This window comes from Psammomys obesus, unplaced genomic scaffold (assembly GCF_907164565.1).
Source record: "Psammomys obesus unplaced genomic scaffold, mPsaObe1.curated_primary_1811, whole genome shotgun sequence".
NCBI classification, from domain to species: domain Eukaryota; kingdom Metazoa; phylum Chordata; class Mammalia; order Rodentia; family Muridae; genus Psammomys; species Psammomys obesus.
Genome location: NW_026591711.1, coordinates 7,766,946 through 7,878,442, shown reverse-complemented (window position 1 = coordinate 7,878,442; position 111,497 = coordinate 7,766,946). Strand labels below are relative to the sequence as shown.

Here is a 111,497-nt window from a genome sequence, read left to right as displayed (position 1 = left end):
CAGGAGACAACTTCCTGAACAGAACACCAACAGCACAGGCTCTAAGATCAACAATAAATAAATAGGATTTCATGAAACTGAAAAGCTTCTGTAAAGCAAAAGATACTGTCATTAAAACAAAACAACAGCCTACAGACTGGGAAAGGATTTTCACCAACCCTACATCTGACAGAGGGCTAATATCCAGTATATATAAAGAACTAAAGAAGTTAAAAAGCAACAAACCAAATAATCCAATTTAAAAATGGGGTATGGAGCTAAACAGAGAACTCTCTGTAAAGGATTGTAGAATGGCAGAGAAACACTTAAAAAATGCTCAACATCCTTAGCCTTCTGGGTGATGTAAATCAAAACAACCCTGAGATTTCACCTTACACCCATCAAAATGTCTATGATCAAAAACTCAAGTGGCAACACATGCTGGAGAGATTGTGGAGAAAGGGGAACCCTCCTCCACTGCTGGTGGGAATGCAAACTTATACAACCACTTTGGAAACCAATCTGGCACTTTCTCAGACAATTAGGAATAGCGCTTCCTCAAGATCCAGCTATACCACTCCTAGGTATATATCCAAAAAATGCTCAAGTACACAACAAGGACATCTGCTCAACCATGTTTGTAACAACTTTATTTGTAATAGCCAGAACCTGGAAATGACCCACATGTCCCTCAGTTGAGGAATGGATACAGAAATTGTGCAATTTTTACACAATGGAATACTACTCAGCAATTAAAAACAAGGAAGCCATGAAATTTGCAAGCAAATGGTGGGACCTAGAAACAATCATCCTGAGTGAGGTATCCCAAAAGCAGAAAGGCACACATATACTCACTTATATAGACCTATAAGATACGATAAACATACTGAAATCTATACACCTAAAGAAGATAAACAAGAAAAAGGACCAGGGTAAAATGATCAATCCTCACTTAGAAAGACAAATGGAATGGACATTGGATGTAGGAAAAACAAGTAACAGGACAGGAGCCTACCACAGAGGGCCTCTGAAAGACTTTACCTAGCAGTGTATCAAAGCAGATATTAAGACTCATAACCAAACCTTTGGCAGAGTGCAGAGAATCATATGAAAGAAGGGGGAGTTAGTATGACCTGGAGAGAACAGGAGCTCCACAAGGACTAAATATATCAGGGCACAGGGGTCTTTTATGAGCCTGTTTCTCCAACCAAGGACCATGTATGGATATAACCTAGAACCCTGCTCCGATATAGCCCATGGTAGCTCAGTATCCAAGTGTGTACCCTAGTAAGGGGAACAGGAACTATTTCTGATATGAACTCAATGGCTGGCTCTTCGACACACACACACACACACACACACACACACACACACACACACACACCCGAGGGAGGAGCAGCATTACCAGTCCACAGAAGAGGTCATTGCAGCCAGTCCTGAAGAGACCTGATAAGCTAGGGTCAGATGGACGGGGAGGAGGTTTTCCCCTATCAGTGGACTTGGAAAGAGGCAGGGAGGAGATGAGGGAGGGATGGTGGGATTTCGAGAGAATGAGGGAGGGGTCTACGGCTGGGATACAAAGTAAATAACCTGTGATTAATATAAAAAAATAAAAATTATTATAAAAAAAGTTGTTTATAAAGGTAAAACAGCTAAGAGAACTGATGCTCGTTCTATTTTAAATGTAGTTTTACATGTTACTTTCAGAATGTTGTTATATTCGATTTGCTGATTTGTTACTTTTCTGAATTTTTTACATATTTCCTTAAGTAAACTAAAAATTTATATGAGTTTCAGGAAATCAAAAAGTCATGAGACCTGAATGTGACATAATTCAAATGGACCCCAGATGAGTTATATCCTTGGTTTGGGGAGTTCTAATTTTTCCCATTTACTATACAAATTTTAACTTCTATTTCTAGTTTGAATTTGTCTCAGCAGATTTTCACCTGGTTGAGACTGCAAGCTGAGATCTGAACTTGCTGGAAGCCGACATGATTGCTCCCTGCCTCTTCATGTGGATCAACTAACCAGATGCTTCTTAGGACTGCCCCATTACCCAGCCTTTGAGGCATTTCAGCCTTCCTAGCCCCTGATGCCCTCAGGTCCTATTATTAGCTATGAAGCAGTTTCAGAAGACGAGACCCTAGGCCCTAAATCCCACCTAACAGGCTGAAATGCTAGGTCAAAAGGGAGCTCCCTGACATTACCTATTATTTTAGGGAGCTGCTTAGCTGGAGCAGAAATTAGTATTGCAATACTGGATGTACAAAGCCAGAATTATAACAGCTCAAAGGCAGAATCTTTTGCTTTTGGTCATTTTTGGATGATGCTTACTTAATAAGCTGTTAGGATATATTAGGCAAATACTAGGGACTATACAGTTGATGATAATGAGAACCCAGTACCGCCAGTTTGAGGCTGACCATGGACTGTAAGAGCCCAAGATTGGCCTCTTTATGAACAAAAAGGGGGGGGGATGAAGAGTTTAAGTTAGCCTGAGTATAACTCCATTTTGAAATAAAGAGCCATCTTGACTGGGAGCTGAATTCAGGTACCAGGAAATATCACAGAATGTACACTTGGCAGAAAACAAAGTTAACTCTCCTAGCAACAGCCTGCAGGAAATAATATAGAATAAATGCTTCAAAAAAATAGAGATAATCTCCCTGGCAATAATCAATGAGAATCAATTGGGAATTGGGTGGGAAAATTCTCCCCAATGTTTCAGATATACTTTAGAAGAATAGCCATTGTGAGTATATGTCTTAGCAATTGTGATTATGTGCCTCAGAGAAGGTCACCTCACCCCTCTAATTTTTACCCAATCCTGTAACAATAAGGTTTGTGCCCCCCCCCACTTGCTGCCATGGAAATCCCCTGCTCACAGACTTTCCCTTTAAAAATTCTGTTCACTCAGAGCTCGAGGTCCCACTTCTCTACTGCTGTGTCAGTGAGACTTGGGTCCTGAGTTCGATCGCACGCTCTCTCTCTCTCTCTCTCTCATAATAAAGCTTTCTTGCTTTTGCATCAAGTCATCTCCTGGTGGTCTTTGAGGGTCCTGTGAACCTGCATTACAATATGAACATAATCGAGCAAGTATCCTTGTTGTATGGCAGAGCATCTTTTGGGTACATGCCCAGAAGTGCTGTAGCTGGGTCTTGAGGCAGCATTATTCTCAATCTTCTAGGGAGAGCAGGGGAGAGAGGACAGAGGGATTGAGAAAGAAAAACCATGGGTGCCAGGGCCCTCCCCCCAGAGTGGAACAGTACCTGAGTGGGGAGTGAGGATTTAAAATAATTAAAACAAATCACACTACACACGGGATGGCTTGAGAAGGTTGTCAGTAATGACTGAAGCAGTTTGGGTTTATTCCAGGGTTCATTTTTTATAGGCAAAGCAAAAAAAAAAAAATCACATCAGTACAAAAGGAAAAGGTTCGTGGAAACGCCTAACTTATTTTCAAAAACTACTTCCCTACAGCGGATATAGTCCTTTTATAAACTAATTCCCTAAAGCGTTTATGGCCCAAGGTCACACATACAAGCTTTTAAGGAATTTGGCGACACTTCCTCTTTTCTCTGTCAAGGTAAAGTCCAATGTGAAAGCATAGCAATGCAGCTTAATGAGCAGCTCTCCAAGGTGAGCAAAGGTATCTCTGTGACAAGTTGAAGACCTAAGACAGGGTAGGCTTCTGGGAGGATACGATGGTGACTTTAGCTGAGAATCCTAGTAATGGGGTCTTGGATATTGAAGACACCTTCTAACTAGACAAGACTCCTAGTGGAGGGAAGGAAACACCAACCTACCCACAAAAACTTTGACTCAAAAATTACTCTGCCTACAAGATGTGCAGGGGAAAAGATAAGAGAAGAAACTGAGGGAATAGGCAACCAATGCCTGGCCCAGCCTGAGTCCCACCCCACGGGAGAAAGCTAACCCCTGACACTATTAACAAAACTCTGCTATGCTTGCACACAGGTGCCGAGCATAGCTGTCCTCTGAGATTCTCCACACAGCAGCATACCCAAACATATGCTAAGACTTACAGCCAAACATTGGACAAAGCATAGGGAGTCTTGTGGAAAGGTGGGGGAAGGATAGAAGGACCTGGAGGTGACAGGAGCTCCACAAGAAGACCAACAGAGCCAACTAACCAGGGCCGAGAGGGGCTTTTGGAGACTGAAACGCCAACCAAGGATCATGCATGGACTGGACCTAGGCTCCCTACACAGATGTAGCCAATGGGCAGCCTGGCCATCATGTGGGTGTCCTAGTAAAGGGAGCAGGGGCTGTCTCGACATGGATTCTATTGCCTGCTCTTTTATCAGTTCCCCATGGCGGGGTTACCTCACCAGGCCACAGGAAGTGGACATACTCAGTCCTGGTGCGACTTGATGAGCTGGGGTGGGTTGGTGGAGGGGGCCTAATCTTTTCTGAGGAATAGGGGAGGGAGAGGAAGAAAAAGGGAGTATGACACCAGGAGAAATGGAGGGGGGGGCTATGATTGGGATGTAAAGTGAATTAATTAATTAATTTAAAATTCTTTTAAAATAAAGAACAAAACCAGAACAACTATTGCAAAGTTGCAATGATTGGTTTGAGGCCTCTCTCATTACTTTAGACAAATGGATGGCCATCTGGAAAAATGGCAATTTCAACACATTCTAAGTCCAGCAGAAACTGATATTGTTACATCGTGTCCCTATGTGTCACAAGGAAAGGGAGAGAATACACCAGTGGGCTTGTGAAACAGCAAAATCTTTTATTATCCACACCACATAAGTGGAGTCACTGATCAGAGGGCCACCAGACAAGGACTTGGAGCCTTGTTTCTTCTGTCATCCCCAATTTGGGGTTGAAGCAGGGTTTATAAGCATAAAAACAGCAAACACATGGACTAACTTACAGTTATATTTTTTAATTAATTTATTTTTATAACAATTTTTTCACTTTGTTTCCCTCTCTCTCATCCTCCCCCAGCCCCACCTTCCTTCCCTCTTCTCCCAGACCCCTCTTCCAGTCCACTGATAGAGGAGATCCTATCTGACTCTAGCCTATCAGGTCTCATCAGGAGTGGCTGCGTTACCTTCCTCTGTGGCCTGGTAAGGATGCTCCACCTCAGGGGAGGTGATCAAAGAGTCATAAACTCAGTGACAGTTATAATTTTTTACCAATCAGAACTCAGGGATTAGTGACTTTCTAAAGTGTTCCATCACTGTCAACAAACATTGGATGTGGTTTTGCCCAACTAATTAAATTCATTTGTTCTATTATTAGGAACAGGTATTGTGTTTTGGGGAACTATTGTTGCTTAGAGAGGGAGTTGGTCAGCTTTGGTAAAATAAAGTCTGAAGTCAAAATGTCAGCACTTAAGATAAGTTCTTTAGCCTGTTTCCAACAATACCCAGTGTGGGGGACATTGCTATGACAGATCTGATCATGTTGTTTTGGGGACGATTGTGGAAGGACTTTGGAACTTGGGGATAAGGAAGCCATGGCATGTTCATAGAGCAATGCAGATATTTGGAGGTCTGGCTTGTGAAGTTTCAAGTGGAATTTTGAGAGTCCCTCAAAGACTTTATCAGGGCTGTTTGTGTGGTGCTTTGAACCAAGAACTACTAACAGGAAACATTTGCTTTGCTGGGACAATTGATACTAGTCAGCTGGGGTTGAAGAATCAGCTATGATTAAGAAGAGGTGAAATCTGGGAGTATTTCTTCAGGGTTAGCATCCAGAAGCTGTTGTCCAGAGGGAACTGAGGCTGTATCTTTTACTACCAGCCAAATTTGGTGATGTGTAAGAGATGGTGCTAGATTTGTAGGTCAGAGCAGGTCATGGAGAGCACTGAGGCTTGGTTCTGTGTGGCAGGGATGAAGTCCCTGAAGAAAAGCCAGGAAGATCTCCAGTGAAAACACAGCCTCAGTTGCAGTAGAAGACTCAGGATTGAAGGGGTTATTAAGAGAAGCCAAGGCTTGGCACCAGGAGACATGCTTAGAGCCCCTGAAGAGAGCCAAGGAGAGAATATAGAGGAATGTGTGACCGTGTTGCTGTGTAGGCCCAATCATTTTGGAGATGTTAGTACCATGAGATGGCCACCAAAGATATCAGCAGCCATGGAGGGGAGCTGGCCTGAGCCTAGATGTACTGGGCGTGCCATGGCGAGTTCTTTGTAGCCTAACAAATCATGACTAAATCCAGATTGTCTGGCACTGAGAATTTTAAACTGTTGGACTTTGGGGTTGCTTTGATTTGATGAATTTGGAATTTTAGATAATTTAACATAAATTATACTTGTATTTCCTTAAAAGCATTATATGACATCAGAGTAGTATGCTCACAGAACAAAAGTAGAAAGAGCATAGTGGTGATTTGAAAGAGATTGTCCTCAAAAGTGCATATATTTGAATACCAGGTGTCCAGTGAGTGCAACTGTTTGGGAGGGATTAGGACACGTGACCTTGTTGGAAGATGTGTGTCAGAAGGAGTGGGTTTTGAGGTGTCAAAAGACTCTTTGATACCCAATGCTCTCTCTGCCTCTGGTTGTGACCTTTTAGTTGTTCCTTCCCTCTGCCATCATGAACACTAACACTCTGAAAACACAAGCCAGATTAAATGCTTTCTCATATAGGTTGCCTTGGTCTTGGTATTTTATCATAGCAACAGAAAAGTAAATAATACAGGCATGCACGCAGTCAGCGTTGAATTACAGATGTAAGTTTTCATTAGATGCCAGGTTCTGAACCACCTTCTGGAAATTCTCTTTCTATATACTGCCCTTTAAGAATGCTTTGCAAGCGTCCCAGGAATGGGGCAGAGAAAACCCTATAACACAGAAAAGCAATCCTAGCTCTAATTATGTTGAAATTCAAGCCACATCACTACAAAATATGATTAAAGGGAGTCAGACTATGCCTTAAGAAAAATGTGTTACTTTACTACAGTAATTATTTTTTGATCTGAAAGATACTGAAAACTGGGAAAAGCTCTTTAATGTCTTTTAAATTCTGTAGTTGTTTGAATGAGGATGTTTCCCCCTCAGGCTCAGATGTTTGAATGTGTGATCCCCAGCTGGTGGTGCTGTTTGGGGAGGTTTAGAGGTGCATCTTTGTAGGAGAAACCATGTCTCTGGAGGCTTGCTTTGAGAGTTTAAAGACTGCACCATTCCAGCTCGCCCCTTTTGCTTTGTGCTTGAAGTTGAAAGGTGAGATATGCGCACTCAGCGTTCTCCCATGCTGCCATGCCAGCATCCTGCTGCCACCTGCTACCACGCTGTCCCCACTATTACAGTTTCCAGTCCTCTGGAACCATTCGACAAAGTAAACTCTTCTATAAGTTGCTTTGGTCATGGTGTTTTATCACAGCAACAGAAAAGTAATTAACACACATTCCTTAAAAATTTTAAACATTCTCTGTGTAGAAGAAATTAACAACAGGAGATAGATAGATAGATAGATAGATAGATAGATAGATAGATAGATAGATAGACAGACAATTTGTCAGGACAAGAGCCTCCTCAACCAGAACTTTTGAACTCAGGGCTTGATATACACCCTATAATTGAGCTCACACCTGCAGCGCCTAGAAAGATTTTCATCTGCACAAGTCAACTTCTAGTCACCACACGTTTCCTCTCCTATTGATTTCACCTCACCCTAGAACTGTCAAATATAATACATTTTTCTTTCAGTAACCCAAGATGATATAAGTCAGCCTCAATCTCTTGGCCACTTCTTCGACGTTGTTTGTGAGGCAGGGTCTTGGTCCATGGTCCTGGTTTTATCGGCCTTTGTACTCACAGCAGTCCTCCTGCCTTAGATCCTACGTGCAGGTACTACAAGCATGCTGCACCATGACCAGCTTATATCTCATATTTTTGTGGGATTTATATTTGCAGAACTCAAACTGTTTTACTCTGGATTATGTGTCTTATATCAATATGCTTTCAGACCAGTTAATGAAACCTAAAAAGAAATTCTCCTCCTCCACAGCTACTCATTCTTTACTTCCTTCAGTTGCACACATCAAGCAGAGTGGGTCTCGTCAAGCAGCAAAATTGGAGCCACTACCCTAAGAATCTATTTTGCACCCCATCACGCCCCACCTACTCCGAGAGCAGGGGAAATGGTATCGATCCTTTGAAAGAAACTGGGCAAATGAGAACAACTGCTCACAATGCTGAGAAAAGTATTCTAAGCTGGTGAGTAGGGGGACTGAGAAGAGAAGATCTAAAGCACACAGAAGTCCCCAAGGAGCCTAAATCCAGTCCTTCCAAACCAGGAATGCTACTGCGCAAGTCAGACGCGGAGCCACTAAGGCTGCTGGGCGTCGTAGTCCATGGTGGCTGAGGAGGGGGAGTTTCTGAGAGGGCTGTGGTTGAATCCTCTTTCACTGGGGCAGAGCTTTGGTTGTTGTCCCGTGTGTTCCTGGGACGGCCTTATAGTGTACTACAGGCAAGCCTAACGTCTGGAATGCTAGGATTCAGGGTTACAGATGCTCTACCGTGGTTTTCTTCCGGGTCCTTGTGGTGTTTCCTGGAGTCAAGGTTAGAGAAAGTCCCGCCCCCGGAACAGGGGCGGGGCTCCGGACCCGGTTGACCCTGCCCCGTTGTTCCGCCCCTCCCTCTTCTGGGCGGGGCCTCCTTGCTTTTCCCCCGAGGGGGGCGGAGCTGCAGGCTGGTGTGCGGCGTGCGGCGTGCGGCCGCGCCCCGGGGCTCGTACCCGCGGTTTTTGGGCTTTGGCGCCGGGAGCTCGCGGACCTGTCGATGGACCGTGCGGCCGTGGCGCGGGTGGGCGCGGTGGCGAGCGCCAGTGTGTGCGCGGTGGTGGCGGGCGTGGTGCTGGCCCAGTACATATTCACCTTGAAGAGAAAGACGGGCCGCAAGACCAAGATCATCGAGATGGTGAGTGCAGGCGCAGCCTCTCGCGCGCGGGCTGCCGAGGCGGCGTGGGCCGGCCGCACGCGTGCTGATGCTTGACAGTGTCAGCTTGAAAGAGTAGGGTGAATAGATGCTCGGACATAACTACCCTTTTGCTGCAAAACCCGTTTCTCCAGAGCTAATCTCAGGCTGGCAACCGCCTCGAAGAGGTACAGCTAATCCGATTCAGTCTCCTGTCCTGGAGTCGTTTTTGCGATATCGGGGCTGCCTTGAGTTACGTTATTTTAGTGATTTTAGAAATGCCAACCCACCAGTCGGATATTGGAATGCTCTTCCTCGTCTCGCGCTCCAAGAAGTGTTCTGGTGTCCGTCCTCCAAAACTGCTGCGTGAATCCTCGAAATGGTCTTTTAAGAGTTATTTAAAATCGTTTGTCTCAGGAATTACACCTGAGGTGTATTTTAAAGTGATTTGTTGTTCCCAGGTTGGATGTGTTTTGCTGAGGGTTTTTGTTTTCATGGTTTCTGTTGTTAGATCTGACTTGAGTATGATTTATTTACTAGAGTATAAGTGAACATCCGTAACTAAAATATAAAATTGAGCATCCATTACTATTCCGAATAATATTTTTAGGTTAATTCATTTGTTCCTGAGTATTAGAGCTTATTTTCTTTGTATGCCTCTGGTTGCAAACATTTTGTGTCAGAAGTTTTGCCGCCCTGTTTAGTGGTTGTATTTTGTTCCATACTCAAAATTTACAAACCATCAGTGGGGGGAAAAAAGCTGATTTTCCTATCTTTATGTCTGTACTTAAACTGTGGACTGATTTTTTTCACAAAATCTTAAGGAAAAGTTTGCTTTCATTGTAAAAAAGTAATGTAGGCCCATCAGGAATGGCCAGCCTTGTTTGTTTGTACTGTGCAAATCAGTCCACCTTTGCGTGTGCGTATAGTGCATTGTTTTAAATTAGCTGTAACATGTGTCAGGCCTGCCAGTAGCTTTTCAATAGAAAACATTAAAAGAATTAGATTTTTTTACTTTTGTAATTTTAGTTGATTGATCTTTTATATGGGAGAAGTATATGGATGACCAGAAATAATGTATTCCGGCCCTGGTTCTTTCTCTTTATAATAGTCATATTTTAGGGGTCTGCTCTGCCTACCTCCTCCTTTCATAGAATTTGTACCAACCCAAGGATGTCCACTGAACATCGCTGTTTTGGTCACAGATAATCCATAACTACCTAATCAAGGTAGGCTAGGGGGGAAAAAAATGATCGGGTTGTGGTCTGCTGAACCCGGGGTGATCCTCTTGCCTCCGTCACCTGAGTGCATGATTACATTCATGCCCTGCCTGCCAGGGCATTTTTAATTGAAAGACATCAAGGAGTTGCTGGTGAGCTATGCATGCCTTAGTGGAAATGTCCAGTAACATAGCAACCTAGATATCCAGAGGAAACTAGTCAGAAGCCATGCTAGAAGTATTCAGAGAGACAGGGCAAGCCATTTAGCAAAGTTGACTGTTGCTTTCCAATTTAATTATCCTTGTGTGTGCTCCCTGAGTCTATAGTAACATCTCCCCCTATTTAATGTGGGAGATTTCGGTATACACACACCCTCTGTGCTGTGTATAGTCCCAGGGCCTTACACCTGCTAGACAAGCATACCCACTTCATTAGTGCCCTCCTCTCCACACCCCCCTTTCCAGACAGGGTCTTTCTAAATTGTTTATCCATGCCTTGGATTTGCAGTTCTGCCTCCTTCTGGCATGCACCAGACCAGCTCCGTATTTCTCCTCATCACACCTGCAATCTTTTAAGGTTACTGATTAATTTGCCATAATCAAACGCTTTCTCGAGACATTTTATTTTAGAACAATACAGATTTACAGTAGTGTGAACAAGTGTTTCCATATATCACATACCAGTTTCCCTTGTTATTAACGTCTTGTATGACTCATTTAATACAGTTAATAAGCAAATATTGACACATTACTAAATGCCCATCCCTCTTCAGATTTCCTTCACTTTTACTAATGTCCTCCCAGGAGTCACCCTTGAGTACCACATCACACCTACTCATCATGACCCCTTATCTTTCACCACTCTGCTCCTGAAATTAAACCCAGGGCCTCTTGCACACATGTTCTACCCCTGACCTACACCCGCAACCTCCTTATCTCTTCTTCACTGGGCACTTTCTCAGACTTCAATTGTTACATCCCATACAGTTTTAAGTTGTGGTTAGATATTTTGTAGAATGGCCTTGGCCGGATTTCATCGGGAGTTTTTCTCATGATTTACCAGGGTTGTGAGTTTCTCAGAGGGTGTCTAGTAAAGTGTTACTTTTGTCACATAGCAGGGTGCATGCTGACATCCTAACTTCTAACTTGACCTGTCTTTGAGGTAACACTTGTCAGCATTCTCCACGCTCAGTTATTTTTCATCTCCTCTGTGCTGTGCCCTTTGGAAGGAAAAGTTAGTACATTAAGTTTGCCTTTACAGAACAGAGTTACAATTCACATCCTTGCTAGTAAAGTACATTAACTACTTGGGATTATTCTGTACTGGAAACATGTCTGTGTACCAATACAGGTTCATAGATATTTACCTTATATTGGAGTTGTAGTTCAGTACTACTTTATTTGTTGCTAATATTGTTCCCGTTTGACCACCAAGAGCTCTATTAGTTGAGTCTTATTTCTTTGTCACATTCCCATTAAGTCAATAAATGTTTTCCTGCTGAAAATTAAATACTCACTGCCCAGTAAACGATATGGCAAGAGTGAGAAAGGTGTTTGGGTTGTTTTGTTTTGAAACAGAGTCTTGCTATATTGCCTATACCATTCTCAGGCCCCTGGACTGAACTGGTCCTCCAACCCTATCTTCTTATTTATCTAGGGAGTGTGTGATGTCACCTGGCCTTTAGGGTGGAGGCTTTACAGCCCATGTGCCACACCCCACCAGAAGTCACCTTTAGCATTGTACATCTAGTGATCTAAAACGGTTTGAGGTTTTTGTGGGTTTTTTTTGGGAGGGGGCTCCTGAGTTGAGGGGTTACTTTGTTAGGGTCTGGAATACGTTGAAAGAATGATTTGAGTGGCATGCAAGCAACAAAGGGCGTTTATTCTGCCGAAGTCCAGCATGCTGGGATCATCACCTTTACAACAGGGCAGCAACCTTCAGGGGAGCTCAAAGGCCCCTTTTAAAGCCAGAAAGGGGAATTCCTATTTTGGCTTTGTAACCTCAGTTGGCTGGTGCCCATGGAGGCTCCCGACTTAGGTCAGGTCTTAGGTGCTTTTCAAACCTGTAGTTAAGCAACCTTGTCTTCCCCAGGCCAGATGTCTTGGCTGTTTCTGATTGATTGCCCTTTTTCTGTGTTTTTTTTTTTTCCTGTAACTCTTAGGCCTGTTTTGCCTACCAAGAAAATGCCTATCATGGAGTTGGTCAGGCTCTCTCTCTCAACTTGATTTTAAAAGATTAAACAAAGCGAATAAACTGTAATTAATAAAAAAAGATAAATTAGTAAAAAAGTACAAGCTGATAAAAAAAAAAAAAGATTAAACAAAAAGTCAACAAGATATCTCAGTGAGAAGAGGTACTTGGTGCCAGGCCTGACAACATGATTTGATACCCAGAACACATGAGATGATGGAAAGAACACCAAGTTACAGATTACCCTGTGATCTCCACCTGGTTAGCCCTGGTTAACCCCCCCCCCAAAAAAAAAATAGGTGTAATTAAAATGTTTTTCCTCTTTTTTATTTTTATTATTAGTTACATTTTATTAACTCTGTATCCCAGCTAATTAAAAATTTTAATGATACAATTTTGAGGCAATTGAAAATTATATCCATTTCAGTGGTGCTTAGATTTGTTGACTTATTGAAGTAGGGTCTTTCTGGTTGTGTCTCAGGTTAGACAGGAACTTGATAATCCTCCAGCCTCAGCCTCCAAAATGTTGGAGTAAAAAATTGCTCTGTCGAGGCCAGATTTCCGTGTTCGTTAATTTCTACACTGTCAGCTTGTTTCCTACAGCAGCATTGAGTTATTTCCTGTTGCTTGTCACACAATTTGACAGCAGTTCGGGTGCCACCACATCGAATCTCTGTGAAAAAAAAACATTTTCAAAGAAGTGTGTAAAAATAGTAATATATGTTAACATGACAAATGAACATTTACAATAGATTTTTTTAATTTTTTCTATGCTAGAGGTTGAACTGTTGCATGCTAGGGAACCCTTTACAAGACCATTTCCATTTGTGTTTGGAAACAGAGTCTCAGTAAATTGTCCTGGCTGCCTTTTGCCTCCTCCCTGGATTAGAGGGGATCAGAGGGTAGAACCGCTAAGCCTGCGACGGTAGATTTTGGTGATAAATGGTGAGATGGCTCAGTGGACAACAGCAGTTGTTGCTCTTACAGAGGACCCAGGTTTGGCTCCCAGCAGCCACAAGGTGGCTCACACCATCTGTAACTTGGGTTCCAGAGTATTCAGTGTCCTCTGCTGACCTCTCCAGGCAACAGACACACACATGGTGGACAGACATATGTGCAAGCAAAACACCGTATGCATACAACAAATAAACCCAAAGTATTTTTAAAGTAATATGCTGATTTGAATCACAACTAAGTGAAATGTTAGCCAAAAGAGAAAAAAAATGCCAAAACAAAAACAAACCAAACAACAGCAACAAAAATCTCCAAAACAAGGTTTGTTGGTGCCTCTCATCAGTAGAAGCTGTATCTAAAAACTCCTCCTTAGGATGTTTGGATTTCAACAAGGTCAAAGACATTGGGGTCTTGCTTTTTAATTTTTAAAATTATTATTGTATGTGTGTGCGTGATATGCAAAGGGACACACACATGCTTCTGGAAATCAGAGAACAACTTGAGGTTCTGTTATGTCCCTCACCTTTACACGGCCTCTGGAGACCAGGCTCAGCTCACCAAGTCTGTGCTGTGTGAGTACTTTTACTCCCTGAGCCATCTTGTCAGCCCTTGTGTTGCTTTTTAAGATAGGGTCTTGCTGTGTGGCCAAGACTGGAATACAAGCATGGATTACAGAATTGTCCTGCCTCCGCCTCCCAAGCATGGGGCAGAATGCCATATTTTAAATTGATAATGCTCATACTTGTTGTGTCTTGTCCCAAACACTCTTTACCAGGATCCAGGAACTTGGCAGTCTCAAAACAAAAAGATTGCTGCTGATAGAGTCACATTGGCACAGGGCCATGGACTGCAGAACTTCTGTAAGGACAATATGACTTTAGAGTCAACATCTTTCTGGTAGAGATGTTGGTTAAATATTATCTAACAGATTCTGCTTAATAAGAGTAAATCTTTTTTTTAATAGTATGTGCATGTGTGTTCATACACATACGCCATAACCCATGTGTTGAGGTAAGAGGATAACTTTGTGGAAAGCCATTCTCTCCTACCTTTACAAGTGACCTGGAGATGGAACTCAGGCAGCCAGGCTTCATGATGACCACTTTGAAAACACTGAGAGATCTTGTCAGTCCTCCAGAACTGGGTCCTGTGTCTCTGGTTCTAGGTGGCCATCCTTGGACTAGAGCTGCTCAGAATCAGCTGATCCAGAGACTCTGCTCCAGTGGCAGAGAAGACTGAATATGGTTGGCCAAAAGCATCCTGTTACCACATACATATTTTCTTGGTCTCCTGCTTTAGCTTTAATATTTGTTCAGTTATTAAACTATATATGTCTTTATAGTTTTTAAGACTTAAGAAAAAGGTAGGGGGGAGAGGTAAGTTGAGAAACACATATATATTACTGTGTATGTATATATTTGTGTATGCACATGTAAATGTATATGCACATGTGTTTTTAAAATGTTACTATGCATCTAAAAACTGACAGCGTAATAGTATAGCCAAGACTCATCTCAACTTTGAAATAGTGTTTTTTCTAGTTTGGAAGAGAAGAAAGAAAGGAGGGGAAAGTGATCCAGTGGGTTTCAAAGATGGATGCATTTCAGCAGCATGGATTCTTAGTTGCTTTATAGAATATCAAATAAAAATTCAGTAGAATTAAAAAAAAAAAGAAAAAGGTAGGTAGATAGATAGTTTGTTAGTAGATTAGGCATTACTATTGGATTCCCTTGTGGGGCCCAGAAAGAATGGGAACACTGGGTGAAGCAGGTCAGAGCCAAACTCCTCACTTTTCAACTCATAAGTGGTGTGGCCTGGTACAGGTTACCTGTCTTCACTACATCTGAGAAAACCATAACTTGTAAAATCTGTCTCTTCTCTAATCTGGGGATTGTTGTCCAAATCATTAAAAGAAGGGTACTGTTACAGGCTGAGTAAGTCCTTTGTGGTGTTAGAATAGAAATCCAATGCAGCCTAAATGAAGTTCTGTGTCTGAAGCAAAAGCTACATGACCATCTAGAGAAAGAGGTACAGAGAGGCTGTACTAGAGGCAGAGTAGCCCCAAATGTAGGTATATCTAACCGTCCTCCGCTCGCCTTTTCCAGACCTTCAAAGTTCACCTGCACCACTTTACACTTGGCTCAGGATGTGCCTGTAGTGTGTCCCTGCCTCCCCTGCAGCTCCCCATAGGCACTTCCCTGTGGTAATCATTGTAGCAAGGATGTAATGAGGCTCTGGACCAGTGGGTCAGACTTGTCATTTTCGTGATCCTTGGATTGAACCTATCAGCCAGTGCCTCCTGTTTTATCTGTTGGGAAAGGCAACCAACTGAAATGCAGGAAAAACAAAAGATTGAAATGCTCTTGCAGAGAGCCAAACAAAAAAGCTTTATGAGGCAGGCTACAGCTCCCTTCAGGCTGGGAGTTTCCTGGCGGTGAGGTGGAGAGGCCTGAGTCCTCCCATTTTCTTATCTTTGTGCCCAAATGTTTGTCCTTGAGCAGCCTTCTCTAACAGTTTTTCCCAAGAGAAAGGAAGTGACCTCTAAGGAAGCCCCTCCTACTGTCTCTACACCCTTGTAACCTTCTGTCCTTTATCTTTTTTTTTTTTAATTAAATGAAAAGACTTATAGATTAGGGTTTTTTTATGCTTTTTTTACATTGTGTGTATGTCGTGTTTGCAGATGCCATACAGGCCAGGCACTGACACTGGGAGTTTTCCTCTGTTGCTGTCCACTCCATTATTTTTTTGAGACAGGCTCTCTCACTGAACTTAGAGCTGTGGTCTTAACTAGACTGACTGAACATTAAGTTCCCCCAAAACCTCCTCCCCTCCTCATCAATCTCCCTATATCCACCCTCCCCCCCATTAACCTTTTTCCTATGTCATCTAACTGGGAGCTTTACTGGCGGTTACCTACTTGTTTGTTTATTCATATTTGAGACAGTGTCTCACTGTATAACTCAGGCTGCCTTTGAACTTAAGGTACTCCTACCTCAGCCTCCACAGTGGTGGAAATGAGGTTGTGTGCTAATCACTCAGCTCTGGAAAATCCTTTATCAGCAAATCTCAAAACAAGTGTGAAATCATTTTAGAAGCTTGTTTTAAAATATTCCTGCCAAGTTCTCTTACAGCACAGTGCAACACCTGCTAGATTATATAGTATATTGAGTGGCTTATAAGAAGTTGACTCTATGAGTCTCCGCATCTGCTTCGATACCCTGCTGGGTGAAATGTTTCAGAGGTCCCTGTGGAAGGCTCCTGTACTGTTCCCTTTCTTCTACTTCTGATGTCTATCCTGTTTGCCGTTCTGAATGAGGATTAAGCCTATTCCCTAGGATCCTCCTTATTTAGCTTCTTTAGGAGTATAGATTTTAGAATATTTATTCTATATTATGTGGCTAATATCCGCTTATAAGTGAGTATATCCCATGTATGTCTTTCTGCTTCTGGGTTACCTCACTCCTAGTCCCTTCCATTTGCCTAGAAATTTCATGGTTTACTTGTTTTTAATTGTTGAGTAGTATTCCGTTATGTAATGTACCACAATTTCTGTATCCGTTCTTCAGTTGAGGACATCTAGGTTGTTTCCAGATCATCTCCAAACTTTGGGCAGAGTACAGGGAATCTTATGGAAAAGGAGGGAGACAGAAAGACCTGGAGGGGACAGGAGCTCCACAAGGAGACCAAGAGAGTCAAAATATCTGGGCTCAGGGGTTCCTGCAAAGATCGATGAATCAACCAAGGTCCGTGCGTGGAAAGGACCCACACCCCCTGCACAGATGTAGTCCATGGGCAGCTCGGTCTCCATGTGGGTTCCCTAGTAAGTGGAACAAATGCAGTCTCTGTCATGGACTCAGTGGCGGGCTCTGAGATCACCTCCCCCTGGCAAGGTAGCCTAACTAGGCCACAGAGAAAGAGCACCCAGACAATCTTGATGAGACCTGATAGGCTAGGGTCAGACAGTAGGGAAGGAGGACTAGGGGAGGAATCTAGTGGAGAAAGAAGGAGGGAGGGTGGAACAGGGAGTTGATGAGGAATGGAGCTACATCTGGGATACAAAGTGAATGATACATTGTAGTAAATAATACTAATAAAGAAAAAAAAAATTTAAGTTGACTTCTTGTCATGCCATATGAAATGTGAAGAATAATAAGCCCAGTCTAACCATTACAGTAATTCAGAAGAAAAGAACACGGGGTATAGTTTGGTAAGCATGCATGAAGCTGAGTTCAATCCCTGGCATTACAATTTAAAACAGTTTTAAGGGGAGTGGAGAGATGGCTTAGTAGTTAAGAGCACTGGACCTGTATTCTATTCCCAGCTCCCACATGGCAGCTCAGTACTGCCTGTAACTCCAATTCCTACAGGCTCCAGGCATTCATATGGGGTACATACATAAAAGCAGGAGATAATGGAGAACAATGAATGTATACATACATGCTTTCTGTGTCTGATCCAACTGGTTAAAGGGTTACAGTCCCATTCTGTGTACACAAGCCTCATTTTTTTTTTGTTTGCTTTATCCCACGATTGGTTATTTCATATCTCACTTGGGTTTTGTTTTGTTTTTTTGTTTTTGTTTTTGTTTTTTTATTTTTTGCCTGCCTTGACACATATGAACTCTGTAAAAACTCTTCTCTGTATAGGAATTAGTGTGAAATTTATTGCTGTAGTCTATAAATTTAATAGGCATGTGTTTTACAAATAACTGCAGAGTAAAAATTTATGATTTACAGAAACATGCTTCACTTCTAGTTCCTTGTGCTATGATTTGGTTTTACTCTGGAAAATGAACTGTGATCTGATAGTTTAGCATAAGCAGGGATGGTGAGAAGGACCAGGTAGTGTCCTAGAAACTGAGGTTTAGAGATAAGCATTTTTAAATAGACCCTGTCTTCTGTCTGGGTAACTTGACACCTGATAAAGGTGTAGGAAGTTCAGTCATAAGGATACACCAAAAGCTGTCACCATGATCTCTCCTGCTTTCAAGTCTTTAATTCTTCTAGCTGCTTATGATGCAAGGTCCCAGGAAGAAAGGGCAAGGACTGAAGTACTAAGACAAGAGTCCAGATGGGCTCTGGCAGTAAAACAAAAACCATAAGGGACTACCAGGATCCTGGGAAAGCCTGAGGAACCACCAGGACCCCCAACTGTAGGGTAAACGCCTAGTCAGGAATAGAGACACTGAGTGATACAAGGGTACCTCACAAAGAAATCCATGTCAACCTATGTGGTGGTTTGAATGAGCATGGCACCCATAGGCTCATATGTTTGAATATTTGGTCCCCAGTTGGTGGAACTATTTAGGAAGGATTAGGAGGTATAGCCTTGTTGGAGCAAGTGTTTCACTAGGGATGGGCTTTGATGTTTCAAAGACCCACACCATTTCTGTTAGCTCTTTCTTGCACATGTCCATCGGATGTAAGCTCTCAGCTACTGCTCCAGCAAGTCTTGCCAGCCAGCCAGCCTGCCTCTCTTCTGCTGTATTCTTCCACACGATGGTCATGGGCTCTGACCCTCTGGACCCATGAGCCCTAAATTAAGTTCTTTCTGTTTCTAAATTGTCTTGGTTATGTTGTTTTGTCACACCAGCAGAAAAGTAATTAAGATGGTTGACTTCTCAAGAACCAGGATTTTACACTGTGTGTGTGTTTACTATGGTTCACTTCAGATTGGATAGAGGAACTCACTGAGATTCGTGTGAAGAAGCCAGGATCTTACATCAAGGAAAATAGCTTTAGGGTGAGTCAGCAGGAACTAAGTGTTGGATTTATTAAGAAAAAGATAGAACATGCTTTAGACTTAAGTAGGAGTGGAAAGAGGAGAGGAGAGAAATTGAGAGAGGTTTAAGTGTTTTAACAATAGCTGTGTGTGTGTGTGTGTGATTTTGTAATGATGTTTTTTCAGAGACTACAGCTTAGAACTGAGTTCAAAGGTGAAACAAAGTTTAAAAATTAAGAACTATGTTTCCTTTTTCCTCTTATCATAAAGAGTTTTCTTTTGAAATTGAAATGTGGTTTATAGGGTACATTTTTCAAGTTTGAGGAAGAGGGAAGTACTGATAAAAGTAAACCCAAAGGTCACGGACATTAAAAAGAGCAAACAAATACAATTTGTGAGAAACCTGTCTTAAGGAAGTAGGACATGGCTCTGGTGGCAGAATAAATGAGGGGTAACAACCATAACTAGTCAAGTTTGAAGAAAATGTAAAATTTAAGAAAGGTAAGAGATGTAAGCATGTTAAACTCTTGACATTGACCCTGTCTTTGTATCCACTCTCTTATTGTAGCAAGTACTCTACCACTGAGCCACATACATCCCCAGCCTCTAAGATGATCTTGAACCCCCAAATTAGCAAATTTTTCAGAAGTCACATTTGTCATGCTTCCTTTGCATTATCTTCATGGCCCAGCTAACCACATTTCCAGCACTAACGCTGAGTTTCATCTCTTATCTAGTGAGTTTAGAATTACTTCCTGAAACAATTGTTTTTTTTCTTGTGTATTCATCTGTGTGAATACCAGTTTCAAGCTAATTCTTAATATTTTTAATTCGTTCAAACACTCTTTACATCCTTCCCCTTTTCATATTTGTATTAACAGCATAACCATTGATTGGGGGTTGAAAGGTAGACATGTCTTTCCTTAGCAGAGCAGTGTTTACCACCTGGCTAAGGCTCACACAAGCTGCTTACACAACTCATGGCAACCAGAGATCAGGTAGCATTATTTTTAAATGCACTTCTCCCATTTGCTGGTGACTTAAGGAATGTAAATTATGTAGCCCTGTCTCATTTATAAAATCTGAAGCAGAAAACCAGCAGTCTGAAGTTTTTGTTTCTTGGGTTTTATTTATTTTTTGAAGAGTCTTATGACTGTAGTCTGAGCTGGGCTCACTTGATCTGCCTGTCCTAGTCTCTTTACAGTACATACAGATAAGCATGCTCAGCCAACCCTCTGCTTAAAGAATTGCTTGGGTTTTAAAGGTGTCAGAACTTTTACTTTATTCTTTAGATTTATTACAAGATATTTACTTTAAAAATATTTCATTTTTAAGTGTGTGTGTGTGTGTGTGTGTGTGTGTGTGTGCGCGCGCGCGCGTGGCTGGTGGCTGGTGGCTGCGTGGCTGCGTGGCTGCATGTGCAGGATGCTTTCAGAGGCCAGAAGAAGGCATCAGATCCTCTGGAGATGGAGTTACAGGCTTTGTGAGCTGCCTGGGTATGGGTTCTGGGAACTGAACTCAGGTCCTCTGGAAGAGCAGCACAGTGCTCTTAAACTGCTGAACCATCTCTTCAGCGACAAGTGTCTCAGTATTTTACCTTTTGATACAACAGTGAATGGGATTGTTTCTCTGATTTCTTTATTAGCCTGTTTGTTATTGGTATATAGATGAGCTACTGATTTTGTGTGTTAATCTTGTATACCCATATTTTACTGAAAGTGCTTATTAATGCTAAGAGTTTTCTGATGGGGCCTTTGTAATCTTTATACATAGAATCATATTCCCTGAAAATAAGGATACTTTGGCTTCTTCCTTTCCTATTTATGTCTCTTTTATTTCCTTCTTTTGTCTAAGCTAAGACTTAAAGTGCTGTATATATTAAGTGTAGAGAAAGTACAAACTTTTGTCTTAGTTCTAATTTTAGTGGAAATGCATTGTTTTTCCTCCCTTTGGTATAAGGTTGGTCCTAAATGTGTTGTATTTAGCCTTTATTATGCTGAGAAATATTTGTTCTGTTCTTAGTCTCTGCCTCAGGATAGGATGATAATCATCCTTTTGAATTCCTTCTTTAAGATTATACCTAATTTATACCTGTTGGAGGATGTTAATTTGTGGTTAGTAACTTTTAAAGAGTTATGCTACCTTGTTTTCATTTTTCTTAGGTTTTGTATTGGAACTTGTACACCTGGGGTTCAGGCATTAGTCGGATTTCCTTCTTCTCCCTTCCTTCCTTCCTTCCTTCCTTCCTTCCTTCCTTCCTTCCTTCTTTCCTTCCTTTCCTCCCTCCCTCCCTCCCTCCCTCCCTTCTTTCTTTCCTTCCTTCCTTCTTTCTTCCTTTCTTTCTTCCTTCCTTCCTTTCTTTCTTCCTTTCTTTTCTTTCCTTTCCTGTATTGCTGCATTCTTCATTGGAAATAATTTGCACTGTTCAAAAGGGACTAGGTTGTAATTGGGTTGTAGTTTTTTGGGCTGTTGGGTTTTTTTTGTTTTTTGGGTTTTTTTTTTTTTTTTTTAACTCTTCAAACTAATTTTCTTAGTGCTGGGCTAGGTTACATTTCCAGCAGAATGGACAACAGTTCTTTGTCCACAGCAGCGTTTGTTGCTATTTTTGTTAATGACTGCCATTCTGACTGGGGTAAGATGGAATCTCAATATAGTTTTATTTTGCATTCTCTGATGGTAAGTGTGGTAGTAAACTTGCTGAAGGGTGTGTGTGTGTTTTAAAATAACATAAATAATAAAGATCTAGGATGGATTTTAGTATGATTAAACATGTTTTTCTCTGAGTATATACTAAAATCTAGAGGTGGGGAGCAGAAATTAAAATAATCCTGGAGTCTGGGACTGTAGCTCTGTTGCAGAGCATTACCTGGAATACAGGAAGCCCTGGTTTCGATCCGCATCACCATATAAACCAGGTGTTATGCCACATACTCGTATTGCCATCACCATTACAGGTTCAAGACCATCACCAACTATATGAAACTCTATCTCAGAAAACGGGAGGGAAAGAGGGAGAGAGAAAGAACAGAGTTTCAACTTGTAGAACTGTAAAAAGTCTTCACAAAGGTTTTTTACTTAGCCTTAATTTTATAGTAGCTGAAATGTTCCCTGTATGATTTAACGAAAAATCCTTTTCTTATTTGCCTTTTCTTGCTTTAAAAGTGCTGTAAGCATTGAAATCATTTAGAGATAATTAATATACATAAGAGAACATTTATTTTAAAATTTGGCTGTGCTTGGAATGGAACTCAGGGACTGGTGTGTGCTAAGCAAGTACTTTCTGCTATTGAGTACTAGTGCCCATAATTATCTGATCTTAATTTTTATTTAGTTATTTAGTCATTATTTTAGTTTGAGAGAAGGTCTATACAGCCATATATGCTCTCAAATTTGTAGTCATCCGGCCTAAGCCTGCTGAGGACTGGTTTTGTTGCCCACTGTGCAACTTAGAAGGGATTCCCTTCAGAGCCCAAAGGCCTCTGCTGGTGCCGAACGTGCCCCAGCAATAACTGTACATTGTGATTTCGTGGTTTTGGGGGGTTTTTTTTGTTTTGTTTTTTGTTTTTGTTTTTGTTTTTCTTGACAGGTTCTTGCTATGTAGTCCAGACTATTTTTAAACTCACTGTATAGTCAGGGCTGACCTCAAACTTGCAATCCTGTTAAGACTCCCAAGAACTGGGATTGATTTAGGTTCTCTAAAGCTAGTTAACCTTCAACTAAGTTTAAATTGGACAGGGTGAGGGAGAGACAGGGGGGACATGCTTTTATAGTTATGTTTCTCATCTAAAGAATTCTGTTCTTGAAAAGGAGACTTACTGGGTACATTGCGCAAGCTTGTGGTTCAACAAGAAACATTTATCAAGGCTAGGTTGCTGTCTCATGACTATAATCCTAGTACTTAGGCTGAAGCAGGATGATTTCTACAAATTCTAGGCTACTCTAGACTACATATGACTTCCAGGCTAACATCAGCTCCTGCATGAGATACTGTCTCAGCATAACAAAGAGAAAGAAGAGGAAGAAGAACAAGAGCCAAAACAGTAAAACCAAAGCATCAGGAAAAGTCATTGATGAAAGGAACCCTACCTATGCATAGGTGAGAGGGAGCTGGACTGTGGTTCATTAGCCATTTAACAGTTTGTGATGCTTCTCAAAAAGATGATTACTGTCCTTTCCCAGGTGGCCTAGTCTATTATGTTGAAGTTCATGGGCGTCAGCCAGCAAAATATTTAAACCAGAACCCAAGAGAGTGAGGTGGCCCTTTCTTTTCTCGTTTCGTTTCTTTTTTCTTTTCTTTCCCTGTAGCTCCAAACTATATATCATGCCTCAGGCTAACACTGGCATTTTCACCAGTTCTGTAAATGTAGTATGAGAATCTTACCTGAGGCATTGTTTTGCTCCCATTAAAGCATCAGCCATGCTCTGGCAGGTGACATTTGGGAGGCTGAGGCAAATGGAGCTCTGTGAGTTCCAGGCCAGCCAGGATTACATAGTGAGATTCTGTCTCTAAAACAAATAAGTTAACAATTTAATTAAACAAACAAAAGATGCTCAAATACACAACAAGGACATTTGCTCAACCATGTTTGTAGCAGCTTTATTCCTAATAGCCAGAACCTGAAAACAACCCAAATGTCTCTCAATGGAGGAATGGATACAGAAATTGTGGTACTTTTACACAATGGAATACTAGTCGGCCATTAAAAACAAGGAAATCATGAAATTTGCAGGCAAATGGTGGGGTCTAGAAAAGATCATCCTGAGTGAGGTATCCCAAGAGCAGAAAGACACACATGGTATATACTCACTTATATAATTCTTATAAGATAGGATAAATATACTAAAATATGTACACCTAAAGAAGATAAACAAGAAAGTGGCCCCTGGGTAAGATGATCAAACCTCACTTAGAAAGACAAATGGGATGGACATGGGAAGTAGGAGAAAACAAGAAACAGGACAGGAGCCTACCACAGAGGGCCTCTGAAAGACTCTATGTAGCAGCTTATCAAAGCAGATGCTGGGACTCATAACCAAACCTTAGGCAGAATGCAGAGAATCATATGATAAAAGGGGGAGTTAGTATGACCTGGAGAGGACAGGAGCTCCACAAGGACCAAATATATCCGGGCATGGGGGGCCTCTATGAGACTGTTTCTCCAACCAAGGACCATGTATGGATATAACCTAGAACTCCTGCTTGGATGTAGCCCATGGTAACTCAGTATCCAAGTGGGTTTTCCTAGTAAGGGGAACAGGAACTATTTCTGACATGAACTCAATGACTGGCTCCTTTACCTTCTCCTCCCATGCCCCCCAAGGGAGGAACAGCCTTGCTAGGCCACAGAGGAGGACATTGCAGTCAGTCCTGAAGATACCTGATAAGCTAGGGTCAGGTGGAAGGGGAGGAGGACCTCCCCTAGCAGTGGACTTGGAAAGGGACAGGGAAGAGATGAGGGAGGGAGGGTGGGATTAGGAGGGAATGAGGGATCGGGCTACAGCTAGGATACAAAGTAAATAACCTGTGATTAGTATTAAAAATATATAAATTAAAAAATAAATAAAATAAAAAAACAAATAAGTTAGCAATTTAATTAAATAAACAAAGTCATTAAATACAAGTAAGCAAACAAAACCCCCAGCCATCAGGAACAGCTACATAGTGCAGTGTTCTGTCAGCAGGTGGCGGGCTTCTCCCACAGTGGATGCTGCTTTTCAGTGTTTCTGCGCTGTTTCTGTGTTGCTGGAGAAGGAACTCAGAAGCTGAGGCATGCATCAAGGCAAGAGCTGTACACTGAGCTAGCTACCTCTGACCCTAGTGATAAGTATTTTAATTTTTTTTTTCTTTGTGTTCATTCATTGTCTGAGGGTTATGTATTTCTTTCATTCACTATCTCTTTTCACTATGTATGTAGCCGTGGCCTTATACTTACAAAGACCTGCCTGCTTGAGCCTCCTGAGTGTTGGGGCTGAAGGTATGAGCCGCCATGCCTGGAAGGTTGTGTGTACTCTTATGTAAACCCTCAGAGTTACTTTAACCATTAAGATATAAATTTTAAACAAGTATGACAACACCCAATTATGACAGACTTAGTTGCCTTTTTGTCATTTTGTTTTATATATCCTGTTTGCCTTCTCTACCTTTCGTTTTTAAAAATCTACTAAAATACTAAAGATACAAAATTTTCTTGCAGTTGATGAGGGGTTGCTTAATTTGTTTGGCAAGTTCCTTGTAAGTAAGTGGAAATAGATAGCGAGGCCTGAAAGGACCTCTGTGCTCCTAGTTGTCTCTGCCTTGCACATCACACCATCTCATTTATATTGCTCCATATGCCCTTCTATTTGAGAATTTATGTTGGAGACACCATTAAGAATATCATAATCTGGGCTGGAGGGATGGCTCAGAGGTTAAGAGCACTGGCTGCTCTTCCAAAGGTCCTGAGTTCAATTCCCAGCAACCACATAATGACTCACAGCCATCTATAATGGGATCTAGTGCCTTCTTCTGGCATGCAGGCAGAATACTGTATACATAATAAATAAATAAATTAATTAGTTAATTAAAAAAAGAATATCAAAATCTAAGCAATTGTGGCATGTTACTTGGAGCTTAAGATACAGAATTACTTGAGCCTGTTGAGAAAACAATAAATGTCATAGTTTTTTTAAATACATTTTAAAAGGTTTATTTATATATATGAGTATTATTTATACATATGAGTGTTTTGCCTGCATGTGTGTACATAAGACCAAAACCAGAGTAACAGATTGTTGTGGGTACTGGGAACAGAACCCAGTCCTCTGCTACAGCAGCAGTGTTCTTTCCCACTGAGCCATTGCCCCAGCCCTCAAGCCACCATATTCTTATATTCAGCTTTCTGGAAAACAATGATTAGTTAGTATATCTGTCAAGGTCTGTCTTGTCAAACTGTTAGAATTCTAAAAGAACAAATGAGTTACTAAATGGGTTCTTATAGAAACAGATAGGAACTACTTGAGAACTCCTAAGCCTTGTAGCATGCTGAAATGTAAAACTGAAACTCCCTGACAGTAGTTAGTGTAAAAAAGAAAGAAAAAAATAAAAAGACTAGAATTAGGTATGGTATAGGGTGCACCATAATCTCAGCTCTTGGAAAGCTAAGGAAGGAAGGTAGTAAATTCAAGGCTGCCCTGGGCTACATAGTGAAATCCTGTCTTTAAAAAAAAGAGACCTGTCAATCTTTTGGGGCTGGAGAGATGGCTCAGAGGTTAAGAGCACTGGCTGTTCTTCCAGAGGTCCTGAGTTCAATTCCCAGCAACCACATGGTGGCTCACAACCATCTATAATGAGTTCTGGTGTGCAGGTGTACATGCAGTACAGAACACTGTATACATGGTAAATAAATAAATCTTTTAAAAAAGGGGGGGGAGGAAGAAGAAAGATAAAAAGCAAGGGAAAGAAAAGAAAGACAGCAGTGGAACTGAAACTGGAAAGCCCTAGATGTGGAAACTAAATCTCTTTGGGTGGAGGGCATGGACTTAGGACCAAGTACATTAGGCATTATTTACCTAACTTGTAAAACTGTCTCTAATTATTAGCACAACTGTCTGTTAACTTCAGCTGATTCTAGCTGTCTGAAACGTAGGTCGTTTCTGCTTCCAGGTAATGCTAGTGACAGTCACTACAGAAAACAATGGGAGAAAGTCACCTGAGAGCCTGTCCTTCATCTCTAATCTCTTATTGATTCTGACTTGCTTGTATTGGCTATTGGCTATTACAGCACTCATTCTAGTTTGTCACTCTTGTGTTTAAGACTCTAGAATCTATAAATGGAATTAGTCCTGTTCTGTCTTCTTGTCCGTTTTCTGTTTTTATGTTGTTATAGTCTCACTATGTAGCCCAAGCTAGCCTGTAAAATCAGTGATCTCTGTCTCGGCCTGCCACTATAGGTGTGAATTGTCTTAGTGCTAGCAAAGAATGTTTGGCTTGTACGATGGCTCAGCAGATAAAAAGCCTGACAACTTAAGTTCATCCCGAGACCCACAGTAGAAGGGAAAAACAAACAAATAACAAACAACCCTCCCCAACTAACTCAACAGAGATACTCACACATACACGCATACACATACATACACACACACACACACACAAACACTAATTATAAATTAAAAACTGTATGTCTTAGTGCTAGCAGTCTTCCCAGGGCTTCCTGCATACTAAAACACATGTTTTTACACTAAGCCATGCTTGCTCTCTGTTGTTGCTGCTGGGAGCCATGAAAATCTTGCTGTGTGTGAGTGTCTCTTGTGTTCTCCTTTTAGGTGTATCAGGTAGGATGCACAAATAGGAAAACCTTAGCATTTTTATTTAATATGCCCTATACAAAATATCAATTTGTAGCTGTAGTGTTTCTTTTGAGCAGAGTACGAACTGTGTGTTGTGGAAAGTCCAAGTTGTTCTGTTTTACGCACAGAGATTCAACTACAATTAGATGAAAAAAAAAAAAACAATTGGAGTGATATAAATCTAGATATACCAGGGCATGGTGCATTTAGCATGAAGCATGCAAAGGATTTTAACTAAAAGAAAAGAAAGACTGTTAAAGAATGTGTTTGACTTTCTCAAAGGAAATTAAATCTCAAGTCACTTAGTTGAGGTTTTGGGAAAAGTTTTAATACCTGTTGAGATGAATTCATAGGCTCCTTATAACCCACCAGCCAGTTTACCAAGTAGGCTCAGCTGGCTGGCCACTGAGCTACGAGGATTACAAGAATGTGTACCACCAGCTTTTAAAATGGGAGTTCTAGGAACTGAACTCTGGTCCTCCTTGTATTTTCAGGGCTGACCAGCAGTAAGAAACTTTTTAGTGGCAAACCATAAAAAGTTCTGAGTAGTTACTCAAATACGCAAGTGGATATCACTTTCTTTATTGATAAAGATAACCAGACTTACTAGTAAAATAAACAAATGCCTAGTTACAGTGTCAGAGTGGGAGAAAATAACGCAGCAGATATTTTAGTCCTGTCCTTTGGCATGGGAATTCCTCATCTAGTGCTTGCTATGAGGAGGGAAGTGGGTGGTTTCAGCCAGGCCAGTCACAGGGCAGAGATGAAAGTTCACTCCACTGCTCAAGAACCACATTTGTGACTTCCAGCTTCTTTCTAGCTCTTCTCAGAAAACAGTGGAGAAGCTATTTAAAACAAAACTGAACTTGTGTTGCTTGTTTTGTGGTTCTGGAGTTTAAATTTAGGGCTTCATGAATGCTAGCCACTCAGTTACATCCCCAGCCCCTAAAATTGTTTATTTGTTTTTAAATAATTTTTACATACAATAGCTTTTGATCACTTCTCTCCTCCAGATCCTGTACTTCCCTACCCTCTCTACTTTGTTCTTGTCCATTCTCATTCATATTCTCTCTCCCTTTTCCTTTCTATCTCTAAACAAAACACACACACAAATCAAAGTAAAAAAACAAAAGACCAGTAAGACAAAATTAAATGAAACAAAAGGTCCACAAAAATACCACTGAGTTTGTTTTGTATTGGCCAGCTACTCCTGAGCTCGAACCCTTCTCTGAAGTGTCATGATATACCCAGTGGCACATCACTGGAGAAAATTGCTTTTTCCTTTGCCAAAGGGAGTCGGTTTCAAATAGCTTTTTGATTAGGGGTAAGACCCTTCTGGCTGAAACCTGGGCAGGTCTTGTGTGTGCTACTAGTCTCTGTATGGTCCTGTGAGCATCAGTCCTGTTGGAAGTGTCTAGAAGTTGGAGTCATTAAATCACTACTTTGTGTGGCATACAGTTTTTAATTTATAATTAGTGTTTGTGTGTGTGTGTGTGTGTGTGTGTGTGTGTGTGTGTGTGTGTGTATGTATGTGTATGCGTGTATGTGTGAGTATCTCTGTTGAGTTGGTTGGGGAGGGTTGTTTGTTATTTGTTTGTTTTTCCCTTCTACTGTGGGTCTCGGGATGAACTTAAGTTGTCAGGCTTTTTATCTGCTGAGCCATCGTACAAGCCAAACATTCTTAGGAGTGTATTTCTCAAGCACTTTCATGTAAGCGTGTGTACATAATTGCCCACACTGGCACAAAATGACTAAAAACAAAAACCTTGGAGCTTCTGTACATAAGTCTTATTACACATAAAGGCTGTAAGTGGCTTCGTTTCCCCAGATTCCATACTGCTCTACTGTAAAGAAGGGGAGGTGTATCAACTTCTCTCAATCTAACTTCCTTGGATTAGACCTCCTGTCAAGGGCATTTGATGTTTCAGGACTGACAATACAGAAACCTTTGTGGTCTGGACCTTGTGGTTCTTCTGCCTCTACTTTGAAGATCGGGTGTGCTGTGAAGTATCTGGCTCCCGATACAGGTCTTGATGCATTATTGGCCAGGATACTCTTCAGTTTTTCTGATTATGGACAAGATTAATGCTACTTGCTGCTGACTCTCACATTTAAACATACCATTTATTTCTCAAGGAAATCAGTTATTTTCTAAAACTCTGTATAAAAGCGGGCTGTTAGTGCTGACATGGATCCAATCGCATGTCCTATTTTAGATTTCCTGTGCTTCCTATCCTGGATCTATTGCTGCTCCTTGGCAGCTGTACACCTTAACTCACTTAGGAAATACAAGAATAGTGACATGTGATATGCAGGGTGACAGGGATATAAGGTGAGGAATGTCCACATACTTAGAATTCAGTAACGTTTACTAATTTACTCATGTTCTTTAGTTACTTATTTTTTCACTGCTTGGACTCAAACCAAGGCCTCATATATTCTGTGCAGTCACCCTGTGTACTGAGCCACACCCACAGCAGAAGCTAGTAAATTTTAGCCACTTACAATCTTTTGTTTTCTTGTTTCTAAGACAGGGCTTTACTGTAGCATCTCCTGGCCTGGGACAGTAACCCACCTGCTCCTTCCTCCCAAGTACTGGGACTGCCAGCTTGAACCATCACATCCAGCAATGATCATTTCTAAAAGCTTCATACTTCTGTATTTCATGTGTGTGCCACAGTGTGTTCAGTTTTGTTGTGTTCGTAGTTTTGGGGCTAGGTCCAGGGCTCTGTTCATGCTAAACAGACTCTGCCTCTCAGCTTCAGCCCCACCTCATACCTATCCTCTGTTTTACATTTTTTTTTTTTTACTGTTCCTTGTTTTGTTTTTGAGACTATCTCCTGTAGCCTAGGCTGGCCTCCAACTCTTCAGAGGAAAATGACCTCGAATTCCTCATCTCCCTGCCTCTACCTCCCAAGTGCTGGATTACATACATTTATCACTACACCCACCTCTCTTCTATGTTAAGAATGAACTAGGTTTTGCTGTTATGAATGCTTGAAGTTTCTTAAATACTACAAGCAAATCTACAACCTATATCTTGGTGTACAACTGTATTTCCTTAGGAAAAGTTATTAGACACTAAATGGTATGTCAAAGGAATGTTTATATCTACAGATTTTAGTAATACTTCTAAATATTTCTCTAAGAAGGTGTGGAAGTATAACTCCAAAACTTCTTTGTTAAAGAAGGTAATTTAGGGCAGATTAGTTAGCATTTTTTGTTTGCTGTCTTTAAACTCCCATCAGTAATTACATATAATAGGTCTTCCTCATGGAGAAATGTTTTGTTAATGAGCCTTATTAAATCTTATTATAATAAGATAGTAGTACCTTGGGCTGGAGAGATGGCTCAGTGGGTAAAGCATTTGCCACACAAGACTGGAATTAGGAATCCCAGCACCCACATAAACGCCAAGTAGGTGTGGTAGCACACCTGTAATCCCAGTACCAAGGAGGCCGATGGCAGGGATGCCAAGTCAAGCTGGCTGGCGAGCCTGTCTGAATAAGCAAACTCTGGGTTCAAGTGACAGTCTCTGTTTAAGGAGGAGAGAAATTGAGGAAGACACCGGAAGATGACCTCTGGCCTACACAAGCCACCACCCAGACAACTCAATGTACAGATTTGCACACCCAGCCAGCACAGGGTGGTGGTGGGATGTCACTGAATCTGAGGACAAACGTAGAACATTTCAGGACAGACAGTGCTATGTAGTGAGACCTTGTATTCCCCATCTGCCACCCTCACACACACACACACACACACACACACACACACACACACACACCAAAAAAAAAAAAAGGCAGCCCAAAAGCTCTTATGGCAATGTGGCCTTGTAGTTGACAATTCTTGCTCCTGGAGAGGCTGAGGAGACATGGAGATCACCTGGGCCTAGCTTGAGCAATATATTGAGATCCTTTCTCTGGAAAAATGAAAAAAAAAAAAAGAAAAAAGCTTGCTACTTCAGAAAGTTTAATTGCTAAAATATAGCATGGCATTAGATTTCTCTGAACACAGTAGAGAGACAAAAGAAAAATGTATTTACGTGTGTACAGCTTAACTGTGTTCCTGGTGATAAAGCTGCCCAGAGGCCGTGTTCTACCTTATCTAGCAGGTCCTGGTGCAGTACTAGCATTTTGCCATCCAGCTGCTCAGACTGTTTCTGTTTTCAAAGAAAAACATTTTATCTCATTCTCTTCTTTTTTTTAATAACATCAATAAAACCTTCATTTGGTGTTACCCAGGCTGGCCCGCATAGATCCAGTGATTTTCCTGTCTCACTTCCTGAATAGCTGAGACTACAAGTGGACACCGTTATACCTGCATTTTCCAGTTTTAGAATAGTCTTCCCTTTTTTTTTTTGGCATAGTTTTATTAAAATTTAAGAAAAGCTGCTGAAAATACGAAGAAAATGTGAAAGCCACTTTAAGTCGCACTGGAATAATATATGCATAATACAAGAGGTACCATTTTAGTCATGTTTAAGCATACAATTTGGTGACGCTGGATACAGATACACTGTTGCACACCCACACTACCACACACCACTCTTAGAACTGTTTTCATTTAAAAACAGCTGCAAACAAAATGAATAAAGTGTAATAAATGAAAAAGAAAAAAAAACTAGAACTCTGTGTCAAATTGAACAACAGCCCCCTATCTGCCTTCCGGATCCAGCAACCAAACTTCATTTGTCTTGAAATATAGCACCTACCAGAAGTCTGCACACTTCACAGTGCAGTGCAGTAGGAAACAGGAAAGGAGTAGTTTAAGAGTTAGGCCTAACAGTTCCTTCTTAGGTTGCAGAGCAGTTGCTCGTAGCGTGAGCTGCTTGCTCTTAGCCATCATGTTTCCCCAGCTGGTTAAGTTCTGTAAACTAAATGGTATCGAGCTGAGAGCCAGCAAGGCTGTCACCCATAGCATAATACAGCAGCACTGTTCCGTGTGCGTCACAGGACTGTTTGCGTAAGGCTTAGTCAAGGCTTTGGGAGCCGCCCTCCTTGCACCTTGTGCTATATTAGGGCTTCTCAGACAGGAAGAATTTTCTTTTGCTGGTGCTTCCGTAGCTGGTCCAGTTACCTTCAGAGTAAGTACTCACTGTTCTGGAAGACATGAGTTTCTTGTATTTAACTTGCTGTGGTTCTTGTTTGGTTCTTTTATCTTACTGAAACTTTGGCCATTTAAAAATACAGAGTAGAAAATAAAAGTAGATTAGTCTAATGTAGTAGAGTGTAAAATTCTTTGTAGTTTGCAAAGGTATAAATATGTAAAACTTTGAGATATCTTAGACCCACCATCTACATTTTATATAGTCAGATTTTAAAGATTTCTTATTTTAGACATGCAGATGTTAGGCAAAAACGAAGTACTCTCAGAAGGGGGTAGCAACTACCAGTTGCTATGTGACTTAATTTTGCAGAAAGCCACATGAGTCTATTATTGCTGGTAATAAAGATTAATTTTCATGCCTTTGAGTCATACAGGATCTTCTAGACTGAGGTTATACCGATATATTTTATGAATTGATGAAAACTAGGTCTCTAATGTAACAATTAGCACACTAAAAATTAACATTCAGACATGTAAGGACTGAGATGTAGTTCAGTGGTAGACCATTTGCCTGCCATATATAGATACTAGGTTGGATACCCAGAACCTCCAAAAACACATTCTTAAAACACAGAACATATATATTGTAGTAAAATCTAGAATACTGTGGCTATGTCAGATTTCTTTTTGAGACAGGGTCTTATAATTTAGTCTGTGCTGGCCTCTAACCTCCTGATTGCTTCGTACATTGTGCCTGGCTCAGCATCAGATTTAAATAATTGCATTTTTCAAGTTTAATATAGGTTATTTTTAAAATTCGACCATGCAACAGACTGTTGTATAAGCAGCTTACTTAGGTTTAGTGGATACTGTTGTTACCTGTGCTGTTGTTCTAAGGAAGGAATAGGACAGGAAGAACTGAAGAGTATGTTCAGGGCCAGCAACATAATTTCCATGTGCCTTAGCTTATTGGTCTTGAAAGTGCTTTTGGTTCGAACCGATATAGGTGGAATGCTGTAGGACTACATTCTAAGCTTACTAACTATTTGTTTTTACAATTATTCATAAAATCCTACTTTTGTTTTCCCACTTTAGAAAATTAGCATAAAGTGCCCATTCTGAAGTAGACAGCCTTTGAGTTTCTGTAGTTTCTGCCTGTTTCCTCCTACACCTTCAGCTGTTCAGTTTCAGTTTTGTTTATTGTCTGTCCCGAGAATGTTTCACTTTGCACCTTGTGTATATTTATTTCTGTCTGGGGAGAATTATTTACGTGCAATAAGGAAATTATTACAATCCTGTATTGAAAGTGAATTTATAGTTTTATTTCCATTTGATAATCACCCTAAGAAATTTAACATTTTAATACACCAAACTTAAGACAAATAGTATTGGTTAGTTGAGAAAGGTCCAATAAATAACAATGAATTTAACGGGGACAGTTAATACTGTTGCCAGAGCCCTTTCCATATTATAGTGAGTGTGAGATGTAGCTTTCCTCATGTGAAATACACAGTTCACTACATACAATTTTATTACCTTATCAGTGTAATTTTCATGTTTCTGCAAGCATCAAAATTAAAGCACAGTCATAACTTAAATGCTATGTTAATTAATTTATATTGTCTACTTTCCTATAAAGCAGAGTGAAACAGCCTTTACAAGTATTCAGTTTATACTCAGATGCTTTAAGCTTTGTTTTAAAGAGAGTAAATTGCTTATGTAGACATACCCATTTTGTTGATAAAACTACAGCCTCAGAATGACATACAGTAACTAAAATCCTTATGGAACAAATTTAACTGAAGTTCTTACCTCTTGCTTCATTCTTTATCTTTGTTCTACACATTCTTGTGTTAACACCATTAGAAACCTTAAGCTCATACTGAAAGTACACGAAGTAATTGTTCTCTAGTTTTCATAATTTTCTAGTTCATGTTTCAAGCTTACAGATTTAAAGGCCTTAAAACTTCCATCGAAGATAGTTCAAGGGTAGAGCTTTCTATTTTTGAATGTGTCTTCTGTACTTGATTTGTTTTTTCCAACAGCTCTCATCTTGAAGCCACATCTGCCACAGATGACATTGGCAGAACGAGCTAGAACTTTGTATGCACCGGGTATAGGTTTACAGATCGTTGGTTAAAAATACTCTGCTCTGATGTTCAGTATCTTCTTTCAGATAGTCCCAGAATGCTGGCATCTATGCCTGTGTGTGTCCACACTTTGTAAGCATACAGGTCTGAAAGTGAGGTTTGGGACTGCAGTTTCATGTTCACATAGGTTCACTTTGATGAGTGGAAGTTAGATTCGGACAGATTAGTGAGCACTGGGAAGAAGGAAAGCTCTCGGGTTGACATTAGCAGAGCGCACGTGACTTACTGAAAGCCAGCAGCTGCAGGGCGTGATTGTTGTTTGCCTAGAATCCCAGTAATTACAACGATAAGGTGGAAGGATTGCCATTAATTTGGAGACACCAGCACTATATATCAAAACCCTGTCAGAGGAGGGGGGTGGAGGAAGAAAGCAGACCGTTGTCAAATCTTTTATTGATCCTTGTTTTGTTTGTGAGAGTTCAAGAAGCATCAGTTTTTGAAGAGCCATAGGACCATCTTATGACATTTTTCTTTAAAAATAATACATATTTTTATTATTTTTAAGTGTGTGTAGGTGCCCTAGAAGGGCATATAGGATCCCCTGGAACTAAATTTATAGTCAGTTGTGGGTGCTGGAAAGAAACCTGGGTCCTCTGCCAAGAGCAGTGCACATGCTTAGTGGCCGAGGTATCTCTTCAGCCCCCACTGACTTTTTTCTTACTATGTATTTGTTTATGAGTTTGTTGAGCTGAAGATCAAGTCCATGACTGCACTCTAGGCAAGTTTCTACTACTGAGCTCTACCACCAGCCCTAAGTGGCTCTTCTAAAACAGAGTTTTTGATCCTTAAATGTTTATTTACCTGGAGTAAAGTAAAAGCAGAGTCATTTTGGGGAAAAAAAAAATTAGTCATTTTTTTATACGATCTATACTACAAGACAAAACCAGAATAATGATAGAGATATTTTCTTTGTTTTAATGAATATAAGCTTCACCCAGCAGCCTCCTAAAAATGCTCATTTCATTTGACAAACACATAACATATACTGGCATTGTCCCAAATCGTTTGCTAAGTGCAAACACAACACAGATTTACCCAAGAAGGAAGAGTTTAACATAAGAAAATTTAGTACAGAGGTGGAAGGGCTCCCTCAGCCTCACCTCTAGCTGAGGAGCTATTGACAGTGGAAGAAGGCTGTTGGAGGAGATCCCTTTTCTTTATGCACTTAATCACAGGTAGATTCCCACACTCCAGTTGACAACCCCGTGCGTATACATGTATGGGCGACACTGATGAGACACAGTGGGTGAACAAGTATGTTTGAAAAATTTTTAAAGGAAAATACCTTTGTATATTATGTTTCTTTTATTTTAATTCCTATATGAATTTGGCACAGTCAACACACTTTTCTCACAGGCTTCACCCTTTGTGTAGAGGAAGTATTGATAAAATATCTTTGCAAAGTCAAGCATAGTGGCTCACACCTGCAGTTCCAGAGCAGAAGAAGGCTGAGGCCAGAGGATCCCCAGGAGTTTAAAGCAAGCTTGGACAAGTGAGACCCTGTCTTTTTTTGTGTTTTTTTGTTTTTGTTTTTGTTTTAACAAATCTTCCAGTAGAGTATGCTATTGCAAATGTGTTGTCCATTTTACCTCCATATTCAAACCTGTTAGTGCTATTTTTGTTCTTAGAAGAGAGTTTCCAACTCTTGGTAACAACATTTTCATCCTAAAACTTTGCTTAATAGAGGAATTCCTTTGCTGAGCATTAAGCCTGAAATCCGTGGTATTTAAATCATACTAAAATACTATCTTCCTGTGTCATTAGCATACATTAAGAGCCTCAAATGTAAGTGTGTCACATGTACCTTTTTCCTTCTCTCTTGCTGTGATATCACCTAGGGAAATCCAGAAGATTGGATAACCAAGAAATGACTAATCAGGAGTCTGCTGTCCTTTTGAAAATGGTGGGTATGCACATACTTCCAGCTCCACCTGTAAAGGTTCAATCTTCTCCACTCTTCTCTCTTTAACTATGTAATGGTGTGACTGAGATTTTACATAGGATTTTTTTTTTTTTTCACAGTGCTTGGCACACAGAGAATAAAATCTCAAGAACTTACTGAGTTGACTCTCAAATAATGGAAATTGTTTTGCTAAAATGTAATGCATTTTCTAGTTCTTAACATAAGCAGATGGCTAGGTTCTGAGAATGTTTCTGTTTGGGTTTGGTTTTGAGGTTTTGTTTTTTGTTTACTTTGTTTGAAGATAGAGTCTTTGTATATCTTAGGGATACATTCTCATAATCAGGTGTATCCATCCTTCTGTCAGGTGTAATGCTGACATACTAAGATGACAGGTTATATGCCTCCATGCCTAGCATTATATACACTTTATTTTTTTCTTTGTTTGTATGTTTGGTTTGGAGTTTTGTTTTTTGAGGCTGGGTCTCAAGTAGCCCAGGATGGTTGAACTCACTTTGTAGTCAATGATGCTTGGGCTCCTGGTTCTGCTTCTGTCTCCTGAGGGCTGAAATACAGGCATGCTCTACCACACTCAGATTCTCATTCTTTTCTGTATTCCTTGGCACTCTTATTTAAGCCATTCAGAATGAAATATTTTAAGTCTGCTTTAAAGGGACAGGCATTCAGGGCCACTGAAAAGGCTCAGGGATAAGGGCTTTTGCCACCAAGCAAAAAGTTCACTTGAGTTCAATCCCTGGGATTCATGTTATAGAAGGAAAGAGCTGACTCCTAAAAGTTGTTCTCTAACCTACACACACTACAGGAGATAGAGAGATGGGTGGGTGGATGGATGGATAGATGGGGAGGCTGGCAGGTCAGGCAAGCAGACATAAAAAGGAATTTAAGAAAAAGAAAGGGTGCAAAATGGCTGGGGATGTTGATCAGTTGGTAGAGTGCATATTTAGCATCCAGGAAGCTCTCAGTCAGTCCTCAACACTACATAAAACCGAGATGTGGTAGTACCTGCTTGTAATCTCAGTGCTGGGCGGTGGAGGGTGGGGGTGGATCAGGAATTCAAGGTCATTCTTGGTTACATAATTAGTTTGAAGCCAATTGGACTCCATAAGACTATCAGGTTTTAAAAAAAAAACAAAAAACTATTATGTAAAGACACAGTGTGAAACTACCAACCTTATGTGTGGCGAAAGGTGTGTGAAGTTCCTGGTAGTGCCTGGGAAACAACTGTCTTCTGTATAGAGCAGTACTGTGGCCATGGAAGGAGTATGTCTCCTCTGTACACTGGAGGAAAAATGCCATAACTTCCCATATTGCCGACGATAAAATTCTTGGAGCCAGGCATGGTAGCATGTACCTAAAATCCAGTGTTCTAAAGAGTGACACTGGAGGGTTGCACAAGAGCAAGGCCATCTTAAGCTACACGAGGTATGCCAGACCAAAAATAAATAAATACTCTTTTATTCTTTATTTAACTAGTTCATAAACCATAAAGAATATACCTTCTAATGGACCCAGTAATATTTGATTTATATACATCAGCTTAAACTGTGTCTCAGCCAAGGAGTATGGTATAAGTCATTTTTATCTATCTGTGTTTCTTCCTTTCTTCTTTTGCTGGGATTAAACCCAGGTTTCACAGGTGTTTGACTGGGACTCTACCCATGAGCCACGTCCACTGTTCTGTATTTCTTTCACCTGTATCATCCACCCTGCTAGAGGGTGTCGCTGCCAGCCCTTTTCCTGTTGTAACCAGTCTGTTCCTCCAGAGCCACTATGGTGTTCAGTGCTTATCTACCTGGAATGAATGGTTGTGCATTCTCAGAGGCACAGGCAAGGATGACACTCCAGCCACTGGTTCTCTTTGATATGTAATAATTAAGGGGAAAAAATGATCTTATAGCCTGTAAGAGTTCTGAAGCAAGTTGAGTTCTCAATTTGCTTGTTACTGAAAATAAATAAGAGGCTAACAGTTCTCATAATTGATTTAAAAAAAGAAAAGAAAAAATGTTTTATAGTATACCAAATGTAAAAGTGTGCGTGAACACCTGATTAGAATCAGGGTGCCACATAGGACCCATGACTCTACCCAGCAGGGTGTTGAAGCAGATGTTGAGACTCATAGCCAAACTTTGGGCAGAGTGCAGGGAATCTTATGAAAGGGGAAAATAGAAAGACCTGGAGGGGACAGGAGCGCTTCAAGGAGAGCAACAGAGCCAAAATATCTGGGCACAGTGGTCTTTTCTGAGACTGATACTCCAACCAAGGATCATGCATGGAGAGGACATAGACCCCTGCACAGATGTAGCCCATGGCAGCTCAGTATCCAAGTGGGTACCCTAGTAAGTGGAACAGAGTCTGTCTCTGACATGAACTCAGTGGCCTGCTCTTTGATCACCTGCTGCTGAGGAAGGGGAGCAGCCTTACCAGGTCACAGAGGAGGACAATGCAGCCAGTCCTGATGAAACCTCATAGGCTAGGGTCAGATGGAAGGGGAGGAAGACCTCCCTATCAGTGGACTTGGGGAGGGGAATGGGAGGAGAAGAAAGAGGAAGGGTGGGGTTGAAGGGGGTGAGGGATGGGGCTACAGCTGGGATAAAAAAAAAATGAATTAATTGCAATAAATTAAAAAATTAAAAAAATAAATAAAAAGAATCAGGGTGGTTGATAGGTGCCACCCAGTTGTTTTATTTCTTTGGTTTTTCTAAAACATGAGTTTTTCTGTGTAGCCCTGACTGTCCGGAACTTGATCTGTAGACCAGATTAATCTTGAACTCAGAGATCTACCTGCCTCTGTCTCCCAAGTGCTGTGGGGTTAAAGGTGTGTGCCACCATACCCAGGTGCTGTTTTTGTTGGCTTAACCTTAAAGAGTATGGCTTGCTTGAGGAAAGGCATTTTGTTCAGTATGAAATAAAACACTCCATTTTTCCTGGTGAAAATATTATGACAACATAGTCCTTTGTTTACTCACACTAGTATGAGTGGTTTTTTTTTTTTAAAGATATTTTTAAAATTACTTATGTGTATGTAGGAGAGTGGGTACTTGCATGTGAGTGTTGGCACAGAAACTGGCAAAAGAGGGTTAAATCCCGTGGAGTAGTAGTTACAGTTATGAGCCATTTCACCAGATCCAATGAGTTCAGTCCCTGAATCAATATATGCTCTTCCCAGCTAAGATTTTTGTAAGGGAGCTTCAGAAGGGGTCCTGCAGAGAAGCAGCGGTCCTTAGTACTCATCAAAATATCAGTCCACACCATATATACGGTCCACTGTAGATAGCTAGTCTCTAGCAGGAGGGTGTGTCACAAAGTAGACACACAGTATTTATTATGTAAACATAAGGGTGAATGAGGAAAGAAAGAAATATACCAATTAATTCTTGTCTTATCTACTGGAAATATTGTTAAATAAATATTTCAGCAACCTTTAATCCATTTGTAAAAATTTTAATCCACTGAGGCCTGGGGACTGTGGTCCTCTGCATCCATGTGGAAGCCAGAGGTCAACATTGGGTACCATCCTCAGTTGCTCCTCACTTATTTTTGTAAACCATGGTCTCTTACTGAATCCAAAGTTTGCTGATTTCAAGCCCAGGGATCCCAGCACAGAAAGTACAGCAAGTACTTTATGAACTGAGCCATATCCCCCACCCCTTTTTGAGACTCTTGAAAGTCTGGTTCTCGGTGCCAATGTTTGATACATTACAAATGATCTTATCATTGTTTTAAGAAACGGCTTTTAAAACTAAGTGTGTAAGGGCTACAGAAATAATAGAACTCATGCATTTGGGACTTGGTTCTCAGTGTCTTTCCTCTCCCCTTCCTCCAAAAATAGAAAAAATAAATAAATGACTCAAACAGTGTTTGATTGCTTTTCCTTTCCTGTATACCTCTGCTGTTATCTTCCAGTCTTTGGGAAATGTTCTGGCATTTTGGTTTGGGGGTTTTGTTGTTGCCTTTTTAACTCTGGTGTGTATGTAGGAACAATGTGGGACCTGACATACTTAATCTGGTCATATTCTCTTAAAGTAAAAACCTAAGTCTAGTGCTTTTATGGACTATGTTAGTATCAGTGATAACAGTGGAGAAACGGCTGGTCATCCATTACACACTACGTAGATTCATAACCTAACATACTGCTTGCTTGCTCTTGATCAAAACAGAATCCCAGAAAATACTGAATTCTGTGATAGAGTTATTTCTTCTAAGGAACTTTTTACTATCACTGTGTATCATAATGTAAGATGATCATGATTTTCTGTGTTGCTTGCCCAAGACATTGCTGTGCAGTCACCATGCTTGCCTAAAGCTGATATTCCTCTTTTGATTTCCTTCAAATTGTGGTAGGCTCAAACAAAAAATGGCACCCAATATAAAATTGTTGAGCAACCCTAAAATCTCAGCAAACTCAGAAGTTTATATAGCTTTCTACTAGTTAAAATATCTTAAAAATATCTGTTCTTATGCTAAGATTATTCAGTAAATTATTTGGAATATAGTATAAGTAAAAGAATCAATTATCTTAAAGCAACTTTTCAAATTTTAGAGATAGTTTAGTTATCTGTACAAAAGCTTATAAGGAATAATTATGTAATATTTTTCTGCCCAGAAATATTTTATAATGTAAATATGAATACAAATGAAATCTTTGCTTTAATCCTCAATGTTTGTTTTAGTTAAGGTTACTATTGCTATGATGAAACACCATGACCAAAAGCAACCTGGGGAAAAAAGGGTTTTGTCTTTTATTTATTTATTTACTTTACAACCCTGCTTTCAGCCTCCCTCCTCTCTTCCCAGTCTCCCCCTCACACACTCCTTCTCCCATCCTCCCCCTTCTCCTCAGTGAAGGGGAGATCCCCCATGGTTACCAACCAGCCCTGGCACACTAAGCCCCTACAGAACTAGGTGCATCCTCTGCCACGGAGGCCAGACAAGGCAGCCCAGTTAGAGGAAGGGGATCCAAAGGGAGGCATCAGAGTCAGAGAAGGTCCCTGCTCCAGTTGCTGGGGACCCACATGAAGACCAAGCTCCTCATCTGCTACAGATGTGCAGGGGGCCTAGGACCAGTCCATGCATGCTTTTGGTTGGTGGTTCAGTCTTTGTGAGCCCCTGTGGGCCCAGATTAGTTGACTCTGTATGTCTTCTTGTGGAGACCTTGATCCCTCTGGCTCCCTCAACCATTCCCCCAACTCTTCCATAGGACTCCTTGTACTCGGTCTAATGTTTGGCTGTGGGTATATGCATCTGTTCCCATGAGTTACTAGGTGTAACCTTTCAGAGGAGTTATGCTAGGGCAGAGTACCATTAATAGTGTCAGGGATTGGTTCTCTTGCATGGGATGGGTCTCAAGTAGGGCCAGTCTTTGGTTGACCATCCCTTCAATCTTTGCTCCATCTTTGTCCCTGCTCATCTTGTAGGCAGGACAAATTTCACATCAAAGGTTTTTTGGGTGGGTTGGTGTCCACTCTAAGTCCTGCCTGGTTACAGGAGGTGGCCACTTCAGGCTCCATATCCCCCACTGCTAGGAGTCTCAGCTGGGGTGACCCCCTAGACTTGCTGTGGCCTCCTCCATCCCAGGTCTCCAGCAAGTCCCAGAGATGCCCTCCACCTCTGTTCTTTCACACCAGGTCCTCTCTCCTCTGCTCTCTCTATTCCTAATCCCCATCTCTGAACCCCTCCCCATCCCCTCTCCTACCCAGTTTCCTCCCTCCATCCACCTCCAATGCCTATTTTATTTTCCCATCTCAGTAAGATTCAAGCATCCTCCCCTGGGTCCTCCTTATAACTTAACTACTTTGGGCCTATGGATTGGAGCATGGTTAGCCTGTGCCTTATGGCTAATCCCCACTTGTGAGTACATACCAAATGCATGTCTTTTGGGGTTTAGTTTATCTCAGGATGATCTTTTCTAGTACCATCCATTTTCCTGCAAAGTTCAAGATGTCCTTGTTTTTGATAGTTGGGACGTATCCCACTGTGTAAATGAACCACATTTTCTTTATCCATTATTCAGTTGAGGGACATCTGGGTTGTTTCCAGTTTCTGACTATTATGAATAAAGCTGCTATGAACAAAGTTGAATAAGTGTCCTTGTGGGTGTATGTATATCTTTTGGGTATATGCCCAGGAGTGGTATAGTTGGGCCTTGAGGTAGAACTATTACTAGTTTTCTGAGAAAGCACCAGATTGGTTTCCAAAGTAGTTGAACAAGTTTGCACTCCCACGAGCAATGGAGAATTTTCCTCTCTCCACATCCTGACCAGCATGTGCTCCCACTTATGTTTTTGATCTTAGCCATTCTGATGGGTGTAAGATGGAATCTCAGTGTTATTTTGATTTGCATGTCCCTGATGATTAAGGATGTTGAACATTTCTTTAAGTATTTCTCAGCCATTCGAGATTCCTCTTTTAAGTTTTAATTAATTTTTAAAACTGAGACCAACCTCTGTTGTCAAGGCTAGCCTCAAACATCTGTGTTCAAATGGTCCTCCACCTCCACCTGCTGAGTAGGTGGGACTATAAGGAGTGCCCTGGTGTGGTTTTTCATGACAAAGTCCCAGGATGTAGCCCTGACTGGCCTTCCACTCACAGATCTGTCTGCTTCTGCTTCCCAAGTGGTGGAGTTAAAAGGCAGATACCACCATAGACAAACTAAATCTTAGGCAAAAAGTTTCTTAGAGGAAACAACTATCATTAAATTCAAATATTCTCTAATATTCTAGAGAGTTTTGATTAATGACAGTGGTTTATGTTCTATAAATTTTGGAAAGAAAAAAATTACCTGTATAATTATATAAGAAAATTACACTTTATAAGAAAGTAAATAAACCATAAATGTAGGGTTACCTTTTGTTAAGTTTGGTTTGCATAAGGCTCTTGCTGTGTTCCCCTAAACTGTCCTTAAACTCAGGATCCTCCTGCCTCAGCATCCAGGATGCGTCACAGCTGTGTACTGCCATGCTATGGCATGTAATTTTCTCTTCATTTTCTAGTTGGAAACTAGTTACATGTTTTAAATTTTCTTGCATAAATAAATGGTAATTTTATATGGTTTCTTGTGTTTTTAATGCCTCAGCACTTTTATACTTTTAATACACTCTTCTTGATGCCAAAGGATCTGAGGAAAGTAAGTAAAAGTAGTTCATTTCTATTTGCTTTTAGATGCCAGAATTTCAGAAAAGCTCGGTTCGTATCAAGAACCCTACAAGAGTAGAAGAAATTATCTGTGGTCTCATTAAAGGAGGAGCTGCCAAACTTCAGGTGACTTTAAGCTCTTTAAAATTGAAGCAGATTTGCAAGTGATTGCTGTGGGGGAGGGAAAAATCAGTTCTCAGCAGTGGAGGGACGCAGGGCCTGTCAGCCACACTCCAGGGCAGCCCCCAACCCAGATTCCAAGGTTTGGGTCTGGTTTGATAATTTTTTGTTTTTTTAGCGTCTTTGTTTTGTTTGTTTGTTGAGAGAACGAGAAAACAAAAGCATGGAGAGGTTAAGGAGGATCTAGGAAGAGCTGAAGAAAGGAAGATTATGATGAAAATATATTGTATAAAAAAATTAAGCCAACTAAAAAGAAAAGTTGAAGCAGACTCCTGTGTCTGGTGTTGGTCATAGAGTGCTGCAGGGCATGGATAAGCAGTGAGTCCAGTAGCTAGCAACTGCAGAGAAAAGCAAGCTTATTAATCTCCTGTTTTGATAAAATCTTAGTGAAGGAGGAGGGTGTTGGTTGGTTGGTTGGTTGGTTGGTTGGTTGGTTGGTTGGTTGGTTGGTTGGTTTTGCTTTTGCTTTTTGTACTAAGTTCTAAGATAACTAATACTATATAGAGATGTTTTGGGGAAAGAGTACAGTTTCAAGTTATTCTATATTTTAATTAACTGAGTCATTGTCCATTTAAAATGGAACCTTATGAGGGATAGTTGAATTTTACAAGTTTCTCTCTTACTGTAAACCTGGGAGATAGATATATATATATGGTTTTTGTTTGTTTGCTTGCTTGCTTCCAACGCCCAGGTGCTGGGATCATAGGCAAGCATCATCCCAGGAAGTAATTTAAAAAGTTATTTATTCCAACTTCATAAGAATACCTTTGCTATTTTAACTGCCTGAAAGCTAATTTATTACCTCTTTAAGTGGTATCCAGAGCAGGACAGCAGAAGCAAGTGAGACCCTGCCTCAACACGGTGGAAGGCAAGAACCCTGACCTAGAAGCTGTCCTCTGGCTCACACACATGCCAGAGCATGGCATACTCACTTTTACACACCCAGATGTTTTGTTTTGTTGTTTTTGAGACAGGCTTTCTCTGTATAACAACCCTGGCTGTCCTGGAACTCACTTTGTAAACCAGGTTGACCTTGAACTTACAGAGATCTGCTTGTTTCTACCTACCTAGTGCTGTGATTAAGGGTGTTCCAGTACACCCAGCAACTAGTAATTTTTTAATTGAAAAAATAATCAGTCAAGTCAGTGTGTTACGTGGATTAAATGAGGAACTTCCCAGGAACCTCAATTGAAAGTCTCAGGATTTGTGTTTGTTTAATATAGTGAGTTTATGATTGTGGTGATCTTGCTTACAACTTTGCCTTCTCCTTTTTCTCACAGATAATAACAGACTTTGATATGACACTAAGTAAGTTTTCCCACAATGGGAAAAGATGCCCAACATGTCATAGTAAGTGTGACATTCTTAACCAAGTAAATGAGTGTAATCATAAATATTTATCACTGAGATGATTGAGGTTTTTGTTCTGCATTTCTCTTTTGATGTTGAAAGTGAAGAAACTTGCTTTTTCTTGTTATGTTTTGAGGAATTCTTTTACTTATCTTATGTGAATGGCTATTTTCATAATCTGCTTTTGGGAGTAAACAGACTATATGAAGACTTAAAAATATTTCTCACTCCTTATACTCTATTTATTACACAAGAAATACTTGAAAGGTTTTTAATTTTGGGATAACCTAAAAAATAATATTTATCAAACGTTGTTTAATTGTTAAGTTTCTATTGCTATTGTAAACCAAAAGCAACCTGGGGAGGAAAGAGTTTATTAATTACTTGCAGTTGCCATCCATCATAAAAGAAATCCAAGACAGGAGGTCAAGCAGGAGCCTGGAGACAGGAACTCATAGAGAGACCGTGGAGGAGTGCTGTTTTCTAGCTTGCTCCCCTAGGCTTGCCCAGCCTGCTTTCTTACACAGCCAGGCGTGGAACCACCCACAGTAAGCTGGCCCTTTCCACATCCATCATCAGTCAAGAAATGCCCCACAGACTTACCCACAGGCCAGTCCGAACAGGTATTTTCTCAGAAAACCAGCTGGCACATTCAGGGTTAAGGATGTAGCTCATTAATAGGGCACTAGTCTAGAATGTGTAAAGCCCTGACACTGACTTCTGACAGTGCCAAGTGAAATCATTTATAATGACAAGAGCTTAGAAGGCAACTAAGAACAATGTAAAACTAGAAAAATAGTATAAATTCTGCCTCACCCACATACCAGAGACTGTAAAACCATTGTGAATGTTATTTGTTGAGTTTTAATTACATGAAAAATACAGAGCACAACATGAAATGAAAAGAACTAGATTTGACTTGATTCTCATCTTACCCAATTCATTAATAATAAATAAAACTTTGAGAGGACATATACTAAAATACCAGTTATTGTTAACTTTTCCAAATTTTCACATTAAGTATTATCCTGGAGAAAACGGTATCTTTCAGGGCTGGGAATGTAGCTCAGTTGGTAGAGTGGTAGTCTTCCAAGCATGAAACTCTGGGTTCAGTCTCTAAGACATCTTAAACTGGGAACCACAGTTGAGAAAATGCGTATAGTTGGCTTGTGCCTGTAATCCCAGCAGTGAAGCTGTGGAGGCAGAAGGATCCTAAGTTCAAAATCAGCCTGGGCTACACAAGACCTTTTGTCCTAGCTTGGTTTCTGTTCTTTCTAAAAGAGACCAAAACCAGCTTTTGGAAAAAACAGGTTTATTTGGCTTTCTAGTTACAGTCCATCATGGAGGAAGGCCAAGGCAGGAACTGAAACAGAGGCTATGGGGGCTTAGTGGCTTGCTCACCTTTCGTTCTTATACTACCCAGGAGCCACTTGTCAGGGCTAGACTCACCAACAATGCACTGGACCTTCTCAATTATTAATCAAGCAAAATGCCCCACAGACAATGGCCACAGGCCAGTCAATGTGTTAGATGCAATTCCTCAGTTTCCCTCTTCCCAACAGTTTGTGTCACATTAACAAAAACTACCCAACATACCCTGTCTCAAAACTGAAAGGAAATCATAAACTTTGTGATGCATTTGTTGCTTCTATTTATTAAAAAAGGAGGATGAATAAACAGTCTCATATAAGCCCCCTGTGCCCAGATATATTTGGTCCTTGTGGAGCTCCTATCCTCTCCATGTCATTCTAACTCCCCCTTCTTTCATATAATTCAGTGCACTCTACCGAAGGTTTGACTATGAGTCTTGGTATCTGCTTTGATACACTGCTAGGTAGAGTCTTTCAGCCTCTTCTGGGACGTAGCCCGTGGTAGCTCGGTAACCAAGTGGGTTTCCCTAGTAAGGGGAACAGGGACTATTTCTGACATGAACTCAATGGCAGGCTCTTCGACCTCCCCACCCCCCAAGGGAGGAGCAGCCCTGTTAGGCCACAGAAAAGGACTTTGCAGCCAGTTGTGAAGATACCTGATAAAACAGGGTCAGATGAAAGGGGAGGAGGTCCTCCCCTATCAGTGGACTTGGAAAAGGGCAGGGAGGAGATGAGGGAGGGAGAGTGGGATTGGGAGGGAATGAGGGAGCGGGATACAGTTGGGATATAGAGTTAATAAAATGTAACTCATAATAAAAATAAAAAATAACAAAGAAAGAAACAAAAAAGGAGGATGAAAATGGAAATTGTATACAATTGATTGTTTGAAGATCTTGAACTGTCTAGCTCAGTGGAATATGTGAAGACTTACCAAAACTCAGATTTTGAAACCATTTTTTCCTATAGCAATGCCATTTGAATTACAGCATTAAAAGTTGCAGTAACCACAGTAATTGATTTAGTTCTTAAAAATAAAAGCAAGTTATCTTTATTAGTGGTAGCATCAACCAGAATATTTTAATGCTTATGTGTTCTCTCTCTCCCTCCCTCTCTTTTTTTCTCCCTCTCTCCCCTTCTCTCCTCCCTCTCTAGATATCATTGACAACTGTAAGTTTGTTACAGATGAATGTCGAAGAAAGGTAAATATCAAGTCATTACAAATGCATAGTTAAATCTTACTTCATTGCCTCAGCTGATTAGGTGGTTTGTTTTGTTTTTTTCTTTTTTTGACAGGAATGAATGTCAAAAGCTAGGCATGATGTGCACATATAATCCCAGATTAGGGTACAGAGGGAAGACAGTTTCAAGTTTAGGGTCCGCCTTAGCCACACAGTGAGACCTGTCCCCCCCCCCCCTTATCTCCACCCTACCCTCTCCAAGAGAAGTGAGATGAATGCAAATTGCTTGTAATCATATCTGGCACATAATAAGCATTCAATAAATATCAAGTTTATTGTTTGGATTCTATCTTAGGTTTTTTGTTTTTTTTTTTAAGACAGCATCTCATTTAATCAAGACTGGCTTTAAACTCACTGGCCAGCTGAGGAACACCTGGAGCGCCTGTTCCTCCCCCCCTTTCCTCAACCTCCCAGGTGCTAGAATTACAGGGTATGCAACCATTGGCTGAACGGCAGTAGCTCAGTGGCATCAATGAGATCACTTGCCTAACTTTTGTGATCCCTTACATTCAGTCCCCAGTACCACAGCACAGCGGAACGGAGCCTGGAAATAGACACATTTTTCTAATGGCGTTCTGAAGGAGTACTTGGTCTCACTGAACTGCTGGCTTGGGAGTAAGGTGGCTTCTGCAGTTGAATCTAATTATATGTAAATGAAAATTAAACCATCCCCCCCTTTTTTTTTTTACTGAAAAATAGCTTTTTGCCTTCTATTGTTTTTATTGTTTGCCTTGTTTTCTGTACTAATCTGGTAAGTGACAAAGCTGTATAATCCTCACAGCTAGGTTATTCATTTGTTTTTAGTTACTGCAGTTAAAGAAGCAATATTACGCTATTGAAGTTGATCCTGTTCTCACTGTGGAAGAGAAGTTCCCTTACATGGTTGAGTGGTGAGTACATTGTGAGCACTGGGAGCAGTGAAGTGCTAATGCTACAGTGGCCCAGTTAAAACTAGGGCTTTGTTTCCCTCCCGTAATGTACATAGAAAGATACACAGATAACGCATACAGAAAATCCTTGAGTCACTGCAGAAAATTAACAGCCTGGAGCTTGCCTTAAGCTGACATGCAGTGAGCATGATTAAAAAGTCTGGCACATAAGTCTTGAAAGCCAGACCTTTATTTTAAAGCTTATGAGAACAAGACATGATCTAAGTACAAAGAAAAGAACAAGGATCCACACTGCACCAATCCTAACGTGGAGAACTGGGCCTCTGGTGTTGGCTGTGTCCATCAAACTGCAACATGCAAGTAGACCACAGTGAGAGATTTGTGTGGCGCTCCAGGACAAGACAAATCTTGACAAATTTAGGGGTGCAGGAGACCACTAGGATGACAGAGAAATTAGAGCCAGCTCCTCTGACAAGCATTCCAAGAAACAGAAAGTGCTCTGATTTGAGCAATAACATCTGCTTTAAAATTTTAAGAGACCAAGAATATTCCCCAGAGCTGTCAGGCAGCATGGACAGTTCATCTGTGTGTGTATTAAATGCCTGCCTATAGAATCAAAATTGGAGCTACTTTTGGAATACTTTAAAAAAAAAATGATTTCTGCATGGAAAAAGGAATGTTTTGCAGTTAGATTTATTTGGGGATTGAATAAGCTCCAGCATAGAGACAATCTGGTTTGCACACCAGTAACCTCAGAAGTTAGAAAGCTGAGGCAGAGGCAGTAGGTACAGGACCATCAGGAAAGCATTAAGCTTTCTTCTCACAAGAAGAAAGGAAGAGGAAAGAGTGTTGCTTCAAATGCTATAGGGATATTCAGTCATTGGGTGAGGGTTCTGGTTCCTCATGAGAGAAGGGAACTTTCATAGTTGTAAGGACTTAGGCTCTAAAGGTCAATTCTTACACCGCACTGCTGTGGTTATTTGTGTAGTAGTGACGCAGGCTAGCCTACGTATAACATTTTCCTACCAAAGATTTCTCTTTTACACTAGGCAGCATTCCAGTACTTCAAGATTTCATGAAAACGTAAGCTGCAAGAAAATGAAAGAATGACTTAGCTTATTTCGGAAAGGAGGAGGAAGCTTGCCAGCCCAGGTTAGACTGAATCTTATCTGTAGACTGAGGAAAGGCCTACAGCTGTTCCCCTGCCTCCTTACTGACATATTTACACTAAGCCTGAGTTTGTGAGATCTGGCGCATTTGGGCACAACACTGTCACGTATTTTAAGCTCCTCAGTCTCAAAGAGTCTACATAGTGAGGAACAGCACTCACTCAGGAATGCTTTGCAATAAAGGTAATGGTTTTAATATCTTAACTAATATCGCTTCCCCTCCTTTGGTTGTAAACTCCAGGTATACCAAATCGCATGGTTTACTTGTTGAACAAGGCATACCAAAAGCCAAACTTAGAGAGATTGTGGCAGACTCTGATGTCATGCTCAAGTAAGTCTCCTGGGTTCCGTTGTTTTTATTGTCTACAGAATTAACTGCTGTTGTATATATTCAATTATGTGTTTTAATTAAAAATAAGCTATCACATTATTCCAAAAACAAGTAAGATATAGCAGTGTCACAAAATGTTTATAAAGGAAAAAATTTTAGGTTAGACCTGTTGGGGTTTGCGGTCTATGTAGTTCAGGTAGCCAAGTGCATGTCTAGCACACCCACATCTCTTTGCTAAATCTGAGCACTGAATAAAACTGGCATGGTAGGGAGCTGGAGGGGTGGCTCAGCAATTAAGTGTACTTGCTGCTCTTCCGAAGGACCAGGGTTTGATTCCCAGCACTCACATGGCAGCTCAGAGCAATCTATAACTCCAGTTGAAGGGAACCCAGCACTCTTTTCTGGCCTCTGGGCACCAGGAATGCATATGCTACAGATACATGCTAGCAAAGCACCCATAAATTAAAATTTTAGAACTATTTTTTTTAACCTGGTAGTACATGCCTACAATCCCAGCATTTGGTAAGTAGAAAGAGAAGGATCCTGAATGAAAAAGCACATCTGAGGCCAGCTTGGGATACATGAAACCATATCTAAAAAAAAAATTTTTTTCAGTTAAATTTGCTCTGGGTGGTAAAAGCATTGGAAGACTTACGTGAAGATTTAAATTTCCTTTCTCCAATTTTTAAAATTTTAAGAATAATGTACAGACTAATATAACCAATATGATTTTCAAAATCTTTAGGAAAACAGTTTTGAAAGATCTGAAATTTGAAGGAAATTTTTATAAGCCAGAAATTGATCTAAATTTACATGAATCTGGGTTTGGAATTCTCATGCTTTGAAACTGTTTACGGAAAAGGAAAATGTTTTAGTATATAGGTAAAGGATTTCAAGGTTTTTTGTTTTTTTCCTCATGGTGTTGAAACCTGTGATTATATCAGAAGGCAGAGGTAAATCACAGCCATTTGAAAGCCACCTTAGTCTACGTTGCAAGTACTGCACACCATGTACTTAGTATTTACAGTGAGGATTGTAATTGTGGGAAAACCATCAAGCTTATTTTCAGTATTGTTTAACCAGCCTTGAATTTTTTTTTTTTTAACTTGGTTGGTAAATGTGGCAATGCTGTTCTTCCTCCCCTTTGTACTGGGGATTGAACATAGAGCCTCCCACTTGTTGGGCAATTGCTCTGCCTCTGATCTTCCCCCAGTCACTTAATCACCTTTCCCCTAGGATGATGAAGTGATTATGTTTAAAGAAGAAAAGATTCAATTGTCAAAGAGTAGAGACAGTTGAATGTTTTACTCACAAGAGTACCAAGAGCTTAATTTAACCTGTAGCTGGAAAAGACTGAAAAGGAAGGAGTAGATTTTAAGCTTTTATGAATGAGATTGTCATTTTTTAGGAAAATGGATGGAATTATCTCTCTTAATCATGTTAAGAGAGATAAGCCAGGTTCAGACAAATACCACACATTTTCTCTTATATACAGGATGTAGCCTTAAGTATAAATGTATACATATATAAGCATACATTTGATAACATAGAGGTATAGGGAAGAAGAGGTATAAATGGAAGGGAGGAACAGGAGATAGTAGGGGAAGGGGAACAAATACAGTAGATTTGCTTTCAGCTAAATTTAACTCTATGTGTGTGACATGAGAGCCGATGAACTGTTCGGTGAGGGGGAGGAGGCCATCCACTGAAGAAAGGATGGTGGTGGGATGAGTGAACAGGACATAGTGATATTTATGTATAAAGTCCACTATTTCCTACACTAACTTAGAAAATTAAAGTATATAATGAAAAGGGCTTAAAAAGGTGCAGTGGTTGGTAAAAGAATATAGCTAGGTTTTGCTGCTCTGCTCTTCTGGTGGTAGAAAGATCAGAACAGTAGGACCTCAGGCAGGTGGCTTGCGAGCTCACTCTAGTTGGCTTTTCAATATATGGTGTGAACTGTAGGCTTTTATCCATGCTCAGTTTAAGTCTAAAAATGTCTAACTTGCATTGTTATAATTAATAGTAAAGAGTCAAAGGTAAAGAGTTTTGGAATGAGAATACAGTTTGTAGAAATGGGTAGAAATATTTTGCTTTATACCTTCTAAGTGAAAGAGCCATCTTGCTTATTAACCCTGTGCTTCCACTTGCAGAGAAGGATATGAGAATTTCTTTGCTAAACTTCAACAGCACAGTGTCCCTGTGTTCATATTTTCGGCTGGTATCGGTGATGTGCTAGAAGAAGTTATCCGTCAGGCTGGAGTCTATCACCCAAATGTCAAAGTGGTATCTAACTTCATGGATTTTGATGAAAATGTAAGAATGTGAATTCACTCCAGTCTGAAATATTTTAATCATGTAAATGCACACATTTTTTATTAGTATCAGGTAGATGTTAAGTTATATGATGTTCATAGGCTGTTATATTTCTCTGTGTTATATTTGTATTTTATGCTTAAAGTTTTATTAACAAGTTAATCATTTTATATTAAAATTTACAAAACTTGGTGGATGGTGGTGGCACACACTTTTAATCCCAGCACTTGGGAGGCAGAGGCAGGTAAATCTCTGAGTTTGAGGCCAGCCCAGTCTACAAAGTTCATTCCGGGACAGCCAGGGCCTATACAGAGAAACTCTGTTTCAACAACAACAAAAAAAAAAATTATAAAACTTACATAAAAGTAATTTAATGTTGCAACTCTGAAGATTACGTCATAAATGGGGAATTTTTAAAAAGCAGTGACTAGTACTGCCATTTTTTGAACAAATGTATTGTAAAATGTTCTGGGCATGGTGGAGAATGTACATAATCCCAGCATTCAGAATGCTGAGGAAAGAATCAGGAGCTCAAAGCCTGCTATGTAATCTCAAGCAAAATAAAATAAAACTCCAAATAGTAAAAGACATAAAATGGAATCCTTTGGCTAGGAACAAAATGAATGAAAAGTGAAAGTTGATGTGTTGGTTTTTGGAGCCCTTCCTACACATAATGAGTGTGATGGACTTCTATGTTTTGAAATCAAGTCAAAGAGATATGATGAATAGTGACATCTATTTAGAACCATAAAATGTTAAAAAAAAAAAAAAAAAAAAAAAAAAAGAGTTTGAGCCAGAGAGATGGTTCAGTACTTAAAGGTGCTTCCCACCAAGCCTGAAACCTGGTTTTAGTTCCCAGGTCATGAGGGTTGAAGGAGAGGGCCAGCTCCTTCAGGTTGTCCCCTTTCCCTCCAAATATTCACTGCTACATGCACCCACCTTCATACACATACCATAAATAAATATAATAAAGTTTTTCTTAACAATTTAAAATTTATTAATAGGGAGTGCTAAAAGGATTCAAAGGAGAACTAATTCATGTATTCAACAAACATGATGGTGCCTTGAAGAATACAGACTATTTCAGCCAACTGAAAGACAACAGCAACATCATTCTGCTGGGAGACTCCCAAGGAGACTTACGGATGGCAGATGGCGTAGCTAATGTTGAACACATTCTGAAAATTGGTTATCTGAATGACAGAGTAAGTGTGTAGTTTTGTTTTTTTTTAATAATTAGGTTGAAACATTGTATTTAATTACCAAAGACACAGGTTGAAATATTGTAATTGGATGCCAAAGGCATATGAGATAATATTTTCCCTCCTACTTCAGCAGTGACTAGAGGTATAAAGCACAGACCTGTGTGATATGTGGGGGTCACATTCTCAAAGTGGCAGTCGGCAGCACTCCCTAATCATGAGTCTCAAAAGCGTCTCTGTGCATTGCCAAGTGTTCCTTGTACAAGTTCCCCCACAGTCAGAACCAGTGCACTGGAAAGAAACCATTTACAGAGAAAAGTCCTCCTGTGGACAAAATCTCTGTCCATGAGTGGGAGAGTAAGCTAGCCATGATGAAGCATGCCTGTCATCCCAGCCATCAGGAGGCTGCCACAAGAAGACTCAGAGTTGAAAGCTAAGCTTAACACAGCAAGACACTGCTCAAAAAATGAATGTCTTCATCAGAAATTATTCTTCACAAAGAACTGACAGTATGTTTATATTTCAACACTTTTATGAAATGAAATTTATATTCTACAAATCTAGCATCATGAGGTTAAAGTGAAATTATTTGCCTTCTGCATGCTAATTTTATTTCTGCTCTTCTGTTGATTAGGTAGACGAGCTTTTAGAGAAATACATGGACTCTTACGACATTGTTTTAGTACAAGAAGAATCCCTGGAAGTTGTCAACTCTATTTTACAGAAGACATTATAAACACGCCGTTGTGAGCCTTCTCCCACGGGTGCAACTGAAACAAGCACTGTCCACCTTGAGGAAAGACTCATTGAAACACATCCTTGCTCTTGGCATTGTCCCTTTCCCTATCTGAGGGATCTTCAAATGTGTTGAACCTATAAACTGCAGCCCTTTTTTCCAGCCTCCATCACTATACTCATCAGATTTTTTTAAGCAATTAAAAACGATCTTAAGACCAGAATTGGAAAAATAACTCCCTTTTCCAAAGTGAATTTTGTAGTTTGGTGTTCTGTACTTTCTGGGGCATTTTTCCAAATGAGTGTGTGGAAGTTCAGAGGCCATTCTCTAGGGGGATAGTATTTATGATTTTAACCACTGCTAGCTTTGTAATTTGGGTGGAGTATGATAACACCACCTCCTGAAATTGTGTTTTATTTGGTTATTTTGTCTGAAAAAAATATTTGCCAGGAAGTCCGGCACTTTGTATCTGAAAAGCTGTTGGTGTCTACATCACTAACATTACAAATACTCTGTGTGAAACACTGAAAATAAACCTGAAATGGAAAACTTTTTTAAAATTCTGTTGTCAAGATCATATTCAGCCTGTCATGGCAGCATATTCCTGTAATTTAAGAACTTGAGAAAAAGGGCAGGAGAATGAGTTTAAGGTCAGTCTAAACTCACACCAGCATGGGCTACATGAGACCTTGGAACAAAAGCAAAACCTGTCTATTGAGCAAGTATTTGTTGAGCACTGCCATGATTTCTTTTTCTTCGTTTCTTTCTTCATTCTATGTTACATGTATGAGTTTCTAGCCTAGGCTGGTTTCCAGTGTCTCGTGGGCTGAGGGCTGGGATGACAGGTGTGTGCCACTACACACAGTTTATGCAGTGATGAATACTAACCCAGAGTCTCTCATCAATACCCAAGTGCTAGGTTACAAGCAATGATTCTGTGGCTAACTAAAATATTAATTTAAGGATGAAGTATTAAATGCCAATTTTCATAAAAGATAAAAGTTTCCTATCGTCAAGTGGAATTGCCTGCACTCTCTTTGTTAAACAAAAAGACTCCAGTTCCTTAGGAAAGCCTAGGGGTGGGACTTCAACATAAATACTTGGTCCTGGAAGTAGTAAAGTAGTAAGTAGTAAAGTAGTAGCCAGCAAAAGAGCCAATGAGTACTTGGGGTTACAGTCCTGCAGGGAGGCTAACTAATAAACCCACCTCTCTCTCTCTCTGTGTATGTGTGTGTGTCTGTCTCTGACAGGTTAGAGAGATCATGCTATGTTGCTCTATGACCTCACTAGCCTGGTACTAGCTACTCTGTAACCCAGGATGTTCTGCTTCACCTCCTCAGCACAGGGATTATAAGCACTCAGCACCACATCCAGCTTTTTCATGTGGGTTCTGGGAATCAAACTCAGGGTTTCGTGCTTTCCTGGCAAGAACTTTGCCAACTGAGTCATCTCCCCAAACTTCACTCTTCACCAATTGCATATTCCATGAGACTAACCTTGGAGAAACCCAGTCCCCAAGGTCCTTTCCCTCTGTCTTAGGTTGGAGCTCACCTGATGGGAGCCAGTGGTAGGCAGGAGACAGGAGGGTGAGAGGAGATGGCGTCTCTCATTCACTAGGCTGCAGTGTCAGCCAGTGCTCCGTGGACAGCTAGATGTCTCAATACACACATTCAGGCAGCTCTACTCCAGCTGATTTCACCTTAACCTCCAGGCCCAGGAGTGGCAGCTTCCAGCCATTGCTAAGCAACCCTATCTTCACAGTTATCTCAGCACTTTCTGTTCCCCTGAGCCCTGCCCACACCTGCAAATAGTCCTTTCAATTAGCTCATCTAGTGCATTTCCTGCAGGTACACACACTACCACCCCTGGACGTCCCCATGCCCCATTCAGTACCCGGTAATAAATTCCATGTTCTGAGTTTTTCTCAAGGGAACTGACTGCCCAGTGCATTCTTGTAAGATCCTCTCCACCTTCAAATAAAACACCACAAAGCCAGATGATTTGACTCAACATTTTATATCAGGAAAAAAAGTCAGGTTTCCAACATTAATTCCATTGCATGAGTGCACAGCATTCACATGATCTATCTCAGGGCAACATCAGTACAAAACAGTTTAAATTTGTGGGGGGAAAAGCCATTTCAAAAGGAAAACCCTTGATTACTTCAGGGCAAGTGACAATACTATTTGGGGGCAGAGAACAGAAGGCAGGAACATGGCTACTACATGGTGTGGGAATGGGCTAGCCTGAATAATGCTATTGCTTTTCTACAGTGGTGACCCCAAATTGCCCTCCAAGACATGAATAAGTGGCAGAAAATGTCACCTTCATTTGTTGGGATAACACATCCATTTTAGTCACAGTAAAATTTTCTGTTGGCTGACCAGTGAGACCCAGACAGCTCTGCTCCAACTAATTTCACCTTAACCTCCAGGCCCAGACAGCAGCTCTACATGCATCTACTTAAACAAAGGAATGCAAAGTGGAGAGAGAGAGGGCCCCATAGGATAGTGTCCCAAAGATAAGTAAGAGGCAAGCAGATAACCCTCCTTAGGAAACGCAGGTCAGATCCTCTACTCGTGGGCTAAGGCAGCTTCCATTAGGTCTGGGTTTTTTCCTGTCTAGAAGCCTCCTGTTAACCTTCAAGTGATAACTACCAACCAGAGGGCCAGTGTAGGAAGTGAACTGAAAGAAGCATGACAGGAGATGGCTGGCACAAAGGGCCTAGTATCACCAGACCTTGTGTGGAACACTGAGAAGAGCAATGGCTGCTGTCAGGGAATCTTGCTGGAGCATGTGTGCTCTTTAACTTACTGTCTGCATGGTAAACATTTCTTAAAGACACCATGATTAAAAAAAAAAAAGTAAAATATTCAATCTCTTTAGGTAAACACCCTGGGAACTTCTGTTTCCTTCAAGACAGCTATGTCTCCTACAAAATAATTTTCCTTTAGTAACATAACCTTACAGAAGACTCATAAATCCAAGTTGGCGGTGCAGACTGTCCCATGCCAAGGTGCTCTGCACAGATTCTATTTACTGTCACTGGAAATCCACCCAAGCTCTCACCACAGACATCAACCCACCCCAATGTATGCACCAGGTACTGCATGGCCCTCCTACTACTGGCTAATTTCATACCTTCCTAGAAGCCTTCACACCGTGACAGGATGCTCTGCCATGACAGCTCACTTGGTCTCATGCGCTCCTTGGCACAAACTGATTCGTGTTAAGGTTTACAGTTCATCATGTTTGGCTTCCTGATCTTTGAGTTTAAATTCCTCCACCGTGACCTTCCCATCTCCATTCCGGTCCTGGTTGGTGAACATATTCTTCACAATCATTTCAGCATTAAAGCCAGGAGCCAGCTTCCCTTTGCCTGTTGCCACTTGGGCATGGATGTACTCGGAGAACTGGAAAGGGGACAGGACAACTGTGAGAAATGGTAGAGCTGAGAATACAGAACTAAGCCTGAAATACTGTGGCATGAGAGTGAGTGAACTGAAAAATGAGTCTGCACTTCAAACCAAGTTGTTCTTGAGAACTATATGACCAGGGATTCTTTCCTGAGATGCAGGTGAAAATCCCTAGACTAGGGACTGGAGAGATGGATCAGCAGTTAAGGACGTTTAGTTACCAGGACTCGTGCTGGGTAGTTGACAACCACTTGGACCTTCAGCCCCAGGGAATCTGATACTCTCTTCTGGATTCCTTAGGTGCCTGTTATGTATATGCACATATTTATACACACACACACACACACACACACACACACACACACATACAATTTTAAAAACAAAATGATATTTAACCATTTTTAAATCCCGCCACTCAAGGACCTCAAGAATCCTTGGGATCCAGGTATCTAATATACTTCAGCCACCAGATCAGCTTTAGCTTCCAACTTGAGGCTGACACCTCCAAAAATGGTGTTACATCCACACAGTCATTCACTCAAAATAAAAACCTACCAGCATCTACCATATGCCAAACGTTCTAAATTCATGGGACACATCGTAAACAAAACTGCCTTTGTGATATTGGCATTGCACATGAATATAAGTAAATTTTATTTAAGTTACAAAGTGGAATGTTCCACTAAAAGAGAAGGAGGAGGGAGAATGAAACGTTAAATTTGGTGGTCAGAGTAAAACCCCTAAGGCCAGGGAGACTTGTGCAAAGAAAGACTTGAAGGAAGTTGGGAAATGAGCCAAACACTTGTCTGAGTCTATTCTAAAAGTAGAGAGCTGTTGGTTCAGAGAGCGTAAGCCTGCCTCGTGGGCTCTCAGAACATGTGCACTGTACCACACAAGCAAAGAAAGAGTCACTGGTGAGGAGATGGCAGCAAGCAGATGATGAGGGCCCTGACAACCAGAGGGAGACTTGAAGATGGGCTGCTGCAGGTTCTGAGAAGAAGGAGTATGACTAACCGTCATGGGGAAGCTCAGGGAGAGACAGCCTTAGGGTAAGGCTAGGACAAGGATTGAGATTCAATAAATGAAGAGATAAAGCAGGTAGTTGGATATATGAATACAAATTGGGGATATAAGTCTGGGCTAAAGGTGCAAATCTGAAGACTTATGGTCAACAGTGAAGCCAAGGAACTTGTTAATACCAGGACAGGAGGAAGTTAGGGAGAATAAGAAATAGTCCAAGGTCTAGCCTGAGAACTTCTCAAAATACAGCAGAGAAAAGGTCTGAGAAGGAAATGGCAACAGACAAGCATGATGGAAACAAAGAGAGTCCTGCAGTGATGCACAGCAGCACGTTCTGAAGACACAGGACCAGTGTAAGCAGCATGGAGATACAAAGCTTGACAAGAGTGGCTTTAAAAAAAAAAAGGGTAGATAAGAGTAAGAAAGATGGCTCAGTGAGAAAGCACTAGTTACTCTTTCAGAGGATCTGGGTTTGACTTCCAGCAGCCACAACGTGCTCACGACCATCTGCAACATCCCCCAGTCCCAGGGGATCTGACACCCTCTTCCAGACCTGCATGCATGTGGTGCAGACACACACAAAGGCAAAAAATCCATACACATAAAATACAGAATGGAAAGCTGATCACACAGGGAAACTGAAGTCCCAGCTACTTAAAAGGAAGATGGTTTGAACTCAAGAATTCAGGGCTAGCCTGGGCAAGAGAGAAAGAACCCATCTCACAAAAGCAAAATAAAGCTAGGCGCAATGGTGCATACTTGTATTTCCAGCACTCACGAAGCTAAGACAGGAAGACCATGAGTTCATGTCCAGCCTCAGCTACAAAGCAAAACCTCAGCTCAAAACAAATGAACAAATAAAAAAAAAAAAAAAAAAGCACTAAAAAACACACACATAAATAAAAAATGGGAGCAGAAGATAAAAGGAAAGTAAAACAGATAATTCTCTTGGGGTTTTGCTATAAGAGAAGCAAAGAAGCCAGGCACAATGGCACACGCCTCTAGTCCCAGCACTCTGGGAGGCAGAGGCAGGCAGAACTCTTAGTTCAAGGACAGCCTGGTCTACAAAGCGAGTCCAGGACAGCCAAGGCTACACACTGAAACCCTGTCTCAAAAAACCAAAACAGAAAAAAAAAAAAAAAAAGAAGCCAAGAAATGAAAGCACTGGAAAAACTATCAGCAATATAAAATACCTATACTAGGCACGATGGGACATGTCTATCACCCCAACACGTGGGAGGCCGAGGCAACAAGATCACAAGTTGAAGGGCAGCCTTGGCAACCCACTGAGACTATGCCTCAAACACAAAGAAAAATGGAAAAAAAAAATGTGTGCTACTAAAAGGAATGTTCCAAGTCCTGGATAAGCTGATGGCGTAAAAGACAAACGGGTAAGACTGGAGAATGCTTGACTAAGAAGAGGGGAGTCACCCGTGAGCTCTGACTCCATGCACTGTGACAGCACAAAAGACGGCTGCTCGGAAGCTGTGGCTCTGGCTCAAACACTGGGAAGCTGAGAGCTTGGGCACCTACTCTCTGCAGGTGCTTCTAAAACATAAGGATGCTGTTCATATGGCTATTGTGAGGGCAGAGCTGGAGAACCTGTGTAGAAACACCAGGCAGAGCAGCATCATGTACCCAGGGACTGGCAACTGAATCCAGATCTGTGTCTGAGACATCTCCTACACCTCTCAGGAACTCCGTTCCTTCAAGTGAGGATTTGTGTAAAACACATGTGCTAGCTACCACCATCACAAGGGATCTGCATGGACAGTTCTGTCCTTGACACTCTGAATGGACTCCCTGACCTCAGAAGGCCCCTGAACAACTTCTCACCCTCCTACAAAGGCCATTTACCTCCTCCAGGATGACTTCCCCGTTGCCATCCCTGTCGATTTCTTCGAAGAGGTTGGGAGACACTTCGCCATTCCATATGAACATGTACCCCTCTGGAAGGCCGGACACAAGCTCCAGCAGTTCAATGTCGAACACGAGGACGGCACTGCCGGGCACCTCTCCATCTATTCCAAAGAGTAGAACATGGTGTTAAACACAGGACAGGGGTTAACACCATCCCACTGTGCTGCCCTCCCCAGTCTCCAGCTGCCATGCCCAAGGAAGCTACCGATAGCACTAGTGTCTTCATGGAGGTATACCATCAGCTCAAAGGAGGATGAATAGCTTTTTTTCCCCCCTAAGGAATAAAATAAACTAGATCCCTGGATATCCCATACAGCAAGGATGGCTGTTTTCTCTTGAAACCTGGGTCTTAGTTTACATGCAAATTAAATGCAGAGGCTGGCAAGATAGCCTGAGTTTAGTTGGCATGGGCAGACAAAATGGCTCAGCAAAAAGGTGTTTCCCACCAAGCTTGAGGTCCTGATTAAGATTTCCAGGAACCATATGGTAGGCGAAAACTTACTCCACAATTTGGCCTCTGACCGCCACACATACATCATAGCAATTTGGTATATAACTGCGTGCACGCACATGTGGAAAACACACACACATACATAAATAAATAAATACACATAAATAAATCAATCATGTGCTTATGTGGATCACAAGGAAGGAAAGAATGCAATTCTTAGGCCAGGTATGTTGTCCCATGTCTATAATCCTGGCACTTGGGAGACTGAGGCAAGAAGACTGAAAGTTTGAGGCCAGCCTGAGATACACAGTAAAATGTTGTGTCAAAACAATAACAACCACAGAGAAAAGTATTCACTGCTAAGTTTTTTTAGTTAAAAAAAAAAAAAAAAAAAGCCAATGGTAGAGACAATAGAACCTTTTTTCCTTTTGAGGTGTCGGGAGATCAAACAAGGGCCTCACACATGTTCAGCAAGCTCGCTATTACTGACATGTCTCCCAACCCCAATTACAGAATTTTAGGATAAATTTAATAGCTGAACTTTAAGGACAATAATAATGCCTAAAAAGTACATAAAACTTAAGGTCAGTATACAGAATCAGACTCAAGAGAATACCCTAAGTATATGAATATATACATTATGCATTAAATGGTAAAATATAATCTATATTTTTTACTTTTGGTGCTGGAAATTAAAACCAGGCCCTCATGAATGCCAAACACAAGCTTTTCCAATAAATTATATTTTACATGTAGTATATAGTATAATTATATGTCATAAGAAAAGTCTTAATGGATACACACCTATGGTTTAGAGCATTTATTCTGGGATAAATGAGAGGAGCAGACAGTATGTGACATTTTTTTACAGTTTTTTAAAAGAGAAAATCAACCCAGCATGCCAATCACTTTGGCTATCAGCAGTGTGAAAACACCATAAAGGATTGTTCTGGAATCACAAAATAACACAGCAAGATACAACCACTATACGGACACAGAGGCTGGCTTTCTCAGAACTAAAAGCATCTCTGCCATACATCATCTTCTTTGACTTACAGGTTCGGAGCAGTGAACAGCAATAACTGCAGCACCTACCTAGCCCAGGAAACAGCTCCGAAGAAGCAGGCAGCCAAACTCAAAACCACCCTAAAGCCCTCCTAGAGGGCCTGGCCAGATGAACCTGCAGCCCAGTGGTGTATTTTCTTGCTCTTTCTCAAGGCAGTCAGAGACAGCAAAATGGGTCTTTCAATAAAATTCACAGGGCCTTAAAATAAAAATGCTCCAAACTTAGTTTTCCTAAGAACCCACAAACCCTTCAGTTTCAACATGGAAGAAGTATATTGTGGCTTTCCATACGACCCCAAGTTCAGATGGTGACTTTCCCAGCACTCTTGAACACAACCACTCACCCACACCAGCCTCTCCATAGCCCAGGTGGGGCGGGATGATCACCGTCCGCTTCTCTCCCACACACATCTCTCTCAGACCCATGTCCATCCCCAGCACAACTTGTCCAGATCCCAACACAATGTTGTAAGTTTTGCCTAGATTCCACCTGAAAAAGAGAAGAAATTCATTCCTATCAATGGTGGCAGGAAATGCGTCCTATCCTTGGGGGGCAGAGAGTCTTCTACTCAAGATGTACAGTTCTAAAGCAATGTCAGACAGACCCACAGCAGGACACATTCTGAAAACAACCACTCTGCCGTCTTCTAAACCAACAAAGGCATTAAAAATCAAGACAAAAAGGCCATTCCACAGGACAGGAGCATGCTGGGAAATGAAGTGGAGCAGTGAGCTACATGAACATACTCCTGGTGACAACTGACTCTCCAATGGCTCCAAGGACTTCTTTGTAGAAAGGCATTTTATGAGGGTATAGTATATATCGTGTAGGTAGGAGCTGGATTTTATTATATTTATTACTGATGTGTTTATAAACACTACATAGCCCCGAATGAAATCATTTTGTAGTCCAGGATGGCCTCAGACTTCAAAGCACTAGCATGGCAGGCAAGCACAGGGCTCAGGATTCTAGATTCAAGGCCTGAGTTAGAATCCTGGTTCTGGTGCTAGGGAGGTGGCCCAGCTGTTAAGGGCACTCAAAGAATCCTGGTACCGCTGCTTCATTTGACCTGGGAAATGTAACTTTGGCTTCTTTGTCTATGACGTAGAGATAATAATAGTGAATAATAAATATGTTTGACATAGTAGAACAGTAGAAAGCAAAGAAAAGTGTGTGAAGTGCTGGTCATACTGAGAAATAAATTAATCACAAAGTTCAGAGATCCTGAACTTGGGGACCTGGGGGAAAATGTTGGCCCCATAGCCTCTGCCATGACTAAAGATCAACCTACTATTTCAAAACCCATAGCACTCCAACCACTTCCCAAAAGGCAAACAATAGGTACTATGTTCTTTATTCCCAAGAAAGAAGTATCATGCTGTTCCTTGGTACCCAATACCAGGTGGTGACAGGGAACAGATGTCTCCTTAGGGTTAGAGTTCCCCAAGGCCTCCCAGTCTCCACAACCCAGGACGACCACTTCCTTCCCTCCTTCCTAAGGCTAGCTGATGCTCAGGGCTCAGTAAACCCAAGATGACCAGATGACCATGTGCTTATCCTACCAAGGAAGAAAATGATACAGAGCCAACATGAGGACCAGATGTCCTCCAGAGAGGCCTGTGGAGGAGCCACCTCAGTCAAGCCTCTCTCAGTAAACAGGCTTCTCCATGCTACCTCTCTCCAGGTCCCAGATGGAGGCAGTACAGGTCTCTGAGTCTTACAGAACATTCAAGACATTGTGTATACAGTAACAAATACCCAGCTGAAATACACAGACATTTAGAGACTTCTCTAAACAAATAACTCCACTGCTGTTTTTCTCTGAGGTCTTTATTTTTGTTTACTTATTTTTTGTGGGATTTTTAAAATACCATCCTCATGCTTTCTGTGTTCTCCCAGTCTTGCCCCAGGCTTCCTGCTTCCAGTCATGTGCCCCCTTAGCTCTCTGGCTCCTTGCCTATTGAAATTCCCATGTGTCCTTGAAGCAGCATTACGCTGCTGTTTTAGTCATTTTGACACAAGCTGGAGTCACTGGGGAAGAGGGAACCTCAAATAAGAGGCAAAATGGTGGTGGCACATGCCATTAATTCCATCACTCAGAGGGCAGAGGCAGGTGGAACTTTGTGAGTTCAAGATCAACCTGGTCTACAAAGAGAGTTCTAGGACAGTGAGGGCTACACAGAGAAACCTGCCTTGAAAAACCAAAGGGGAGAAGAAAGAGGGACAGAGACAGAGAGAATATGTCTGCATAAGAGCCAGCTGCAGACAAGCATGGTTTTCTTAATTAGTGATTGATGGGAGAGGGCCCAGCCCACAGAGGGTCGTGCCATTCCTGGGCTGGTGGTTGGGGTGCTATAAGAAAGCAGGCTGGGCAAGCCATCAGGGGGCAAGCCAGTAACCAGCACCCTTCCATCATGGCTGTTGGAATCACTAAGTGCTTACACCCACAGATCTCCAGGGAACCCAGGAATGTTAAACACCCAGGATTGTTCTTTCAAAGGGAAGGATGCATAACCTCTTTTTCCAGCAAGCTGGGAACTAGAAGTGATTAATAGCCTGGTGATCTGTGTTATCTGTCGGCCCAGGCCATATCAAACTCCTACAACCAAGACCAGAGATGACTAGTAATTTAATGACCCTTAAAGCCAGAGGTTCCCCCAAGCTTCCACAACCAGGGCTAGAGGTGGCTAAAAGCCCAACTGACCCCTATACTATCTGTATGACTGAGACCAGGCCAGAGCCTTCCCTAGACCCATAAGCTAATACAGGCAGCCTACGCCTAGAACCCAGCTTCTTGGAAGAAATGACATGTACCCTGAATCAAGTTTCCATGTAATTACACTTTCTTGTGCACCAGAGATTGTATTACACCAGGAAAAATTTTTCCCAACTATACTGTGTTTAAATTTGTTGCAAATAAACCACCTGCTATCAAGACTCCCAAAGTCTTGACCCAGGTTAATGAAGTCAACCTGAACCAAAGTTTCATTCCCATGCCTTTATGGTGCACCTCCCTGCCTAGACAATGGCAGGATCCTCCTCAAATGGCCTCTGCATCAGCTCCTGCATCCAGGTTCCTGTCCAGACTTCCTTTGATGATGAACAGTCATATGGAAGTATAAGCTAAATAAGCCCTTTCCTCGCCAAGTTGCTTTGGTCATGGTTTCATCACAACAATAGAAACCCTAAAACAAGCAGCTACCCCATGCCTTGATAACACATGCCCACATCAGTGAACTGCCTATTTATTGTACCCATGTAGGTTGAGGTGGCAACAGGAAGGTAGATCCTTCCATAATTCCTTTATTTGGAATCTTACACACACAAACCATTAAGTATGTGTGGCCACTGCTCTTGCACGTAACACAAATAACTCTCAAGGCACAGAGTAGGCTTTCTCTTAAAAAGAAGGCTCCCTGCATCCTGTGGCTCCCAGTCCATAAGAATATGATGATTCCATTAGACAGAAAGTCTGACCTCTGGCCCACAAAAGCATGTCCTATAGCAATGAGAAGGAATTCCTTTGTCTCCTAGCCCAGGGCCACTGAAGTTAAGGATCTATTTCATCAATTCTAAAATGTATTCTTTTTTTCCCTCTACATTTTAACATTTGTGGGATTATGACTGACAGGGCACCATTGTTTCCTGGCAACACTTGGGTGTTCTTCGAGATGTATAAAATAGTATTTCTAACAAAGTGAATTTTGGATTTCATGAAATAACACTAAATGTGTCACAGCATGCAAGACCTCAGAGCCCAAAGCCAGAATCTTGGAGCTAGAAGGCAGAGTGACAGGTGAAAAGAGAGGTACCTCCACGCCCAGAACAAACAGCAGCTCTTATTTATATGAACAAAGCCCTTTCTGCATTCCAACTCTGGATTCAGATCTAAATCAGGCTCATCACTAACGTGGATACTCTTATACAGAAACATAAAGTCTGAAAATGACTCTTTCTCAGAGAACACTGGCTTGATTTTCAGACACACTTGAGATTCAGAGTCGCAGGAAGCAAACTTGTTCCTACATTATTTTATGATTTTTCAGGTTTTATTTCCATCAACTAACTTTTAGAAAAATTATCCCTTTGTGCTACAGATACTCTGGGCAAACAAAAAAAAAATATGAATAAGCAAAGCAGGTGTCCCTAAAGTATTCAAATCATAGCAGACACAAAAATAACTTGAAGCCCAGGGATTAAAAATACAAAAGTATTAGGAGACTTAAGAGGCAGGAGCCGTGATTCCCCCCGGGAATTCAGGATGTTTTTGAAAACAGAAAGGATGTGAAAGTGAAGACAAAAGTTTCCTAGCAGAGAGGGCAAACAGTCTACAGCCTGTGCCACTGTGCAGGGACCCCAGTAAGCACACTGATGCTGAAACTGGAAAGGACAAAGAAAGCCCTGTGTACCAGACTCTGACACTGGCTCTTATTTATGGTTGCACCATGTTCCCGTATTTGCCTGTCACTCTCTACCACCTTTTGCAACTTCTCAAGCACTGAAATTACAGGTGTATGTCACCACATCTGGCTCCAAGGGTTTAGTTATTAAATATAGGCCTGACCTTGAGAAAGAGCGTTCCACCAGGTAAGAAACAGTCTAGAGTGGGGAAGATCTTTAGTGGGAAACTCTCAGAAAAAGGCACTGAGCACTGAGAAAGCTTGCACTGTACATTAAGAAGGGTTGGACCAAACAAATCCCAGCATCTGAGAAAGAGAGGACAATAATCAAAGGCTCTCTCCACATCTGGTTCCCAGTTATCCTTACGTGGAGTCCAGCAGAGTCCCATCCAGAAGTGAGGCATTGTAGTGGTATTTGAGGTAATCCCCCTTCTTGCTCAGCACCGAACAATCAGGAGGCTTGTAGTGGGAAGTGATGCTGATGGAGTCCGAAGGGTTGTGAAAGTCAATCACATGGATGTCAAATACCAGCACAGCTGAGCCAGGAATATTCCCTAAAGAGGAGACACAGGGAATCAATGCACAGCCCACTAATGTGCCTCCTCAGTACCAGCAGGTGTGTCCTGGTAAGGAACACAGGGACCCGGTTAGGAAATCAAAGGCACTAGAAAAATGAAGCTGAAAAGGAATGTCAGAGTAATCTAATCTTCATTTTGTATTTGGGGAAACTGATGCACTGTCAATGGAAGTCATGAAACCAAGTATGAGTACAATTTTAATTTAAACCCAAGACAAACCCACTGCCCCCAATTATTAAGCATGGAAAAAAAAAGGCATGGCTAAGTGAAACACAGACCAGGAAACTCAAGCTTATGAAAATGAAGGCTTTCCCTCTCCCACCAGGTGAGGTAGCATGGAAATTGAACTATAGAATAGTAGTAGGTCAGTGTCCAACTTACCATTCAAAAAAAGCAAACAACAATAAATTTCAAAACAAACAAATAAACAAACTGCACCATACACACCACTTATATTAGCCTACTAGAGTCAGAAACTATCTACAATACATCCAACTTGTTCTACACAGGATGGGCATATTCCATATACATATTGAACTGGGTTCAATTCCCAACACTGACACAGAGGCTCACATCCATCTGTAACTCCAGATCCTGGGGATCTGATGCTCTTTTCTGGTCTTCATGGGCTTTTCAACATATGGAACACACACATATATGCATGCAAGCAAATTCTCAGAAACATAAAATAAATAAATCTTTTTAAAACAGAACAAAATTGAAGCCAAGCACTGAGATCAACCTCCAACCAGATCCCTATTTCAGCTTCACTCAGCCCTTGTTTTTCACAATAGTTAGGCAAAGTAGTTTGGTCACTGGCCAGAAGGCCTCTGGGAAGCTACCTTGCCAGGGATAACAACATGAAGAGTCCTTTGTTCTTGAGATCTTTATCTCTTGGCTTGGTGATGACACTCCAGTTACAGTCAGGGATGTGCTCATTTTTCCTTAGACTACAAACCTCCACTGGTGAGGCGGCCGCCAGTCTATGATCACCTGAATAAGCCTTCCAAACAAGGTGGCTTTTCAGGACCAGAGTCCCTGCTGTGTCCTCATCAGCTACTGATGAAGTTAATAATGATAAATAAATCACCTTTTGGGAGAGGCTGAAGCCAAGACAGTGGTGGGCAGAACCACACCTTGACCAGGACTCCTTAGGTACACATAACTCTTGCCTCTACTTAAACCTCATCATCATGTCTGTGTTATTTTAAAACAAAATCCCAAATATTTTATTTTACCAATAAAGACTCGGGAGCCAGATGGCTGGGGTGAAAGCCTGCTAGCTCAGAGAGGCAGAGAAAGTACAGTTGACCTTTCTCTTCAGCCAATAAAAGGAAAAAGACCATATTTCTCAGCGGTGTCTTAAAAACCCTTCAAACTGAATGTCCCTCCTTCCTGTTTGTGTCTCTATCTATCCTCCTGACTTCCCCTCACTCTCTATGGTTTTCTCCTATGTTCACTCCCTGATAACTGGTTGCTTGCTCCACCTCTTGACCTATGGTTGACTTTATTTAATCCTGTTTACAGAAAGCTCCTAGATTAAAAGTGTGTGCTAAGGCTGAGCCATACCACAACTAGAAACAGGTTTTTCTAGTATACAATCTCACAGTGAGATAAAATATACTACAATGTGTCAGAACCACTAAAGATGGACTTATGGAAAGGGACTTCTTTGTGTCTCTTCCCTATGAGTTCACTCTGAATCAATCTCACTTCTCTGCTTTTCATCAATTATTATCTCTTTCCTTGGTATACTGGGCATGTGTCTGAACCTAACTTCTTACGACTTCAGACTTCCGGAGTCTAGGCTTTGACCATAACAACTTCAATAACATTGTAAACATATTTAATTCCTCTGAGCTGTAAGCTTTAAAATGGTTAAAGTGGGAAAGCAATGCACCAACCTTTACTTCAGCACTTGGGAGGAAAGTTTAAGGCCAGCCTGACCTACAAAGCAAATCCCAAACTACCCAGTGTTATACAGTAAGACTGTCAAAAAAAAAAAAAAAAAAAAAAAAAAGAAAAAGTGTTGTGTATGTGTGTGAGTTAAAAAAAAATCAAATAATGTAATTGGACATCTTTGCAAAATAAAATTTTTAAAAAAGGTATACCTCAAAAGAAAAATCATACAAAAGCTGTAATGTCAACATTATTAGGGAAGCAGCTGCTGGAAGATTTTGGGTTGCAGAGTCATCCTGGGCTACACAGAAAGACCCTGTCTCAAAAGGAAAACTGTGCCTGAGCCTCAGTCTGAGTAGTCTCAATTTTGTCTGTATTCAAAACATGGCAAAAGTACAGAGACCTATCCTGATGCCACTCAACTTCCCGTACAGCTACAGATGGTTCCCATCTGCACCAATATTCAACAACTTCTGAACCTAAGGACCAGGGATTCACATTCACACACACACACACACACACACACACACACACACACACACCAGGTGACTATATTTAAGAAAATCTGTGGTTGGGCATGGTGATACACACCTTTAATCCCAGAACTCAGGTGGCAGAGGCAGGAGGATCTCTGTGAATTCTTGGTCAGCCTGGTCTACAGAGCTCCAGGCCAGTCAGGGATACACTGGCACTATCTAAAAAAAAAAAGAAAATACTATGTTAATGACATGTGATTAACCTTTCTCAGACATAGATGTGTAAGTAGGCACTAAACTTGATAACTGTAAATAAAATGCCCCCTTCATGATGTCCTGGGAAGCAGGGCCTGCTATAAGAAAAAATGAAACAGACTCCAGACCCACTCATTCCTGGGATCACCTAGCACTCTGCTGATGACAAAGTCAACTTCTTTGACACAAACATCTTGGTGAGCTGAGAGACAGACTAACACCCATCAGAGAGTGCCGTAGGAGAACCAGGCTTGCTTGTCAGCTTCTAGGAAGTTAACGTGGGTCAGTCTCCCAGGTGCCTCGTTAACTCAGAGACAGATGTGCTAGTGTGGGCATCAGTGAGGATCGAGAGGCTCCGTGTAGGCAGGAAGGTATTGTTTGTTTTGATCTCTGATAGGTCCCCAACACCTAAGCAGAACATGGGCATGAGATTACTCAGCCCATCTTTGCCAGACCAGCAAATGGAGTTTCTTGACCTATATAACAGAACTTGAACCCAAGACAAAGTCTTGAGCCCACCAAGAGCCAGGAAGGCAGACACAAATGCTGCTAGCTGCCTAGCCCAGCAGAAAACTCTTCCACTTCCTGGTAGTTAATAATTCCCCTCAATATCTCTGGAATTTCCAGTTTGAGTTCTCAGTTCACAACACACAGAAACCAACAATTTGTTGCCTAGTGGGGCCTTGCCTTGTGACACAGACATGTTATAAAGTTCTGGGTCTAGTTGCAGCTCCATTCTGTGGCCTTAAGCAAATTGCCCAACTGTTACTGGTCTTGCTATCTTATCTAAACAGTGATTAGAATGATACTTTCCTGTGTGTGTGTGTGTGTGTGTGTGTGTGTACGAAGGACATGTGTGCAGACCAGAGGGCAAACTCTGGTGTTGTTGTGCTATGAGTACATCCACTTTTCATTTCCTTCTTTCCTTCATTCCCTCCTTCCTTCCTTCCTTTTCTAAGACAGGGTCTCTCACTGTTCTGGAACTCAACAACTCATCTAGGCTCACTCAGCAAGCTCCAGGGAAACTGTCTGTCTCTGTATCAGTGCCCACCACAGCTGGCTGTTTTATGTGGGTACTAAGGATCAAACTCTGGCCCTAAAGCTTGTATGGCAAGCCTTGATAACACTGTCCACAACTCTTTCCAGTTTTCATACAAGAAGTCCCAGAGGGGGTCAGGAGATGGCTCAGTCAGCAAAATCCCTGCCACATAGCTGTGATAAGTTGAATTCAGATCCTCAGAACATGTAAAACTCGGCACAGAGCGCATACCTGCAATCTCAGCCTAAAGTTCATTGGCTGCTCAGCTAGGCAAATCAATGAACTTTAGGCTTAGAAAAACTCTGTCTGAAAAAAAAAATACAAGGAAGTACAACCAAGAAAAGACAACTGATGTCAACTCAGGCCTCCACACAATGTACACCCATGCACAAACATCTATGTGCATGCACACATACACAGAAATACACGTATACACCCACTGTAGACACATATGCACAAACTATGTGCACACACACCTGTAACACATGCATACGATCCCACATAAAAGTGGGTAAAATAACAACTATGTTCCTCACCCTACTTTTCCCTGAAAAGTACTTAAAAGAGAGTCTGGAGGAACAGCAAACATAGGGAAGCTCACTTCTATAACAAGAAAGCTACACTTCAGAGCTGCAAATGCACATAAACATCCTAATTCCAGGGCTGTCCTCACAGAACATGGCGGATGGCAGAAAGGGCCAGAACGTTTCCAGAAGTCCTTTTACTAGTCCTAGAAGTAAAACAGCTACAACAAAACAAAATGTTGGCAGAGACTATGAGCACCACAGATCTTACAAAGGATCTTGTTATGGCTGAAGAGATGGCTCAGAGGTTAAGAGCACTGGCTATTTTTCCAAAATGGTCCTGAGTTCAATTCCCAGCAACCACATGGTGGCTCACAACCATCTATAATGTGATCTGGTGCCCTCTTCTGACATGCAAGCACATATGCAGGCAGGATACTGTATAAATAACAGATAAGTAAATCTTTAAAAAAAAAAAAAGGACTTTGTTAGTGCTCAGCACTCCAGTGTGCTAAACAGTGTTTGTAGGCCAGTGCTCCAGGGATCACCCACAGAACCCTCCCCAAAAAGTCCCTGAGTGCTAATCCAGAGCACTGATGCTGTAACCACCCAAGAACACCTGGGTTTTACACTTCAAGGCACCCTCCCCCATCATAACTTGTGATTCAGGATGCAGCAGTCTCTTACTCATAACATTTATGATTCTTTGGCCATTTCCCAAAATCACATTTAATTCTGTGCAAAGATCAGTCTCATACTTGATGGGCAGCCAAAAGGAAGTAATACTTTAAGTGAATGGCTTTCATCAGTGTGTGTGTGTGTGTGTGTGTGTGTGTGTGTTTATGATAGGTGAAATAAGAATACTCAGAAACTATTCACTCCTGAGTATGGTTGACCTGGCACAGTATAAAACAGTACCATCAAAACACTGAACAGGACATGAAGCAAGGTCTATTTTAGAATTTTATTTATCGATTCATTCATCATTCACTCATTCACTCATTTCATTACTGAGGATTGAACCCAAGGCCTCATATATGTTAAGCAAGCATTTTACCACTGGGTGGTATCCTCCATCTTTTTTCTTTTCTTTTCTTTTCCTCCTTCTCCTCCTATTTTCTCTCTCCCTCTAAATGTGTCTCTCCCTCCTTTCTTTTTTGAAACAAGGTCTCATGTAGCCCAAGTTGGCCTAAAAGTCACTAACCAGTTGAGTGTCATGGTTTGAAAGCTTGGTCCCCAGTGGGTGAAACTGACTGAGAAGAATTAGAAGATGTGACCTTGTTCAAGGACGTTGTCACTAGAGGCAGGCTTTGAGGTTTCCTATGCTATTCCTAGTTATCTCTTCCTGCCTCCTACTTGCAGATCTAAGCTCTTAACTGTTTATGGCTTCATGCCCTTTCACTGCCATGCCTTCACTCTGCCATAGTGGACTCCAACCCTCTGAAACTGTAAGCCCCAAATAAACTCATTTTCTACAAGTTGCTGTGGCAAAGGTGTCTCATCAAAGCACTGAAGATGACCTTAAACTCCTAAGCCTCCAACCTCTACCTCCTAAGTACTGAGGTTATAGCATGCATTACCACACCTGGCTCCAGCTCATATTTCTTAAGCTATGATCTTTTATGGCCCAGAAAATCAGAAGTTTAAGTCAGAGAGGAAAATACTTCTCAACTGTACCCTCTAGTTTCTAAGTGTCTTGGATCCTCTGTGAAGCAACCTCTGGAGAAAAGTCCCATGATCCATATTATATATAAATAAAAACTGGAAGAGGGTTAACAAAGTGAGCACATTCAATCAATGAAATCAGCCAGAATTCCAGCAGCAAACAGAATATAAAACCATGATAAAAACTGTATTAGCTTTTCCTAAGGAAATCTAAGCAAGTCAGCAAAAAATAACAGAAGAGAAAAAAACAATAGTAAAAAAACAGTTTTATATATAAATGCTATGTAGCTATTAAAACTATCCATTGATGGCCTGGAGAAATGGCTTGGCTCTTAAAGGCTAGTTTTACAACCAAAATATACCTGTTGACATAAAATTGTTCACAGAAAACAGGGTGAAGAGAAGAATTAAAGCACAGCATGATGAGAACATAATCTCCTCTTCGGTATAAATTAATATAGGTAGACATCTCTTTATTTCTCCTCTCTATCTTTGAGAAAGGGCCTACCTATGTAGTTCAGACTGGACCTGAACTTTCAATTCGCCTGCCTCCACCTCCCTAGAGCCATGGACATAGGCACATAACCCATACTTAGTGCAAACATTTCTTTTAATTACACATATTCCCAAAAGTCAGAAATATCTACTACTTGAATACAAAGGTACCATAAATTTGGAGACTTGAAACCAAAAAAAAAAAAAAAAAAAAAAAAAACAAACCTGGGCTAACAGATGAAGCCCAGTAGTAAAGCACTTGTCTAGAAAATACAGGGCCCCACATTCTATGGCACACTGTAAGAAAAAGGGAGAGAGAAGAGAGGCAGGAAAGGAAGGGGAAGATACAGGAGAAAGGGGAGGGGACAGAAAGAAATGGGGAAAGAGGACAAGCAAACATACACAGTTCTGGAAGTCAGAGGCGTGACTTAAAGGCACTGGCAGGGGTTTGCTCCTTTTGGAGGCCTCAGGAGAGAGTTTCTTTTTTTTTCCCTGCCCAAAGGTGACTTCAGTGACCATGGTTCCTTCCTCAAGGAAGGATTCAAGCTAGCTACCATCTCCCCCAGCTGACATCCTGCCTCCCTCAAACACCCTCAAAAGATTTCAAAGCCATTTGGATCATCTAGAACACTATCCCTGCTTCTAGGTCCTTAATTACACCAGCAAATACCCTTTTAATAAAGAAATATTCAAAGTTTCATGGAATTTTTGATCTACTATGCCTATAACAATAGCATTAACTACTCATAATATGATTTGGGGAGATATGGAGGTATTATTTTTATCTGTTTAATTTCTTTTTTACTTCTAAAGCTAGCATATTATTTGCATCTGCTTTGTCTGGTTTTGTTTTGTTTGTCTGTTTGGTTTTTTTTTCTTTGTTTTGGTTTGGTTTTGGAACAAGGTCCCATTTAACTCAGGTTAACCTTAAATTTTTTAGCCAAGAACAACCTTGAATTCCCGATTCTCCTGCTTCCATCTCCAGAGTGCTGGGGCTGCAGGCCTGTGCCACCGCACTCAGCTATTTCTACAACTTTTTAAAGAAGTTTGCTCTTATGGTGATAAAAAATGTTTGGAGAATTAAGATAACTACTACAAAACTCATCACATTTACTAATGTCGCTGAATTATACTGTTAAATGGGGTAATTTCTTGGTATACAAATAAAAAACAAAGGAGGGTGGAGTTACACTTACTTTCAACCACTTAATTTAAAACAAATAAAGAAATAAAAGTCAATTAAAATATAGGAAATGTAGGAGCTGGAAAGATGGCAGCTCCATGGCAGCTCAGAACTGTCTGTAACTCCAGTTCCAGCAGCGCCAGTGTCCACTCCTGGCCTCCGCAGACACAGCATACACATAGTACACTTACAAACATACAGGTAAAACACCCATACACATAAAATAAAAAGAAATATGTATAATAATATATACATATATATATTAGTAAAATGTTAACAATTAACGAAACAAAGCAATTCACTGCACAATTCTTTCAATGCTGGTATAGATTTTACATTTTTTAGGAAGAAAAGGACAATGGGTATGGAAGCAGTTGCAACCAAACAGCTCTAGAAATGCAAGCTATCAGTGAGATAAGAGTCTTTTTTTTCTTTTTTTTTTTTTTTTATTAATTAGAGTTTATTCACTTTGTACCCAAACTGTAGTCTGCTTCCCAACCCCTTCCAATCCCATCCTCCTTCCCTCATCTCCTCCCATGCCCCTCCCCAGAGATAAGAGTCTTATTCTGGGTTTGGCTTCCTTGTTTCGACTCTAGAAGTGCTGACCTGAGCAATACGGAAGTAGCCAGTTAGTGAGGAGGGCAGATAATACACACCTCTTCCTTCTTCTCCGTAGCCCAGGTGAGGAGGGATCACAATCCTCCTCCTCTCTCCAATGCAAACACCAAGTAAGCCTTCATCCATCCCAGGAATCACATAGCCCTGCCCAATGTACGTGTCAAAGGTGTGGTTCCGTGAGTAGCTGAGAAAGAAGCAGGAAAAGATGAGGTCATTCATAAGGGACACCCACAGCAGCTGTGGAAATTACTCGGAATCTCAATGCCAAAGGGCCACAGGCAACTCCATACCCAAGAAGAGCTAAACCACAGACCTGAGGACACAGCCCAAGAATATGCTCTCCTGGAATGGAGAACACGTGAGCATCTACAGAAACAACATACTGTACTTGCTATCTGTATGGTCATATAATAAGAGGAATGGGGGTGTGGAAAGCAGCCGCACACAGTGGAACTGACGGGAGTTGCCTCATCTCCTGCCCAATTCCCTGTCTGCCCCTGGTATTTCCGTATTTGCATTTCCCTCCTCTATCTTTATCAACCCAAAACTACTAGTCTTACTCTGAGTTTTCCTTTCTCACTCCTACCCACAGCAATAGTCTATAAAGTACTATCCATGTTTCCTACCTCCTAAAATAACTAATGTTTAAACAATGATTGTGTTTTCTTTACCATGTAATTTCATAGTGGGCCTTCCCTTTCACAGTAATTGTTTTGGAATATAACATTCTACTCTCCACAAGTACTGGGACTGAGTCTGGTGCCTGCAGCTCCATTCTAGTAGAGAAAAGTGATGTCTCAAGCAAGCTATTGAAGCCCAGTACCTCTTAAGCATTGTAGACACTTCACTGAAAAAATTAGGTGAAAGTGAAACAAAACAAAACAAACAACAACAACAACAAAAAAACCCAGATGCACAAATCCCAGTGTAAAAACATAAGGACCATGTAAAACAAAATCAACCTGATTCTACCAAACTTACTAATTCCAAACGATGGCCTACATAGAAAATGAGTTAGAAGAAATTTCAGGCAAAAAATTCAAAAGAATAATTATATTCAAGAAAATCAAACAGAACACAAACTCATGAATGAAGAGAGAACAGAAATAAGTGAACAGAATAAGGAAGTCAATACAGCATACAAAAGTGGAACTTAATAAAGAGAAACACTGACGAGGCAGAGAGGTGGTTCAGTGGTTAAGAGAGAAGACCTCAGTTCAGTTCCCAACACTCAGACCAACAGCCCAAACCTTCCTGTACTGCCAGCTCTGTGGGGATGTGGCCTCTGCAGATACCGGCACTCACGTGCACATAATGTGAACGTAAATACAGATACATACATGGGATACTGCAATACTGGAAATGAAAATTTCAGTTTGTGATATAAGTTGGAGAGACTCACCAGCAGACTGTACCAAGAGGAGGGCAGAATATCGGAGCTTGAAGACAAGGTAGAGGAATTGGAATATTCAGACAACATCAAAGATAGATTAGGTAACACAGTATGAATAGAATATTCAAGATCTATGGAACATAATTTAAAAACCAAATCTAGGCATGTTGAAGGCATAGAAAACATTTTCAGTAAAATCATAGCAGAAAATTTTCCCAAATCTAGGAGGCATGCTACCCAGAGGTAGGTTACACCTAGAATGTCAATCAGGCAAGACCAGAGGACTTTCTCATGCCATATTACAGCCAAAATACTAAATATATTAAAAAATTAGAATGTAAACAAAGAAAAATTATTTCATGAAAATCAACCACAAAAGGATTCATTTCTTCAAATCAATGAGAAAAGGACAAATTACAATACCATCATTATAAAAATAGGCAAAAAATAAGAAGAGACTTCCAATTAAATGCCCATATAAATAACCAAATAACCATCAGAGACCTTCAGATTAAAACTTCAGGGACATTTTTCCCTTGAATTTAATTTGTTTTCTTGTTTTGTCTTTTGAAACCAGTCTAGCACCAAAACTTTAGACAATCCTCCTGCCTCAGCCTTCCAAGTGGTGGTAGGGTTGAAGACATAGACAACGACGCCTGGCTCTGCCTTCCATATGATACCCAGAGAGTGTATATCAGAAGCTCTAAACATATATAAGAGGGTAGAAAGGGGAAAGCTATATAATTCTATTTTGATTAAGAATACATTAAAATTACACATACATATAACCTTTGATCCAAAGAGTCTCCTCAGAAACAATCATGTACTTGAAGACTTAGGCACAAAAACAATTACTGTAACTCTTCTTAAATGTCAAACCCTAGGAAAGCCATAAGTAGCACCAAAAAGGATTGATTTCATAAGTTTAGAACAAAATCTATACAATAGAACATTACATTGGTTAGGATGGGTAAGATCCCACTGTACTCAAGTGGAAAACTATTCAGAACCTGCGAAAACAATAGTTCCATCACGTGGGCAGAAATCTAATGTACAGAAAATGATCTCTCCACCTCTTTACTTCCCTCCCTCCCCTTCTCCCTCCTTTCCTTTGATAGCACCATCCCTATGTTGTCCAGGCTAGCCTCTAACACCTGAGCACAAGTAATCCCTCTGCCTTAGCCTCCTAAGTAGCTGGGAACACAGGCACATTGTCACTCTATCTTTAATTAGAAATGTAATTCTGTTGGTGAAGATGGCCCATGCTTGTGATCCCAGCACTCAGGAGGCAGAGGCAGGTACATCTCTCTGAGTTCGAGGACAGCCTGGTCTGCAAAGTGAGTCCAGGACAGCCAAGGCTACACAGAGAAACCCTGTCACAAAAAGCCAAAAAAAAAAAAAAAAAAAAAAAAAACAAAAAAAAAAAACAAGGAAATCTAATTCCAATTAGGAATAAAGGCAAGGTGAAATGTAAAAAGTAAAAACTGTTGGAGGTTGGTCTAATTACTGGCCCTGCAGATCTGGTTACTGCCTGTTGGATATATACATCCTTGTTTGTGTAAACCTGCCTAAGACATACCTGGGCAGGGCAGAATGGGGTAGGAGTGTCTAGGGATCCTAGGCTTCAGAGAAAATCACGGGAAACAGACAGACAGGAGGAGAGGAAGAAGGAGGATACCTGGAGAAGAAATCATGTGGGACGAGAGAACAAATTCGAATAATGTCGTAAAAAAGGCCCAAATGGAAAATACAAGCAATACCATGGGATTATATATAGAAGGTAGACCAGATGAGGCTGGGAGATGGATGGTGAGAATATTGAGACAGTGTAAGGAAAATATCTGCCTGGCCCAAGGTAAATAAGGCAATTATAAATCTAACAGGTGTCTGTGTCTTATTATTTGTGATAGTGGATTAAATAATAACACTGTGATAATCTTAGGGCTAATAATAAACATTTTATAGCCCAACAGCTATTTATTAAGTACTAAAACAAATAACAAACATGCATTGAGAAAATTTTTTGTAACAAAAAAGTATAAAGATAAGTCAAATGCAATAGGAGGGTTATTACATAAGCACATTACAGCTGCCCAGTGGGAAAACTACACAGACATGAAAACTAAGTGAGTTCTCTCGATGCACCGATGTGGAAAAAAATTCTATCAAGGAACAGAATTAGATATAAAGTATGTAATATTTTATGACATGTTATATACATACATACATACACACAGAGACATACCATAGCCTATATACTATAAACCAAAAATAGGGAAGAAACTAAGACAACATTAGCATCTGCTTATATTTATATTAAAACACACACACACATGCACATACACACACACACACATATATATAACCTATTAAAGCCGCATCCAGGGTGTGCACTTGTAACCCTAATATTTGGACGACTGAAGCAGAAAGACCACCTTGAGTTCAGGAGTTCAAGACCAGTCTGAGCCACACAGAAATACCCCATCTCAAATTAAATTTTGGTTTGCGTTGTATCTTGAACTACAAACTTTAAAAACGATGATGAGGAAAAAAAAGGATAAAGAGGAGGGGAAGATAAATGGAGGAGGAGGAAGGAAGGAAGGGGGGGAAAGAAGAGGAAGAGAAGAGGCAAAGGAGGAGTAAGATAGAAACTTATAAATTTAAAAAGAACTTTTATTTGCCTGCTTCAATTGTCTCAGAGGCTTACTGCCTCAATCTGCTAACTCATGGAAGCTTCTAACCTCTGTACAATTTAACCTAGGCCTAGAATGTTTTTAAACCTCTCAGACTTACTGCTGAATAAACTTACCTTTTCTTGTTTTTACATACAGAGCTCTGGCTACCTGGTTCAACTCAGCTGTTCTGGTTCAAACTCCTCTCCCAGCTGACTTACTCAATCCAGCTTCTCTCTCAGCCTCTGAATTGCTTTGCTTGGCTTCAAACTAACTCTAGCAATCTTTTCTAATTTTTGGCTTCTTCTCATTCTCTGGCTCATTCTGTCTTCACCTGTGTTCTCTCACTCTCCTCTCTTTCTCCTTTCTCTCTCTCTCTCTCTCTCTCACTCTGCAACTTGTCTATTACTATCCTGGTTTAAAACAATCAAAACAAAAACAAAACAACAACAACAAAAAACCTGCCTCCTCTCCCTCTGCATTGCCTCTAAAATAGCTTCCCTTTCTTCTCTCTACTTGTGAGAGGGAGATAATTCTCTTTTGTCAAATCTTTCTCTGATTCATTACTCTTTCTGCCACTCAATTAGACATCACTTTCAAATATGGGTGCTTCCTTCTACAAACTAACTTTACCTTCATTGTTGGGATTAAAGGCATTCACCACACTTGGACCTAAGCTTTTCTTTACCTGAAACCAGGTTGGCTTTGAAATCAGATCTGCTCGCCTCTGTCTCCTGGATTAAGAGCACGTTTGTTTTACAGTCAGATAGCACAGACCTACAAGGTCTCTGGATGTGATCTCTTGCCAGAGTAGCCATGTTCTAACTTAAAATTCCTCTACATATAAAAATGGGTACATTGGGGCTAGAGAGATGGTTCAGCAGTTAAAAGAACTTGTTGCTCTTGTAGAGGACTAAGTTCAGTTTCCAGCACCCACAGGGTGGCTTGTAGTTGCAAGAGATCCAATGCCCTCTTGTGTCCTCTGTGGGCACCAGGAACACGTGAGGTGCACATACATAAATGAAGGCAATATACTCACATACACATAAGTAAATCTAAATTAACTAATTAATTAATTAAAATAGTTAACTCTAAAGAATAGGACAAATGAGGCAAATAGATACTAAATATCTTAGTTTATGACCTAGTTCTATTCTGAACTATGTGACTACTATTTTTTCATAAGAAAAATTTAATTTAAAAAAATGTAGAAGAGATTTTTAAGAATAAGAAAAATGAGTTATCCCAGTAAAAATAATACGATAGAAAAAAATCCTTTGCTGCTTTGGCTGCATGGACAAATTGGAAGCTCATTACCTCAGAGACACAGAGGGTCTGTCACTACTTGTTTACGGAAGCTAAAGGAATGGTTTCAAAACTGACATGCCACCTGAATAAACAAGGCATGCCACAGCTTGCCACGTGCATTGTGCTCTGAAGCCATCTGTGTAATTGCTGATGGAGAGTAATTAGCATCTGCAGCATGCACTCAGAAAAGAGCTGAATGCATCCAGCAGTCTCCTCCCGCTGGCTGCCCTCAACACCTACACAGCACTTCCAATACCTTAACTGAACCATCATGGAGAATGTGGTGAAGCAAGGAATAAACTCAAGCTGATGTTCAGAGAGCTCGAATGCTATCCAACTTCAGGAAGCTAGGACAGCACTGAGAGCTGATTCTTTGTCCACCGTATCTTTCTAACCTCGCTTCGAATCACTCCACATCCTGGAGTCTGCAGTGGGGTTCAGAGTGGGAAAGAATAAACAGGTGTCTAGGGTAAGCCCCTCCTGTTTTCTTTCAGGGACATCTAAACCAAGAGACCCTTGTAACCACCTAGGAAGAATCTCAGAATCTGAAAACTGAGACCTGTACTGAGTCAGCACTGATGGTGTATTTCGACTATGGTCAATGGAGGTTAGTTAGACTTCACCTAGTCAGACGTTCTGGTGAGTGAAAAGTAGTTTCCTTACCTGGAATCAAAGAGGGTGCCATCCAGAAGCGTACCATTGTAATGGTACCTGAGGAAGTCCCCACTCTGACTTCTTCGCTCACAGTTCTCAGGGACTACCTTGTTTTCGATGGAAATGCTATCTTTAGGATTATGGAGGTCCAACAATGCAACATCAAAGACTAGGGAAGCCTGCCCAGGAATGTCTTTCCCTAGGGTGAAATAGAAGAACAAGTCATTCCAGACACAAAATTTTAAAAAGGGCTTCAACGACCACTCACACCATCTGTGTTGGTGCTCCACATTCCTTGAAGTTTTCAAGCGAAGGAAATAAATTCTCTGCTCTCCACATTGTGTAACTGCAGTGTCTTACCCTGGTGTCTAACTGTGGGCTAGTGGACACAGCATAACATCTGACTGGCAGCCAGGAGCCACATCAGACCACCACGACCACACTTCAGATGCTCAGGCTGCAGTGAGAAACTCTCTGTGGGCAGTAACCCAAATCCATACCTCCTGTGGGTTCTGTCTGAGCACAAATGCATTGTAAACATTCAAGTATGCAAATTCAACTGTGAATTTGCTCTGGAAAATACTCTGTAGCCTGGTGTTTTAAAACTGAGAGCATAGTTTTTAAATGTTAAGTTCTTTATCCAAAACAAGATATAATAGAGGTTAGATAACAAAGAAAAATTAATACACGTAATCCAAAAACAGTTTTTCCATCTTTTCCATGTCATTTGTACATGGTGCTGTTACTCTTAGACGTTTCTAAGACGGCACATGCTGGATACAGCCTACCCGCTGTAGTCCTGGGTTCTACATCTATGGATTCAACCAATCTCAGAGCACAAAAACACTGAAGACAACACGGTATGTCCGTAAAACTGGACATAGTAGCATGGCACACAAGTGTAATCCAGCACTGAGGAGGTGGAAGATGATGAGAATTCAAAGTCATACTTAGAAATTCAAGCTCAGCCTACACTAAAAAAATAAAAATTAAAATTAAGATATTTTATCTGTACTGAATGCATATACTTCTAAACAACACAGACTATCAGCTATTTACATATATTGTGCAGCAGTTCCCCCTGGAATCGAAACATTTCCTCCAGGATTGGGAAGAAGACTCAGGAGGTAAAAACAAACTTCACATATCCTATGCTTTTGGATAAAGATAATAAAGGAAAGTTTCCTTAGTGTCGTCTAGACACAACAGAACTGATGCACACGAACTCACAGAGACTGTGACAGCAAGCACATGAGCTCCACACATTCAAACTAGACAAAATCCCAGCACTGATTAGAGGAGGTGATCACCAAGTCCCATCACTTACCAAGAAGCTATTCACAATTAATACCTACTGAGTGAGAAAAAAATTTTTTTTCTCAAATGAAGCATTAGTAGGAATATCAACCATACTCCAGGGCAGGCCCCATGTCCAAAGAGAACCTTTGGGCAACTCAAAATTGACTACATGGATTTATTTGTTTTTCACTATTTGCTTTGTTTTGATCTGTTGTTGTTGTTGTTTGTCTTGTTGGGTTTCTTTTCTTTTTCTTTTTGGTTTGTTTTAATTTTTATTTTTTGAAAGAGCGAGCATGAAGTGGGGTGAGTAGGAAGATGGGGAAGATGTCAGGGAGAGTTGGAGAAGGGAAAGGATATGGTCAAAATGTTGTAAGAAAAACTGTTTAAAAGGAACATTGTTTCACTTGGATTCATTTTCCTTGTGCTGCTAAAGCTCAGACCGAAGTTTGCAACCTTGAAAGGCTGAGCCTCATCCCCTGAGGTCCCTCTCTCCTTTGCTCTACGATTACAGACACAGAAAGCAGGTGAAAAATATTGCATTGGTTATCGTAAGTTGAGTACCACTCAACTTCTTCAACAGCACTATGTTTTCATTTGCATTCCTTTTTATCGTGTTTCTTTAATGTAGTGTCTTACTTCCAGGCTGACCTTGAACTCACAATACTCTGGCTCACTCTCAACTGCTATTACTGGTGTATGCCATCACATCCTGATCTCATTTCAGTTCTTTACTCCATGTATGCCTGCTACTTAAATGCCTAAATGTTTCTGTGTGTCCAACCATTCATACTAAATGTGTGAGATTTAATATGAATAATCAACAAACCTTATTTCTCAGCTAACACCCTACTTCTCTTCATAGGACACTAATTATTTTATTTTACTTTCCAGACAGGGTCTTATGTGTCCAAGGCTGGCCTCAAACTGAATATGTAGCTGAGGATGATCATGAACTCCTGATCCTCCTGTTCTCACTTCCCATGTACTGAAATTAGAAGCAGGCATCTCCATGTGCTGAGGATCAAACCCAGGGCTTTATGAATGTTAGGCAAGCACATTAACAAGTCCACAACAGCCACAGCCAATGTTATGCTTCGAGTTTGTCCAAGCAGGACATACTCATAAAGCAAACAAAGGTAAAAAGCTGGGAAATGTATCGATTCAGACATCAGTAGCTAAATCTTTACTTTGATGTTTATAGCTTTTTAAACTCTCTAGATTAAATCTTGCTTACAGATAAAAAAAAGTGAGAGAAGCTGGTGCCCAGGGCTGCAGCTGGCAAGACAGGGAGGGGCACAGTGCTTAACAAGAACACCAATGGCCATGAGTAAATGCAAATTACAGACAGGAGATCATCCTGACTAGCACTGTCCAACAGACCTCTCTGCAATGATGGGAACAAAACATATCTGTGTAGTAGCTGAGGAGCCCTCAGCAATGTGTGACTCTTGTACACCTGAAATGTGAGGCTGTGAACAGAACCGAATTTTAATTCATTTTTACTTAAATGTAAACAGCCACAGGTGGTAACTAGTGGCTACCAAAGTGGTAGTGTTGGCCTAGAGCAAAAGGTCCGGTATATTTCAATGGACACAGATGAACTAATCGATACAAAGAAAAGTAAGGACGATGAGGGTAGAGATGACTCCGAGATGGCCCTGGAGTTAGAAGCACTTGCTGCTCTTGCAGAAGACTGGGGTTGGGTTCCAGCACCCACATTTGGCAGCTCTCAACAGCCTGTCTCTCCAGCTTCAGGGTATCTGAAGGCCTCTTCTGGCCTGTGTGGGCAATGCAGTACGTAGACAGACAAGGAGGCACACACACACTCACTCATAAATAAAAATAAACATATGAAGATGATAAATGAAAGAAGCTCTGAGAAAGAGAAGGACTTACCATCTCCCTCTTCTCCATAGGCCAGAAAAGGAGGGATGGTGATGATACGCTTCTCCCCGACACACATGCCCAGCAGCCCTTTGTCCATTCCAGGAATCAGCCATCCAATTCCCACGTACGTGTCATAGGTTTTCATGCGATTGTGACTTAAAAAAAAAAATTAAAGAGGAGGGAAGCAAGTTCCATACCATTTCTAACTCATCCCTTGGAACTTCTGTTTCCCAAATCTCAAGTAAACAAAGAGCCCACACTCATATCTAGTGACAAACATATATCCCATTTTTATCCCCTTGATATTAGGAAGAAATGAAAAAGTCATATTTATACCAGCAGCTATCCTACTCATTGGACACACTGTAATGACAAAAAATAAATAAAAATAAAAAATCTCAGTGAATTCCCTGGTCCTTATCCTAGCCTCATATTTCTCCATAGTTTCATTTTCCCCTTCCCTTTTCATGGACAAACTATATAAATAAATCAGACTTTTATGAGCTTACTGGGAAACATGGCCCCTTCACTTGAGTGGAGAGCTACAAATATTTAAATGAAATCATTAAATCATTTAAATGGAATTTTAAATTTCTTCTAAGGTGTTACAGTTTGACGCTGGCACTGAGAAGTATCAAACACTAACCAAAACCATATGGGGCAGGATCTAATACTAAGGTGCAGTTTGGCAGACTACCTTTTCTGGTTTCCTAATGAGCACAGGACAAAGACATGACAGAAGAAACCCAAGGGCATTTCACACACTGCCGCCAACAGTGGGACTTACCTGGAATCGAACAGTGTCCCATCCAAGAATGTTCCGTTGTAGTGGTACCTCACAAAATCAGATACCTGGATAGTCCTAGGGCAACTGGGGGGCTTGAAATACGTCTGAATCTGAACCTGGTCTTCAGAATTCCAAATATCCATCAGGAGAACATCAAAATGAAGAACTGAGTTTGGAGGGATCACACCAGCTAGAAATGAAAGTATGTTTACACTGAAAGACTGCCATCTCCTGGCAATTCAGAGATTCCCTAGCAAGCCGCTGTTGAGTAGCTTTTTTTTTTTTTCCATGTTGAGCAACTTTTATGTGACACTACAATGGGTTTTTTAGTGATACAGCTGCCACCGAGTGACTCACACTCCTCCCAGTAATCCCTCGGCCATGCTTCTGTAAGCTACTCCAATAAACCCACTGGTTCACCAGGCTGGATTTAGGTGAGATCTTTGGTCTACTGTCAATGACCAACCGTTAAGTAAGCATTTGTTCACAGGGAGTCAATTGATGACTACTGCCAATGTGAACAGAAGCCAAAAGAATCCAAACCCATCACTGATGTACAATTCCAAAGTGCTGATTCTTCCTCCAAATAAAATTAAAGTAAGAGAAAGGAAAAAACATTCTCTCATCAGGAGTTCGTTATATACTCCCAATCCATATCTAAGAGATAAACCTACAATGGAAATGCTAGCTTTGGAGTGTTGGGCCTTTCTTTTTCCTGTATTAAATATCCCAAATTCTCCAGTCAGGTTGGCTGGAAAGGCTGCAAATGTATCCGAAAATACAGAGTGAAAACTTACAAACTCCTTCACTTCCGTAGGCGAGGTTTGGGGGAATCGTCACGAAACGTCTCTCGTTGACACACATCCCGACCAGAGCTTGGTCCATCCCCGCAATCAGCTGGCCTTTTCCCACAAACACATTGAAGGTAGAGTCTCTGTCATAGCTGACCATCCAGAAAGCAGGGAGAGAAATAAAAGCATAGTCAGCTGCCATTGTGAAAGCAGCTTCAAGAAGACCACAGCAAAGGAAAAGTCCTGCCCAGGAGGTACTGAGCCAGGATTTGTCCTCACTGTCCAGTATCTGCAGGGTTGATTAGTTATGGTTTATAGTTAGTATCCAGAATATATAATTACCATATTAATATAGTAATAGTAACTTGAATATTGCCAGCAAATCCACTTAAAAATGCTTGCTACACTAGCCTGACAACCTGAGTTTGATCCCCCAAACCCTCAGCAGAAGCAGAGAACTAAGTCCTGAAAGTTGTTGTCTGGTTTCCTGAGCACACGGAGGCACATGCAGTAGAGGGGTGCACACTATTCGGTGCTGACAGGTCGGGTAATCAATAACAAATAATGGCTGGGATTTATGCCCTTGTTCTTTAACATTAAATTCAGCAACCAAGTTTTATCTTCTAGGAGATGGCTCCGTTAAGTGCTTTGAGACAAATAAATGAAGGCCAAGACCAGGACTCTGTCTATAAGTACTTTATAAACTGTCAGAGACCTGTAAAATAGGATAAACATACTAAAATCTGTACACCTAAAGAAGCTAAACAAGAAGGAAGACCCTGGGTAAGATGATCAATCCTCATTCAGAAAGACAAATGAGATGGACATTGGAAGAAGAAAACAAGAAACAGGACAGGAGCGTACCACAGAGAGCTGCTGAAAGACTCTACCTAGCTGTATATCAAAGCAGATGCTGAGACTCATAACCAAACTTTGGGCAGAGTGCAGGGAATCTTATGAAAGAAGGGAGAGATAAAAAGACCTGGAGAGGACAGGAGCTCCACAAGGAGAGCAACAGAACCAAAATATCTGGGTACAGGAGTCTTTTCTGAGACTGATACTCCAACCAAGATCCATTCATGGATATAACCTAGAACCTCTGCACAGATGTAGCTCATGGCAGCTCAGTATCCAACTGGGTTCCCTAGTAATGAGAACAGGGACCATTTCTGACATAAACTCAGTGGCTGGCTCTTTGACCACCCCCCACTCCCCCTGAGGGAGGAGCAGCTTTGCCAGGCCACAGAGGAGGACACTGCAGCCAGTCCTGATGAGACCTGATAAGCTAGGGTCAGATGGAAGGGGAGGAGGACCTCCCCTCTCAGTGTACTTAAAGAGGGGCACAGGAGGAGATGAGGGAGGGTGGGATTGGGAAGGAAGGAGAGAGGGGGCCACAGCTGAGATACAAAGCGAATAAAATGTAACTAATGTAAAAAATAAAATTTTAATAAAAAAAAATGTCAGAGAGACGAATAGTTTCAAACATTGTATTAAAAAAAAATCTGCACACCTGTGACTGATAGCCCATGTGTAACAAAGGAGGCTGAGAAAGAAGGATTACAAGTTCAAGGCCAGCCTGGGCAACCTTGTAAGACTGCCTCAAAATTTAAAGGGAAAGAGGTCTGGGGATTCTGCTAAGTGGTGGAAGAGTTGTCTAGCATTGCAAGGCTCGGGATTTAGTCCCCAGTACTGAAGAACCAAAAAAGAGTCAGGGTGGGGAAGGGGAAATGAACGCAAAATATCGTAAGTTAAGTGAAAGAAAACTTTCTGCAATAATAAACAGTGGAAACAACTCAAAGGTATGGCCCCGGCTTCGTTTTTTGTTAGACGTACAGTTAAATTTTCTGTGGCCATCTTTAGAATTCCTACACACTCACACAGAAGGTCAGTCACAGTAAGTGAGGGGCAGGGCCAATGAGATGGCTCAGCTGGCAAAGGCACCTGCTGCCAAGCCTGACAACTTGGGTCCCCAGGACTCATATGGTGGATAGAAAGAACCAACTACCTCAAGACATTCTGTGACCTCTCACAGCATGTGTGCTGTGGCAAGCATGCACGCACTTGCACACATACATACGCACACACACAGACACACACTAGGTAACAAAGCTACACTGTAAAGTGATACCATTTTCCATTAACACATATATAGATACTGCACTGACTGGGTTTGTGTGTCAACCTGACAAAAGCTAGAGTCATCAGAAAGTAGCCTCAACTAAGGAAATGCCTCCATGAGATCCAGCTATAGGGCATTTTCTCAATTACTGATCAATGGGAGAGGGCCCAGCCTATTGTGGGTGGTGCCATTCCTGGGCTGATGGTCCTTGGTCCTATAAAAAAGCCATGTGAAGCAAGCCAGTAAGCAGCACTCCTCCATGGCCTCTGCATCAGCTCCTGCCTCCAGGTTCCTGCACTGTTTGAATTCCCATCCTGACTTCCTCTGATGATGGACTATGATCTGGAAATATAAGTCAAATAAACCCTTTCCTCCCCAATTTGCTTTCTGGTCATGGTGTTACATTGCAGCAATAGAAACCTAATTAAGACAGATACTATGGAATGATCCATTTTTAAAAACCCCCTAAAAAAAGAAAGAGTGAGAGAGAGCGCTTCTCTTATAGGCAGCGTTTTTCACCATCTCCTCCTAGTCCTATACCCCATTTTAATTGCCTGCCTTTCTTCAAGTCAGTGAACAGAACAGGATTGCAAGCTTAGGCCACACTAGAGCACACAGAGGCACCAAATCTTCTGCATCAGCCTTGCACTTCCACGCTGGGACCAATGCAACCTCCTGAAATGCCAGCTCTGGAGTTTGGCTTGAGTATGGTCATATCCCAAAACCATCTTCAGAACCATCCCTGAGATTATGATAATGAAACTGAAAGCAAGGCTTCCAAGACTCCCGAGGCACAGCACACGGGGGAGCAGCAACACTGCCCAGGCAGGGAGTAGCTTTAGCAATGTATTCCTCTTCCGCAGACCACGAATACAGTTCCCAAGTTTGATGCAGTTTAAGTGTACATATATCCTGTTTTAACGATGTGAATTCATTTTCTAGCAAGTGCACACATTTAGCCCCGAAAGTCCATTAAACTAAACTAAAATATTCAAAGAATCATTATGGTGATAGAAGAATATTGTAGGCACAGCTAACAGATCACAAATCATTCCACTTAAAAAAACTACATTAAGAATACAGAAATTACAGATTAAATTGAGAGTGTTTCTGGGCTTTGTTTTATTTACTTGTTTTTATTTAATTTTTAAAATTTATGTTACATGTATGAGTGCTTTGCCTGCACCACAGTCTGCACACCACACGCACGCCTGGTGCCCACCTCAGATCCCCGGAACTGGACAGTTGCAAACCACTACGTGAGTTCTGGGAATCAAACCTGGGTGCTCTGAAAGGGGAGCCGCCTGTGCTCTCAACACAGAGCCATCTCTCTGGCCCTAACTTATTTTGAGAACTTCATACATGAGCACTGTATCTCCTTCTCTCCTACCTCTTCCTTTCCCCTAGAGCTACTCCACACCCTACCTCCCAAATTCATGCTCCCTTATCTAATTATTATTGTCCTGTGTGTACACGCTGAAGGAGAGCCAGAGGAACTGAAGCTGATGAGGAAACTGGGTGTGGGACCCTTTAAGAGGGGCTGCTTCTTGTTCTAAGGGATTTGAGGGTTGAAGTTACTCAGGTGAGGGTACAAGCCAGACCAACCAGGAAGAAGGAGAGGGAGTGCAGAAGGGAGAGAGCTAGGGGCCTATAAAAAGGGCAACCCAGAGTTCCTTAGTAGCCCCTAGGGCCTTTTAGCCACCTTAATGGGAGCTATTTGTTCTAACAAACTCTGTTCTTTCATTCTTTCTGTAGCTCATAATTTTTTCTCTGCAAATGCAGCACTGAGATTTCCACCTACCACTTCTGCTTTCTCAGATCAAGCCAAGTTCTCCACCTTCAAGACCCTCTGCCTCCCAAGTGTCACTTTCATAGCATCTGCCAATGTCCCTCCTTTTTGTGATTCAGTCTTCCCCCTTTCCCAGAGGTCCCAGAGGAAATAAACTCTGCAGATTCCCTAGATGACCGTGCCTTGCCCTAATACTTCTGTACAATTGTGTGTGTGTGTTTATACATTTAGCATTTCTTATATAAACATGTTCCCAAGGCTGACCACTTGGAATTGGATATCCTGTGTGGGAGCTCACCTGTGGAATTCTCTTAGCCGGCATTGACCACTTGTAGTTCTTCATCTAGGAGTGAAACCTTGTGGCATTTCACCCATCAACCCTGACATATCAGCTGGTACTGTCATTATGCTAGATTTGATTAGGCAACCATATTGCTGATATTTCATGGGTATGTTTCTTTTCCCTAAGAAACATTATTTAATAGCAGGCATCCTGGGCCTCTGGCTCTTACAGTCTTTCTTCATGATTTTCTCTGAGCTTTAAGTATAGTAGATTTATCAGTTAGGGTTGGACACCTCAAAGTCACTTATTCTCTGCACTTTGGCCAATTGTGGATCTCTGAAATAGTCTCCAGCTGTTGTAAAAAGAAGCTTCTTTGATAAGGTGTGAGAGATACAGTTACCTGTGGGTATAAGGATAATTGTTTAGAATGCAGTTAGAAGTTATATTGGTTTAGGAAAATGGTGGTAGCAGGTTCTTCTCTCAGGCTATAGCCTCTCCAGCCCTGGGTAATTAGCTAGATTTACAGTACTAGTCATGATTCCTTCCTATTGAGCAGGTCATAAGTCCAACTAGACAACTGTTGGTAACCCCCAAGATAAAGTGCCACTATTACACCACTAGAAATATCTTTCCAGGCTGGTAATTGTTGTTGTTTGTAAGCTTTACAACTGGTTAGCACGACTGATTGCTTCCCTCCCTTGGCAGCTTGCACAGCACCTTCCTTCTAGGTTGGTTCCAGTTATATTCCTCCATGTCCTGATCTCAAGTATGTAGCATCTCCAGCAGCAGGGTTTTACACCAAATTCTGGAAGGAAAATGGCAATACTCCATACTGCTTCAGGAGTCTCTTAAATTTTTCTGACCTACAATTTGTTGGAACATTCCCATCTTGGCACCAGGATTTGTGTTCAATGCATAACTCTTGAGGGACACATGTACACACGTATACAAACATACACATATACACATGCACATATATATTATATATTTTTAAGTAATCTTATATGGTAACATGTTGCTTGATGGTTTTTTTCAAACACTCTTAGTGTTATTTACCTTTGCCTCTTCACTCTCCCCCTGTATTAACCTTCCTTCCTTGTCCATGCTAAAGTCCATGCACACATCTTTTTCATTATTCTTCACAGCATTCCCCTCCTACTATGCCCCTTTATAGACTCGGTTTCTTCCTTCTCCATTCCTCCATGGTCCCTTTCTTGCACTTCTTCAGATACTTCAGATTACATACTCAAATCTAAAGATTTGAAGCACATGGTACTTCTCTTTCCATGTCTGGTTGACCTCACTCAGTATAACTGAAATGCACGTTTTCAATAATAACTACTACTTACAGAACATTTCTTATGTGTTAGGCCCAGTAGAAAAGCTTGAACCCTCCTAATCCTTGAATCCTCCTAATTCTTATATAATATAAGTAGGTGCTCAGACATTCAGGCACCCTGGGCATTAAAATTTTTTTCAAGCTCAAAAAGTTAGCCAAGTGGGAAAAAACAAAGATGAAAGAAAAAACAAAGAAACTCGCAGCTCCTGGCATAGGCCTCTGGAAACTCTGTAGCCTCACAGTGTTGTTAATTCCTCTGATGGTCAGCCTCATGGCATTAATGTCTCCTTTTATGATCACACTGCACTATGAAAAATGATGCAGAAACATATTATATACACACTCAGACACATAGGCTATAACAATGTGAGACCAGTGCTATCTATTGCTTAAAGGGCTGGTCATCTGGAAAAAATGAAGTTGTCCTAGGTAGATTTATGCTGATCATTGCAACTGGCATAAACTCATATGAAGCATCAAGCCCAGAACCGGTCATGAAAATCATTTCTGCAAATGCTGGAATAAGCACATATGTAGCCTGTCCCACTGTCCAACCCATTCACACCTTTTATAGATGTCCCCATTGGGGTCCTACAGGAAAACAGATGGCTCACCCGACCAGGCAGTTCCAGGAAGGCCTAATGAAAGGGCTGTGCACAGCTGACATTGTACTCAATGGTGAAACGACCGGATGTTTCCTCCCTGTTCTCAGGAATAAAATAATGATGCCTACTTTCCCACTTCTATTCAACAAAGTCCTGGAAAAACTGGCGAGGCCAATTCAGCAAGAAAAAGAAGTAGAAAGCATCCAACCTCGACAGAGAAAAGGTAAGTATTACTGTGCTTATGTAATAAACTGTCTGTAGAAAACCCAAAAGAGCTCATTCACACTCTTCTCTCTCTCTCTCTCTCTCTCTCTCTCTCTCTCTCTCTCTCAATACAAGACTTTGGCAATGTTGCATGATAAAAGTCAATAAGCAAAACTGAGCTCTGTTTCCATTCTACCAGTAGATAATAAACAATTCTATCTACAAAGTTTTCTAGAAGTAAACTAAACAAGGACCCAAAAGAATTACACCCTGAAACTAGAAAAATATTGCTGAAAGAAATAGAAGAGGGCTGTCAAGGTGGCTTACCCCGTAAGGACACTTGTAAACAAGCCTGATGACCCAAGTTTGATCCCCAGAACCCACATGGTAGAAGGAGAGAAACAACTCCTGCAGGTTGCCCTCTGACCTCCATACATGCATGTGTGCACTGCACAGTCATGTACACATATGTATATATGATATATACATATATATGTATATATATACATGATAAATAAATATTAAAAAATTTTAAGCAAAAACAAATTAAAGAGAACAAAAACAAAGACACTATACATTGTTTTCATAGACTGGAAGACCTAATCTCATTAAAACACTTGTAACCACCCAAGTGACCTACAGAGCCAAGGCAATTCCTATCAAATTCTTATTGGCATTTTTTAGAAGGAGAAAAATATCTGAAAATTCTAAAGACTCAAATAGTGCCAATAATCCTATGAAAGAAGTGCAAATATAGAACCCTCTAGCTTCTGATCTTTAACTATAAAAGACTATGGTAATGAAAACAGTGTGCCCGATTTAAATTACAGCCAATGAAACGGAATAAAGAGCTCAGAAATGAACTCTTTCATACGTGATCAAGAGGTCGTTGATAAGACCACACGGTGGTGACATGCTAGGCCCCAATAAGTCATGCCAGAGAATACGGATATCTAATTTGCCTTATGCCATCAAATACAAAGCATATTAATGACATAAACTTAAGATCCAAAGCTACAAGACTCCTAGAACAAAACATGAAGCCCTAGGTTCACACCCATCATCCCAGCAATGGGGATGTTGATCCAGGAAGATAAGGAATTAGAGGCCAGCTTAGGCTTCATCCTTAAACTCCATCTCAAAAAGCACAAGGAAAAATCTCTTAACATTGGATTTTACAATGGTTGCTTAGATAGCTCCAAAAGCACAGGCTGGCAAAGCAAAAACAAACAAGTGGTATTGTGTCAGACTTTCAAAATCCTCACAGTGAAGGAAATAACTAACAGAGTGGAAAGAGCCTACAGAAGAGTAGGAAATATACAGACTCATATGTTTGGACACTTAGTCCTTAGCTAGTAATGCAACTTGGGAAAGTTACAGAACCTCTGGGATATGAGGCCCAGCAAGTAAAGCCACTAGAGGTTACAGCCACTTCCAGTTCTGGCCTATGTTCCCTACTTTCTGATCAATGAGGTATAAACAGCTGCATTGCAAGCTCTAGCTGCCGCAGACCAAGCTGTTCCAGCACCATGTCCTGCCATGATGGACCAAACCCTGTAAACTACATGCCAAAATTATCCTTTCCTTCATTAAGTTGCTTCTGTCAGGTATTTTGTCATGGGGACAAGAAAAATAACCAATACACCACATAAGGAATTTCTAAGATATCTAAAAAGTCTTATAATTCAACAATAGAATGAACCAACTAAAAAAAAAATAAGCAAACTACTTGAATATATATTTCTTCAAAGAAGAAATACAAATAAATAACCAAGGAGCATGTGAAAAGATGTTCAATATTTCTAAGTACCAGGAAAATATGGCACTTTCCACCTGCAAGCCTTCCTCTAGTAAATGTATGGGCAAACATACTCATTCCCAAGGGGACAATTCAGGCCTCAGTGAGTAAAAATGTCTACCAGTAGCCAATCACTGGCCTTAATTTCCTTACCTGTCATTCTGACTAAGAAAAATGAATAAAAGCCTGTTCTAAGTCCTGTGCTCTCCGTATGGTAACCACTAACCATATGTAGCTAGGAATGTGCTACGGTATTGCGAACCAGGATCTAACCCAGAGCCTAACATGGGTTGCAAGTAGCTTGGGTTCCCCATTCTGCTGTGATCTACACAAGTGGACCCTAGGACTCCTCTCCAGAATGCAAAGAACGTCTCCACTACCCTAGAGAGTTCAAGACCCGCTGGACCTTCTCAATGGCTTGGTTTGGGGTAGGAGGAAAGATTCATAGACAGCACTGAAAGCCAAACCAAAGAGCCAGAGATAAGGCCTTCCCCAAGGGGCTGAACACAGTCAGGGCATGAAGCCACAGTAACCTAAACCCTACCCTTTCCCATCAGGCTTTTACATAGAGATGAGGGGACAGATAGCAAATCCTCTGGAAGCCAGGCCAGACAACTTCAGATAAAATCTCCATAGGTAGCCCTCTCCTGCTCAGGGCTATGGTGGCACCACTACCCACTTTCCGTAACCTCTAACTCTGCCTGCTTTCTTTGAAACTCTGCCCATTCCTACCCCCTCTACTGCCATTTCTCCCTCCTCAGGCCTGAACCCTAAGCTGACTTCAGAGTCTCTGCAGCTAACAAACTCAGGCTTAAATTCCAGCTCTGACTTCTCTAGGCCTCCTCAGTTTCCTCATCTACACACAGAATTAAAGAGGCTGGAAAGATGTTTCAGGAGTTAAAAGTGCTTGTTTTTCTTCTAGGAGGCCAGGGTTTGGTTCCCAACATCGACACTGGGCAGCTCACAACTGCCTATAACCCCTGTCCCAGCGGATCAAACACTCTCTTCTAGCCTCCATGCACCCACACATACATGCTCATGAGCAGAGATACACTCACATACAAATTTTTTAAACAAAATGAATTCAATGTACCTATCTATACAAAAACAATAGCAATATGACCTCAGGTCAGGAAGGAAGGCCATTAAAAAAACATAGAAACCCCGCACAGGAAAAATGAAAAGAAATCGTTGGTACATCTAGAGTTAGAGGAGGTAAGACAAAAATATCCTAGAGATCCACTGCTTACCAACATGCATGTAACTGTAATTGACACTACTACATACTACATCAGTGTAGATGAGCAAGTGGAGAAACACAAACTTTGTGCAGATGTAAACCGCTGCAGCTACTATGCAAAAAAGACTTTAATCCAACAATTTAACTCAGAAGTACATGAAGACCCAAGAATCTTATTTATACAAAAGAATTAAAAACAGATCCTCACAGAGCTATCTGCACAGACATATTCCCTGCAGCCCAAGAAACGGAAGTAATCTAAATGTCTATCAGCTGACAAGAGGGGGAAATAGACAAAATGAAGAAAATAAACAAAATAAAAGAAATCCTATAGTATGCTATGTATTACCTATGTACCTTCAGGATACTACATTAAGAGAAATGAACTAGCCCCGAAAGATAAACACTACACATATGATTCCACAAAGTACATGAGCCAGACATGATAGCACACGACTTTATAATCCCAGTACCTGATCAGCTAAGACAGGAAGACCCCAAGTTTAAGGCCAGTCTGGGCTACCTAGTGAGCTCCAGTGCTGCCTGAGCTATACTGTGAGACCCTGTTTGAAAAATAACACACACACACACACACACACACACACACACACACACAATTAAACCCATAGAAAGAAAAGTAAAATATGGTTACCAGGAAACAGCGGTGCAAGGAAAATGGGGAGGGACTGATGGTGAATATACAGTTACAAGAGTTTAAGAAAACAAAAAGAAAAAAAGCCCTAGTGATCCATTGCATACCAACATGCATGTAACTCACACTACTACTACATACTTTGAAATGGTTACAATGGTAAGTTTTATTTTTTTAAAGAACAATAGCAAAGGGGCTGTTTTGCACAGGTACATATATGGATGCAGCACAAGGAACAGTGTGGCAGCCCGGGGCTGAGAAGGAGGTGCCTTTATTATGCTGCAAAATAAAGTTAACACTTAAGAAAGCGGAAAGTGAGACCTAGCCAGAAAGTAACTCAGAAGTAGAGGGCTTGCCTGGCACACAGGAAGCCCTGGACTCAATCTTCAACACCACAAGATCTGCTTGATGGCTCATACCCGTCATCCCAACCCTCAGGAGGATCAGAAATCAAGGCCAGCAAGTTTGAGACCCTATCTCAAAAAAAAAAAAAAAAAAAAAAAAAAACCCGATAGATCCAGCCATGACACTCTTGCTGGAGAAAAGTAAAACGCACCATATCCACCTCAGTAAACTGTCTACATAGAAGTACACAATATTTTGCAACATATTACTTAGCATAAATAAGCACTTGGCATTCCTGCTCTTAGAGTGTAAATAATAGGCTGCACCTCTGAACAAAGGTTTAAGTGGGGTCACAGCAAGAAAGAACATCTGAAGGAACAGATGGCAAGCTGGGTGGGCCGGTGCGTGCCTGTAATCTAAGCACTGGAAAACCGAGGGAGGAAGACTGAAACCATCCTGGGCTGCATGGCTAGACCCTACCTCCAAAAAAAAAAAAAAAAATTAACAAAAGTAAATAAAAGACGAATGGAACGATGGCGCAGTGGTTAAGAGCCCATACTGCTGTTGCAGAGGACCCAGTTGGGTGGCTCACAACCATCTGTAATTCCAGGGAATCTGACACTGGCCTCCCTGGGTACCCAAAAGTGCATGCTTATATCCAAACACATACATATAATCTAAAATGAAACAAATAAAAGAGCAATAGTAAAATGAGTCCATAAAGTCACCCAGACTTTCCCCTTCAAAGGATTAAAGGAACAATAAAAATGGCCAAACCATCCCAGGAATGGCAACAAAACTTGGGGAAATTGAAAGCAAATAGAGAACAGAGTGGATTTTAATGGGAAGACAGATCCAAGAGCGTGTAACACAGGATGTGGTCAAGGTCCCATCGGGGGGAACCTGGAAAGGCGGGAGCATGACAGATGAAAATCCACAGTGCAGTAAGGGACCACCTGCCCAGAAGCCCCTTCTCAAATCCTCAGAAGCTAGGCAGTAGAATTTTAAGTTTTAAAATTACCTAACCAGTGCATATACATCACTATTATTTATTTGCTGTGCTTGAAATTGAATCCATGGCCTCCTAAACCTCTCCTCCTTGCAGGGTGGCTCCCCCCCACCTCGTGAAATTCCTCCACTGAGAATGGATCCAGGGACAGAAAGAGGACAGGCAAGGTCTGACTTTCCTAACCCCCACTCTCTGCACCATACACTCCCAGAGGTGGCTAGGCTTACCAGACGCTTTGTGTAATTGAATCCATGGCATAATTTTTTTAATGTGCATGAGTGTTTTCCCTGCGTGTATATCTGTCTACCACCCATGTACCTGATGCCTATGAATTCGAGAAGAAGCATCAGATCACCTAGAATTACAAAGGGTTGTAAGGCCTTTGTAAGGCCTGGGTAAGGCCTGTGGGTTCCAGAAATAGAGGCCGGGTCCTCTGAAAGAGCAGCAGTGCTCTTCACCATTGAGACATTTCTTCAGCGCAATGCCTCACATTTCTATCATTGAGCTACGACCCCAGCCTCTATTACGTGTCCTATTAATTACTTTAAATTAATTGATGGAGCTAGAGAGAAGAAGGCTCAGTGATTAAGAGCATTTGCTACTCTATCTGAGCAGAGGACTTGGGTTTGGTCCCCTCTACCCACATGGTGGCTCACAACTTGCTTATAACTCTAGTTCCAGGGGACCCAATCCTCTCTGCTAACCTCCACAAGCCTCTGAATGCACATGGTTCTCGAACACTGAGGCACATTCACAGACACATAAAAATAAAACAATAAATACTTTTAAACACTAAAATTCAGTGGCATATGCTTATACTGGTCTTGCTGAAACCATTCTTATCTCAGATCCAGAGACAAAAGAAAAACGCCATCCCTAGGCAGAAAATTCTCCTCTCAGTTCTATTATACACATCAACTAGGAGAAAGGAAAAAAAAAAAAAAAGTCAGCTGGCTTTAAATTCTAGTTTAAGAGTCCGTTTGGACCATTAAAAACCTAAGGACAATGTTTCTGAACACTATAAAGATGACCCCAGCCACAACAGTGAGTGGCACAAAGACCTCTTGAACCCATGAATTTGCACCAAACATGGGCAACACTGGAAGATCAACAGGCCATGCATGGTGGCAAAAACTTGTAATCCCCATGTTTAAGAGACCGAGACAGGAAGATGTCAAATTTGAGCCCAGCCCTATCTCAAAAATGACACACACACCAAAAAAAAGGATATCTAAGGCTGTCGTGCAGAAAGTACACAAGAAGAAGCCCTGGATTCGGGAGCCACCTTGGGAACGTACCTCCAGGTTAGCTCAGTTTCCCTGTGCCAAATGAAGGTGGCTGCCTCACCCGGGGTCTGCTTCTCATGACAACCATGGTCCCGACACAGGAGCCCTTAGGGAATGAAACTAAACCTCTCCTCCTTGCAGGGTGGCTCTCCCCCCAACCCCACCCCCGTGAAATTCCTCCACTGAGAATGGATCCAGGGACAGAAAGAGGACAGGCAAGGTCTGACTTTCCTACCTTCCACTCTCTGCACCATACACTCCCAGAGGTGGCTAGGCTTACCAGACGCTTTGTGCAAGAGTATTTCTCCCAGGCAGCCACGTCTACCAGCAGCTAATGGAACCTGGCAGGATAAAGACACCAGTAAATGATCTGGCAAGCTACCTGTCTGCTGCCCAGATGGAAAATGAAGAAAGGTTGTGAAGAAGGACGAGAAAGATGAAAAGGAGAGAATGAGCAGGCAAGGAGCTGGGATGATCTCCAGCACATTAAAATATTCAAAGGAAAAATTTCAAAGCAAAGTCAAGCTGTCACATTCCCGTTACAGAGTATTATTTTTAAGTAATTGCACAAATTAAGATGTTAGATTCCAAAAATTAAAAATTAAAAAAAAAAGATGTTAGGTTCCCATAGATAATTCTTAACAAGGGCTCAGTCAGAAAAATAGACACAAATCAAACCATTCATATGAATGTGCAGTAACCAGCAATACCCCATAGAGAGAATCAAAAATCTTCCCAGGATGGTGTGCTTTGTCAATGTGCCAATAGCCTCCAGGGACCCTCACAGGAAGTGCACTTTCCCTAAGTCAGAAGGAAGCCCAAGGCTCAAAGCTCACCAGCAGCACTCTAGCATCCCCATTCTTGCCACGGTACATTCACATTCTAAACACTGCCTGCCCTTGTGAGCATGCCCTGACTAGCTCTGCTTATCATTGTTCTCTCCCAGGCCACCCCAACACTATCCCTGGGGCTACCCAGCCCAGTGGCTCTTCTCTGAGGACCTAACCTACAGAAGGATGAGCTTGGGTACCAACTTAAACAGACTTCTATCAGTCAGGGGCAGAGCAGATGGCAGTCCTTTGTTCATCCTAGCTTGATGCCTGGCTTGGTGGCCAAAGCTGTCTTATGCCTAGGACTCATAGAGAGCAAATCAAATCCAATCCAGCCAGCACAGCAAAGAAGAAGGAAGACAGAGACCTGTGAACTGAAATGCCACCCACAGACCTACGCTCTTGCACATGGCACAGGGAGCCATGGCCTTCACCCTGGCCACAGAGAGCTAGGCTGTCTGACCACCTCATACTTACACATTGTGATGGCTTCAGGTGAAGGCTAGCCACATGACTGGCAGGCTCCTGGGTGACATCATCTCTCTGTGCTGCACAGTGTGGCGGCAAGCTGTCTATGGCCCACCTGTGCCATGTGCTGGAGAGCCAGAATCTGTCTGTCTCACACATCTGAGATTCTTCCAATAAATTCCCTATGCTCTCTGCTCTGGTCAGCTAGAATTGGTACTTTTCTCAACCATAACAAGGGCGTGGCTTTTTTGTTTTTTTATTCTGTTATATCCCAGCATTAGAAACTTAATTGAGTAATTATGCAAAATAAGTTTGCTACAAGACGAATCACTAGGGTTCCCTACTCATAGCCTATCCACTGAAGACCTCCTGAATTCTACTCCTTTACACAAAGACCTCTAATAGCTACCAGGGCTTCTGTGAAACAGCTCCTCCACATCTGGCCAGCTCTGGGTCTCCAGCCTCCTGATCCAACTATCAAGGACTTTTTTCCTGTTCCTTGAGCATGGCACTGTTCATGCCCAGGCTTTGCACACGTCTCTTTCTCTCTTAAGCACACTCTCTACATTGAAGAAATAAAATTCTATAAATGGTCAAGGCCTATCTCAAGCATCATGTCTTCCCCAAATCCCTCCCTAGCAGGCAGAAATCCCCTTGTCACTGGAACTGGCAGAGTCTGCCACTCAATTGGTAGTCTCTGCATGCCAGCCGACATATGTGAGACACGGAGGGTCTACCACGGAGTCCAGAAGCTAGTTATTATCAGGATGGCCAATGCCATCGCACCTTTCTGAGCCTAGTGCTTCGCCCCCACCTCAATCTTGCACGGCTCTATCTGTCTCTCACCAACTTCTATTTTGCTGCGTAACTTATAGAGTGTATATGTCCTTCTGGTAGAAAGGTGAGCTTCCTAAGGTCAGGGGTTCTGTTGTACCCACTGCTACATCTCCTGCACCCGGAAGAGTTGGTACTCGGTAAGTACTTGTTTAATGAATGAGTGAATGGGTGAGAGAATGAAAATGTAGTGAACTGAGCTCCACTGAACCTATGGTTCTTTTGAGCAATGGTTCTCAAAGTCCTATCTTCAAGACAGCTGGATCAGTAGGGAACTTGCTGCAAATACAAATTCTTCTTGGATACAAACCCCAGAGCCAACAAAATCAGAAACTGTGTAAGAATCTCTCTAGGGGACTTTGGCGCATTTCCTTTGAAAGCTAGAGCAGCACAAGTTGACCTACCAACCAAGGCATGCAGTGGGCACCCATCAATCAAATGCCGGCACCCTGCAGCTGTGCAGACAGATCTGAAGCTGTGAATAAAACAGTGAGAGGCACTTTTTGCCAAGATAATGGAAGTAAAAACATATTCAACTTTGGTCCCAGAAGGAAATCAAAGTCCCCAAACGTGCATTCCCCTTACTCTCAAGCCTAGAATTGTGATGGACCTCCTAAGATGAAACTGAGAAGGCTGGGCAGGAGCACCACAGCACCAGCAGGTGAAAGCTGCCATCTGCTTGCATCTGCAACAGTGGACACAGGAGCACATTAACAAGCCCACAGAGGTTCAGCAAAGACACATTCAAAGCAGTGGCCCAAGGCTGAAGGTCCAGTCATCTTGGTAATTGTGAATGTTTATATGCAGAAAAGGCCCGACTGTCTTCAAAGTGACTGACAGATGGTATGTACTTACTTATAAGTGGATTTTATTATATAGTACAGGATAAGCATACTACGAGGCACAGACCCAAAGAAGATAAGTAACATAAAGGATCCAAGGAGGATGCCTAAAACTCACTCAGAAGGAGAGAGAGAATAGACAGAAGTAATGGCTGAAGAGAGGGAACAAGGGAAGGGACACAGAGAGATAAGAGGGTGGAGATTGAACCTGGGGAGAGTGAGGGCAAGACGACAGAAGGCCTGTAGAGAAAAGAGAAACTGAGGGTGGGGGTATGTCTGTGACAGCTGGAGACCCAAGTCAGGGTAGGCTCCTGGGAGGATCTGAGGGGGACTCAAGCAGAGACTCCTACTAGCAGAGACCATAGAGACTGAAGAGGACACCCTGTAACTAGACTAGTCTACTAGCAGAAAGAAGGGAACACGAACCCACAAAAACTTTGACCCAAAATTGACCCTGCCTACAAGATGTGCAGGGATACAGATAGAACAGAGATTGAGGGAATGTCCAACCAATACCCGGCCCAACCAAAGACTCACCCTTTCAGGGAGTGCCAACCCCCGACACTATGAACGACACTCTGCTAAACTTACAGATAGGAGCCTGACAGAGTTGTCCTCCGAAAGGCTCTGCCCAGAAGCACCTCAAAAAAGATGTCTAGACTCACAGCCCAACATTGGGCGATGTGTAGAGAGTCCAGCTTTTTTTCCCCTGGCAAAATTGCCTTATCAGGTCACAGGGGAAGAGGACATGTTCATTCCTGACGCAACTTGATGAGTTGGGATGGATGGGAAAGGAAGCTCCCCTTTTCTGAAGGAGAAGGGGGAAAGTGGAGGGAGGGAGGAAAGGAGCATGGGACTGGGAGGAGAGGAGGGACTGGGCTACAACATGGATGTAAAGTGAATACAAAAATATTTTTTTAATGAAAAAAAGATACAGAAAAAAAAAAAGAAAACACAGAACAGCAATAATAAAAAACTCATGGCACAAGATACTCTTGGTGGCTTATGACTCTAGTCCGAGTACAAGTCCTCATTTTCTTTTCTTCTTTTAATAGTTACTTATTGTGGGTGTGGGCACATAAGTAAGTCATCAGGAGAGGCAGCAAGCACCTCACCCACTGAGCCATCTCATCAGCAGACAACTGCCACTTTCTTCTGGCAATGCCCCTCCCCCCAAGGCAGCCAAAAACCAAACTCCTAGATTTCTCCTCTCTACACATACTTTGCATAACTACCAAAGTTTCGGGCTGGTGAGATGCTGGTGAGATGCTGGTGAGATGCTGGCTCAATGGAAAAGTTAATACTACTCTTTAATCAGGCTTGGGTTTGATTCCCAGCACACAACTGCCTGTTAACTCCAACTTTCGGGGATCCAATACCTCTGGGCCTCTGAGGACACGTGCATATGCCCATATCCACACACAGACACATAGTTAAAAATAATAAAAATCTTTTTTTTTTCAGTAAAAAGAGAGAGAATATCAAACTCATATCCTAACATTCCACAAATTCCAAAGGAATAGAGACCTATGAAACAGCTACTCTGTGTCTTGCCTCTCCATTCAGTTTCCCATTGTCAACCACTTGTAAAAAAGGGCATCTGATCACTGAGTTCCAGGTCTCAAACTCTTTACTATCCTTTGACATGGTCCAAACCTCATAGACAGAATGCAAGATCCCTCCAAAGCTGGCTGGCTCCTGCTTGTTACACTGCTTGCTATAAATCTGCATAATTCTTTCAGGTAAAAGTTTTAAAGTCTTTTTAAATTTTTTTTAATCTTTACCTATAGCTTCCTCTTACTTCTCCTGCTTGTCACTGTTCCACTCTTACTTCACCTTTTTTTTAAATTTTTATTAATTACAGTTTATTCACTTTGTATCCCCCTCTAGCTCCCTCCCTCCTCCCCTCTCAACTCCATTTTCCCTCCCCTTCTCAACCCATGCCCCTCTCCCAGTCCACTGATAGGGGAGGTCTTCCTCCCCTTTCTTCTGATCCTAGTCTATCAGGTCTCATCAGGTGTGGCTGCATTGTCTTCCTCTGTGGCCTGGTAAGGCTGCCCCCCGCCCCACCTCAGGGGAAGGTGATCAAAAAGCAGGCCAACCAGTTCATATCAGAGACAGTCCCTGTTCCCATTACTATGGAATTCACTTGGACACTGAACTGCCATGGGCTACTTCTGTGCAGGGGTTCTAGGTTATCTCCATGATTGGTCCTTGGTTGGGTTATCAGTCTCAGAAAAGACCCTTGTGCCCAGATCCATGGTGGGAACTAGAAAAGATCATCCTGAGTGAGGTATCCCAGAAGAAGAAAGACACACAGGGTATATACTCACTCATAAGTGGATATTAGACATATGCTATAGGATAAACATACTAAAATCTGTACACCTAAAGAAGCTAAGCAAGAAGGAGGACTCTGGCTAAAATGCTCAATCCTCATTCAAAAAGGCAAATAGGATGGACATCAGAGGGAGAAAACAGGGAACAGGACAAGAGCCTGCCACAGAGGGCATCTGAAAGGCTCCACCCTGCAGGGTATCAAGGCAGATGCTGAGACTCATAACCAAACTTTGGACAGAGTGCAGGGAATCTTATGAAAGAAGTAGGAAACAAAAAGACCTGGAGAGAACAGGAACTACACAAGGAGCGCAACAGAACTTACTTCACCTCTTATTCAGACCACATCGACCAGACCTCGCTTCGGCAACACCATGCACCCACCTCCATACCCTACTACCAGCCATACCACCTCCCCAAACAACTCCCCCTCCTCCTCAGCTCCTCCCTGGGGCATTTTGCTCTTCCTTCAGTCTTACCCTTGCAATCTAGGAACTCAATCCTGACCACCCACCTCTTACACACACACAACATATAATTAAGGCTTCTATGTGAGTCCATTGCTTCTTGTATTTCTTCCACTGTATTTATGGGCAGACTATAGAACATAGATTATGGCCATAAACTGCCTGCATTAAAATTCACATATGACCACCTAATTCTAAGGTGTCTTGGGCAAGTCATTTGAATATTCTCAGCTGCAGTTTCTTTATCTATAATGAGATACCTTCCTCAACGTCTTGTGAGGGTACACGAATTCTTTTGGGATAAAAATGAAGACATGGGGTAAAACTGTCCTTTTGGGAGAGTGCAGGCTCTGCTGTTCTTATTGGGCCTGTCTCGCCATTTTGTAATAACTTACCTACGCAAAATGACAGGATCAGAGCCAAACGTCTGAGACTAGATCTCTTGAGGGTAGACAGTGCAAGGTAGTAGCAAGGTGCTCTTTCCACTGACCTATACTGCCTCACAGCGGCAGCCATCCCTAGAGAGTAGAACTTGTTCTAATGGGAATTGTTAATTACCTTCCGTTCAAGCAAAAAAAAAAAAAAAAAAAAAAAGATTCTGATTTTATAATGAAAGGAGCAAATCAAAGATATACAAATAGCCAATGAGCACTGAAGAGATGCTCGACATCTTTAGGGAAATGAAGATCACAGCCACAAGGATGGGTCGGCAATACCGCTCAGCGGGAAAGAGAACTGCCTAAATTCAACCTAAATTCAACCCCCAGGACACACACAGTGAAAGGAGAGAATTAACACCGGCATGCGGAGCTCTGACCTCCACATCTGCACCCCGGCATGCACAGGCATATGTAAGTGTGAATACACACAAACACATTCACACACCGTAAATAAATACATGAATGTAATTTGGGAATTGTCCGGGCGGGTTTGTTCTGTTTTGTTTCGCTTTCTGAGACAAGTCTCAAGATGCAGCCCTAACTGTCCTGGTACTCACTATGTAGACCAGGCTGGCCTCTGCCTCCCAATGCTGGGACAAAGGTATGTATCACCATGCCCAGAAAAACGGACTTTTTAAAAAGACAACTACTAAAAAATGTGAAAAAGAACATGAAGATATAGAAACACTGATGGAGGGAATGGCAGTTTACTGAATTATGGAAAACAATTCATAGTTTGGAGGTTCTGGGCCGCAAAAACTTATATATAAGTCCCATATGATTCAACAATTCTATTCCTAGGTATATCCAAACCAAATGAAATGTATGTTTAAAAAAATTGTATAATCATATAATCTATTTTTTTCAGGTTTTTTTTAACATATTATTTTTTATGGAGGGTGTGCCTTGACATTCGCGTGGAGGTGAGAGGTCAACTTGTGGGAATCATTTCTCCCCTTCTACTTTGTGAGCCCCACTGATTGAATTCAGGTCATCAAGCTTGACAGCATTTAACCGCTGAACCATCTCACCAGCCCTGTACATTCTAGGAGAACTGAATGCCATGGGAATACCTCAATAAGCTACAACTGAAACAACTCTATGACGAGGTCTCAGTATTAGAGGTTTGTCTAGAACGTTCAAAGTCCTGGGTTCAATCTCCCTATGCTTCCCAAAAAGTAATTAACACGAAGGATGACCATATCTAAGCACTTGCTTTGTGCCACACAGTACAGAGAAGCAAAATGGCTTTTACATACTCAATACCTAGAATTTCAAAAAAGACAAGGGTGGCTGCTCGTATTTGTACATAAGCCCACTCAGGTACATAGCAGAGGCTCAACTGTTCGCTGCCTGGTGGAGTGGTTCACCATGAAGGCACAGCATAGGGTTAGTAACAGCAGCCAGGGGCAGGAGTGAAGCTTAAGTGAGCTCAAGACTTGACAGGTTATGCAGGCAAGCCCCACGGGGCTGCTCCAGGCCATGTCTCCTGGAGTTTTTGTGAAGCCGAAGCGGAAGGCAAAAAGGACTTTACACACAGTCACTGCATTTGAATTTCCATAGCCTGAGTCCAACGTTTGCACAGGTATCACTAGTCTTGGTTACCTTGTTGGTTAATATATATATTATATGTTATATATTATATATTATTAAATGCATGAGCATTTAATATAATATAATTAATAAATTCATATATATATATATATGAAGGCAAGGTTCTTCTGGAAACTCACAAAAGATTTAAATGCGCTCATGCATATTTGTATACACACAAAACAGAACTGTGCCTAGCACTTCAACAGCTCATTACTGTGGCTACAATTATCAGTATCCTCCTCCTCCTAGCCAGTGCTACACTCCTAGCCAGTGCTACAGCTGGGCAGACCAGACAATCAAGGGATGAAACCCAGGGACCAGTCAGGAAGGATCCTCAAGAAGGAGGCGGGCGGCATCACCCACTCTTGGAGGTCTCGTAGAGTGGCCATTTTACATGACTGTGTGAAAGCATGTGCGGCTGAGCTGGGCTGAGAGGAAAGGAGATTGTCCGGACCCAACCTCAAGGTCCCACCTACCTACCGCTGCGGCCGCGGGAGGAAGAAAGCGGAATGGGGCAGGGGTAGGCTGGTGGAGGTCCCTAGGGAGTGAAGGGGGCACGGGGTACCTGGAGTCGAACTTCTGGCCGTCGAGAAAAGTTCCCACGTAGTGGTAGCGCACGAAGTCGCCGCTGCGCACCGTGCGCGGGCACTCATCAGGCACGAAGCTCCGCTCGATCTGCAGCTCCGAGCTCACAACCAGGCCCAACACGGGAGCCGCCTGCCCGGTCACCCAGAGCAGCAGCAGGAGCAGCGACCGGGGCCGCCAACCCCGGGCCCCGAATGCCATCGCGCGGCCTGGACAGGAGCGGCGAGGGGTAAGGCCGGGCGCGCCGCGGCGATGCAAACGTGGAAAGGTCTCCCGGCTCGCCCCGGGCCGCAGCGACCGCCCCCCGCCAGGCTGGGGAGGGGAGGAGCCGCGCTCAACTCGAGGGGCGTCGACCAGCCCGGATGCCGGAGCTTGGGAATTCCTCCGCCTTCCCTGCGAGCAGAAGACCTCTGTGACTGCCCCGCCCCATGCCTGAGCTCCGCAGGTCCCTGGAGACGCTTTGGAGACTCCTACGTGGCAGCGGGTCCGGTTTCCCCTTGCTGCTCTGAGAAAGGAAAGAAATTTAAGAGTCTTTTTAAAATATCAGTTACAGGATGTACACAGTAAACAGGCTGGAACCATCCCTCTGGATGCCTCTGAGTTGCTGTGAACTAACGTGATTAGTGAACGTTACTTCCTAAACATGTGACATCTTGGCTAGAGCGCCAGATCTCACAAGCTACCACTACTTAAATGAGTCTTCGATTTATTTAAATTGCGGAATATTAAAAGTAAATCACCAGGGCTTTCTCAACTCGTTTCGGATAATCCAGAGACCAAACCCAGGAAAGACACAACAAAGGAGAAAAATAAACGATGGGCACCAAAGAAGTTTATTTAAAAAAGAAAAGAAAAAAGAGTAAACGTGCAAAATAAAACGTAAACAAATAGAATACAAGAGCTACCTGAGTGAGCCGAGAGTTAACAAAGGTTCAGAGACATCTGAGGAATGAAAACTGGATATTTACAAAATGAGTATAGAGCTAATTATTAGAGCCCAGCGATCTAATAAACTACAGGTGGCCCTCAAAGAAAAGTGTTAGCTGTCAATTTTCCTAATGTTTTAAAAAAAAATTCTGTGTGTCCTGTTACAGACCAAAAGATAGAGGGAAAAAGAGATCAAAGAAAGATCCATACTAACTTAGCTTCAGGCTGAATCAACAAAGAAAAAGAAAATGAATGTTCCACATTTTTTCCCCTGGACCCTGAAGATCAAGACTGCATTCTACTTTTAGAACCAAGCAATCAGAGAATCAACCAAAACCTTTCTTTACTCCCAGCTAAGATCCATTACCAAGCGTTTGTAAAACAAGAGTTCAATCCCCAGCGCGCACAAATATTCACAACCATCTGATTTTCCACATGGCAGCAAGAACACTCACTGGGTAAAAAAACATCTCTTCTGCAAATGGTGCTGAGGAACTGAATAATTTTTCATGCAAGATAAACTGGAACCCTATTTTTTTTTTTTTTTTTTTTTGGTGCTGTATACAAAGGGCCACTTAAATGGATCAAAGACTTAAAGGTAAGCCATGAAACTATTAGGAGAAAGCAGGGAGCAGGGCCCTGAAAAGGTGGCTCAGCAGTTAAGAGCCCTGGCTGCTTTTCCGGAGGACCCAGGTTCAATTCCCAGCACCCATGATGGCTGTCTGTAACTCCACTTCTAAGGGACATGAGGCTTCTGTCTGCACTGCAGATGTGGTACAACAATACACATAAAGGCATACATATAATATATATATGAAAATATTTTTTAAAAATAAACACTTCAGGAATTGGCCTAAATAATTTTTGGATAAGACTCCAAAAGCTCAGGAAGCAAAAGTAAAAGTAGACGTAGGGGATTATATTATATTAAATCATGTTCACGCAAAGGCAACAACAAAGGGCACAGCCTCAAGATGGGCAGACCTATTTGTAGTCTATTCTTCTGGCAAGGGATTCATTTCTAGAATATAAGAATCTCAATTCATGATGCCCTCTCCCCCCCCCAAAAAAAAAATCAATGCTAAATATTCCAACTAAAAAAGGGTCCAGGGGGGCTGGAAAGTAGTTCAGCCGGTGACAGAGTCAATCTGCCTTACATATGTAAAAGATGCTGGCCAAACCCCAGCACCACAATAAATAAGTAAACAAATAGGTGTTTCTCAAGAAGACAAATAAATGTGTGTATTTGATTTTTTTTTTTAATGTTCAAGAACACTAATCAAAGAAATGCAATGAAGGGCCTGGAAAGACATTTCAGTAGTTAGGAACATTTGCTGCTCCTCCAGAGGACTCTGGTTTGCTTCCCAGAACCTACATGGTAGCTAGCAACAGTCTATAACTTCAATTCCAGAGGATCTGGCATTCTCTTTTGGTTTCTGCAGGCACCATGCACACACATGGTACACAGACATACATGCAGACCAAGCACTCATACACATAAATTTATATATATATATATATATATATATATATATATATATATATATATATATATATATAATGTGTTATCACTTCAACTTAGTTAGAACAGCTATCACCAAACAGACAAAAGTGTCCTGTGAGGATGTGGGGAGAAGAGCTTCTCACATTCTTAAGGAAAGCATAAATTATTATTGCTATTTTGGAAAATGGGAGGTTATTCAAAATCTCAAAGCGGAGCTACCATCTGAGGTGGGCTGGTAGCACAAGCCTATGATCAAGCTACTCAGGAGCCTAAGAGTGGAAGTTCCAAGCCTGCTTGTGCTACAGAATCACTTCAAGCCTGGCCTGAACAATTTAGCAGGATGCTAGCTTATAACAGAAACTGAGAAAGAGTTTAGGAATATGGCTCAGTGGTAGAGCACTTGCTCCAATGTACAGTACTACAGAAAAAAAAAAAAAAAAAAACAGGGAGGAGGGGAACTGTCATAAGATCCAGTTATTCCATACTGAGTTGAGGAACTGAAATCCCAATTTCAATCAGACAACTGCATGTTTATAACAAAAAAAAAATGACATCATTTGAAGAAACATGGATGGATCTGGGGAGCATTACATTAAGGAAAGCAAATCAAACAAAGAAGAATAGATACCACATGATTTTGCATGTAGTTATTAAAGAGTTCACCTCAAAGTAGAAAATATAGGAGATGTATGCATATATCAGTGCATGCCTAACCTGCCCAAGGCTTTGGATCCAATGCCCAGTAGAAAGAGAGGGGAAAGGAGAAGAAAAAGAGGGGGAGGAGGAGGAAGAGGAGAAGAGGAGATCACTAGAACATGGGAAGAGTGTTGAAGATGGAGGGACTGGAAAAAAGATGTTAATGAGCCAGGAGCAATTGGAAGGAGACATAATGATTTCTGATCTGTTTTGTTTTGTTTTGTTTTGTTTTGTTTCTTATGTTGTAGTTTGGTTTTGCTTGTGTTTTTTGTTTGTTTGTTTGTTTGTTTGTTTGTTTTCAAGATAGGGTTTCTCTGTGTACTGGAACTCTGTAGATCAGGCTGGCCTCAAACTCATAGAGATCTGCCTGCCAAGGGCTGGGATTAAAACCATGCACCACCACTACCTAATGATTTCTAATGTTTTATGGAAGAGATTCTTAAACTTTTTCTACACATGATCCCTTTCACTATGCATAAGACAGGTACATAAATCAAACATTTGCTAGTAATAAGCCATAAAGAGTTTTTAAACAATTATTGAATATATATTTTTCACCATTTATTAGAAATGAAACCAAGTTTGTGAAATAATGAGGTGGATATATTTGTTTATTTTTACTCCAATAATTCTGGCTGAATAGTTGATACTGCAGGACGCAGAGAAACATCAACATTTTTCAATGCTAATTGATATTTTGATGTTTAAGTCTTCATTGCTAAAAACACACCGCTTTGAATAAACTTGCCTGGGGTCATTTTGGAAATTCCATTTTAATCAAAAGACAAAATTCACTTAATAAACTTTTTATATAAAACTCAGAAGTCATCAACAGCAGTGTTTTGTTGTTATTGTTTTTGTTTTCGTGCCGTAATGTCATATGTAGACTACAATGGCCTTGAATTTCTGATCATCCTGCCTCCATCTTCCCAGTGCTGAAATTACACATAAGAAGTATCACCATGCCTGCTCAAATGTCATTTCTTAAAATCAAACATTCTTTCTTAATCCGCTGATAATTTAAATACATGTTTATAGTGTGCTTTGATCATTCTCTCCCATCATCCTTTCTTATCCCAATCCCCTCAACCAAACCTTTCTTTTTCTCAAGTCTCTTCTTTGTCTTGTGGTGTGTGTGGTGTGTGTGTGTGTGTGTGTGTGTGTGTGTGTGTGTGTGTGTGTGTG

The 111,497-nt window shown here is 41.5% G+C and overlaps 2 protein-coding genes across 6 annotated transcripts; one reads left to right on the top strand and one right to left on the bottom strand.

Annotated features, from left to right (window-relative positions):
* The first annotated feature begins 8,648 nt into the window (after window positions 1-8,648).
* On the top strand, window positions 8,649-54,881 carry Nt5c3a (5'-nucleotidase, cytosolic IIIA). Of its 5 annotated transcripts, XM_055611865.1 has the most exons (11): window positions 32,298-32,374; window positions 35,844-35,979; window positions 36,326-36,390; window positions 43,567-43,665; window positions 45,000-45,069; window positions 47,592-47,638; window positions 48,482-48,567; window positions 49,978-50,067; window positions 52,221-52,383; window positions 53,388-53,588; window positions 54,220-54,881. In XM_055611865.1, the coding sequence occupies exons 3-11, from the start codon at window positions 36,355-36,357 to the stop codon at window positions 54,319-54,321; spliced, it is 894 nt and encodes a 297-aa protein (XP_055467840.1). In that variant the 5' UTR covers window positions 32,298-32,374; window positions 35,844-35,979; window positions 36,326-36,354; the 3' UTR covers window positions 54,322-54,881. The 5 variants fall into 5 exon arrangements, with proteins under 5 accessions (XP_055467844.1, XP_055467842.1, XP_055467840.1 ...); XM_055611867.1 differs by lacking the exons at window positions 32,298-32,374; window positions 35,844-35,979 and adding an exon at window positions 8,840-8,881; XM_055611866.1 differs by lacking the exon at window positions 35,844-35,979 and having other exon boundaries at window positions 32,320-32,374.
* Window positions 54,882-56,321: 1,440 nt separating this feature from the next.
* On the bottom strand, window positions 56,322-107,598 carry Fkbp9 (FKBP prolyl isomerase 9). The gene is made up of 10 exons (XM_055611899.1): window positions 107,166-107,598; window positions 86,124-86,269; window positions 85,327-85,516; window positions 84,549-84,694; window positions 81,363-81,552; window positions 75,365-75,510; window positions 66,962-67,148; window positions 62,538-62,683; window positions 60,615-60,778; window positions 56,322-57,734 (listed from the first exon to the last, which is right to left on the bottom strand). Exons 1-10 carry the CDS (start codon window positions 107,384-107,386, stop codon window positions 57,558-57,560), a joined length of 1,713 nt encoding a protein of 570 aa, XP_055467874.1. The 5' UTR covers window positions 107,387-107,598; the 3' UTR covers window positions 56,322-57,557.
* Window positions 107,599-111,497: the final 3,899 nt, after the last annotated feature.

Coding starts and splice junctions, on each gene's coding strand:
- Nt5c3a (XM_055611869.1), top strand. CDS start 8,744: ATGGACCGTGCGGCCGTGGCGCGGGTGGGCGCGGTGGCGAGCGCCAGT. Junction 8,882..43,566: donor AGACCAAGATCATCGAGATG/GTGAGTGCAGGC, acceptor ATTTGCTTTTAG/ATGCCAGAATTTCAGAAAAG. Junction 48,568..49,977: donor TTCCCTTACATGGTTGAGTG/GTGAGTACATTG, acceptor TGTAAACTCCAG/GTATACCAAATCGCATGGTT.
- Fkbp9 (XM_055611899.1), bottom strand. CDS start 107,386: ATGGCATTCGGGGCCCGGGGTTGGCGGCCCCGGTCGCTGCTCCTGCTG. Junction 86,270..107,165: donor GGCCAGAAGTTCGACTCCAG/GTACCCCGTGCC, acceptor CTGGATGGTCAG/CTATGACAGAGACTCTACCT. Junction 67,149..75,364: donor CTACGGAGAAGAAGGAAGAG/GTGTGTATTATC, acceptor TCTCCTCTTTAG/GGAATATTCCTGGCTCAGCT.